The 138561-nt window shown below is 41.6% G+C and overlaps 23 protein-coding genes across 23 annotated transcripts; 12 read left to right on the top strand and 11 right to left on the bottom strand.

The window, feature by feature from the left end:
* Positions 1–2919: 2919 nt before the first annotated feature.
* Positions 2920–4668, top strand: LOC128723062 (opsin-3). The gene is made up of 3 exons (XM_053816769.1): positions 2920–3368; positions 3441–4121; positions 4192–4668. The coding sequence occupies exons 1-3, from the start codon at positions 3121–3123 to the stop codon at positions 4430–4432; spliced, it is 1170 nt and encodes a 389-aa protein (XP_053672744.1). The 5' UTR covers positions 2920–3120; the 3' UTR covers positions 4433–4668.
* An 18905-nt stretch (positions 4669–23573) lies between these two features.
* LOC128727086 (probable ubiquitin carboxyl-terminal hydrolase FAF) lies at positions 23574–34529 on the bottom strand. The gene is made up of 16 exons (XM_053820955.1): positions 34372–34529; positions 34114–34286; positions 28788–34027; positions 28138–28566; positions 27896–28029; positions 27500–27815; positions 27262–27415; positions 27014–27161; positions 26544–26918; positions 26335–26458; positions 26157–26263; positions 25712–26063; positions 25365–25627; positions 25055–25284; positions 24638–24987; positions 23574–24564 (listed from the first exon to the last, which is right to left on the bottom strand). The coding sequence occupies exons 1-16, from the start codon at positions 34527–34529 to the stop codon at positions 24022–24024; spliced, it is 9096 nt and encodes a 3031-aa protein (XP_053676930.1). The 3' UTR covers positions 23574–24021.
* Positions 34530–38468: 3939 nt separating this feature from the next.
* On the bottom strand, positions 38469–40214 carry LOC128724142 (uncharacterized). The gene is made up of 7 exons (XM_053817907.1): positions 40188–40214; positions 39892–40129; positions 39752–39831; positions 39393–39685; positions 39155–39317; positions 38994–39077; positions 38469–38875 (listed from the first exon to the last, which is right to left on the bottom strand). The coding sequence occupies exons 1-7, from the start codon at positions 40212–40214 to the stop codon at positions 38489–38491; spliced, it is 1272 nt and encodes a 423-aa protein (XP_053673882.1). The 3' UTR covers positions 38469–38488.
* Positions 40215–46450: 6236 nt separating this feature from the next.
* Positions 46451–52563, bottom strand: LOC128727382 (phosphatidylinositol-binding clathrin assembly protein LAP). Its single transcript, XM_053821293.1, has 14 exons — positions 52434–52563; positions 51327–51469; positions 51171–51246; positions 50927–50947; positions 50196–50420; positions 49872–50065; positions 49637–49773; positions 49396–49564; positions 49050–49326; positions 48822–48950; positions 48612–48729; positions 48417–48519; positions 47599–47688; positions 46451–46901 (listed from the first exon to the last, which is right to left on the bottom strand). The coding sequence occupies exons 1-14, from the start codon at positions 52561–52563 to the stop codon at positions 46674–46676; spliced, it is 2040 nt and encodes a 679-aa protein (XP_053677268.1). The 3' UTR covers positions 46451–46673.
* A 1084-nt stretch (positions 52564–53647) lies between these two features.
* On the top strand, positions 53648–55690 carry LOC128726412 (uncharacterized). The gene is made up of 3 exons (XM_053820220.1): positions 53648–53739; positions 53830–55355; positions 55421–55690. Exons 1-3 carry the CDS (start codon positions 53704–53706, stop codon positions 55572–55574), a joined length of 1716 nt encoding a protein of 571 aa, XP_053676195.1. The 5' UTR covers positions 53648–53703; the 3' UTR covers positions 55575–55690.
* Positions 55691–56038: 348 nt separating this feature from the next.
* On the top strand, positions 56039–56883 carry LOC128725975 (uncharacterized). The gene is made up of 3 exons (XM_053819749.1): positions 56039–56051; positions 56165–56209; positions 56270–56883. The coding sequence occupies exons 1-3, from the start codon at positions 56039–56041 to the stop codon at positions 56413–56415; spliced, it is 204 nt and encodes a 67-aa protein (XP_053675724.1). The 3' UTR covers positions 56416–56883.
* Positions 56884–57695: 812 nt separating this feature from the next.
* Positions 57696–65285, top strand: LOC128727771 (cytokine receptor). The gene is made up of 9 exons (XM_053821713.1): positions 57696–57862; positions 60080–60166; positions 60272–60414; positions 60552–61468; positions 61769–62517; positions 62646–63832; positions 63899–64153; positions 64227–64356; positions 64443–65285. The coding sequence occupies exons 2-9, from the start codon at positions 60094–60096 to the stop codon at positions 64490–64492; spliced, it is 3504 nt and encodes a 1167-aa protein (XP_053677688.1). The 5' UTR covers positions 57696–57862; positions 60080–60093; the 3' UTR covers positions 64493–65285.
* Positions 65286–66696: 1411 nt separating this feature from the next.
* Positions 66697–67261, bottom strand: LOC128726490 (uncharacterized). The gene is made up of 3 exons (XM_053820303.1): positions 67199–67261; positions 66965–67136; positions 66697–66845 (listed from the first exon to the last, which is right to left on the bottom strand). Exons 2-3 carry the CDS (start codon positions 67026–67028, stop codon positions 66697–66699), a joined length of 213 nt encoding a protein of 70 aa, XP_053676278.1. The 5' UTR covers positions 67029–67136; positions 67199–67261.
* Positions 67262–69647: 2386 nt separating this feature from the next.
* On the bottom strand, positions 69648–70821 carry LOC128726766 (scm-like with four MBT domains protein 1). The gene is made up of 3 exons (XM_053820592.1): positions 70741–70821; positions 69878–70621; positions 69648–69803 (listed from the first exon to the last, which is right to left on the bottom strand). The coding sequence occupies exons 1-3, from the start codon at positions 70819–70821 to the stop codon at positions 69648–69650; spliced, it is 981 nt and encodes a 326-aa protein (XP_053676567.1).
* A 959-nt stretch (positions 70822–71780) lies between these two features.
* Positions 71781–74181, bottom strand: LOC128725437 (ubiquitin carboxyl-terminal hydrolase 35). The gene is made up of 4 exons (XM_053819177.1): positions 73627–74181; positions 73413–73553; positions 73177–73337; positions 71781–73101 (listed from the first exon to the last, which is right to left on the bottom strand). Exons 1-4 carry the CDS (start codon positions 74179–74181, stop codon positions 71862–71864), a joined length of 2097 nt encoding a protein of 698 aa, XP_053675152.1. The 3' UTR covers positions 71781–71861.
* A 4927-nt stretch (positions 74182–79108) lies between these two features.
* Positions 79109–81418, top strand: LOC128723436 (polypeptide N-acetylgalactosaminyltransferase 2-like). The gene is made up of 2 exons (XM_053817178.1): positions 79109–79279; positions 79376–81418. Exons 1-2 carry the CDS (start codon positions 79109–79111, stop codon positions 80954–80956), a joined length of 1752 nt encoding a protein of 583 aa, XP_053673153.1. The 3' UTR covers positions 80957–81418.
* Positions 81419–82492: 1074 nt separating this feature from the next.
* Positions 82493–84140, bottom strand: LOC128727262 (probable cytochrome P450 303a1). The gene is made up of 3 exons (XM_053821156.1): positions 83077–84140; positions 82892–83009; positions 82493–82810 (listed from the first exon to the last, which is right to left on the bottom strand). Exons 1-3 carry the CDS (start codon positions 84138–84140, stop codon positions 82493–82495), a joined length of 1500 nt encoding a protein of 499 aa, XP_053677131.1.
* A 2423-nt stretch (positions 84141–86563) lies between these two features.
* LOC128722933 (uncharacterized) lies at positions 86564–90167 on the bottom strand. The gene is made up of 6 exons (XM_053816625.1): positions 90074–90167; positions 89239–89289; positions 88499–89168; positions 88131–88401; positions 87880–88041; positions 86564–87799 (listed from the first exon to the last, which is right to left on the bottom strand). Exons 1-6 carry the CDS (start codon positions 90165–90167, stop codon positions 87791–87793), a joined length of 1257 nt encoding a protein of 418 aa, XP_053672600.1. The 3' UTR covers positions 86564–87790.
* Positions 90168–93649: 3482 nt separating this feature from the next.
* Positions 93650–95486, top strand: LOC128724141 (homer protein homolog 2). Its single transcript, XM_053817906.1, has 8 exons — positions 93650–93654; positions 93849–94005; positions 94078–94209; positions 94309–94467; positions 94542–94720; positions 94809–94887; positions 94968–95264; positions 95376–95486. The coding sequence occupies exons 1-8, from the start codon at positions 93650–93652 to the stop codon at positions 95484–95486; spliced, it is 1119 nt and encodes a 372-aa protein (XP_053673881.1).
* Positions 95487–98569: 3083 nt separating this feature from the next.
* LOC128723375 (U4/U6.U5 small nuclear ribonucleoprotein 27 kDa protein) lies at positions 98570–101053 on the bottom strand. The gene is made up of 4 exons (XM_053817109.1): positions 100988–101053; positions 100782–100893; positions 100224–100313; positions 98570–100026 (listed from the first exon to the last, which is right to left on the bottom strand). The coding sequence occupies exons 2-4, from the start codon at positions 100874–100876 to the stop codon at positions 99747–99749; spliced, it is 465 nt and encodes a 154-aa protein (XP_053673084.1). The 5' UTR covers positions 100877–100893; positions 100988–101053; the 3' UTR covers positions 98570–99746.
* A 706-nt stretch (positions 101054–101759) lies between these two features.
* LOC128725395 (peroxisomal membrane protein PEX13) lies at positions 101760–103138 on the top strand. The gene is made up of 4 exons (XM_053819137.1): positions 101760–102076; positions 102141–102371; positions 102437–102645; positions 102727–103138. Exons 1-4 carry the CDS (start codon positions 101760–101762, stop codon positions 102972–102974), a joined length of 1005 nt encoding a protein of 334 aa, XP_053675112.1. The 3' UTR covers positions 102975–103138.
* Positions 103139–103611: 473 nt separating this feature from the next.
* LOC128724140 (4'-phosphopantetheine phosphatase) lies at positions 103612–105040 on the top strand. Its single transcript, XM_053817905.1, has 5 exons — positions 103612–103877; positions 103977–104182; positions 104264–104406; positions 104490–104784; positions 104850–105040. Exons 1-5 carry the CDS (start codon positions 103612–103614, stop codon positions 105038–105040), a joined length of 1101 nt encoding a protein of 366 aa, XP_053673880.1.
* Positions 105041–105165: 125 nt separating this feature from the next.
* Positions 105166–106054, bottom strand: LOC128723171 (iron-sulfur cluster assembly 2 homolog, mitochondrial). Its single transcript, XM_053816885.1, has 3 exons — positions 105992–106054; positions 105618–105764; positions 105166–105547 (listed from the first exon to the last, which is right to left on the bottom strand). The coding sequence occupies exons 2-3, from the start codon at positions 105632–105634 to the stop codon at positions 105166–105168; spliced, it is 399 nt and encodes a 132-aa protein (XP_053672860.1). The 5' UTR covers positions 105635–105764; positions 105992–106054.
* A 1150-nt stretch (positions 106055–107204) lies between these two features.
* Positions 107205–115715, top strand: LOC128724139 (uncharacterized). Its single transcript, XM_053817904.1, is given in 13 exon segments — positions 107205–107322; positions 107982–108053; positions 108261–108361; positions 108452–108844; positions 109552–109727; positions 113355–113425; positions 113643–113876; positions 113964–114060; positions 114155–114282; positions 114439–114518; positions 114615–114881; positions 114987–115172; positions 115438–115715. Coding segments are annotated over 13 exon segments (2025 nt in total). The 3' UTR covers positions 115540–115715.
* A 6750-nt stretch (positions 115716–122465) lies between these two features.
* On the top strand, positions 122466–123263 carry LOC128724138 (mpv17-like protein). The gene is made up of 4 exons (XM_053817903.1): positions 122466–122583; positions 122661–122794; positions 122864–122995; positions 123066–123263. Exons 1-4 carry the CDS (start codon positions 122466–122468, stop codon positions 123231–123233), a joined length of 552 nt encoding a protein of 183 aa, XP_053673878.1. The 3' UTR covers positions 123234–123263.
* Positions 123264–123791: 528 nt separating this feature from the next.
* Positions 123792–124876, top strand: LOC128726687 (60S ribosomal protein L12). The gene is made up of 4 exons (XM_053820508.1): positions 123792–123913; positions 124150–124223; positions 124306–124486; positions 124595–124876. The coding sequence occupies exons 1-4, from the start codon at positions 123877–123879 to the stop codon at positions 124798–124800; spliced, it is 498 nt and encodes a 165-aa protein (XP_053676483.1). The 5' UTR covers positions 123792–123876; the 3' UTR covers positions 124801–124876.
* A 52-nt stretch (positions 124877–124928) lies between these two features.
* On the bottom strand, positions 124929–125683 carry LOC128725951 (DNA-directed RNA polymerases I, II, and III subunit RPABC1). Its single transcript, XM_053819724.1, has 2 exons — positions 125524–125683; positions 124929–125441 (listed from the first exon to the last, which is right to left on the bottom strand). Exons 1-2 carry the CDS (start codon positions 125667–125669, stop codon positions 124955–124957), a joined length of 633 nt encoding a protein of 210 aa, XP_053675699.1. The 5' UTR covers positions 125670–125683; the 3' UTR covers positions 124929–124954.
* Positions 125684–126257: 574 nt separating this feature from the next.
* On the top strand, positions 126258–127649 carry LOC128724137 (protein abrupt-like). Its single transcript, XM_053817902.1, has one exon. It carries the CDS (start codon positions 126258–126260, stop codon positions 127647–127649), a length of 1392 nt encoding a protein of 463 aa, XP_053673877.1.
* Positions 127650–138561: the final 10912 nt, after the last annotated feature.

Raw genomic sequence — 138561 nt, 5'->3', positions numbered from 1 at the left:
GGAGCGAATTCCTTAATCAGCGCCTTTTCCAACTTCTCGAAACTGTTGAAACTACTCCGAAGGGAAAACATGAATCGTCTTGCCGTTCCGGTCAGTTTCTTACGGCACATAATTAGCTGCTGTTCTTTATCCCAACGTGCCGCTTTGCACACGCTTTTAAGTTGCATCAGCCACATTCGCACGTCTTCTCCTTCCTCGGCACCAAAGGATTCAATACTCTCTTCCATGTCTCTGAAGGAGTACACTTTTAGTCGTTTCGATGTATCTCGTGAAATTTTGGGAGTTGATGAAACTTTCATTGCTGTCCGATACATTACATCAGAATCTTCTTCATCCTCTTCATCGATATCGTCATCTTCGTCATCATCTTCGTCGTGATTGCTTGGGTTGCCATCGTCATCGTGTTCATCGATACCGGAGTGTTGCGAGCCGTCTTTCTCACAAACACCATCATCTTCCGGGCACCGATCATCGTCTTTTTCGCCTTCCAGAACATCACCGTCTTCACCATTGGAGCCCATCTTACTCCGCTGGTTGATGATCTTTTCCGCAATTTCCCACTTTCCACCGTTGGTTGGCAAACCCAGCTTCTCGCACTCGCGTATCAAACCGATTTTTGTAAAATTCTCGCACAGCTCCTCAACCGTCGTCATCTTAAGGTCTTTTTAGGTTTTTTCTTCTTTTTCCACACGATTTACTTTTACACGCATTTATTCTTTTCACATCACTCAGATCCCGGTTGAGCCCCCATGTAACGATGAATATTGAAGAGCTGACACAAAAACCCGATTTTTCTCTTAATGCTTTATTTCCATGTTCTTCTGTTCCGTGTTAGAATCCGACTCCCTCTTTTCGGAAGCGCGCGCCGCTTATATTTCTGACCGCTTCCCTCTCGCTCTCGCTCTCGATAGGCGTTCCCGCTTCCTCCCTCCGTATCCCAACCTCACATGCATTTTTCAAAATTATGGAGACGCATGGTGCCTTGTACATATGTGACTTAATGAAATATGAAAGCTTGAATAATAAATGATAACTTTTAATGCTTCAATTTAAAAAAAACTGTTTAACAATAAATCGGACATTTTTTCCCATGTTTGAGCTATAAAACCTAGCAGTTTGATTAAACAGCTCACGTGTAACAGTGAACAATTACAAGAAAATAACAATATTTTTTCCATGACTATGTGTCGTGTCGAGCTGTTCATTTGTGTGTTTAGGATTAATTTTAAATTTAAACTAAAAATGGTAGCATAAACAACTTTAAAAGAACGCATCCTGAAGAATGTCTTTAAACGAATTTGAATACATAATTTTGAAGCTTATTCTTTTGATAACAATCATAGTTGAGAAAGTGTATGTTATCCCTAGATTTTAGTGTTTTATCCACACTAATATTGTTTTATCACCATAAAAGGCAATGTTATTGAAGAAAAAGCTTCTGTGTCAACACAAATAGGTAATGTAATGTAGACACAGTGGCGTCCTCTCGCTGTCCAACGCCCAAAATCATATTAAACAAGTCAAAGACCAATATTCAATGCTATTTGCTACGAGTAAATAAATATTTCATCAACAAATTACTCACGACCGCGATTTGTACCTGACTTCCCCAACTGTGGGACAGGCTTTTGCACTTGTGCCGGAGAAGATGGCCGCGAAAATTGTTACACCCACCGCAATTCACCATCGTCCGGTTGGCATATTATCGCCCTCGGTGAGTTGCAGAAAATGGCGTAGGAGTCATGTATCAAACATCAATTAAGAGCGCCTTAGCGACATAATGGCCACGTTGTGCTTTGAAGCTCAAATACAGTGTTGCCGATTGGGACGCTGTGTGGGTTTGAGGAGAAACACGACGCCAGTTCCCATCCCCACGGCATGAATTTGGGTGTCGCTTTGGGCAGTATTACTGACACATTTTTAATTATTTATTTTTGCGCAAAACCGTTGATTCTCAGAATGGACAGGAGGTTTTTTGTACACCTAAACTGCGGTCTTTTTAAACAGCGTAGCCATTCTAGGAAATCTGAATAAAAATTAAAATAAGGGTTGCCATGGCAACTATCCACCGGTTGCTGGAACAGATAAAATGTCCGTATTAATGCAAACATAGCTGTCTTCAATTGTCTTCAATTACAATTCCAAATTGTAGGATAGATCCCAGAGATTGTCTTTAATTACAATCCCACCCATTCGACAATCAAAACTTGGCACAATCATGGTCGTGGTAGCCTGTTTGAATGGGTTTTTTGCCCCCAAACGGCTTTTATAGAAAAAAAAACCACACACACATTTTCCACACAAAATAGCATAGAAAGCAGAATCATATTTTCTGTTCCCACTGCACTCTGCCGCTGGGTCAGTGAGCCAATTAGGGCCAAAATCAATTGCTCTTGTCGAATCAAGGGCGAACAGTCGTTGCTTCGAGCACTTTAGGCACACAGAAACAGGGAAACGTGGAAAGTTTCATTACGAAGGTGGACTTTTTACTATCACGCCCGTGAACAGCAGCGTTAGCTCGCCTATTTTACTACTCTACTTGATGCATTTCGCACAACCATCTGACCTGATTCTTGAGCTTCACAAGAACGAATCAGCACCATGCCCGGTTTCGTCACAGCTTTCAAGTACCCATCGGTTGACCTTGTCGGGCTCAAAAGAAAAAAGCAAATAAAACCCACCTGAGTGCCCTTTTTTTACCCTAATCCAGCTCATCCACCGCGAGTGAACGGGTTGCATTTGCACAAATAATCACATTAAAGCCTACATCCAGCTGGCCATCGAGTTGATCCTCGCCCAAATCACGCAAGGCGCTGATTCAACACGGCTTGCGCTAATCCAATTGCAACCCGCACGGAGTTTCCACACTATAAAAGCGACCCATCCGCCATGGCTCTGGGTGAACATTTGCGAAGCGTTTCTACCAGAAACCGGTCCAAATCGTTCCCCTTTCTAAGCGGTGCAGTGTGAGTTTGTGTTGCCAGAGTGCATGCTACCGGGACATCATTCGGAACAGATACCATTCTTGAGGCTGCTACTGCTGCTCTGTGAGACCTGCTCTGTTTTAGTTCACCGACACCTAGGACCTCTCCGGTGTGATCTACGCGACGCCGTCTCGTCATGTCGCTATTGAACGGTACCAGCTTTGCAGAAGGCGCCATGTTGCAGCCGATGGCACGCATTGCCGCTGACATGCCAAAACTGCTCGGATGGAATCTACCGGCTGAGGAGCAACACCTGGTGCACGATCACTGGCGTGGGTTTCCGGCACCACCCTACTATATGCACCTGATGCTGGCCATGATCTACTTCGTGCTCATGAACACCTCCATCATCGGGAATGGGATCGTACTGTGGATCTTCGGCACGTAAGATCACTTTAGAGTTCACAAGTCATCATCTGTGTACCTTTCTCTATCGCTCTCTCTCTCTCGTTACAGCTCAAAGTCACTGCGGAATGGCTCGAACATGTTCATCATCAATCTGGCCGTGTTCGATCTGCTGATGATGTGCGAGATGCCAATGTTCTTGGTGAACTCGTTCTCGGAGCGTTTAGTTGGGTATGGTGCCGGATGCTCGGTTTATGCCGCTCTCGGCAGTTTGTCCGGTATTGGTGGTGCTGTTTCGAATGCGGTGATCGCGTTCGATCGCTATCGTACCATTTCGAACCCACTCGAGGGTCGGTTGAGTCGCGTACAGGCGGGTCTACTGATCGCACTCACATGGTTGTGGACGATGCCGTTTACATTGCTGCCGTTGTTCGAGATTTGGGGTCGGTACATTCCCGAGGGTTACCTGACGACGTGTTCATTCGATTATCTAACCGACGATCAGGATACGCGCGTCTTCGTTGGGTGTATCTTCGCTTGGGCGTACGTCATTCCGATGCTGTTCATTTGCTACTTCTATGGGCGGTTGTTCTCGCACGTGCGCCAGCATGAACGTATGTTGAAGCATCAGGCGCGTAAGATGAACGTCGAGTCGTTGACGGCGAATCGCAGTGAACGAGCTCAAGCAGTTGAGATGCGCATTGCAAAGGCCGCTTTTACGATCTTCTTCTTGTTCGTGTGTGCCTGGACACCGTACGCGATCGTCACCATGATCGGTGCCTTTGGTGATAGGTGCGTTGAAGCTTTCCTAGGAACCTAGTTTCCTCTTCCTAACTGATGTCGCTGTTCTGTTTATTCCCAGGACTATGCTGACTCCGCTCGTCACGATGATACCCGCCGTTTGCTGCAAGATCGTGTCCTGTCTAGACCCGTGGGTGTACGCCATCAGCCATCCAAAGTACCGCCAGGAGCTGGAACGTCGTTTGCCCTGGATGGGTATCAAAGAGCCAGAGGATGGCGTGAGCTTGGCTGAGAGTAAGCAAACCGCGATCGTCGAGCAGGTGCCAGCGACTGGTGGTGATGGTGGTGCCGTTGCCAGCTAAACAAACACTCACTCTGGACACGTCCCTGAAAAAGGACGACCTCTATGACCGACCGACTGCTGAAGTTTGAAGGATGACGCTTTCCGGTACAGTACACTCGCTAGTTTGTAAGTCTCCCGTTGCTCGTGGGCCTAACCCGTCCTTGGGCGCATGCAAATGAACGAAAAAAAAACGCCCTTTACGCCCGGCCGTTTCCGGACGGTGGTGGTGTTTTGGGCGCGAAAAAACAAATAAACTGCATTCAAACGAACCGCATGGGGTTGTTTTGCTTTGGAGGTTTTTTGGGGAAAAAAACCCGCCCCCAAAGCTCCGCAATGACACACGGGTATGCTTCCGGAAAGAACTCAACCTTGCAGTGTAAACGCACCCGAACGGATGAAATAGCGTGCGTACGCTTTGTACTTTCTGTACCGGTCGGTTTTTCGACGCACCTAAACATGTTACTCAACACCCCATTCACGAGTGCCTCGAGGTCCTTACCTGTCCAGTAGCACCATGAAATCGATCGATCTCAGGCAGAAGACAAAACCCCCATCGTACACGCCTACTCACACATACCACAGCAGCCTCCGCGGAACGGGCAATCGGAACGTTGAGTGCGTATTAATTAGTGTCGATTCAAAGCCACACCCGACACCTGCGCCTCGGGCAAATGAACAATCGCTAATGAAGGCACGGTAGGCGTCGTTTACTACCAGCAGCTCGGTTTCTTCTCGCCTGCCCACAGGAGTATCGCGAAAGAATCGGCTTAGGCTGCACACGGCTGGCGGCGAGATGAGATCTATTTATTTAGATTGATTAAAACTCATTATTTATTCATTCATTAGCTGTTTGCTGAACAAACGCGCAAGAATTCGCTCCGGGGTTCTTGTGTTTTTCCTCACCCTTTCTTTTTTTTTCTCTCTCTCTCTCTCTCTCACTCATCCCCGGGTTGGGGATTTTGCGGGACCCATTTTTAACTGTTTATGCTGCCCGCCGGTGTGCCTTGGGAGGGAAATCGCGCCCCCTTACTTACTTTCCGTCGCTGCTTTTTCGATTTAATGCGCACATTTTTCACCCCGCTTTCGTGCGCTAAAGGGTACTGGTGGAGTTGAACGAACCGGAGGGTAGCTTTTACAAAATGCATGCTTCGTGAGGCGACTCGAGCGAAGCTTTCGCGGGTCCATTTACAATCCCGCGGTACGAGAGCCACTCTAAATTAGTACGCACTCTGCTTGCCACAGCAATAGCTAGAAAGATGAAGGAAAAAAACTACAACTAGAGAGAGGGTCGATATTAAAACATAAACTTAGGTAAATGTCCATCTGAACTCCTTCCAATCTGCCACAACAATTACATTTAAGTTGAAGAAAGTCCCCTGTCTTTCGAAGTGTTTTAGGATTCACAGCAAGTTTCGGCCAAGAAAAGCTTGATATGTAATACACAAAGAGGCAAAAAATCGTTCGCTTGTATAAGTGTTTACGCATATGTATGCGAAAAGTACATTTTAAAAGGGGAATATTGTGCGATTTTTCTCCTTTAAAAATCGTTCAAAATTAATATCATCTGAAGAGAATAATTTGGATCTTCATTTGAATTGCTGGAATTTGGTGAATTTATATTATTGAACTCCCAGAAAAGTTCATCAAAAAGCGATTCTGCGGAGCAGGCAAACTGTACGTGAGATGAATATGAATAATTTCCCAGAGCCTCTCATAATGGCAGCAATGTTTACTAAACTAACAAACTAGCTAGAGGCGATTGACGCCATTGGTTTTGGTCACTGAAAGCGATCGTCCTATTTGCCCCCTGCCATGTGGGATCCGTTTAAAAAAACCAACATGACCAACTAAGCCGATCGAGCAATGCAACTTATATCATGCTATCTGACAAGTAGAATGATGCCATCTCTTTTTCAATTGCATTTACGGCGATTATCGACCAAACGGTTTTTTTACCATTATTAGTTGTATTGTTTTTATTTTATTTTATTCGAATCGGATGAAAACAAAATCAGACTATGCCCAATTAATGGTAATTGATTCTTTTCGTCGATTACCGCCAACGGTTCAGTGTGCAGCAATAATTGTGGTGTAGTAATGCGTTAAATGTAATGCAATGTAACGTTCGTTAGTACCCCTGCATGCCGAAAATCCAGTACTATTTCCAGGAAACTCATCCCACGAACAACTGAAATTACGCAAATGCATCGCATGAGAATGCAACAAATATCGCGGGACGTTTTATCACATTTCGCTGCCACAAACAGCTGAGTGCTACGAATGCAAAATCGATTAAAATGTCCTAAAATAGGAGCATCATTCGCAATCAGAGCCCGCAATTGGGGGAAAGTAATCCATCAAAGTGGGCCATTTTTTATCACTTGCCAACCCAAGTAGAGTGTTATTTGGGCTAGATGCGTGAGCAACTTTTGCATTGCATCAGAAGCTGCAGTGTGCCGTGTGCCATTTGCCATTCACCCACACTCCCCTTTCCTCCCTTCTGGAAAACCCCCCGCCCCCGGCAATGAAATTCGAGCGCATTGTTCAATCATCCTCCGTGATTAACTGTTATCGGATTGAAAAATCATAAATGTGTCACATCCCGACCGCACCGGAAGCGGTGAACGGATTGCAACCCCCTTCCTGTTCCACCTCCCCTCTACCCCTGAAACGCTTCCGATAGCTTGCCGACGGAGTGGAATTAATTTTCGGCATTTTTGCTCATTTTTTATTACTTTTGGGTTTCCGCCACTTGCACCTCCGAGTAGCTATTAGTGGATTTGCCGATGCCACTTTACGACACGGGGCATTGCTGCATTGCGACTTGCGTTACTCGACCAAAACCCCAACCTCACCAAATGGGTGAGGCACTCAACAGAAGCGAGGTGGCATTCATTTGTCAGGAATTACGGTCCACCTGGCGTACTTTAAATCAAGAAAAAAAGTGGCGTTGCGCAACAAAGCAAACGTGAATTCGGGCGCGAAAATGATCGGCTAATGGAAAAGGAAAAAAGCACACTTAATTTCACGTAATGGCTTGTCCCGGACACAACCCGGTCGGCTTAGCGGACTTAGCTCGGTGCCACGCAAAAGCCATCAAATAGACTCCTCCGAACGGGTGTGGCAAATTAACAAAACCGAATCGAACGCTCATTCCGAGACATGCCGGAGCAATGCGCCATTTGACTAGGTGTGTGTTTTTTGCTTTATTTTTACCTTTTTTTCGCCCTCTTCATCCGCAAAACCGCAACCACCACCGCTGCGCTGGTTGATGTGAATTTTTAATTAAATCCATTCAAAAGGCTGCACTGATTGCGCCTCCCGCCTTGGCCAGCCAGCCAGTCTTGTTGTTCAATCACGAATTTCATATTTCATCGTCTTCACCGGGCGGGATGCCAGGCTTTTTATGCTGGCTTTGTCTTTGCCCGAAGGATGGTGGCGCCAATTGGCGGCGGTTGTTTTGCAAATTAAATTTCCTACCTAATGAAATAAAACTTACCGCAGCGGGCGGAAATAGTGCGCCCAACCTAACCCAACCAGGGCCGACCGGCCAATTTCCGCCATCGGCCAACAAAACGGACGAATCCTTCCGTGGAAGCCTGACCACACCAGACCGGGGGGGGGGGAGGCGATTTTATAGACAAACTTCATTGATTTCAACGACATGATCGTAAAAGCAGGCGGATGGGGGAGGGTGGATCATCATTGCCGTCGTCCTCTCGCGAGATGGTGCCGCTAACGAACGGAACGGTGGCTTAGTTGGGGGTGATGAGGGCGACTGACAATCAATTCAGCCATTTTGAATGCTGAAGCCGCGCACAATTCCTTTCAGCAGCCGCCATTATGACGACTGAAGTGACCGATCCGTGGCAAGGATCTAGAGCTCCTTTTTTTCCCCTTCCCTTTCGGACACCAAAAACGCCACCACCACCAGCGAGGCAATTATCCGTTAAACATTCAATTTTGGATGGCCAGCGGGTGCCAGCTGGCGGCGGTGAAATTAGATTGTCCCTTTCAGGAGTCGCTTTATTTTCGGCTGCTGTTGTTGTTGTCTTTTATGGGGATTTTATTTGTCGTTTTTTTAGATGTATATTTTTGTTGCTCTCTCCAACCAATCGCCATTGCAGCCATTACATTGCGATCCGATTTGGCGCACGATCACCGTCGACCATTAAAGTTGCCAGGACACCATCTGCCGGAACGGAGCAAATGGCGTGGTTTCCGGGTAGCGTTGGACCTTCCAAAGGTCAAGCGCTATCGCTTATATTAGATCAATGCAAACGATGCGCCATTCAATTGCCGTTTTTTTATCGGCCACCAATCAAAGTCGGTTTGCGATAATGGCATCCTTCGGGGAGGATCCTTAATCCATTTATGAGTGTGCAGCCTGGAACATCTCCGCACCACGAATTACGTACAAACCGAGCCGAGCTGGTGAATTGTGGCACGACACTTTAAAGTTTACGTTTACGCCAACTCGAGATCGAGGAGGCTGGGAAAATCCTCCCGGTTGTGGGCACACACACACACACATAAAACCCCTCAACCGATATGTCGGTGTTTTTGAAACAATCAAACCATCAGTGCTTCGAAGCGATAACCTGCTGCCCACATCGTTCTACAGTGCGAGTCCGAAACGAACGAAATTAATCCCTTAATCCTTGACCCGGGGCATCCGAAAATTGCAATCTGCGCCATGGCGATTTCATGGCGATTTTCCAAGCACTCGCTGGCACAAATATCGCGAACGAGAGAGAGAGAGAGAGAGAGAAGGAGAGAGTAAGCGAGAAGAGTGCAAACAGATTCGATTACGTATCGCCGTTGAGGGTGGATGGAAATTTCACTCAATTGCATTTTTCGCTTCCAAACGCGCGGCTGATTTCGGCTGCACTTTGTACGAGCCACAGTACCACCAGGCCTGCAGTAATTAACACCGGAAATATTCGGCTACCGGAACCATGTCCGGCTCTAAGCCTCCCCCCAAACCCCGATGTTGTGCATATTTACAACGGATTGCTCCGCGTCCTTCCCGGTGCGATCGAAACAAGCATAATCGCATCAACGTGGCGGAACACCGATGGCGAACTGGCACGTAATTGCCGTCAACCGAATGAGCGATTGTTGGTGAATTTTGCATCCGATTCGCGCGATTCGACCACCCAACGGTAGGGTAATTAGTAGCCACTCGCGCGATTCTAAGAAACCCTTGGGCCGCGACTTGTTCCCCGAATTTCGCCTCCTTTCGCGGTTTGGTCATTGGCCACCGAGGCAAACAATCAAGTGCAATCAGTGATGTTTCGAACGCAAGCCACACAATGCCGATGTGGCCATTCGGGGAAGCCTTCCTTTGGGCTCTTACTAGTGGTTTGGGCCGATATTCCACGACCATTTTCCAAGTCCTTATTTTTTCCCACACCAACTGTCAACTAACTGTCAAAACCAAGCAACGGACACAGGTTGCTATGTTCTGCATCAACGGCTTCATCTCGTGCCAGGTGGAGCAAAATGTTCCTCCTCCACTTGAGAAAGCTAAAGCTGCAACCACAAAAAAGAAACCATCACTTGCTAGATCGCTTAAAATAATACTCTCCACACGACGGTACGACGTGCGTTTTGTATGCGAGCATGCTTCACCTTCGCCTCGATAAAACACTCTTTTTTCGCACACTTCTACGAACAGCTATCAGCACAGGTCAGGGGCGGTGAATAAATTTAATTTCCTGTCAGTAACAAGAATGCCTCCACTGTTCCAGCGATATTCGCATCGTAATGAAATATGCCGCAGCTGGGAGGCATCTTTGGGATGATTTTTTTTGTTGTTGCTGTTATTGCTGTGGGGTTATTTAAATGAGCGTTGTACAAAGTGGTGCATCTTATTATATTATTGGGCGATGTTATTGATTTGTGATCGATTTTGTTGAAAATTAAATGAAAATAAAGCATAGCAAACCTCTCTATAATAGCATCCTTTCAGTACGACAAGTAGCTCGGTGCGTTTGGCAAGAATGATATACGATTAGAGCTTGGTACGAATGTCTGTAGCTGCCGGTGCGCTGTTCATATCACGCCGTCGAGATTGCTGTAAGAGAACGACATCTATTAATCCCTTTTTCCGCCGATGAAAGATCAATGGCGCAGCAACAGGGTGTCGGTGTTATCCTTCAACGTCGCATCCGTGTTTCCAATTCATTAAACCAGGAAGGCTCACTATCGACCGTGCATTCATGTGACACATCTCAGCGGGGTGATTAGATCGCCCAGCAGCCGCTCAGGACCAGCGTCCGACGAGGATCGGGTTTTGAAACTTCCTTGGATGTCGGTCACTCGGTTGCCAATAGCAACTACTCCAGCGGGCACACATTATCGGTGCACTAAAGCGCCCGCCGAACGTGCTACGTGGGGAAATTCGAGCGATAGCATCGGATTTCCAGATTCCAGCTGTCACCACCGTGATGGAACTGAAAGCTCCGATAACCGCTGCATGCGAGCGAACGAACGAATGCGAACCAATAACCCTGTGCCCCGGGAATGTCAGCGGATTCCTTCTGGATGGATTAGCAAATGGACTTCTAGCTTCACGACAGAACTCGACAGGAGTTTCCCTTCGCGTGGAGAGTGGAACATTTTTTTGTTTTTCACCTTCAAACACAGCACCAACCGTTGCTGGTAAGCCTCGAATTTGCGCTCCATTGCTGATTAAAAAGCACCACAGGATACGCTCTCCGTTCGTGTTGTTTCTATATCAATTAATTTAATGGCGGAGTTTATCCACGCTCCAAAATTATCCTGCCCGGTGCAACGGTCATTAGTGAGCGATTGCAATTTGTTTTCCAGCAACCGTTTACAATTAGCTGCTCTCGGTGCACTTCCCAGGGCAGTTTCCCGGCTCGCTGTTTGGCTTCCGACAACGACAAGTTGCTCTCGAAACGTCTCGGGCCGCCTTCCAAAAACGTCTCGAGGGCTTCTCGCCCAGATGACTGGGCGGTATTTACATATCAACTCGCTCGTATTTACAGTGGCCCCGGAAACGGAACACCACTGGGAGGAGCCACTGGAAGGAGTGGTGCCCGATATGAGTCCAGGTAATAAGAACTCCATCCTGCCATCACGCCCACTGGGATCCGTGTGGCGCGTTCGAGTTCTGAAGGTACTCCCCGGACCAAGCGAGGCACACCGAAAACTTCCCTAATTGGAAAACTATTTGGCTTTAGGGGGAAGTCCCGGCGTTAAGTTAGTCGCAAGCGCACAGGCTGTTGCAGGATTCCCTGCCTAAGCGCGCAACATCTTGCAACATCTCCGCAAACCGTGGCGGTGATTTCGTGGTGGCATCGATCGGCCATCCAACCCACCCAGGGGATGCCAATCATTTGCCGGTAGAACTTTGCATCCCCGGGTTGATCCCCGGAATGCAAATTAACGTGCATCGTGAAGTTTTAGCTAAGCAAACGGTTCATCTTCTGCCCGGGTGATGTCAATCGTCTGACGTCTGAGAGTGCGTCCACCGCTTCCAAACGGCCATCACTGTCAAGGATCCGGTTCGTAAAGTGTGCCCAAAAAAAGGGTGCATATTTTCCTCTACCCGACGAGCTCTAGCGAGATGACACTCGAGGAACTGAACATCTGAAATTCGCGCAAGAATCTCCCGCTTGAAGGGATCACAATTTCCACCGAAATGGGTCATACACTCGCCGGACGCGGAAATGGACGCCATCGGCATCGGTTTATTGTGTGCACGTTAAAGCGCGAAGATGCGCTAACTAATTTAATTGGATAATTTTCCCTCGGCCCCGTTACGCATCGGCGTTGGAAATGGGGCCGATCCGCGACCCAAGCACGCCCGCTACGAAGCAGTACGATTTTTCCCTTCCCATCCGGTTTCCTGTTCCGGTTGGCTTAGGAACGTGGTTCCGTTCGTCGTTCCGCATGGCAAAAAGGGGCTGGTAAAGGGGTTGAGCGTGGCCCCACTGAATGCGCAATGGCCACGGGGAATTTATTCATTGTGCGCCTCTTTTTTCGAATTGATTAGATCTAATTACAAGATCATATCTTTCAGATGTCATAAACACTACTCAAATTAAACGTTTCATTCCGGCGTGCGGCATTGCGCAAATTAAACGTGTAATTTCCAGCGATTCCACTGGCGATGGCGAATGGTGCCATTAATCCCCGCAAACAACTTCTTGGGCGGAAGGAGTGGATAAAAAATCAATGCGCGTCTTGGGATGGCTTTGTTTTCAAATGATTGCGTGGTGGCTTGCCACGTAGGGGCAAGGGCGGTCATAATTCCCATTTTTTTTATTCGCTTGTGCTAAATCTTATATTGCCGATTGAAAGTCAGATAGTTAACTAAGAAAATTCCGAAATTGTAGACTTCTAGCATTTATATCTTCGAAGATACAAAGCTCCAAAGTCAAAATAGCTTGCCAAAAAGCTCAAATTTCAGCTAGTCAGTACATACAATTCAGCTGACTGTTTTAGTAGTATTTTGTGGCGTAAAATAGGTAAATTATATATCATTAGAAACATAAATTAGTCTTCTTTTGAATAAAAATAAAACAAAAATTTAAATTTTTAATTAACTACATGTTTTTGGGCTATAACCGCATAAAAAACTAAAAAAAAAACACATTTTTCAAATTTGGTAATAAAAAACAAAAATTTTTAAAATTTTTTATTTCCCATTTTTTTCCAAAAAAATACTTTAACATATGATAATAAAATTTTGAAACGCTCCGGACCCACTTTGAACCGCAAATATGTTAAAAATGGAAATGAACTGTTTTATAAGCATCAATGCCTGAAATGTAAATTATTTAATTCATAAAAAGTATTTTTCAACCTTTCTATTGAATCTTTTGCTATGTTTACATTTACATTAACACCATTGTTATGCATTGATTTTCAGAGTAAGATTCAGAAAATTCGGCTAAAAAAGAATATTAACTTGATGTTTAATCAACTACATAACTTTTTGCATAATCCATTGGTCATACCACTGTATAAATTCATATGACTGATACGATATCATTGCTGTTTAATACCCATCTGGGATGCTTTGGATATCTAATATACCACCTTCTTGTTGCAAATGAATATATTTACTCTGCTGTTACAGACACTAGATATCACTAAGCACAAGAAGGATAAATCGAACTACAAGAAATAGCACTACAGACTAGTAGTAATCCTATTTGCATAAGAAGCAATCAGATATATTGGCAAAGTGAACGCTTCAGAAAAGCAATGATTTCCCCTGTAGCAAACATAAAATGAAATTATGTTATTATATCATCAAAATTGGTTTAACGGAGTAGAACCATAATAATTTGCATTCTAGCTACTACGAGTGAAGCTTACAATATCTTTTAATTGATTATTTTTTCCTTTTAAACTAACATTTTAACACTTTGAGTGCCACATCACCCAAAAAGTGGGTGATGTAAATTTTTACAAAACGCCATGTTACCCATTTTTGGGTTACGGCAAAAACGCTTAATTTTAAAGTGCAATTTTTGAATATTTAGAACAGCTATTATTCCCACCTATTACATTTATGACCAAACAGAAATACGAATGAACACAAAGAAAACCAAAAATTCATCACAAACGTAGAACGTTAAGAATTAGAGCCAGTGCAACCGAGGCTCTGACGTATGAGCAAGAATCGCTTGAATCGTGGCATTTTGTGCACTTTCCTAAAAAAACGCTTGGCACGCAAGGGGTTAAACAATGTTGGTTTTATTTTTGCGTTCAACGATAATTGCGATTGTAAGATGAATGTGCATTTATGTATTACTTAAACTTGAGTTAGATAAAATGCAATGACAAAGTACATAATATAATTACCCATGCACACCTTTACTTTATTAAGAATTTGTATATTAAGTACAAAAATACAATTAAAATACCAAAAAACAGACAATATCACATGACATTTAAATGACATCATGCAAATATTTTTTTAGGGAATGTTTTTTTGTATTTTTGAGACGATTAAAGCGTGTTGAATGTTTAGAATTCAAATTCTAAGCAAAAATCGTTGTCAATAACACTATCACCTATAGGAATTGATCAAAAAGGCACCTGAAACAAGGAAAAACTGTGCACAGTGGCACCCGCTGGATGTCCAAAACATCGAAATATGTTCAGTTTTGTTATAAAAGCGCTTTAAAACCTATTTTGTTGTAGATTGTTGCTTAGTTATGGAAAAAAAATAATTATGACCGCGGTTTGTTCCGGGCTGCCCCTTAGTGGCTTGCAAATAGATCGAGTCGCAACAAATGCTGCTAATAAAAACACTATCACCTAAATATTATTTCGTTTTTACTTCTCAACTAACAAAGCACACTCGTATATAGCTGCTCTTCCCAAACAGCATTATGGGTGTTTTGGTAGTGAAATAAACAATAAAAATACACAATGAATGCATGGATGAATTTCTGTTTGGATTGGTTTTTACTAAGATTTGTGCAAGATTTTTGTTAAATGGCTAGCGACCGTAGGAAAAGAAAAAAAGGCACTGTAATCGTTTCTCATCTCGACGAACAGAAAACGTTCAAGTTGAATTCATTTGCGGTGGCTTCTGTGTCCAGTTCCAGAGAAAAGGTTGAGGATATTCGGACATATTTTACAATTTTATAATTTAGAACAATTAAACTATCAGTCTCATGTTCATGAAGATCTTGTATTTTGCAATCCCCAGTTCATTTTTGCAATCCCTTTTTTCCATCTTCTTATTTAAATTTCTTGTATGTCTTTAGCCAGTTCCGAACATCACAAGTAAAACAGAAGCAAAATGTACTTCCGACTGTATTGTTATGGAATATCAATAAAGTAACGATAAATACTGTTTAATAATAATAATATTATGAAGAAATAAAACCCAATGTGTCATAAGTCAATAGTGACCATCGTCATGTGTAATGCAGAGCATTTATTTGGTTTTCTTTATTGGCTTGAAGCCGGGAAAGTATTGCCTTTCTCTCAGTTTGAAGCCCTTTCACGCATACTGATGGCTGCTCTTGCGATACATCGCACTTATTATTTTTTTTCTCTCTCCATTAATCATTTCCCCATCTACAATGCTCCTATAGAAAGGAGCATAATTAAACCTGCCATTGACTAAAACACACTCTTTCGCTGAAGACAAGATGAGAAGAAGGACGAAGTGTGTTCTTCAAAGATGCACCAAAGCTGGACCCGTGTCGTGTTGTGTTCAATTCCTACCGGTTACACCACCGTCAAATGCTGCAATCGAATGCACCGGGAACTAACACACCCACACAATGCAGTGGGAGCAGTATTGATTATCTTGCTATGCATTCAATCAGATCGCATCAAAGTCGGTATCTTGTGGTGCTCGCGACGACTGACGACTGACGGTTTTCGCACTGCACTGCTGCAGCCGATACAAATTACAGCTTCCTGCTTGTCAAGTATACCGACATCTTGTGGAGGCTAATGCAATTTACCGATGCTTCCCACGCCACCATTCGATGCTTCCTCCCCATCCCCACTAACCGATGGTAATGCGCCAAATTGACACGCTACCGGAAGACGCCGAAGACGGCACCAAATCCGGCTCAAGTCGGCAGCAAATAAACCCGGCACCTAGGCACGGACAAAACAGCGCCTGGGTAGCGCCATTCTTTGCATTTTCCAGCCCGCTCACTGGCTGGGAAGCTCAGCTCGGAAGCTACTGCTGATTGGAATGTAATCGTAGAAGATGGAATTGGAATTGATTTACCAGCACCGCTGCACCACTGCACCGGACTGAATGCCAGGCTACATGACTTCGTTTCGTGAGCTGCTTTTCACCCACCGAAATCGGCCCTTTTTTTGCGGGGACGTTCGGTCATCTTGAGAGTTTATTTTTTGTCCCACTCGTCGTCCCACTTGGCTGGGTGGTGAGTAGATTTCTTTTTTTTTTTGCCACCCTCAAGGAAGGATTATTGAGATTGGCTAATGACATTCATTTCACATTCGGTTTGCTTCACGAGCTTCCATCAGTGGGGTAAATTGTGCGCATCCGCACGGTAATCGGTATCATGTTTTGGCCCAATTTTGCAACACGCACACGCAGGTTCGTAAGATTCATTTGCGGATCTAACGATTTCCTTCCCTTGGGATGATTGCTTCAGGAGACATGGCAAAAATGTGATTTACACGAGTGAGGGTGTTTTTTGTGTTTTTTTATAATCTACGTCTATTTTTAACCCACCCAAAATTCCTTAACCCTCTAAACGCAGAAGTAACTAAACGCTCGTTTACCTACGGCTACGGCTAACTTAGTTCCCGTGGAACTAAATTCCGCTCGAGAATCAGACTTTTGTTTTTATCCATTTTTGCTATCAGTCCGATCTCACCCGATGGATGGGAAAAGTGTGCTTTTGGGAAAAGGTATTGTGATGCCACTGGCAAAACTATGTACTCATTGTCCCCGACCAAAACCCGACCCGGAGCGTGATATCATGCCACATCGTTTTTCCATACGGCTCGGGAAGCTTTTCCGCCCTCCCCCTTTCAAATGAGACCACCCTTCCTGTAACTGCGCCCCGGCCATCCGTACGCCATCAATTGCAAATCAAAAATCCGCCCGAGGGAAGCAAATCGATAGCCCCACCGGGTCGGTCTCTTGGGAAAACGGGGCAATATCTTTCCACCCCCCCCCCCCCCTCCTTCTCAACGATTTGTGACCCGCGAAGGTCACACCCTACCCCCATCCGATCGACTGGGGGACGATGGGGCAATAATGAAAGAGATAACACAATTTGATTATTTATTCCGCTTCCGCTTCCATTTCGGTAGTGCGCCAAATTTTGTGATTCCCAACACCAATTAACACGGCACGATGGGGAGGTCTCGATGTCGTCCCTTGTTGGGATCACATACGCCCCCACACACACACACACACACACACACACACACACACACACACCCGCTAGTTGTCCTTTGGCCGACTGGGCCGGATCGGTCAGCGCGTCAGTCCACTGGGACGCTGGTGGCGCTGTCGAAACGAACCGAAACGGTGTTAATTGCACCGACCGGTTGCAGGTTGCAATTTTGCAAATGCGACCCGGGTGCAATTTTGATCAGATGAATTGTCCCCTTCACTGCTGGGAGAGCGCGCGTGTTTCGATCCCCAACAATCAACCACCCTGAATTCCCTGCACCGTCCCAATGGGTTGGAATGGCGTTTTTCCGCGAGGTGAAGGATTAGACCCAGATCAATTGGCGTTTTTGCGTTTTGCAGCTCCACCGTTATCTTATCGTGGGCTCCGTGTCCACTGGGAACCAGGGAGGGGGGCACACGTCAAGATTAATGTTTTCACAATTTAATGGACAACGGTGCAAAAAGGGTGCACACAAAATCTTGGTGCTTTTGGTGCGGGCATCATCACCGTCATGATGCGTTTTTCGCTCACAAACTTCACGGATATTGATATCGTTCGATGGCACGCGGTATTGCGGACGCTGATTTACACATTCACGGTTCGTCGGTTCGATTTACAACAAGGACCAGATGGTCGTCGTGGCATATATTTTGTGGAATATATTGTGAAAACTTTACCTTCTTAAAAGGCAGCAACAAGAATCGTTAAACGTTATTGGCAGCCAAATTGAAGGGACCAGGAAGCTCTTCTAGAAAAAGAAAAACAAAATAACAAAATTATTCATTTTATCAGGATGTGATTTTAAAGTTTACTTTTTCATTCCTTCAGTGGCCATTAATTTTGGGTAAAGCATAAAGGTTATTTACGTTCGTAATGACTTTTCTACATTTTGGCAAATATGTATTAAGTTACATGCTAATAACAAGTCATCTAGCTCGCAAAGTCTATGTGTAGTATAATAGACTTTTGAGTATAAGGTAAAGACATTTTACCACTACTCATCGATATGTTAAAGTCTCATTTCGCTAAAACCGTTTGCCATTTTTTCTATAAATGGGTCGAATGCACCGTACTCTTTTCCCATGAAGTCTTCCAAAGCAATTGTCTGCATTTCAGAATCCTGCATGGAATTGAATTATTTCTTCTGCTTCATCTGCCTTATCGGCTTAATCTGCGGCGTCGATGTGATAGTAAAATAATTTTAAGTCGAACAAACGTTTAACAATATTTCTACCGAGCTCTTGGGATGTTTTTTTTGGTTTTTGGTTATTTTTATAGAGATTTTGAGCCTGAGCTTCATTCGCCTACAGGCCTTCACTAGAAACCCGAAGAGTTATTATTTCATTTTGTAGTTGAAGCTCATCCTCGATTCAGTGTTAATCCCTTCACAGTCCTTCAATTTTGGAGAAAAAATGAGTTAAACAATTGACATCTGTTTTTATTTGTGTTTTGAGAAAAACATTCTCTTATACTTATAAAATGAGAAGTTTTTTTTTGCTTCTTTAAGATTTTATGCAAAAAAAACATGATTAATGGTTCAGTATTTCAGAAAAATAATTAAAAACTATTTGATTGTTTTTAATATTAATGAGTTTTTTTGTTTTCAACCCTAACATACCGTATTTTATCGAGTATAGCCTGCATTCGAGTATAGTGTGCACCTAAAAGCAATTTTTAGGAGAAAAAAAAACCTTTCGAAAAAAAATTATTTTATCTTTTAATATGCTATTTAACCCGGTAAATCTTTCTCTGCATACAATTATTCAGCTAATCTCACTTGCTTTGGTCACTTTCGAATATAGTGTGCAGTTACAATGTTATCACCAATTTTTTTTACGTGCGCACTATGCTCCATTAAACACGGTAGCTTAAATGTTTTAATAGTTTTCTTCTGCCTAGAGTAATGAATTCTACTCGGAGATCCATAATTTAGTATCTTCGCGAAGCTGCTTATCGCACGAACAAAACAGCTTGCCCTCCCGTCACTTGAGTCAAAAACATTGCTTTTATAGTTCTAGTGATGGCCTGAAAATTGTAACAATGATAAAACATAAGAATAGTGATAAAATTATTACGAATCAACCAAAAACTAGCAATTGCCAACATATCTATTCGCGGAGAATCTATAAATGCACCTTAAAAGTGAAGACACATCAGCACATAAAGCAAATGAGAAAGAACCATGAAGAGGTTAAATTTGTTCTACTTTGTCTATGGCTTTGTCTTGGCTGTTGTTGTGAAACAACGAGCTAAACATTCACTACTTTACTACAGCCTACACCTTGCCTAGACAATTCCATTCTCAGATCCTGTTTCAGCTCATTCATCACAATCCTGACTCCTGATGCCTTAACAACTACCTGATAACTATGGCACATCTTATCAGATCATTTGAATCCATTCCAAATCCCTCCACCATTTTCTGGGCATCGATTACGCCCACTAAAACGTATAGCTTGCTATCTCTTGCTTCGAGGAGTAGCTGAAACGTTGGCTTCCTTGCCCAACAAGAATAAGCGCCAAATTGCATTGCAAAATTGCAACGCCCTTTTACAGAGCTGTTTGGATGAAAAAGTGAATTCATGTGTTCCGCATCAACATCGTAGGCTTGCAAAGCAATTTTAACAATTCAAACAAGTCAAAACAATTCATCATGGAAATAAAACCAAACAACAATCCCTCCAATCGTGGTGATACACTGAACGTTAACCCGTCCCCACTGAACATCTTCGACTACGATCGATAGCAGCACATTATTTATAGCACCGTCTTAAGATGACGCTAAAAAAGTGGCTCCCAACACCAGAGTACTCTTTCGCGTGTGCGATACCTGTAATGCCATCGGCGAGTTAGCACCGTTTCGCAAAAGGATCTTCCTGCTCGGGGTGGAAATTGATTTCGCTCTGCCGCAAATCCGTCTCGAATTAATTTCAGTTTTTCAGTTCCCTGCTTTCGTCCTGACCCGCAGCATCATCCCCGCCCGTTTACTGGCCACCCCAAACGGTGTACCGCGAATTCTTCAACCAAATGGACCGATTCCGGATGTCGTGGTGAACGCAAACCGCGCACTCGGTCCCTCTCGAACGGCGTGTGTTGAAGCGGCGTGTGTTTCCGGGAATCAACCGCCGGAAGTGAATTCAATTCACAACCGGCACACGGAGCAATACCGCCGGGGAATTCGTTCCTCGTCTTGGCGAAGCAATTAATCTTCATTAAAGATGGAAAGTACGCGGAAACGCACGCACTATCCGGTGGTTTGTCTGCCCGGTTGCTCTTCCTGTAACCGGGAGGTTGTGTAATTATAGCGTCAATTTGAATTAAATCCACCAACGCGCCTAGGTGCCACTCGATGCCGGGAAACATTAGCATTTTTCGCCCTCCCAAAACCGTGGAAGCAACATTGCACAATGCTATCGATATTCATCCGTCGAACGATAATCATCCCAACAAGCCCGCGTGGGTTGGGCAAAGAATCAAGATCCCGTCTCCTGCACCAGCGAATTGTCTGCAAATCCTGCTGAAAGCACTCACCCAAAACTTTCCTGGTCGGCTTTGAGCCACTTTCCGAAAACGTGACCGTTAATAAATATATTTATATATCGGATGGAATCGATGGCACCAGTTCGGCCAGGATTAGGGTTCAATTAAACACTTGCGATTACTTTACCACTCCCCCCAGGCCCATGAAGCCCCAAAATCCCTCCCCCTCCCCGTCACATAATGCTCGAGTAAACAGCCACCCCGGTCACCGTCAGCACCCGGTGCACTTAATTTTGCCCCATTCCGCGGACCGTTTCCTTTTTGCAGGCGTTCCATCTCCTAATCTCGCACCCGGGCTAAGTGTCAAACAATCTATCAATTTCCGGCATTCTTATCCCCACCGACCGACCGAGAGTTTGGCCAAGACCGTGCTCGTGCTCGTTATGCAAAACAGCGATCATTTGTGGCGTCGTAGATCACGTTCTACGTCCTACCAAACACGCCCAGCTCAGCGTTCTCGAACGCAGCAACCCATGATCGATGACGTCAGCGGCCGGAAACGTCAGTTACATGGAATTCGTCCCATGAAGGCGGGAGAAATGCAAACGTTTGACCACAATCGGGATTGTCTCGTGGCAGTGGTAGACACGAGAAGACGAGGTTTGAATCGAAAAAGAGCAAAAAAATCCACATCTCCAACCCTCTCCGACACACAGTGAAACCTGATCCAAGGATCTAAGGAACGCGTGGCGTGTTTGTTTATCATCAGTGCGAGTGCATTGACCACCATTCGGTTGGAGCGCGCCTGTGCACGTTTGTGTGTCTGTATGTTGGAAACCCCAAAAAGCACGCCAACTCTCGCTGCAAATTAAGTGGTCAAAGGCGTCATGCGTCGATACTGGCCGCACCATTTTGCTAATGAAGCTTGAGGCTTTTGCCGTGCCAGAGCAGTGGATAGAGGATGGCTGTTTTTGCGAGGCGGCTAAATGCTCCTAACGAGCGCACGGTGGAACGATATCGATTCCCTTCCAATAATGCATTAATTTTGTTTGACCTTTTGGGCCGCCACGAGCCTGTGGGCGGTGCAATAACAGCATCTTGACCTGCTGTTCCGTTCGGTTCACGGATTACGCCGGTTGGAAACGGATGTGTAACATCATTATCTAAAATTGTTAATTAGTCGAATAAACCGGAAGCGCCGGACTCGTTTGAATACTTACCAGTAGCTTGCTGATAAATCATTACGAAGGTGTTTGAGCAATAAATCGTAGAAAAATTATAAAACGAACATGCTAAATCCGAATGGGAGAGATTTTATGAACAATTTGCATACATATCCGCCTGTATTTAACCTGCCACAGGTCGATCACGCTCATATCCCGGTTCTATTGAGGTTCTATGTATCATCAACGCCATCACTTCTTTGGTCGTTTGGTGATATTCTTAAGGCCTACGTAGCCACCGAAGCCTGGTGCGTCTAATTCACTGCACAATGGTAAAGATATCCAGATATAGGCAGTATCCTCGGGATATTAGTTGTGACATAACTGTTAAAAATACAGCTTTAATAATTTTCATTTCTACGATTCAGCAGCGTGAAAGGATCATTCCTGTCTGGAGGATATGGATGCAATCAGAGAGTTTCGTAAACTGGAACTGTTTATGCGAAGCCAACTTGTTCATCACATTTGAATCCCACAGTTCCTGGCAAAGGTCGATGATCTCCCATTTTCGATGGAGTAAAAAACCGGACAGCCCAAGGAATACGAAGGACAATCCAATCGCTCAACCAATGTTCAGCGAGCACGTCGAAAAGACACCACCTTGTACAGCAGAAGCTGCATCTTTCCAGGATGCTGGAAAGAAAGCGTATAACTATGAGCTAGACCTACACAGGAAAAAAAACAGTTTCATTAAATCCTTCACGTATAAAGTATGAGAAGGTACGCTGTAAGGGTATTTGGGTGATATAATACAGCTCCAACGACCTCTAGTAAATTCGTTCGTTATACTAAAAAAACTGCAAAATGTCAGAACACGTTTTATGTTTGTGAAAAAAACTTAAATTTTGATTTTAAAAGCCATGATTATGTTATAAACTTTAGCCATCAGATTTCAGAATCAGATCAGAAGCAACACACAGATTTAGGTCACTTGAACATTAGGCAAAACGCAAAAAACTAAACCACTTAGCTGCAAAATAAGAAAGATAACCAAAACAAAATCGAAGTACGTGTCGTTGGCAGTTTTTGAACTATTTACAATATATGAATTATCCTTGAGCATAACATACCCCAGGATTACTCTACTGCCCGGTTCACAGTTATCTGACAAGTTTAGACTAACGACCGAAAATCCGATATTGGAGGTATGGAGAGAAAAACTCTACGAGCGCACTATGCACGTGTAAGTAGTCCAATAATTTAAACATATTTATTTATTTATTTATAATTGTTCACAATTTATTGTAGCATGCGTTATGAATTTCCGTGTCGCGGCTTTTTTTTGTAGGGTATGTCAATTTATTTTTTCACAGATCGGTCAATAGTGTATCCTATAGTATAAGTGACGTTCATCAGCATTTCTGTTCCGTTCATGCTACGCTTTGCCATTTATTATGACTAGTAACGGCAGTAAGCAAACTTACTCTGAAAATTGCGATCCCCTCTTTTGTAACCTATCTTCCTAACCACTATGAATTTATCATGGTTTTTATTTGTCGCCTACTTTCGCGGCACAAGAGGAAAATGGATTTTCAATCAATTGTATAGGCTAATGTGTTCATCATTTGTATTTGTGTGTTGAGGCGTTGTTTGCATGTGTGTTCATCATATTTACTTCTGTTTGTTGGCTATATTTTTATGTTTTTTTTGTTTTACCTTTTCTCCTCCCGTTTATTTCTTTCCCTACTATTCCGCTGACGCCATCGCCATTAACAACAGATACAAATCGTTCCTTTGCGCCTTTTTCCCAACATTCGTTCTTCTAAACCCTCCTTTCCCATCCATTTCTAAATCAGTTCAAGCGCAATATGACAAGAACTACTAGCTACATAAGTCCATTTCCTTTAGCGTATTGGGTTCCGTTTCCATGATTCTTTCTCTGTTTTATCCCTCGCACGGCAACCATCGCGCGCCACGTACTTAGTGTTCTATCATTTCACAATGATGAATCGTTGCCGACTCCTAACCCAGCCCGGGGGTTATATACTTCAGATGTGTCATACCTCTTTCTGCTAACTGTTGCAAGACTGTCCGTCACCATGACGACCTGCGCGGTCCTTTTTGTTCACAGTGTTCGGCGAGGTTGTCTGTGGTTTGGTTGTTGGAGATGTTGATAGTGTAGACTGGCACACCGCTGGAGTTGGTGAAGACGATGGCTGCGAAGAGTTGTTGGTGGTGGCCACTACTGACGATCTGATAACTTTCGCATGCTGTTCCGAGGAGGAGTTATCGGAATTAATGTCGATGTTGGATATTACGCCCATCAGCTGCTTCACACTCGAAGAGACATTCCGGTCGGTATCGGTGCTCGGTCCGTTGTGACTTTCGCCGTACACCATCGTCTCCGAACCAGACGCAGACGGTGATGGATGCGTATATGCAGTCACAGTGCCGGTTCCTAGAGTGACAGGCAAAACAGGAGACACTTGCGGGGACTTTGCATTAGCAATTGCGTTACCGGACATGCTTCCAGTGGAGCCAGTTTCTTCACCGGGGTGAATCACCGCTGCCTCATGGCACACTATCTGCTGCTCCATTGTTTCCGAGTCTTGAATCTGGAAAGCACAGACAAAGTTTCACAAACGTATTCATCGTGCTCACGAGATGTGTTCCCACCAAAGCACTTACCTCATCCGGACAAAGATCGAACGCCATCTGAAGAATGTCCCTTACGGATTGCGATTTCTCCAGCAAAAACCCATTGGTATTATCGTTACTCTGCGCTGGTGGAGACCATGAATTGTAATTGTATTGACTGTTGCCCGTGGTGCGATGCTTCTCCAGCTCCTCCTGTAGCCACTCGATCGCTAGCGTCCACTGCTTAGCAAGCGAAACATCCGAATGTAGCTTATTCAGTGCTACCGGGCTTTTCGAAAACAAATGCACCATACATTTGATGCACTGATAGGCACGTTTCTGGTAGTTTAGTTTGCTGCGCCTGATAATCTCGCACAAACCGTCCCTATCGTGTCCAACACCTATCGAAAAAAGGGTTGTCGTTAAATTCAGCACCATCTTTCGATTCGAGTCGTGTTGATCACTTACCTAGCAGAGCGTTCATTATGCGATGTCCCTGCCACGAGTCTTCAATCAGCAGAATGTGCAGCAACAAGTCCGTGTAGTGTTTCATGTCGTGCCAGTAAACGTAATCACATTGGAATAGCAGCTCCATAAGTATGATACCGGAGAAGTGCGGATTCTCCCAGCAGCAATATTGCAACAGTTTAAATCCTTCCTCGCCAACATGCACATCTTCCAATAGTCGTTTTATGTAGCTGCAAAATAAAACGCAAACAAACAATTGTTTGATCAAATGCAACCCATCTTAGACACGGAAAAGTTGTATCAAACATACCCAGTTCGATTATACAAATAATCCACGCATTCTTCTGACATTGGAATCAACGCATTCTTCCTGGTAATATGGTCATTTATGTATTTGTTTGCCAGCACGACAGATCCATTGACAGCGCTGCGGCACCGTGAAGACACGTCCATCGACCGCACCAGATGAGACACGACGTGGTGCAATTTACTCAGGTCTGGATACTGATATTTGATTGCAGGTCCCGTGCCATCATCCATTGCCACTTTCATGAAGAGCACGGGCACGTTTAGCTAAAAGTAACCAGAATCAGAGGAGCGAACAGTGTATTAACACAGCGAGGGTACACTCCTAGCGGCAAACGCTTTATACCTTACCTTAATCAACTGGCATTCTTCCCGGTAGCCTAGGCCAGCGTACATGGAGAACAAGCTGAAATAATGCGGTAAATGTTTGCCGTGTTCTGGAACATCGGTTTTTAGCAAACTAAGTACCGCAATTAGCACTTGTTCGCATAGGTTACTGCCATCGAAACCTGCCACCGGTTCATCCTCGGCCGAATAGTGACAAAATGAAACGATCAACTTTGCAAAGCATGATCGGATCTCGGGCAACGGGGCTGCCAATAGATATTCGCATAAACGACCGGGAGACTCGAGCAATACGTTCGCGGCAAACCATTCCCTAACGAGGACCGAGCCTTCAAGCTGTACACGGAAGATTTCGTACCTTTATTAAAACGAAAAGATTTAGATATAAGTCAATGTGTACATGCGATACATAGTTGCTGGTACTAAATCTCCTTCATTTTCTTTTACTTACCAATCCATAACTTGTCCTCTAATAATTTTCTTCGTTTTAAAACCCGAGTGGAACAGAAACTTTGATGCTAGGCGAACTTTGAGCAGACAAACTTCCTCGAACCCTTTCTACGAGGTACCGAAAATACAAATGCATTAGTAATTCCACATCGTTCTCATTGGAGAACATATCTACTTACCACTAGCAACCAGATAGGTACTTTATTCTTTGGTTTAATCGGGAATTCCGTCAATTTCTTCATGAAGGTGAAAAACTCTGCCGAAAACAGCATTCTCGAATGTAAAAAACGAATATTTTGGATCCTACAACAAAGAAATATGAAATAACAACTTAGTGTATCATTTCGTAGCAGCGAATCAAGTAACACTGTATATTCGTCGTACGTACCGTATGCACCGTTCTACGTCGGATTGCATGGTGAAGTAATAGTGCTCACTTTGCGCCAACGACAAACTCTCGATGTTAGACTTGGCCTGAGCTTTGATATGTGATGATAACGGGCCTTGGTTTAGTTGCCACCAAAACGCATTTTTGGGTGGTTTTGCATAATACACGTCATTCCGTGTGTAGAACAACATGTATGCGTTCCACCAACGTTTCTGTCTTCGATACTGCATACGTTTCAGATTGTTATCATACACCTCGCCCATATAATCCCCGCCGAAACATTGCGCTTTCATTTCTTCGTCATCATCCATTTTGCACTCTGTTACTTCTCCGTCGTCAAACTTGTACCATTTCTTTTGCCCTGTGGCATAGTTCCTACAAAAGATGAACCAATTTATAATCGCACATTCCGTGGATGCAATCGTTAAAACGAACGAATTTGGAACGAAATTGAATCGATCGATACGCACTTGTGCAGAATGTAACTGTAATAATGACCACCAGATGCTTGCCCGCTGTGCACCACTATTCCAGTCAAATGGTAACGAGTAGACCCTTGATCCTCTTGTTTTGGCTCAACATTTATGACTTCCCCTTCCAGTTTTGCTAATCCAGAAACTAGACAAATGAACACGAACCGTAGGAACATTACATTAAACAAAAAACGTCAAATGAAAAAAATGGCATAACGAATTGAAATTAACGTAGGGTAGCTTACCAGTATACGGCTCCATATCCAGTACGCGTGGAAATTCGAAATAATCATTATATTTGATAGCACACACTCGCTCGTAATCATATTCGAACCGTTTCAACTGTATTGCTAGTACGGGCGGCAGTTTGCTAACGCACAGCCGTTTCACTGTAACGACCTGCGAATGAAAGGACATCGAGAAAAGATGTTACAACGATGTGCAATTTAGAGCTTAATGACTTTCTTTGCCTAACACGCATACCTTCTCATCACATTTATCACAGTGGTACGCATCGGCACCTTCTAGTATTTCACCACGAACATACTGTTCCAGAGAATCCGTTAGCGAGCTATGGTTTCTAATATCGACACTAAGTACACTAAATGGTTCGTCTTTGCTGTACCGGTGGGGACAGTCTTGGCATATCTTCTGATCACTAAAGCAACCGCCCAGCGTGGCGGACATCAACTGTTCGCAGTCTAAGGCTTTCATACCTTCGTCAATGCTTTCGAAAAGGGACATAAAAAATTCAACCGCATCTTGCTGTTCGCGTAGATTTACTGGTTCTCCTTGTAGTCTATAAGGAAGCGAAACGGGGAAAAAAACAAACATTTCATCAGCAACCAACAATAACAATTCATTCTAAATGGTACCTACTTGAAATGTCTCCACAATCCTCGAGGTACATAATACTGTAGAGCGCTATGACCAAGATAGCAAAAAATGACCATCACATATTTTAGAATTCCTATGTGATAATTCTTTCCATCATCTTCCTTGTGAACACCGAGCTAAAATTGAACAGCACCAAAAAAATACAAAACAATTAGCATGGATTCACGTGTCCGGTCTATGAGCAACTTCAAAAAAAGAATGCCTTCGTCCGTTGAATATCGTACCAAAGATTGACTATCTGGATCGTCATTGAAATCTTCCTCATGTTCGATGACGGCCTGATGTATTCGAACAATTCCATTCCTTAGGGCGGGAACCATATAGAGCTGTTGAAGAACTGAGTTCATGTAACATGTTGCACCTGCGTTCTTAAGACCACAAAATCCGTGCGGTGCGCGCGGTGCATCCGGAGGCAAATATTCCCATTCTCGGACAGGTTCGGTGTCGTTGAAAAACATATCGTTTAACATCATCGAAATAGTGGTGGTAAGCTCAACGGAATTGTGACTAAGCGCCACAACCAAATCAAGCGCAGCCGAAATGGTTCTTGATGTTCGACACACCGCAGGTGGTAGCTGAAAATGGATCTCCTTTCGTCGTCTATAATAAATGTACTGGAATGACGCGTTGAAGATAAACTCTTTCACTATATCCTGAAATAGAAAACACAGCAAACAAGATGTCATTGTCGGTCAATAAGAAGAAAGGAAATGTGTCCCATAAAAATTCTGTCGCAATCTTGTTTCACTTAGATAACCTTCCTGAACAACATCTAGAGACTTTAGAATATAAAGCGAAAATTGTCAGTAAGGTCATAACTGTCAATCTAGGACTGGACAGAACGATTATGTGTTTTTTTGCATCATGAACTTACCACCAGCAAAGCATTTAAACGACACTTTTCCACCGGCTTCATGTGATAGACGAGCGCCCTGGTCAGACAAAGGTGTCCTTCTAGGATTTCCTCATGGACAAGCGTTTTGCCGTGATCCGCCACATTGTCCTGCACCCAATAAAGCCATTTGATTTCCGTTTGCAACAGTTCGTCCATATCAATGGGCATTGTTTCAGAACGGCCCTTGTACTGAAACAGCTGTGCGAATAATTGCAAATAGTCCGCACACGTTTCGGTGCGATGATTCACCCGGCTCCAAATGTTGTGCAGCACGCATACGATGGACTGCAGTAGTTCATCCGACACATCGCCCGTGAGTATCGCTAGCAACTGTTCCCGTGCTAAGGTACGCATTTTAGCGGATGGGTTTACCAACAGCAACGCTCCAAGAAACGTGTCCCATAGGCTTTCTTCCTTGTGCAGATCTTTTACCGCGTCCGCATTGAGGGCCAGCGTGAGTCCCAGCACTTCCAATGCAACATGTAGCACTTCATAATCTACGCTACGATCCACTATGCCCACTAGAAGCAGATCTTGATCACGACGATGATGATGATGATGATGAGGGTGATTACTCGTATGTTGAGGATGCTGCTGCGGATGCTGTTGCTGATGTTGCTGTTGCTGCATAGATGTACCCGGTCCAGCCGAATTGCTACTGCTACTGTTACAGCAGCTGCTGGAGCTGCTATCGCTACTGCTGCTGCAGTTACTTCCAATACTGCTAGTGCTATATCGACGCTTACTTGCGTCACTAATCTCTTCCGCCGTGTTCTCACAAGAAGGATCCTTACTGTCGCCATCGCCGCTTTCGTTGGGTGCAGGATCGTTCGTCCCTCCATCGGTGGAGACATATCGTGAAACAAACGTGCGCTCCCTCAGAACTTCCCACGATATTGGTTCCCAATCCTTGCTGACCCGTAATGCCACTTCCATAATGGCTTTGATGGTACGGACAGCTGGGAAATTCCATTCGCCTCGATATAGCGCAACGACAAGCTCATTACTCTCAGTTGACAAGCCTGGTCGCATTTCGATTTCCAAAATGTACGAAGCCATTCGCTTAGCAAACGCATTTAACGTGTTTTCACAACGTAATCCTCCCCGTAGCATGTTGTGCAGTGGTGTGAAGCGCCGCAATTGCATCTGGAACTGCTCGTATTGCTGCATCTGATCGTAGAACGTTGGCGGTGGCACCAGGTAACCGACAACAAGGAAGTAAAATTTCGCCAAGCGCATTAGGCAACGATAAGTGGCCCGTTTCGAGTGCCTATCCGACCCGACTAGGAAGTTTTCCTCCGACAGCAAACCAACGATGAAATCAGCTACTCCACTGTTAAACCAAGCGTATTGAAACTCCAGCACGGCACTCAACGGTGTTGCGTTGTCTCCGATCGCAACGTCTTCCAGAATGCCGCCCATATCCTTCACGTTACTGTTATTCGCTGAGGAAGCGCAATTCTGATGAAGCGCCACTGGTAGAGGGTTAACACTGGCGGGCAGCAACATGGCTTCTAATACTTCTAGATTGTACAGAATCCGTACCGTCGGGGGAGTAAGAAACAATGACTTAAACGTTTCTTGTGATTCTCGCTCCGTTGCTTCCATCACAGCCTTAATTTCTGCTTCGTTCTCATGCGCTTCGCCCGCACTACTAGTACTTGTGTTGCCTGAAGGCTCCGTACCAGCTGCCCGGGTTACCACATACGCTTCCATTGCCGCCTTCCGAACATCCACTTTAGTGCTCTGCGACGAGGTAAACACTTCGTACAGGTTACTCACCGTTAGACGGTCAAGTGGCAGCAGATGAAGTAACGATCGCACTCCATCGCGCAATCGATCGTGCTCCAGCGTATTGGCCAGTTCGTATATCTGCAGGAAAAAATTGGTGTACTGTGGCTTTTGGGCAATCACCAAACCGGGCAGTGTGTCTTCAGATTCCGAGCCAGGTTGAAGAAAAAATCGAGCATTATGCTGTTGGTAAGCTTGCCCTGGTGTTGCACCTGGCTGTTGCTGTCCAAGCATGTAGTTCGGATGTTGATTAACCGCCGTTTGCTGCTGATGGGGGAAATGATGGCCGTGCTGTTGCTGTTGCTGGTGATGGTATGTTTGCTTGATTGGATCCACGTAATTTCGAGGAGGCGATCCGGAGCTGCTTTCACTCGAACTATCCGGTGACCCGGCTGCCAGTCCTAGCCCCGAGGAAACTGGCGTCAATTTGGCAATCAATGACATTTTGTCTCTAACGCCGTAGAACGCCAACGTTTGCTGCTCGTCGGGCACCATGACCAGCTCGTTCGTTCCATTGTCGTACAGATCTACACGGATTTCGTTGGCCTTCAACACTTTAATACGCCGAAGAAGGCTACGCTTGAATGAATGCATCGTTTCGTTACTATGGCTGATGAGCTCGATGTCGTCCAGCTGCCGACCGGGCGTCTGCAATTTGATAATCAACTCTATGTTCCGCCCTCGGACGGCGTGACACAGAGGCAGAGCCAACCTATCGCCAGGAAACTTCCGATCACACTCACGAATGTACTCTTGCAGCGTTCGGATAATGCGACACATTTGATCGACAATGAGGAGCTTCTTGCGCTCGATATCACTATTGAGTCCCGCACTATCATTGCCAGCATCCTCATCGTCTTCGCCTGTACGATCTCGGCGTGACAAATCCACGACATCTGACCGACGGACCTCTTTGGAAGCAGCGGTCGCCATCGGTGGAGCGGAGACAGGCTTTTCCTGGATCTTCTTTGGCACAGGCTTCGGAGAGGGAAACTCGCGCAATAACAACTCCACGTTCTGGTACATGGCACGCAGCTTTTCGCAACATTCCTCTATGAACGCCTCGTGGTAGGCCTTTACGTCAGCCACATGCCTTGGCCCGATCGTCATCATCTCGTTCAGTATGCTTATTGCTCGATTTGCAATCGGTTCCACTCCGGCAGTGATCACGCGCCACAGATAGTCCTTCCCAATCAGGTCCTCTCCGTTGTTGTAAAACACATACGCACTACGATGGTGATGCTTTGCGGATACGATGCGTTCGTCCTTCGTATTGACTGCTCGAAAAAATCGCTCGAAGCACCTAATTCCGTTCTCCGTGAGCAGAATGGGGTCCAGCTTGAGCAAGTTATTCGTGAAGAACTCACTGTTAATGCCGGGATCGAGGTCAGGATTTTCACCCATCAGCTTACTAAACCACCGAAAGCACTCTTCGCGATCACTATCGAAGGCGGCATTCACTGCCAGGGAGTTCCAGATTTGCTTCGCCTGATCCGCACACAGCCACAGATGGCCATCTTTGAGTAGAAACTTTAAAAAATCCAAACGCTCCTGTATCTGCTGCGGATGCGGATATCGATTGTCCAGGCGAAGCTTGGTCGGCTTTATTGTGGGATCCGCAGCAACCAGCGCCCGGACGCGGTTCATGTAGCACGTCAAACTGTTCGTCACTAGAATCACGAGCTTGTGCTCGTTCTGTAGTTGATCGATGATTTTCTGTCGATTCATGGTGTGCTGCATCCGGGGCGTATGGTTTGGCGTAGTGTCGTACAGCAAGCAAATGTCCCTTATCAACCGCAACGCTGGCAGCACCCATTCATCGCGCCCTTTTAACTCCTCCACGCACTTCACGAGCCAAATTCCTTTCTGTGCATCGCGCTCCTGCGAGCAGCTGTAGTCTAATATTTTCACGTGCGATTGCAGTGCCTGCTCCAGCACCTCCAGCGGAGTGTCGGTGCTGTGAGCCAAGTTCCAGAACATGTTCAACACCTTCTGTGCCATCATGCCGTTCTTGTCGTCTTCGGCCAACCGGCGGTTGAGCTCCAACAAACGTTCACGCTGTTTGCGGCTGCCCGATTTCTGCATGCTGGACTGAAAGCATCGGAACAAGTAATCCAGCTGATCGGCACTAAAATCCCATGCCAGCTTAGCCAGCAAGTCGTGCACGTTCTTGGCGATCGCCTCATGCTTGCCCTCCTGTGCGTTCCAAACCGCGTCCAAATCGTCGAATGTGAGTGATTTCTCCTTAATCAGGAACCGCAAAATTTTCTCCAGCTTCTCCACGTACTGCGACTGGTGCAACGAATCCCGCAACACTATTGCGAGCACACGGTTGCTGCGTATCCACATGGCCATCTTATTTGCGCTCAAAGTGTCGGTCTCTTCCTCGGCTATTAGTCCCCGGTGCGGGTATATGGAGACATAGCTCAGCACCCGATTGATCTCGTTCAATGCGTTCATTTTCCCATTAAAACTCGATATCTGTAACACACGCAAGATGATCTTGAGACGAGCCATTTCTAGCTCGTTCAGCAGGCTCTCCTGGCCGGGAACACGCGTCAACAAGGCACGAGCGAACTTCACAATACCGGTTATAAAATCATTCTTTCCCTCAAACACTACCTCCCGCTTTAGCTCCACGTCGGAGAGGCTTTCGAGCACAGTTAGCACAAACCGACACCCCGGAAGCAGGTATCGCTCGATCGTATTGACCGTCAGATATTCGGCGCACAAACCAAACGGTCGGAGCAGTGCGTACAACAGCTGCAGTGAAATCTTTCCCTTGCACTTTTCGCCCCGCCCGTCCGGCTTCTCTTCCTGTGTGCCCGCCGCACGCTGATGCTGCTCGATGGCCGCCGTCATACGTTTGAGGAAGTTGTCAAAGCCATTGTAAACACCGAACTGGTTGATAAAGTTCAGCAACCATCCGCGGGAGTTCTTCGACTCCGCCGGCAATTTCGCGAACAACGCTACGACCTCGTCCTGCGATTGCTTCGACGGGATGATGGGCGCATTGGTGCTGTTGGTGACGTTACTGCTATCGCTGCTGTCCGGCAATGAAGACGACGAGGACGAGGAGGACGACGAGGAGGACGATGAAGCGGCCGGATTCGCCAGCACCGGCACCGTTACCGGCGGAGGTGGCGGGGGCGGCGGTGTGTTCATATTTTCCGGCTGCCGGGCAATATTGTGCATGTGAAACTTGTTCTCTGGATCGAACACAATTGCCAGCAGCTCCAGCAGGGATTGATTATCTCGCTCCATGTGCAGGGACACTAGTCGTAGGAATTTGCAGCACGACTTAAAAATGCACACGTGAATATTGTTTTTCCACGACATGACGGCATCGTCGGTAAGGATGTTGATGAACGACGTAGCCAGCTCATTCTGGTAGAATCGCACGCACGGTTCGCAGTCACCGTCGATACCTTTGGAAGAAACACGCAAAAAAATCAACACCTCACTCAAATCAAAGCCAACGGCACGTTGCCTTCGTGCGATGCTGCAAACCTACCTAACTGTGAGAGCTGAATTGCGATATCCAGCAGGCAGTCTAACTCCTGCGACGGCAGCACTGGGACCACCCATCTTGAGTTGGAAATTTTTGCATTCAGTGATGCGAGCTTATCTACAGGGAAGCTGTTTAGCAACGTAGATGTTATGTTGTTGCCACCACTGGTACTATGTCTACGGACAGAAGAAATTGCCAGGACATGGTTAAATTAACATCGAACGGATGCAAGGCGCAACCGACGCCCTCCCCAGTACTTACACATTTTCCGCAGTGCTATGGTTGAACTGATGTTCATTCGTCGACGCCGTTGACGCCGTTGCCGCCGTTGTCGCCGTTGCTGATCCGTCGTCGCGTTGCTCCATCATTTTCCCATTGGTTGTTCGTTCCATGGACTGGCTGACGGTGTCGTATGTCATAGCAACAACGACAGTGGCGACTACGACACACGTCCCGGTCGCTCCTTCGCTGAATTATCTTTCCGAATGAAACGGTTCTGTGTGCAGTCGGGAGTTTCCTCAGGTTATATTCTAGGGTTCGAAAAACGGGGTGGAATTATGAATTTTACGAACGGAGCGCTAGCGTTAACGTCACATGGGAATGATTGAGATAGACGCAATAAGAAAACTTCCGACACCCACAGCTAGCTGGTGCGGGGAGATTCTGCTATTTACATCACTTTTGCACAGTGCAGCAATCTTTAACACCATGTATAACCAGTGGAGTTCCACACTGTTTGCTGTTTCAGTAACACGACGACAGAAAAGTGCAACAAACTAATCTTTGTGACGTCTGAACTGCTTGTTGGATTTGATATTAGTACCACCAGTCAGCACTCAAGAAGTCGCTATTATGCACATTTCAGGACCAGACACACCGGTTTTATTTTATTGCACACCCGTTGGAAAATGAATGCTCGCCGTGTGTGAGCGATTTTTTGTTCAATGCACGATACACTTCTCCAGAATGTGCTGTACGGCGGATAGATGGTAGGCAATAAGTAATACTCTATGAAAATCGATAGAACATCTAGGCTCCTTCAACAACAACAAAAATAGCATACCCTACCACGAACACTCGTTTCTCAGTCGTCGTCAGGCCAACATTACTCGTGACAGCCTGCAAGACCACTCAAATCACGGCTCGATTCGTTTCAACACTTCGAGCTCGTTTAAAGTTCCCTAATTCTTTTGATTTGCCTTTTTTTCCTGTTTCAGTGCACTATCAATTCCCGGCACGGTGGTTAAGGTCGTCGAATCGAATTTGCTAATGTTCTCTTGTAACTTTTCCTGCCACCAACACCGCCTTCTTTGTTGCAATCTACATTTGTCATACCCGTTTCACTTGTACACACAATTTCTCTCTTTCTGTCACTCTATTAGCAACATCACACCGAAAACCAATACCGGCCAAAATGGCCGACAGAAAATTAATATTTTCCTCGTATTTGCTGCCACTGGAACCAGATTCTATCATAACATCCCCGACGGTGATGCGACCGATGACGGCAGACTTTTCGGTTTATAAATACCAGAATTTATCAAGCAGCACACCAGTAAAACTCATCTGGAAAACACCTACTTACACTTCCACGGAACCTCCCAAAGTCAGCACCAAAGGTGACCAGGTCGATGCAAAACTGCTTTTGGAGCTGCCATATTGAGTTTTTAATTTGACATTTGGTTCAAACTTTGTTTACGTTTATTGAAGCGAAATGCTGAGTTAAATTTCACATATCAAAATTTAAAATGTTGTTATTTTTTTTTTACTATAACCATTTTACCACCAGAAAAAGGCACACCAAAGTTTCAGAAAAAATTATTTTCGCGTGGCTTATAGGTAGCAACATTTGGATTTTAGGGTTCGGCCAAGTAGAACTTACCTCTGAGAAAACCTGGCAGTACTCACTACACCCAACGGAATTGGTACTAAAACTAGATCTACTAGAACTGGGTGAGATTTTAATATCCGAAGGTATATATAATTTTGAGCTTCATTTACATATTTCAGGAGTCGATGAAAACATTGAAAAACTGGAAAGAATTTTCCAACATACCACCTCGTTATGTGAAACCCCAGAGTATTCATCCGAGAACATGCCTGGCAATTATAATTTGAAACAGCTAAAAAATATTTTTGACCACCTAAAAAAAAGACGAAAGTTTATCAAATCTTTTTTTGGAAAGGAAATTTCAAAACGCTCATGGAAATTTTGGAATGACATGGATGAAGACGATAGAATAATGATAGATTTAAATATGGAAAAAATCCGCCATAACGAGGAGGAAATTAGAAATACTATTCAGTTCCAGACATCGGCTCTAGAAAAAATATACTCTTTTGTAAATCAGACAAGCACTCAAGTTGACGAAACAGCTTCGTTACTGATAACCAAATTTAATTTATTACGAATAACAGTCGAGAACTATAGAAACCTCACAAATGGTTTGAAAACTCAACTCTGAAAAAACAAGCGCCCATTTTATTTAATTGCATCCGTTAACCAAATATTGGCTAAAATACAAAAAGATCAAAATATCTTTTTCGATGTATTAGGTATCGACTTTGAAGATAAATTGGTTAACAAGAGTTATGATATGATCCCTAATAATTAACCAATTCCCGAAGATCCTTTGCTCATTAAACTGGTTGATTTTAAAATAAAAAAATTATGACTTACAATTTTTATTTAAAATCTTATTAGTTTATCGCCATACACCATAAAAAATACAGTAGCATCGCACCTGAATGGATTAACTGCTACAATGATCGAAATTACCAAAAAAATAATATTTACAAAAAAAATCGTTTTGGGGCTATGTCGGTGATAGCTTGGATGAACAAAAATGTACCCAGTTGCAAAAGTTTAAAGTTTGTAGTTTAACAACACCTCGAGAAAATTTAAAAACCCTGGAACTTTGCGCTACAAACGTGTTGTTTCACAATATCTCGTCAAACTGCCAAATGACAAAAATATCAAAATCAGTCACAACATTTGGTTCGCAACAGGCGAACACAACACATGGAAATTTTTAACACCTATAAAGACAGCGCTAAATATCAAACGAGGACATAATTCATCGACACTATTTGTAATTGGTACAGGACAAATCCAAATTGACCCTAATATGACTGTGGAAACAGACAATGTAAAAATAACTTATAACGAAAACGTTACTAATTAGTTTAGGCATAATAGGAACGGTGGCGGATTGTCTAAGAGAAAAATGTCCGGCTGTTCTCGTCAATACACCGTCGTACAAACCAAAAAAGAAGTCAAAGGCATTCGCTAACACAAGAAATAGACATGATATAATTACCAGCCCAATGCACCGCCAACAGCAATATAGAAATTTAAAATCATTGTACAACTCAGTCAACAGAAATTTTGAAACCAGTAGTTCGCTCCTAAAAGGGTAGAAGAATAAGCAAATAGTAATTAAAAAAAGTAATAGGAGAATTTCGTGTAAACTAGTCGTTAAACGATAGAGGAAAATACTTTACACCATGGCTTGAAGGAATAACCATCCCAACCGACGACTTGACGTTATGGTGGTTATTAACGAAACAAGGATGGACTTACGCTACGTATATGATCGACGAAGTAGAGGATGAGCGGGCGCTACGGAATTGAAAGACGGCGTAAAGACGGGTCGACAACACAAGCATAAAAATTGAGGACATATGACAATTGGGAGACACAGAACAAAAGTGGAGAAGAAGGGAGTCCATATTTTCAGTAGACACGATGGATACGTCATCAGGACATCGGATGGTTTGACTGGCAAATAAAAGAAGTATCCACGAGTGATACAAGACCGACCAAAATTTATTCCCTGCCACCCATCGTCTAGCTGAGCTCAAAATCAAGGTCACAGAACTGAATGCGACATAGAGTCAACCACTCCTGATAAACGATCCACATCACATGTTCATATTTCTGTAAGCAATTATAGAAACTTCTCTTCCACCTCTGTTGTCCGAAATTTTACGTTTTAGTAAATATAACTTTACCGAAATCAGTTGTATTCATTTTCTTTGAACGGCTTTTTAAAGGAATCCCCCACCTTATTTGAATTTGCCGTATAGCCTTTTTGTTTCATGTACCAACTGTCAAACAATTCTACCTGTATATCAATCTTGGGCTGGATGATTTTTTTTTCATTCATCTAAGTCGGTTTCATTCCTCACTTGCTTCACCGTGCGCTTTAACGTTCTGCGTTCCATTTTTACAATGCGTATTCCATATTTTCCAAGAATACAAATAAGTATTCGATGTGGCTCATGTTCAATTGTTTATATTTTTTCTCCTAACCGTTGTTTATAAATACAATTATAAAAAATACGACATGGAAACAACTCATGTTATATTTTCAAATTAATGATTGCGATAGGCGGAAGATTCCCGCTGCAGCATCGATGTTATTTGATTTATCAATCGCATACTAGTAGCCGTATCGAGCTCGTTGAGTTCATCCACTATAAACTCACCGAAACTACTGTAACGACGATTTATTTTATTTGAAAAACCTTCAACTATACTTTGCAACCTATTCAAAGAATTGCCCACTTGAGGCTCTTGCTTTAAAGTTTTCGAGCGATGCAAACTGTTGCAGAGAGGGTCGTCATGCTGCTCAGCTGATACGTGTGTTGGTGATGGCTGTGGCGAGGAAGACGCAGCATCAGTCATGTTCCAATTTTCGTTTTCTTCCAACGCTCTAGATCCTTCTTTTAATTCAACTGATTCAAATCTCAACATATCATCCTATGTAAAGGATTGAAAAATTCAAAACAAAGTTATTTAGATTCAAATTTTAAACTGCTCAAAGTAAAAATAAAATTTTTCTCATATTCATGATTTGTTATATAATAAAACGTATTACCTGTGATAATTTAGAATATTTAACTAATTTCTGTTCAGATATTTGAAGCTTCTTTTTCAAGGCAGATATTTTTATATGTTGTTGCTGTAATAAATACACATTTTTATAGATTATGTTTACTTTGCTTCGTGCCAATCATTACTAATGTAGATTTGATTTACCTGCAATTGCATTTTATGTCGGTGTAGTTCGTGCTCGAGTTTTTCGTTCAAATCGTAGAGCAATGTAGATTTACGCTTTGCATTCCGATAACGTTTCTCTAGCATCTCACTGAAATCTTGTTGGTCTTCGTCTAAATCACTATCTAGAACTATTTGGGTTTTTCTGTGATGCACATCATTTAATTGTTTTTCATTTAGATCACAGGGAAAAGAAGTGTGGTGGTCATGCATATAATACTTCTCAGATGATATATCACAATCCGGATGTTCTTCCTCTATTTCCTCTTCTTCAATGTCCTCCTCTACCATGTTATCAACCTCATTCTTTTTGAGGTGCTCTACATGTTCGAGTTTTTCGTTTATGTTATAAGGCATCGTACTTTTACTTTGCACACTTAAATAATGTTTGTCCGAATTCTCATTAAATTCTTGATGCTCTTCTTCAGAGTCCTCTTCTGGATCAGTATTTTCATGCACATTATGCTCAAGTGTAGTTTGCTCCGTTCTCCCATCCAGTATTAAATATCTGGGCTATTTATACATAAACCGTTATTTACATATGCATCTCTATAAACGCGCAAATATATTATAACGTACCTTACCGCCTCTACGCTTTTTAACCGACTTGGACAAAAAATCCATCGCATAATATGCGAACCAAGTCGGTTGCAGTAAACCTAAAGAGGACATTACAGTGTTTCATTAAGGATAAGCTTTAGGCTACATGTCCGTCTTACCTGATTTTGGTGTTTGGCTCTTTTTTAAGTCCTCTTTGATTTTTTGGTAAGACGTGCATAAACTTCGCCATTTTCGCATTATGATAGGAACAGGCTCATCGATTAGTGTGGCGATCGACTGCCAAGCTTCCTTTCGAGCGGCAGTATTACGGTAATTTGCATCATCGGTTTTCCACAAACAAGAATGCTGTTTGATTTGTTTTATCAAAAATAACACTGTACGATGGTCTCTTATAGGCTAAAATCCAGAAATAATGTAAACAAGCCAAAAAGAAAAGCATGCAGATGGTACTAACATTTCTTGGTTTTCGTTGTGAATCCATTTTTTGTAGTAAACGGTTCAAGAATCATTCACGAGTCTTCAAACAATGAACAATTGATTTTGCTTCTATTAAAAACTGCTTTTCGTTTGAATGTGAGCACAAGGACCTATTCGTTCACAGTATCAAGCACGTTCTTGATGTATCACCTTCAAATGTTTATCTAACGTTCAATTCTAATCATATCTCTAATATATATCATATATCATATTCAATCATATCTCACATTGTTATCTTTATTACTAACTTGATGTCACACATATACACATAACACATATATTCTTGATGATACATATTTTATCAATTAGAAACACTTTCGCCTATTAATTTGTGTACATTTTGCTCTCGTTATTCCGTGTTGAATCTTTTACTGTCAAAATAACGGAGCTGACAGTTGTCAACTAAAGTGTTTAGATGGCCTAGTGCAAAGTTCATATCAAAATGTTTGAACTTCAGTTCGAATTTCAATGCTAAGTCGAAAATAAAGTCCTTGCATGTTTTTTAGCTCCTCACCCAAGGTTATTACAATATACAGGTAGCAGCATTTCGATAATAAGACATTTCAACAGAACCGTTGTCGGTTTTTAGTGACCATTTGTTAAAGAATTGGAAGTAAAGTATGCTTATGGCATTAAATTCGGTATGTGTCGAGCAACAGGGCCAAAAGGTTCTGAGAGTGAATATTTTATTATAGCCCACCAGTGTCGATAAAACCGTGTCGGTGTAACTACCGATTTTCGATTTTCGGTGTTCTCAATTGTATACATTTTTTCATAACAAAAAATATCTTTTTCAATAAGCATGGAGTCGCCCAGTCATTGACCCTAAGGCAATACATTACAATGCATTGGTTTCGGTTATCAGACGCTACAACTGCTTGGCGGTCTAGACCTGCTCCAGGAGTAACCGGAACCGCTCACGGTCGAGCTCCGTCATCTGCCAATCGTCAATCCGCGGGCCTTTTTGGCAGACGCATCCACGCCATCACTCCATCTCAGTTTGGGCCTACCACGCCTCCTTTGTCCATGTGGGCAGCCTAAAAGGACTTTACGGGCTGGGTCGTCCGGTGCCATTCTAATGACATGACCAGCCCACCGGAGCCTGGCGAGTCTAATTCGCTACACGACAGTCAGACTATCGTACAGTTCGTAGAGCTCGTCGTTGTATCGACTCGTCCATTGTCGTTCCACACATACGGGGCCAAAGATCCTTCTGAGCATCTTCCTCTCGAACGCGGCTAAGAGGGTTTCGTCAGCTTTGTACAAGGTCCATGTCTCAGAGGCGTATGTGAGTACTGGAACTATGAATGTTTTATATAGTTCCAGCTTCAGCCGTCGCGACAGGTATTTTGAGTGGAGAAGTTTCCTCAGGCTGTAGTATGACCGGTTGGCTGCCAGCACCCTTGCGAGTAATTCAACTTGTATGCTACTGTTGGTGCTGACTTTTGACCCAAGATAGGTGAAGTTTTGGACGACTTCAAAGGTTCGCTCACCTATCTGTACGTCACCGCTGCGTAGACTCGCTTTATTTTTTGTTAGCAGGGCCGCTGACGGTGCCACCATCATTTTGGTTTTTGCCTCGTTGATCTCCAAACCGAGGTTCTCAGCCACCTGCTCAATCCGTTTGTAAGCTTCTGCTACATAGGAGAGCCGCAAATCAATGATGTCTATGTCATCAGCGTATGCCAGAATCTGGATTGACTTGTAGAAGATGGTCCCCGAGATTTCCACTCCTGAGTCTCGGATGGCCCTCTCTAGCGCCAGGTTGAAAAGGAGACAATCAAGCCCATCGCCCTGGCGCTTCAAAGGGCCCTGAAAGGGCCTTGAGAGTTTTCGATCCACCATCACCTGGCATGTGACGTTGGTCATGGTCATTTTAACAAGCCTGGTAAGCTTGGCCGGGATTCCAAAAGAGCTCATTGCGTCGTAAAGTTTTACCCTGTCTATGCTGCTGTCGTAAGCGGTTTTGAAGCCTATGAAGAGATGGAAAGATTGGAGCTGTTGCTCCGCCATCTTCTCCAAGATCTGCTGCATGGTGAAGATCTGGTCAGCGGTTGATTTTCCTTTTCGGAATCCTCTCTGATATTTTCCAACTATTTCTTGTACGAATGGGATAAGTCTCTCTTGCAAGACTAAGGAGAAGATCTTATAGGCGGTATTCAACACCGTAATACCCCTGTAATTGCTGCACTGCAGCCTGTCTCCTTTCTTGTATATAGGTTAGATGACACCAAGATTCCAATCACAAGGCATCGATTCGCTATCCCACACCTCAGTAATGATTTGATTTTTCGTTTGCTGCACCTCCGTTTTTCGGGTTTCGTCCATGCTAGGTGGCAGTAGCATGATATCAGCCGCAAGTGGATCCTCTAGCTGTTCGTTAAACTGGTCATTTAGCAATTCATCAAAATACTGAGCCCATCGCGAGAGGACCACTGGCTGGTAGCTGACCAAATTTCCATCCTTATTTCGACAATAGGTCACCTTAGGTATAAAGGTTTTTCGGTTACCGGCTATCTCTTGGTAAAAATTTTTTCCAGGACCGTAGCGCACTCTGATTCCTTGGAGTTCCTGCATCCGTTGCGTTTTCTTCCCATTAGTGTTTCTTGGTGCTGTGTACTCTTTATTTTCTCTTGTCTGAGCCGTGTGTAATTCTCTGCGCATGTCCGCGTTCTATGCCGCTGATGCATTGCTCGGTATGCGCAGTTCTTACGTTCCGTCACAAGTCTACATTCGTCGTCGAACCAACCAGATTTGGTGTTGCCCCGACGTGGTGGTACTGTGGATTTTGCACATTTCACTATCTTGGGTTTTAGAGCGCTCCACCGTTCGCTCGTAGTGTCGTATGGAGTTGCTGGTAATAGAGACTAGCCTAAAGCGGGTTCGAATGCCTGTTGGACTTTAGCATCCTTTAGTGGGTCCGTGTTGCGCCGGACCTGCATTTTTCCCTAATCCCCCCTTTGGCACGGGGACGAGCGATTCTGCAACGTATCACTAAGCCAACCAGATAGTGATCGGAATCGATGTTGGTTCCTCTATATGTTCCGACGTTTAACAGGCTCGACTGTCTTCGGCGGCTTATCAACACGTGATCGATCTGGTTGGAGGTGGCTCCATCTGGGGACACCCAAGTAAATTTGCCAAGTACTTCCCACAACCAGATTATTTGCTGCTGCAAGTTGGACCAATCTATTACCAATGTCATTACTGTGCTCATGTAGACTGTGGTCACCAATGTGTTGGCGGTACATTGGCTCCCTACCGACTTTTGCATTGAAGTCCCCCAAGATGATTTTAAGGTCATGCTTAGGGCACTTATCAATGATTTTTGCGAGGCGGCCGTAGAATAGCTCCTTCTCCTCTTCATATTCTAATGTTGCAGAATTTGCCTCGCATGCGCAGAGTGCATAGCCTATCATTTATAGCCTTGAAGTCGATGACCGCGGATTTCAGCCGCGGACCTACGGCGAAACCCGTTCCGAGCATATGGTGGCGGTCGTGGCAGCTGTAGTACAAGTGGTACCGTTTTTCACCACGTCTGCTTAGCACACCGTTCCCTAGCCATCGTATTTATTGTAGTGCTACAAGGTCCATGTTCAGTGTGGCTAGGGCGTCATCTAGTTGTTTCAAGGCTTCGGCTCTGTGCAGAGTGCGTACGTTCCGTGAGCCCATTATTATTGTCCGGGGGCGGTGCAGGGGTCGGTTACCGTTGAGTCCAGTTCGCAGAATATCCTGTATGCTTTCCGTAGTCGTATTCTTACTCGAGGCAGGGTGACTGGCCCCGCGCTCGAGCCCCCAGTACCTCTGGAGGGCCTCGGATCAGTTTAGTTTAGCGTCTGACTGTCCCCCCGACGTTCAGACAGCCCGGTTACCCGCACTGCCCACCCCCCTCCTGTTTAGCCTTGCGCCACCATCCGCCCAAGGGGTTGGAACCAGCCCGTTTACCCAAGCTTAGATATACGATGATACATGTTACCGCTCTGCACGTCGAGGACGTGACGGAATAGGAGTTGGAAAGGAAAACCTGTGTAGCCTTCGAGAGGAGTAGGATCCTAACCCATTAACAGAGCCAAACACAACAAATTAACACAATCAACAATTATCACAATTAACACATACAACAAATTAACACAATCAAATTAATGGCTACTGTAGCATAGATTTTATCTGATTTATTTAATGGTTTGCTTTTGTATCTATACATATACAGGTGTACAGGAACGAACTGATTGGGAAAAACGCGTGTTTGCGCTCATTATACCTTTATCTCGCAAGTGCAAATCAAACCATTTCAACATAAAGGCCGCAAATTTTGTTATACCATTTTCGCTTAAACTGTTCTTGCAGTAACTCTTTGCTTCGTGCTATGGCACGCGAATTTATCATAAAAAAAAAAAAACAAATAGAAATAAATTGCACTTGCACTAAGCACGCAGCATTATATCTGCTCTGAACAGTATCGAAATACTTTCGCCATAATTCGCATCGTTATGTTATTGTTTTCCAGGGCATTGGATTTGATAGAATTCCGGTCCACAATAAGTACACGCAAACACTCTTTCTATTTTTATAATCTTTTTCATTACATTCCTCCGTTGAACAAATGCCCCTGAAAGTTTAAGGAGCATACAGGAAAACACAATTTATTACGTTGTAAATAGTGAAAGCTTTCCTTAGACAACAAATATATATATATATATATATATATATATATATATATATATATATATATATATATATATATATATGTATGTGTGTGTGTGTGTGTGTGTGTGTGTGTGTGTGTATGTATATGGCTAAGGTGTATTTACGTTATGTGTAGCATTTCTTGCAAATAGCAAGCGCCCAACGTGCCGCTGAAAATACAGTAATGTGTACAATAGTAGGGCAATATTACTACAGTTTTATATTTATAAATACATGCACACCGAGCTATTTCGCGTGATGATCAAGCTTTTCCGTTTCGGCGTTTCTACTAGATTTCAGCTTTTCCATATTATTATAATTATTTTTGTAGTATTTGCACTTCTTTGCAGGAACAGAGGAATCTCTCCATTCATTCTGGTGATTTTTTTTTCTTTATGGTTAGTACAGTTTGTTTTTAAGTTAAAGCAACTAGATTCTAGATAAACCTTGTTCATCTTCATCAAGTGCATGCGATATACAAATAACAACGTTTTTATGATCTGCTAGGAATATGGTGTATGTCGTAGCAGTGGTGTAATACTGCGACATAAGCAACAGCTAACAATATAGTGTCAATGAAGCTATTGTCCTAGAGAATACATGAGTAAAATGCTTTGCTTGTATTTTTACCATCAATTCTTTCTAACATCATTTACATTTCATTCATTATTATTACCGTTATTGATATTCGTTATTAATACATCGGTTTTCGAACGGAATTCATGGACCTTTAAACAAACAAATTCATACACCAATTTTAGCACCGGCCAACTAATCCAAGAAAATATGAGATACGAGTTCAACAAGCAGCATTGCATCACCATCTTTTGCAGGGGCCTGCCATCGTGCTCAAGAGAATTCGTGATTCGGAATGATTAGAAGCTATAGGCTCGACGATAACCACCATCACGAATTCGCATGTGTACGGAATTCTGTTCAAACGAAACAGGAAAAGGTAGTGATGGCTCTACCAGCAACATATGCTTTGATTTATATTTGGAATGGCTTCAATCATTTCATCCCACTTATATATTTGACAACATGAAATATCGTATTTTACCCCAGTGCCACCGAAAGACGTATGCGCATCGAAATGGGTATGGTTATCGTTTATCACATGTTGGAAAGGGATCCAATTTCTTTTAGAACAATGTTTAAAGTGCTGTTATTGAGTACTGTCTACGTAATGATGATTAGCCTTTCATGTATAATCTGTGATATTATACAGAAAAACCATCGATACCTATCGATAAGCGGCATTCGCTGTTTTCGATATGACGATATCGATTTAAACGTTTGCATAGCGATTACAATAGCTGTGAATATATGGTCATGTATTAGAACATGTTATGAGCCGACACGTTTGCCTAAAAACATTTTAATTAGTTTTCACAATGATACTGCTTGTGTCTGACTAAGCGAATTAGGAGAATTTTGCACTACAAACAAATTTCCGAACTGAATCTAATTTGGAAATTAACATTCAATCTGTCTTTATGATTGCTTTTACGTTAAATCTTCTTCTATTTACTATATATATAGAGAGTAGAGAAATCTGCATACTCTAATTCTCTTTTCTTATTTTCATTGTTTAGCGTCGTTTCACAATTCTTTGTATGTTGTTTTGCAACATGTCTTTCCAATATATATTCCTAATTGAATTCATAACCGTTACAATCAATCATTACTCTTGTTCTACAGTACGTAATAATAGTATATGTATATACGCGAGTACATCTACACCGTATGTTCGTCTTAACAACAACAACAAAATTGCTTAGAGCGCTCCGAATGGATCCAACTGAATATTTCCTGCCGTAGCAACGTTTGGTGCCATTGCAGGTGTAGCTTGTTGCATTGCTACTGGTTGCATATGCATCGACTGTTGACTAGTAAGAACCGGTTGTTGAGACGCCATACCAGGAGCAACCATTCCTGGGACCATCGCAGGATTTGCACCAGACATGGTAGCACCCATCATCGGCCTAATCTGAGTCATTCCTTGCTGTAAATAATAAAACAAATGAAGAAAAAAGATATGCAGCGAGTTACAAACATTCATTTAATTTCTACACTAGGTGTAAGGAGGATATGTAGCTATATCAAAATCTCACAAATTTGTATTGAATTCAACATTTAAAACTTGAATTATTGTACAATTGGTAGTTCAATAACAGATGTAATAAGATGATTTCATTATACGATAATTCCATTCCAAATGAATAATTTCATTCCAAAATGAAATGCATTTGTGCAAACTCAAACCCATCTTTATACAGATAATATATTAATTTGTGAATTGAAACATGTTAATAAAATATATAATATGCGGTCTGTAATAGTACGTAAAATCAATATCAATGCAATTATTGTTGGATTTACTTTTGATTTGTGAAAACTATGATAGCTTGAAACATTTTAAATCAACAATAAAAAATTATATAAAATTTACTTTGCTATCCATCTTTTTCGCTGTTTTTATCACACGTACTGATGTATCCTATTCTCTCTCTCTCTATTTGTTAATATGTATCTCTAACTCTCTGTTCATAAAATCTTGCGCAAATATTTTTAATGTACGTTTCTTCTGATAGTTTCAAACGCACTTTGTCAATCACAGATTAAGAATAAACCAAGAACGACAAAAACTTATTGCATTTACATAAGTTAACAAACGAAATAAAAGAACAAAAGGCGCTTACCTGTATGTAATATCCTGGCACTACGGGAAGGGAAGTGTGCGTGCTGGGATGTATTGTGCTAGGAACTGGAAAAACAGCCATACCTTGTGCCTTTTCACATCAAACCCCGTATTCACCCAAAAGGGTAAATTACACGCGTATAATAATGCACGCACACGTACACACACGTACGTAATCACAAGCATACATATGTAGGGATAATTTACAGTACCGCACATTCAATCAAACGTACAACAAAAAAAGGCAGAAGGAAGGTCACATTTCAGTCGTAAATTAAAAGAGAAAAATATGAAAAAGAAAGGAAGAATGTTTAAATCCACCAAAAAAGAGAAAATAAAAACTTAAAACAAATTTATGAATAACAACCATATAAATAAAGTGCAAAGGCGATTGAAATGTGCTCCAAGGTTGATAATAGCAATAATACTACATTCTACTACCATGCAAAACTGTATCGTTTTATCGAAAACATGAATAACTACATACTGTTATGAAACAAGTAAAAGCTTGCACACATTTTCATAAGGTTCGATTACTGTCACAATCATATGAAAAATTCTGTATAATGAAATGCCTTATGAGTATACTTCTAAGCTATTGTTAGTGTTAGCGCAAAAACAATATTACTTGAGACAAATCATTGTTCAATTTATGATATACAGGGTTTTAAATGTAATGGGTAATGGGGATATTATTAATGACTAGCAACATTACTAACCAACTTTCAGTTGTCAGTCTGAGTTAATGATGGTGGAAGATCGTATTACAAAAAGTTAGATTAGAACTATTTTCAATGATTTTTTTCAATGTGCTTTTACCATTGGTTTGTAGCCAGTCTGATTTGTGGCCGGTTGTGGTTGAGGCGACCATCCCGCAGAACCAGTCTTGGCGGATGTCTTCGGCGAGCTCCACTGAATATTTCTAAAAATAATATATTTAGAAACAAAACCATTACAATTTTGCTACGATAGATGATGAGTTATGCTGACGTATACAAATACAAAAAAACTCACTTTCCACAGTTTGACTTATTTATAGTCAGACTTTCAGCTAACGAAGCCAAAGAACTATCCAAATCTCCTGTCAACACTTTTCCTGGTTGAGCTGCGGCAACCGGAGCTGCACTAGATCCTGACAAAAAATCGAATCAAAAATTAAGTAGAAACGCTTTCATAAAAGTAAATTAAAACAGTAATCATTATAGAGATAAACAGAAAATTTACCATTTTGTTCTAGACCACCAAAAACTGACGTGAAATTGTTGTCCGAGACGAAGGTGTTGGAATCGCTTCCCGGCACTACTTGCCCTGCCATTCCGGGTACATTCGCCGAAGTCATACTTCCATTGAAGCCTACCGTATTTTTTGACAAATGTAATGGAATAAAATTATTTATAAATGAAAGTATGACGATTTGGTGGTGAAATGTAATATTCGATTAGAGCATCATACCTCCATTTCCCATCCAATTATTACCGGCTCCAAAGGCGTTCGTAGATGCTACTGGCACAGTGCTCGATGCTGCTGGCGCGGCAAAAACATCCGCAAATGGATTGCCAAGTTGAAGCAAATCATCGGAAGCCTTAGACGAACCGACTGCAGCTTGTTGATCTAGCGCTTGTTGTTTGGGTGCCTCGAACAGATCAACGATGTTGTTTTGACTAGCAGTTGGAGACGACAGGAACGGATTTGTTATTGCTGTTGCCGAAGTCGGGGAAGATACCTTCGACTGAAAGAGGAGAAGAGATGTAAAAAAAATTAACACGCATAGTCATATCCAATGTCCTTGCGACATTACCTTGTATTGATTCATTGCAGCCTCCTCTTCAGCAAGCACCTGGGCCTTCAGGCTTTCGTCGATCATACCATTTGTGGGACTATCGAATTTTGCCGATTCTGCCACTATTCCGAAGGAAGAGCTAGTTGACGTAAGAGCATTAACTCCACTTTTAACATTCTTTTGATTGCTAAAACATATATTTCAGTTAATTGTAGCTTGAACAAAGCTTTTGTCTTTTTATATCATTATCCATGTTTACCTTGCCGTTTGTGTAGGTGTGTTTGCGGCTGACCCCTTTTTGCCTTCCAGTGCCAGCAAATGTTGCTCAAGCGCATCTAGCAGAGAGCTAGGTGCTTTGGTTAGATCAGGAAGATCACCTTTATCAATGCCAACGTTCTGATGTGTCGATTAAATATGTAATAACAATATTTTAATTAACACTATGCAAACAAACATACTGAATACGAAGGCGAATCCGTTCGCCTCTAATTTACCTCGGCAACCTTGAGAAATTCTCCGACACGATCCATTCGTGTGAGAAACTTTTTGTACAGATCCAACGCATCACGGCACTGTTTCTTATTCATGTCGAAATACTTTTCGAGTAGATTAATGATGCCATCGTTATAACAAGCAAACAGTCGTATCAAATCACGGAATAACAGCATGAAGCACATATTGATAACTCCTATCATTCAGGTTGGGAGTGAAACAAGATGAAAATTTTCCAAAATACAACATGAACGAGTGATTAGTTTGTGGTGTACCTAGAAAATGCATCTAGCGCTGTTCAATTGATTATTATTGGTTGTGCTTACCATTCGTGAGATCATTGGCCGTGCAGTCGAACTCTAGTAGCGAGTCCAACTGAGCTTGTAAAATAGGCAATGTTTTGAGTAGCTTGTCGGCATACATCACTCGCAGAGAGCCTTCCTCCTTTCCACGTTTCATTTTGCAAAAATCAAATGCCACCGTGCGATACGATAGCGCCTTCTCATTCAGATATTTTGCGTAGCGTCGTATAAATGGTGACATATCATAGCCTAAAGAGCACGGGAAAAAACACAATGGGATGAATATTCAGATTCGTAAAATAACACACATAGCTTATTTCATTGAAAAAAATGTCCAGCTATACTATATGTCTAGAAAGAAGTTCAACCTTAAATGATGTTTCGATTGCAGTTTCCAAAAGCGTAGAGATGCAACATGCTAATTATGCTGCTGGTTTCAGGAACTAGTCCTCATTTATGATATTTTACAGGCAATCAGGCATATTAACCATTTATTATTTTTAAAGTTTCACATTACAAGCAAAAGCATGTTATCGCAGAATTGTGTGTGTTTAAAAAGAGCATCAAATTGGTTCGTACTGATTCATTTAGCTTAGATGAAATTTATGGTGCATTCCATTTCAGAAGAATATGCTCCATATCATTTATATTAGTATTGTTATATTTCTATCAGACATCTTTTGTTAACAGAAGTTGTTTCTTGTATCAAATGTAAAAAATATAGCAGATAGATAGAAACAGATACTACTACTTACCCATGCGAGCACCAACGGCACCTAAATATATTTTTTGTAACGAGGTTGTATACAATGAAGGGTAGAGACATGGTTAGTGTTAGGAGATAAAGAAATGTGTCATTACAGTAAATAAAGTGTTGTTGTATTCTATTTAATTTTCTTTTAACATTGCCAATTAGAACTGAATGTGTGGTGAGTAGTTTTAGTGTGAAACAATCAGTATTTTCGTTTCCATAACTTTTCCTTTCCAAATTATATCTACCTTGCACGCCGCCCTTGTCGAGGAAATTATTCAACTGGAAAGATGAATTGCTTGATGCCAAGTATTGAATAAATCGCTAAAACGTTTAGTAAAAAAAGACATAATTTAAAGAACAATGTTATTAAACAAAAACGCCAATCGTGGACAGTCATTTACCTCGTTACCATAAGCCAGCATATGATGGGTTGTGATAAGTGCTTTATATACCACGACCCAGTTGGCATTCTGAGACCGTTCGATAAGCAATGTGGCAAGATGAGGAATCGATACGTTCGGTTCGTTGGTGCAGTGTACCAAATCTTAAAACATAGATAAGTTCAAACATAAACAATTTATTAGTTTATCAAATCACAAAAGATACACATATTTTACATAGTAAAAAAACCAAAGGGTGGCAGGTTTTGGGGGCGAATATGGAGACACCTTAGGTTGCAGAACGCGTACGAATTACACGAACGCGTAATCCAGAGAAGAATAATGTTCTGAAATCCAACAGAATACAACAAAAATCCGTGCAACAACTGCAGAGTCATAACAATAGTAGCTCATACAGTGGGCCGTTTACTCGCAAGCGACAACGGTTATCGTTATCATGAGGGAGGATATGGTGGTCTTATTCATATATGGCATGCTTTCTTGTTCACAGTGGAAGGCAGAAACGTTGCTGATATCTGCTCGACTATTTTATGTTCTCTTCCTATCTGCGACCGCATTCATACCATGATGTAGTTGGTTTGCGCAAACATAGCCACAACGCTTGTTCGCCGAAATACTGTTGCCCAACAAATGCAAGATTCAAATGAAAAAAAAATACGATGGAATGTATAGAGGCGAAGCAAGATTATTCAACATTCTCATATTGTTGATAGTGCGCCCGCGTGTAAAGCGAATGCGCCTAATGCAAAGATGTAATATTCGGTGTGATGCAAAAGCATCGACATTTCGACAACGATAGTAAAGTTCGTCGTACGCGTCTTTAACGAAAACAAGTGCAAAAAACGAAACGATGCATGAGGCGCACGGGGGCACCAAATGTCAATAAGACGCAGCCGAAATCATCGGGGCCAAGGGTACGCCTCTTTCCCTTTCGTCTTTCCTTCGCACATTTCTTTGATCTCAACCAACGACTCCCTCCCTCTTCTTCACCGTCCCTCGGACCATGTTAGTTCAACCAGCTTTTTCTAGCTTCGAACTTACGTCGTTTGAAGGCTGCCTCCATTTCGCCATTTCCCCCCGATGACCATTGCGCCTTTTGATACTTACAATCGAGATGTTTTTTCTTCGGTCCAATCATTTCTTCTGTCGTGGCCTTGCACACAGATTTTGCCAGTCCTTGTCCAGCAAGGCTGTGCCGTGCAGCCAGCAACCTGTCATTGATCGTTTGGCCAGCCATATTCACGTTATCCTTTCAGATCCTGTCCGACGTCAACGTACAAGTGCTCACGATTCTCTACACAGGTGCGCTAGCGCGTATCCTTCCTTCGGTGTAGCGATGTTATCGATGCTTTCGGCTCTCTAATTTGTAAGACACGAATCACTTTTCACGGCCTCTTACTGCACCAGAGCATCGGGCAGATTGGAGAACTATGCTTTACGTATTGGGCCGAAAAAATGACACACGCGTCAATCGCACAGACACACACACTCAACAGAGCACAAGCGCACAATGGCAGTAGATATGCTTTTAGCCGAAATTTTGCCACTTTTCGGATGAGTCTTCCAAATACTGCCCGACACGAATAGTGGGCCAATTAGTCTTCGATGGGCGCAAATCAAGACGCCTTCTCGCATACGGTTCTTAACTTCGTTCTGTAAGTGGCGTAATGTCCACGGTTAAAACGGATCAACAACCTATGTTTGGGATTTCCGCTTCAGGGCGTCAGTCGAGCACAGGGTACTGATACTTTCTTCCCGAAACAAGTTTTCAAAATGCAAGAAACCATCCAAAATAATACTTGGTTTAGCCACCGAAATACTGTGGGTAGAGAATTTCAACACTTTAGCCACCCAGTTCAGCCACTTTTTTAACACATCAATCTAATTTGTTCTTACGAAAAAAAAGATAAAAAAATAAAGCATTACTTCGTTTATAATCCTAAATATACTACCTACAGTGTATTTTTAGCTAAATTTAAAATATAATTCAACGTATCAATACTACTCGTAATATGCAGCTTCTAAGAATGATTTAATATTACACTAGAAAAAAATAGAAATTATTGGAATTTTTTCTATTGCTTACAATTAGTTCTTGTAGTGGATGGATCTATGGATCGCCTAAATGCACTTGTCTCAGATGTAACAACCTTGTCCTCTCACAGGACTCTGTCAGCTGTTTTGTGTCAATAGCGTATTGATCGTAGAACAGTTTGCGCGCATTACAATGTTTACTACATTGCGATAGATTAACGAACAGTGTTTGTACCATCGTCAGTTTCTCTGTGCCTATGATCAGATATATTGATATTGATTGATCGAAATATTGATATATTTCGTCTGTTAAGCTTAAACATTGCCACATATCGCTCGAAAGATGGCACAATTATACAGACAGCTACTATCGGAAAAAGTACTTTGGTGCTGGACCAAGCTTTTTGGTTCACGTAACTGCCGGAGAATGATTTTGATCTTATGCCTTTCCTTCTACTTTTTTTTCTAGATTTCTCGCTTGAATGGAGTGAACGTACAAATACCTATGGCAGCGCTTAATTTTGCTTTTCAGAAAGCGAATCAAACTTCTGAGTTGTTTATACCAATTCACCATTTAGAACGCATGGAATGTCCATATAACAACGAAGTATATAACAGTCTTCGAGAGAGCACCGACCAATTGAGCAATGTATCGGTTGAATCGAAATCAGGAAAAAAGTGGGCAAAGCTAACATTGAACAAAATTAGCCTCATACAAACGGTTCTGGGTAACGTAGCGCAAAAAGAGCCCATCACTTGTAGCAATGCTGTAAAGATGGTTGTGGAATTTAGCTCTCCTAATATTGCAAAACCATTCCATGCTGGTCATTTACGTTCAACTATTATCGGTAACTTTTTATCCAATTTGAACGATTTTTTAGGCAATAAAGTACTGCGTCTCAATTATCTCGGTGACTGGGGCACGCAATTTGGTTACTTGGCTTTAGGAGTTCGTTTGAAAGGGTTATCACCGGAAGATATCAACAAAAATCCTATCAAATGTTTGTATGACGCGTATGTTCATGCATACCAAGCAGCACGTGACGACCCGAGCTTACACACCGTTGCTTTGGACATTTTTTCTCGCATGGAGCACGACACTCCCGATAACGATCTGCAACAGTGGCAAATCTATCGCGCGCACACTATTCAAGAACTTGAGGATCTTTACTGTAGACTGGGAGTACACTTCAGTAGTTACGAGTGGGAATCGCAGTACGGAGTCAATAAGATAGCACAGCTCATTGAAACATTGGAACGTCACGGTATTCTACATAATCAAACCGACGGTCGAAAAGTTGTGCAGCTTAAGGCACGAACTATTCCGATTGTGAAAAGTGATGGTACTGGAATGTATCTACTACGGGATATTGCTGCGTTGATGGATCGGCAAGAAAGGTATCACTTTGAAAAATGCTTTTATGTGGTGGAAAACGGTCAGACCGATCATTTTGCATCACTCAAAGAGATAGCACACATGCTTGGCCTACCATATGCCACTGGAATTGAGCATATTAAATTTGGACGCATCCATGGAATGAGCACAAGACGCGGTAAAGTGATATTTTTGAAAGACATTTTACACGAAGCACAACAACTGGTGCTAGAAAAACAACGTGAATCACCATACACTAAAACCAATACCATTGACAATCCCGAAGTTTGCGATATCCTTGGAACTAGTGCCGTTATAATTAATGATTTAAAACAACGACGCATGAAAGACTACAATTTCGATTGGTCAAAAGTTCTTCGAATGGAGGGAGACTCTGGTATTAAGCTGCAATACACCCACTGCCGGTTGGCTAGTCTGCTAGACAACGCACATACCACGGCAGATGAAATTCTGCAATCAGTCACGTGTGATGGTGCATCGTTATTGGAGCCGGAAGCTGTTGAATTGGTATGCATGCTGGCTAATTTCCAACCAGTTTGCCATCAAGCTCACGAAACAGCCGAAGCTTGTATATTGGTTGCCTATTTATTTCGTTTATGGTATGTGCATATACAAATCAATGTTCGATCGACTAATTTTTTTAATCACGTTTTGTTACTTCTAGTAAAGCGATCAATCTTGGGCTTAAAGCATTACCAGTAAAACATGAAACCGATAGGAAACGACGCTTGCAACGGTTACTTCTGTTCAGTAGAGCAAAATCTGTGCTACATAGTGGAATGAAGCTTCTAGGTTTGAGGCCGCTCGAAAAAATGTGATAAACTTGGCAATATTATAATTTAAATCCGTTTTGTTTGTTTTCATTAATTTATTGACGATTTATTATAAATAAAAAGCAAACGCAAAAGATTTGTTAACAGCAACAAAGTGTACGATAGGAATGTTATAAGTCATAACTAAAGTTTATAGTCTAAAAATACGTTTTAGCGAGTTTTTTTGTGGTTAACTACTGTAGCAAAACTACTGCGCAGACTCGTGTTTTCAATCCTGTTCCACGGAATAATGCGAGATGTGTCTTTTGAAGAGGCTGTGTGCATGGGCATCCTTTTCGGATAAGCATCGTGCAGCAGCTGTAGCAGGATTGGTTATGTGGTAAGATGTGTTAGTGTAATCGCATTTCTCGCAACCTCCACAAGTTCAACCTGCATTCCTTTGATATATTTGCAGTAAAAATTGTTTGGGTATTTCGTAGTCTATACAAAAATAATAAAACAAGGAAATAATGGCTGTCGGAGGTAAGTGTCGTCCTTGTGTTCTACGGAATAAATTGTTTTCCTCTCTTCGCCCCCCATGGTTGAGGTCGGCCTTCAAATCGAATCTCGTACTGATAAGTTTTCCTTCTATTCAGGGCGTGTTACGGGCCGTCTTGGTTACGGCAATGGATACTCTGACGGTATCTTTTTTTTACCGTTCACTATTTACAACGCATAATGAAATTTCATTATTGTTTCAGGGCGATCCTATGCAGGAATCAACGAAGAAATCATGTACGTTAGTATAGGAATGGGAATTATTATTGCCATCCTAATCTGCATTGCACTTTGTTACATTGCACGGGAGAACTGTAAAAACAAACGCGAATATTATATTACTGCCTAAGTATGTGAGCTCTACGGCACTCACTAGTGCCGAATTGATGTGTTGTTTAGAGTTAACTTGCTATTTTGTATACTTTGCTGTTGATACCTGAAGTAAGGTAATCCAAGGATTATTCGTTAGAGTGGTGCTCGATACAATATAAGTAAGAATGGTTCTTGGGCAAAGTAATAACAGTCCATGGGTCCTATCCGAAGTGTAAACGCGTGTTAACGAAAAAGTCTGTTTATTCCAAAACAATAAGAACATAATATGTATCAGTTCCTTTTATACATTATACATACTGTTCATGACAAATAATGGTCTATTTTGAATATTATAGTTATATTAATGTATACAACAGGGAACGAAAAATGATATATACATCCTAATGGGGTAGGCACTGGAAAGCAAGCAACGGTTCGCTTTTGGAGTTTTGAAGCAAATCACTCCGGTAATCGTCAAAAGCCATTAACAGCAAAATACATTAGTGTACCAATGTATTAATAAATAAAATTCGTTTAGTAAATATGCATTCATTCGATTCATTACATCGTCCAAATTGCACTCCCCAATCGATCAATTTTAACATTAGTGAATTGTTTTCTTAGTGTTTTCATACGCATCGGCATCTTACCACATCAACAACAGAAAGACGCCGTGTGTAAAGCGCTTACATTGTTTCATGCAATGAAGAAATACTAACACTTTACGTTCAAGCAAATAACGGTTATCCAAGCACATTTTTCCAATATCGTGTTATTTGAAGTTCAAATGATTGAACTGTCACAACTAATGACGCACACTAGCAAAAGAAAAGCAGAGAAGCATGACGTAAATTTGACAGTGCTCGCAAGAGCGATAGTGTGTTCGGGTCTTTGGCTCATTGGGTGGAGAAAGAAACAGAGCTGCACAGCATTTTCTGGGCACTTGACGACCTTCTGGGAACGGGCAAGGCAAAGGCGTTTCCAGAACGAAAATGACTGTTAGGCCCGATTGTCGGACAAGCCTTTCGCTAGTGGAATAATGCAGTAAGAACCAGCAAAAAAGTGTTGAATGCAGTGAGTTGCACGTCAAAAGTACGGCGGTAATTACTTTTTTCATACACTTGTTGCGTACTGAAATTGTGCGTGTCGTACGAAAGAATAAAAGCGTATATTATGTGCATGGTACCACCCATAAATTTTACTTCCCCGTGAAGTGCAGGAGTTGAAGTGTAGTTTTTATAAGAATCGAAGTGACCGAACAGAGAACTAATTTCCCGGAATTAGCTATCTTTTAAAATTTGAACCACTTTTCGTGGAAGCGACGTAAAACTGTTTCTTGGAAATTGACAGAAGCTCTACTGTGCCCACGCACACACATCTGATTCGGCGTCGAGTTGTTGGGTGTGTTGTGTTTGCTTTGCAGCATGAAAAGCTGTGAATCGTGGAACAAAACGGAATAGCGAACATAGGCTGCACAAACACAGGTGAGTAAACCGACACTGTGGGACAGAAACAAACAACGCCACACATGCAGTGGGGCTCGCATCTCAATACAAGTACGCGTGGCAACAAGAGGATTGGCTGAGAGGATTTTGTTTTGATTTCGAGGAAAACATTTCGAATGAATAAACATGCGTTGTCTCCTTTTCATATGTTCTAGCTCCATCTCGTTCTCCCTTGTATGCTGTTATCTACGCGTTGGGTTTCAATTCGTTGGTAGTTTTCGAAAATCTATTCATGTTTTTTTTGTGATATATATTTATATATGCCAGATGTTTTTTTATTGCGCGGTATTGTGGATAAATTTGAATTATTTGAAAATCACTCCCTGGTTTACAATTTAAGAGTAATAATTGTTTAGCAACAAACGTAAGTGCCGATTTGTTAGTTTTTTTTTACAGAAGACCTAAAAGTACATTTCAAATAATACTTTTTAAGCTTAAGTACAGCAGGATGGATTCGTAAATTTGATGTGTTTGGTCGCTTGAAATCAATCATTTTGAATGTGATAAACAATAAATTTAACTTATTCTTTGCTAATTTCTATTACAATTTCATTCGAATTCACTTCACTATTAAAATCAGACAGGCTTAAACTTAGAAAAGTGAAATCTAAAAATTCTTTTAAATTCTTCTTTTAAATATAAAATCGACAAAGCAAATTCAGCTGAACTAAGTATGATTTGAACTATGATACATGCTGATTAGTTAAATAAGATATGTTTGTAGCAGTTTATTTTAAAGGTAAGAGAAAGAATTAGGCTCTCTTCGAAAGGCTGATGCGGATTTGAATTTCGCTGGTCCGATCGAGATCAGGCATATTAGTTTGTTAGAAAAATCATGGTTCTAAGGAATGACATGTGTCTTAATAGATCAAATGCATCATTTTTCTCCAAAAGGAGTTCACATAATACACTCTCTATGGAAACCAGAATGACGCCTCCACTCGCCTTTAGGTCAATATACACTGTCCATTTGATCATGTTTTGCTCTCTCCTTTTCCGTACCCCATATTTCATCGTATCGTATTTCATTACCTATTCCTACATTTGTTCTTCTCATTTATTTTATCCATCCCAGCCGTCTTCTTCAATATTCTGAACCAAATCGCACATGATTAGCATTTTTGAAGGAATATATTAAATGTATGGAAAAATTGATGGATTTTTTTTAAATCTGAGTAAAAAACATAAAAATACTCTTGAGAATATAGAATGTAACACTCTTGACAATATAGAATATAATACTCTTGAGAATATAGAGTTACTCTCTCTTAAATACTTTGATACTCTTGAGAAGCTAAAACAAACACTTCTCTTATGAAAAACGTATAAGAATAAAAATGTATATCAATATAGCCAATGTGGTTGGTAAAATTTCTCTCTTTTGCCACCTACAGAAGCATTAGAAACTGTTTTATATTATGCAATAAAAAAAAACAAATCGTATGCATATACGACAAGTCTTATTTGTATTTTGGCGAGTGTTTGAGTATTCAAATAGAAGGGGCTTGTAAAAGATGCCTCTTGCACTATTTGGAATGGTTTAAACTGGATTTGAATGATAACGAAAAGCCCGGGCAATAAAATTTAGACATAGATATTACCTTATCTGATTCTTATATAGAACCCTAAAAATAATCGTGGATGTTGCCGATATATGATCGTTTGGCACTGCATTCCTAGTGATCGACGAAAACAAATTGGATCGATTGGTTTAACAAACCATATTTCTTGTGTAAATAAATTCAATATCTTTCACATTTCATTTCACGTTGTTAGTTTATTTCAAGTACAATAAAAATATTAAATTTTACTATGACTGTAACTTCAGGTAGATAGGTCGTTTTTATTTGTATTTATTCCCTGTGCGTTTTTTTTTCACATATAAACCAACATTTAACAGCTGGTGATTGTATCGGGGATCAATTGCATGTACTTATATGTACAGCTGTCGTTGATTAACGGCTTTTTCAGTTTATTCTAATTTGCCTATGCCGTATAGGTGATTTAAAAAATCGATATAAACTTTGCATGCAAAAACCGGGAGCATTATTGCACCTGCTCTTGATTTGCTATGTAAAAGATTATATGCTGGTTAATATTTATAATATATTACCATTAATTTTCACCGTTTTTAAATTTTTGTATATTACTTTCGATTCTATGTTACATTTATTTATCGATTTATGTTTCTTCCAGGAAATCCAATCATAATGATTCGAATAGTAATAGCGTTGACGTTAGTTTTACGGATGTGCTGTGTGGAAGCGTATTCAGATCTGGGATGTAAGTGTGTCTTTTATTTTGTTTTTCTTTCAACGGTTTTGAACCGATTTTCACAACCAGCAATAATGTATTGTATTTAACACAAATTTTCTTTGACTTATTCAGATATATATCCCGCTGGACCTGTTTACCGGGAGGTGAATGATTCATTTTCTTTACAATGCATTCTAAAACAGAATTCCGGATATAGCAGTAGCAACCTGATGTTTTACCATACTAACAAACCAGTTCCACAAGAACAAGTGAAGGTAGGCTAACGATTCAATTGTGTGATTAAATTATACACTTGCACGTGCACGTGTATTATATGCGTATGTTTCATTGTGTAGCGTACCTTTAAATTAAGTAACAATTTCCCATTGCTTGAATTTCTTTATTTTGTTAGATACTAAATGCTACTGCTATTGAGTTCACGGTAAAACGCGCGGAACCGCAAGAAAATTACGTATACGCTTGCTATGCGAACGGCACAAGTGGAATTGAGATGCGAAGTGTTTACATTGGGTACAAGCCACAGGAAGTAAAGGATTTCAAGTGTCGTGCGCCGTTCTGGGACAAGCAAATGATTTGCACATTCACTACCATTCCGAACCCGATACACACGACATACGAGCTGATGTTTCATTTTTCAAATCCAAAACAAAACTTCTCGTGTACGCTTGAAACAGATGAACGACTGAATCAAACTAAATGTATTATCGACGGAGATTCCGGATATCGGCACGTTGAAGAGTATTACTATTTTGTGCTCAAGGGCACCAATGATCTAGGCACGGTGATCCAAAGCTTTGTCGTTAACCACTTTGATGTGGTTGTGGCCCATGAACCGATTGGGTGCAATATTGCAAATATTTCGTCTGACAGCGCGCAACTTCAGTGGCAAAAATGGTACAAGTATGATGGTTTCAGCCGCAACTTTATTTGCGAGGTGAAATTACTCTCGATATTTGACAATGACGTGTGGCGCACTGTTAGCAATCACGAATTAAAGTTAAACCATCGAGAGTATACGCTCCCCTTGCGCGATCTACCATACGCAGCAACACGATACGATGTGCGTATAAGGATGCGTACAAATTCATCGGAAGAGGGTGAAGACATGTGGTCTAATCACTCCTCCTGCTTGTTCGACACACTGTCCCGTAAACCGGATATTCCACCGGAGGTAGCTATTGGTGGATTCGAGAACTCAAACGAACACCATCTGTTCGTGTACTGGCGGGAACTTGACAATTGGCAACATAATGCACGCAACGGATTCCACTACAATGTTACCATGAAAGGTCCGGATGGTAAAATTATGTAAGTATCTTAGTACTGTCTTAGCATAGGTAACATTCCCCGCCAACACCCTGATTAAAACCTTTTTATTAAATGCTTGATGGCATTAAAACTAATAAGTTGTTTTATCCATTCGTTAATTGATCAGTAAATGAAGATGCCTGTTTTACAAGAAAAGTTTCGAAAAAATGCATTTGAAATAGGTTTCTTTTGTGATTGATTGAAAAATTAATAACATAGTTGTCATAAGAAAAAATTCCCTGAACAAATAAATGATTTTCTAATTCATAGCTCGATTTCATATTCTTTTTTTTGACTTAGTGACCATCTAAATGTAACCGCAGGAATGATTGATCGGAATCGTATAGCGGACATGAATTACACCTTTATAATACGCAGTGCTAATATCGACGGTGTGTCGAATCTAAGCAGCGAAGTATTTGTTCCGAGTCGACGATACCGTATCGGTAAGCCAGTCATCGACAAATTGCTGTCGGATTCCGGAAAATTCACGCTTTCCTGGAAGCCACCATACCGCAGGGAGTCCGCGATCACTAGCTACACTGTGTTTTGGTGCAACACTACTAGTAACTCTCCGAATGATTGCAATGGTTCGATTAACTTTACAACCGTTGGGTCGGATCAGACTACGTTCGCGTTGAGTGATGCTGGGTCAACGCTTAATTTTGCTGTATCAGCTAATTCGGGGCGTCTATCATCTGGTATGGTTTGGGCCGCTTGCACAGCAACGCGCAAATCCGACATCGGCAAGCTGAAAACGATCTGGATAACTGAAATGCTTTCATCATATATTAATCTCAAGTGGAAAACTGAGTGCGGAGATGTGGCCCATACGGGCTACATTATATACTACTGTCCAATTACAACACCACGAACGTTAGGATGCAAGGAACCGGAGCTGGCCGTGAATGTAACGGATAAAAATCAACACCAGTGCCGCCTAGAAAACCTCAAGCCCTACGTCACGTACAAAATCGAAATCGCCATGTACTCCGAATCACATATTGGACCACGCAGCGATCCGTTGGTAAATACAACCAGAGAAGCAGGTAAGAAACTGTATGCATTTGATGTTTTGGTTTGCTGTGACGGCTAAGCGAGCAAATCAGCTGCTAAAAGGTGAAGTACAATTTGTTCATATGGCTCTTATGCTATTTTTCTTATTTTCTAAACGTAGCCCCTTCTCCGCCACGGAATATTATGGTTCGGAAAATTACCAATCATAGCGTATCTTTGCACTGGCAACCGCCAGAGCACATAAACGGTGGTAAAATGAGCTACGAAGTTCTGTACAACGGACTATCAAGGAAATACAATGTGGAGGAATTGAATACGGAAGTAGACCAAACTCTCGAAAATCTGGAGGCATTTACGGAGTATGATATAGCGGTACGCGCGCTAACGATTGGATTTTCAAATATTAGCGAACCGGTGCGAGTTCGCACGCTCGTGGGGTATCCGCATACGATTGGGCAACCAAGCACCAACAGTTCCAATGACTCGAAACTAACGATTAGCTGGAAGATCCCCTCGAAACCGGCGGGTTGTGTGGAGTTTTACGAGCTTAAGGTAAAAACTAGGCACACTGCTATTTACCATCAACGCAAAACCGAATGTCAATTAAGAGAAGCAATATGCCAAAATCGGGATACCTCCAAATATGATTTTCTAGTGCGCGCGGTGAATGTGGACATTGTTGGTGCCACCGAGACCGGTTTCGATAAGCTGTCCTGCGCAGAGCGTTGGGTAGAGCTAAACAAGCGCTGGCCTGCTTTGCGACGCTACATCGCTAACACGGAATGTGGAACAGACGAAGTGGTAGCATTGCGTCCAACCGAATTTTACGGTCTGAATGCTCCTCCCAATATTCGATTGTATTACGGTCCGTGGTCGGAACCGTTGTCACATTGGTGTTCGGTGGAGAATAAGGAATCAATATTGCCGTTCTTCTTAATATTCATTGTAATGGCGAGTTGCTGTTTGTTTGGTGTTACATACATCAAAGTGAAGCACGTACTGCAAGTGAAAGTCATCATTCCCGAAGGGCTGAACGATATAACAGGATCCGGCAAACCAACCTTCAACGCCGTGATTGGACCCGGTGGTGGTGGTATCTTTACCGAACACCATCGTCGAGTCGAGCACATTATCACTGGTGGCTCGGCAAAGGATGAAGTTTACAGTAAGGAACAGAATCAATGTTTACTACCGTCATCATCATCATCTTCGGGTGGTAGCATTGCAGACTTAAGTGGTCACGATCAACGCTCGACAGCCGAGTATTGCAGTAACAGTGGAGCATGTTGTGAAGATGATAGCACTAGTTTCTACGACCAGGAAGCAGAACGACAGGATCTACAAGGCGTAAGTAATTACAGGTTGGCTCGATGGATTCAAAAACTAATTATGTACGTAAAATGTCAATCTTAGTTCGGTGATGAAACAACGGACTCGATGAAAAACAATTTTACGGACGACGAAATCCTGAGGAGTAGTAGCAAAACCTTACCACATGGCTTCGAACCGTCGTTTGGGTCCACCCCGGCTGGCGACCAAAACCGTAGTGGTGGATACCTTTTAAAGACATGCTCACCAGCTCAGTCTCCAACCATGGTCAAACAACACCGACCGTCCGCTATGCCTATCACGTCTGGCTACGTCCCGGCACCACCTGCATTGGTCAATGTTCGTATCATTGTCCTAATGTATTGTTGTAGAGTGCTTGCTTTTGATTGTATTTTGATCATTATATTTGTAGACCGTAAAGCAGCCGATCAGCTCAAATGGGTATTTACAAATAGGAGCACTTAATAATAGGAGCATAATCTCACCTTTGGATACGGCGCAGAAAGGTTTTAATGCAAAAATGGCTTCAGCACCAATATCAGGTAAGTGTTATGAAATGTTTCGTGTCTGTAAACAATGGCGGTGGCTATTTGTAGCTAACTAAATTTTTGTTTTTTTTGCGCTATAGGATACGTAACACATAAGCAGCTATCAGACTATGGACAAAACTTAAAATAAGCAACTCTAAGACGTTCGCGAATTTAACATGTCTTTAGTCTGAACTAGACTAATCAGTTCGCTGCCCCCGCATCTGTAACTGTCGATTAGCTAGTAGAGCGCAGTAATGGAAAGTGCTATTTTAACTGTGCGAAGGAGATATAGAGTTAATCAGGCGAACAGGATCTTGAGAACACACAAACACATACAAACAAACAACCACAAATTTCATATCACATCTGTTACTATTGATACAACGTCCTGGAATGAATACTACCGATCAAGCAGCTACAATATCTAAAAAGAATTATCCTTCAAGTACTGAGCTGAAGAATTCCGGTTTCATCTTTCTCGAATGTGTGGCAAATTGATTCCACAATAGCTCCTTAATTTGGCTCTTTGGTGGTTGTCGCGTTTGTTGTGACTTACGGAGAAAATACTATTCGTACCTGTGTGTGTTCGACGAATGGAAACACAGATTGCCGCCGAGCTTAGTTTAGAACCACGCGAGTCAACAACAAGCAGCACACAAATGGTGATGGTCGCCAACGTGCAAATGTAGTCGGATATTATATGTGTGTTTATGTGCATGTTAAATGGGATATGGTGTTACCCTGCGCAACATTCACAATTCGCAATTTTTCCCCATATATGCCTTCTGCCACATCTATCCAGTAATCTTTGCTGTTCCGACCACAACAAGTCTGTTAGGTTTATTAAACTCTTATTGTAAACGGAAACGATGACATCAGAAATAAATAATTACCTTTGCAGGACGAATGTTATGCCCGTGCAGAAGCAACGATATTGGATATTGATTTGCTGTGATGCATGGTAGTCGAAGCGTGTGAATGAAGTCGTTTTTTGTTTTTCAATTGGAAAGTATAGTTGAGAAAAGAACGCGCCATTGCTGTAGAAACGGCGTATCCATACAGCAAATGGGGATATCCCCTATCCGCACTGAGCACCTACGCTTTGAAGAACGAGAAGCGTTTCATACGCCTCCTAAGGACATAAATTCTAGATTGTTTCAGGATCGTGAATGCCATGTTGATTAAGGCAGTTCAAAATCGTTACTAATTGTCCTTCGAATCAGTACCATAATTTGCTTACCGTGGTCTTTACCGGCTGAACGAGATGCAAAACGAAATTTTCTTGAAATTCGACAATTATAGTCGTAATTAAATTTGAATATTATTAATTAAAGGAATATATTTCATATTTACGTTCTTTTTTATTCATCTTTTACCTGTATTTGAAAAATTGTTTGCTTGCTTAGGATGTACATTGGTAAAAAATCAAATTTGTAACTCGGCTAAAACTGTTGCACATGTTGGATGCAAGGATAATGATGAGATTCTATGCCTGTGAATGTTGAACAATTCGGTGAGGTGCCTATGGTGTGTTATTAATAAATTCTTTTGCTGGAGTTTTTTTATAGTGCCTAGTTGAAAGTACAGTGGAACATGATGCTTGAGTGAGCAGTAGTGAGTCTAGAGGACGAGATAGACAGTTTTTTTTCTTTAAAGGGTAATAACAGAGAATTACGTGTTGCAAATTGGTATATTAGCACATTGCATTTTTGCTCAAAATTTCAATGCTAATGTAACTGAACGTTTGAGCTTATCTTGCTAGATTTTAGCATCAGTAGTAAACTTTTTTGATTTTTTCTACCAGCCACAGTACTTTGTCGAATATTTCTTGTATTTCAGTTACTCGTCACATTCCCTTGCAGTCAATTAGGCTCAGCGTTGCGTTAAAACGTGTATAAATGTTCGCTTGTAACAATAATATTAGAGTTCCGATGATCGGATGATGCTATATAACATCCTGTGTTATGCAGTCATTCAGCTACAACGAAGGCTTTTGGTACACCGTGGGTTTGAACTCACCGAATAAATCTTTTGAATCAACGGGTATATAAATGTATACGACGGTACTGTTAAAAAGTGTTTGTTCTTAGACTTTGTTTGACTTTATCATTTTCATTTTACTCCATCTCCTGCAGCTTTTATATAATCTAATATTTTATTTAAGTGCTTCCCTAAAGAGGCATTCTTTTAATTACTTTGGTCCTTTAGTGGTGGTAGAGAATTGCTATGTATTTTGGTTTGGCATGTTCGTTATACTTTCTAATTGGTGGTCTTCATGTGGCTTTGCGTGTGATCAGATCATCATCCTGTTGTCTTCGGTGCCTTGGGTTTCTACTAGTGATTTTCTATTTTTCACGCTTGAATGTAACGTTGGCGGCGTTTTTGGCATTTTTCATAAGCAAGATAAATCAATGCTAAGGTGATTAGTATTGCGATGGTAACAGCCATCCCAATACTAATCCATATAATTTCTTCGTTTATTCCACCATGGTAGGACCGTCCTGCAACGAATGTAAGTTGGTAAGGAAATTACAGCGGTGGTGAACAGACGGAACAAATTTTTGTTTCCGTTTTGCTTTGCAACCCTACATCGATGGCTTCAACCGTGGTTCCAACTCACCTCCGGTGCGATAGTTCGAAGAATACCCAATATTTCCCGTACCAGCCACTCTGCCGACAGCCATTTTGATTGTTTACTTTTTGTGTCCAACTGGTTACTTTGATGGCCTTCCGAGTTGACCTTCGCTTCCGGCGACCAAAGCCAGCGCTTTTACTCCTGTTTTATCGGATAGCTATGATAATAAAGACAGCTATTGTCATTCAAATAAATGCAAAAAGGCACCGAATCACTCACTGCACCGGTGTTGTGGATGAAACAGTTAATGGATCATGACGATTTTTTGGCTATTAAAAAAACCCCCAACAGATTTGAAGATTCACGATGTTACTGTTCCAGAGTAGATTTATAGCTTCAATAATCATCGACATTTTTTGGCAACAAATTAATTCAACCAATATGAGTACTTAAGCAGTTACTTATGAAGCAAGCTGGAATTAATGACAACGATTGTACAACTTAGCGATTGTAAGAATCAGGAATTATCGAAATGCTTCTCACACTACTGCCTACGCACGCGACTTGAGCATGGATTTTTATCAAACCAATTTATTTACGATAGAAAACACAGAGAGAACCTGCGCAGAACTCCACCGGAGTCTGGAGAAGAAAGAGGCGAAGATGACGTTCGCAATGATGCTTCAGAGAGCATGAAAATACGTAAAGAGAACTGAAACCCGACAACGTATGACGAATGGCGCCGAGAGCCTTATTTTACGCCTGTTATTTCTGTTTCCTGTCACTGCTGATAAGAACGATCGGAGCACTTGGCTACTAAAAGCGACGATGCGTTCTAATAGTGGAAGTATGAGAAGGAAATGAATTTGCAAAAAGATACTAACAAGATTGAAGTGTCAATACCAGGTCTCAAGGTTCACCGGATACAGCTTCTTACTTATCCAGTTTTGCAACCGCTCAGCAGTCTTGGCCCGTTGCTGGTCGAGATGCATCGTCTGCCAAATTCTGTTTCAATTTTTTTCGGCGGTTGCATCAACGTCATCACTTCATCTCAGTGTGGAGCATATTGCAAAATTAGCAGTTTACCAGATATCAAATGATTGCGGGTACAGAGAGCAAAAGCTAGAATGACGTCACGCCGATATTACGGTGTGGGGCGGTTGAACACGTGCCCAGTTTGTTTAAATCCCGCGCGTAGTACAAACCAGTGAGCACTTTGCATACAGCTCAGCCGATCACACACACCGTGAATTGTAGAAAGTGGATTAGGCAGGAGATAAGTACATTGCGTAGTAAGTGATCGTAAAAAGAGCACACATGTAAGTGCGTCATGAATGAATAGGCCTTACTACGTGAGATTACTAGGGAAGTGATAGGATGAATTGAGAATTGAGTGAGAGAATTGAAGGATTACTAAATGAGTAACGGTTATATACGGCCCTATTTTTGCAATCCATTTGTTTAATTCCTATTGTGGAAAAACTTTCAATTCCTTTTGGTTTGGACTTCCATTGAATTTGTACTTGTTTCTGCAAGTCAAAGCAATCAAAATCTGCACTAATTTTTGGTGAACGGAAAAAATGTATAGCATGAGGAAGATGAGAGTTTACACATCATGCGTGAGGCCAAAAGCATATCCAGATCTTTTTACTATGAATTCGAGAATATGTACAGAGCGTGGGAAGAGGAGTACCAGTTCATAAGAAAGGACGAGGAAAATTGCCTTACAAATTTGGTTTCAAAATCGAAGCAACGATGTGCTTAAACGATGGATATATTTACATCTATAAAGTAGATTCAACATTCAGGAACTCTTTACTGACGAACTTGGACAAAATTGAAGTTCTTTGCCGTGCAGCATAGTATTGAAGTTATATGTTTGTCACCACGATGTTTATAAACATGCGCGCGAGGTTTGATACTCACTGGGCGTCATTTGCAAGTGTTCGTAAAGGAGGGAAATTGAGAAAATTTCGACGGCAAATGAAAGGCCAATCTCTTCGATCCAAACCAATTAAATGCTAGTATTGTGAACGTTTATTGCACTAAGTCATTCATTTCCAGGCTCTGTAGGCTAAATGCCGCAATGCGTTCATTATTAGTTCATCACATTTGTTCATCCTTCTCCGCTATCCTTTTTTTTGTTCTCATCATTCATTTCACTCTCTCTCTCTCTCTCTTTTCTCTTACTATATGCACTCAATAGAGTCAATTTCCTTGCTCGCGATGAGCGCGCCGCAAACACATAATACCGCACGGCACTGTTACGGCCTGCGCTAAAATGTAAACAAATCGGACACATCCTAGGATAAGTGTGCTCGAGCACGCACGCCTGTACCCATAGTGATAGAAGCCAAGATGATACATATGTTGTCGCTCTGCACTCTGTCTAGCTGACTCGCAGAGAGACTTCGGATCCTTACGCATAAACAGAGCAGTTGAAAACGGGTATACATGGAACGAAATATAATAAATGATTGCCAACACAAGGCCTTACTGAATATCTTATCTTTATTTTTCACTATTGGAGGAGCACATCTTACATACCGTGCGCTCAGATGTATGCTAATTAAGATAATTATCATTAAATCGAAAATTATGTTCCTGAACTATTACAGCAATATCAATGTTTGATAAGTAAGAAATGGCGCCAACATGTTGGCAAATTTCAGTGATAAGATGGTGGTCTTAGAATTAAAATTCTACACTTCTTGCTGCGCTTTTCGCACTATATCCAAGTCAATCGAACGTCTACTATATCTCTATCGCCGTTTTGAAGAGCCACTATTCGCTGATATAACTCCATTGCTGGGCCTAGTTTGAGACCAAATCTTGATAGTACATCAACCTTTCGCATCAAAAGTAATGATGGACCGTCGATTTCCTAAAAAGAATATTGATAGATATGTACACGTAAGGTGAGTCCGGAAGTTAAGATGAATGAAGCCGTGGCATTACCTGCTCGTGGAATAGATCACCCCAAGCCTTACAATGTCGTCCAAAGTATCGACACACATCGTCGCAGGACCAGTAACGTATTTCTTTCGATTCGTCGTCTTTGTCGACCTGCTCAACTGATTCCCGTTTGTAAGAGGCGCGTGTACGGGAACTGGAGAGGTCGTCATCATTTTCACTCTCGGCATCATTTTCTTCTTTAAACTGAGACAATCGGTCTTCTGTCGATCCATCATTGGCATTCCCGTGACCACTGAGTTCGGTTTCGCTGAAACCGGCGAAATCCTGTTGCTGTTTAGTGTCTTCTTCCTCATCATCGTTTTCCTCGTCGTCATCTTCCTCGTCTTCTTCTTCGGCGGCTCGATCGCTACCGCCAGATTGAGGCAGTTGGTTTTGAGAATGCCGTTGTTTGCTACTAACAGTTTTTTCGGTCTTATATGCCACCAAGCAACCAGGACATGTCCAAGGTGCTACGGTAGTTTTCCGTGGCATTCGTCCCGGACCATTTTTCCCACACTTCTGACAAAAACGAAACGATGATGTAGTTGCTCGCTGAACAACGGGTGGCGGTGGCGTTGATGGCATGTGAATGTTGTTTGATCCATCGGTGGACGAGGGTGATGATGGTGTTGCAGTTCGATTTGATTCCAATTTCGGTGATGGTGTGGCTACGAAATCAGTTTCACCTCGACGGTTTCGTTTTCGCGGCACATGATGATCGGAAGGATCAAACACAACTTTGGCTTTCTGTGTAGAAAAATGCAAAATAAAGCTTACAGTATTCATTCAATTTTTTTAACATATATTAAGGTAATGCAAATACACAATCAAGTAACATGCCCAATGTGTAGTGTTTATATTATTACCTTGGTGCGGGATCCGACGCGAGCTGTTATGCGATCACTACTGCTATCGTGATCCACGGGTACTTGAGAAGATTTTCCCATCGTAAAGACTTGATGATATGTTTGTAATGATACGACCCACTTCGCGCATGCAGTAATGCACCGAAAGCGTATGCTTAGAAAATGCGCTCAACGTGCACCCACGTCACGTTTACCAATGTACTGCAATTCGAGAGTTTTAGCAGATGGAAAGGAGCACAACTTCTAATATTAATTTGAAGGACAACATAAACTAAGGTTTAACCAGAAATAACCAACTTCAATGCTACGCGAGAATGTGTTTCACTTTGTACGCTTATTACAAATTAGGTATAACTTTGTGCCCGATAGATGCATCTTTAGAATATTCCAATTTCAAAATGAGTAATTTGACAGCTACGAGCAGAATTCTGTTGTTGTTTCAGTGTTTATCAGGAACAGCGAGCCAAACTGACAGACAGATTCAAGCAAAGAAGCAGAACGATTTTTTTCTTTTGAAATGAGATTACAACTAACTTTGAACATTGATTTAAATAATTACGGCATGTTAAATGTCCTGCTAGAGATTTTAATATTTTACCATAATGATTACGCGCACACGTTAGCTCAATATACACAATTAAAATACATCACAGCTCGCCATTTAAGAAAACTCTAAATGATTGATTTGGAATCATTTAGGTATCTTCTTGTAGAAACGAAATTAATGACCAATTGTATTCCTTTGCTAAATTCTCACATATATTCCCTAATGAAACCAACCAGACTATGAACTTGAATTCCGGTACTGTCATTGACGTTTGGCAGCGCTGAAACCTCCTTGAAATAGCGAATACGATGGAGGATAAATCCGTTATTGGACTTCCGCAGTTTTTTATTATCTTTTGAACGGTGTGCAAACAATTGTGGATTAATGGTTGTGTTAGAAATTTATGTATAAATGTGGAATAAAAACACCTCAGAAATAGCATTTCATATCAACCCTTTAATCGTATTAACAACTAATAATGCGTCATTGTTGTTTCTGCCGTAGGAAGTTATGAAGAGTGTGTATCGGAAATGCCGGACATCGAAAACTACATCGTGAAGAAAAACGATGTGCTTTAGAAGATGAATTTGTTTGAAGGTGATAGCCAGTTACTTCCACACGAACTCGGAGGAGGATCATCATAGTCATCCGATTGACGCCGATTGCCACCGGAACCACCGATTGATGTAACAAGCGGTACTTTGGCGGCCTTTTTTTCGCGCTGCTCCTGTACTTCCCTGTTGTACTTCATGTTATCGCCGCGCACAAACTCCTGCAGACGGGTGGGTAGTTCATTCAAGGCTGGAAAATTGGCGGGCATAGTTGAGCACATTTCCCCATAAGCTGACCCAATCGTTGTTTGAGCCGCATTAGTAACAGATGATTCCATTGCCACAGCCATGGCGCTGTCCATTACCAACTGATAAAACAAAATATACGGCGTGTTGGGGCTTGGTATGTTCTGCAGTTCACTTGTGGTGCATTGTGTGACGTAATTATCATTAAACTTGAACCACGTTCCCGTTCCATCCTGGGCGTAGGTGTAATAATGTCCCGAGTCCATACTTGTTCCGTAATGTACCACAACTGCATAGTTTCGGTAGTGCAGCTGGTGGCAATGACCCGAAGCATCTGTTATGGTTAGTGAAATATCTTCATTGTGTAGTATTTTGTTCATCAGCTTTGCCCGCAAATTGCGGCTCTGGTCGTAGCGAAAATGCTTGATCGTAAGAATCAGATTCTGCGGTGGATCCGTAACTGTTACGGAACGTTCACAGTCACGTAATTGCTGACAACGATCACAAAAGTACTGGTTTTCTCCAACTAGCTTCTCGGAAGAACAGAAATAATCGAGAAGCTTCTGCACGGAATGCGTCCCATCTTCTGCTGCAGCGAGATCGTTGTCCTCGGGAAACGAAAGATCTAACGAACGGAACGTTTCCATAGTGTGACTCGACCCATCACACACGGTACACAAACATCCCACAGAAAGCTTTCCTTCGAAGGTTTTTTGCACCAGCGTTTTACCCTCCAACGATGCCCCGGATAAGGATAAACCTCCCGAATGTTGAAGCTGATGACTGCCTCCATGAAGAAGTTTTTTCTCTTGTTCATGCAAACGGTCGAGTAGATAGCTAAGAAATTCAGATGAATCCTGCTGGTAACCAGGAGCGAATCCGGGCGGTCTGGTAGTTGCGAGTACAGCTCGAGGAGTCAGTTCGGGTCGCCGGGAATGGATCAGCAACGCAAGCAATTGTTGAAACTCAGAGAATGGAGGCGCATCGATTTGTTTAAGCAAAACTTCCGTACAAAACCTTTATGCATAGGAATACAACAAAAGACAATCATCTTGCCGATTAGCTTATGAAAATATTACACTTGATACTTACTGTTTGGTCATCGCCAATGCCTGCACCACGCTATTCATGTAGCACGTGTTCCCCAAGTTTACAAGTCCAACACGCGCATTTGGTCGCATCAAACTATCACCAACATCGTCTAAAGCATTTTCAAATCGCTCTGGGCAGTCATAACTCAACCTATCATTATTCTGTAAAGAATAAAAAGTACCTCAAACCAGTTTGTATCGCTCTGTTCATCGTATATGAAAACAATATTTGATTACCGATTGTATATCGTCATACGATTCCAAGCAACTTATCACGGGTTCCACATGCTGCTTAAAGTACGGAAGTTGTTTAAGATTTTTGCATTGTTTCAGCTTCTCCTTTCGTACGCCCAGAATACAATTGATTTTTCCTTCAGCCTGAAATATTTTTATTAACATTAGCAGCGTGCATAACATTTAGAAGGAAGAGTGTTGTGTTGAGTCAGCCTACCACCAATCCTTTGATCATTTGTTCAATCCAAACGTTCAAATTTGGTGCAAAATTTATCGTACACAGCCAATCAATGAAAACGATCAGAATTTGGTGAAGTCGTTCGTCGATCATTTTCTTCGACAGAATCCACGCAACGCCCTGCTTTGGATCTATCAGCGCCAGCATGATCGTAGCAAATGGTGACAGATGGGTTTTTAACGAAAGTGCATCGGAAGTGTACAGTTTTTCAAGGCAATCTTTCGCTAGCTCGCGAAATGCCTCAAACTGGATCAGTTTCTGAAGCTGCTCCGTGATTCTTTCCGCAAGTTTGCGAGCTTCCCGTATGTCCTGTTGTGTAGTTCGATCGAATTGATTCGTCAGCAGGACTTGCACGATGTATTCACATAGTTGCTGGTAATCCGTTTCGGTCAGCCGTTTCCCATCGACGGTGTTGACGCTTTGCACCACTAGAGTCTCAAGCAACTTCCGCAGTTCAGACGGTGAATATTTTGCTCCACCATTTCCACCAGAGCCTTGGAACGACGTCTCGGTAGTGTTTTGATTGATAGCCATCCGAACACCCTTTGCTTTTCTGGAGCGTAAGGATTACGGAACTTGGGACGGTACGGAGTTACGGAACTATCCGCAAACACAAGATGTTCGCCAAAGAGCCACCAAAATAACGATACAATTTGTTAAAATCACTTCGACTTTGTATGCCTACACTATTCCACTGTTGTGCATTCTGTACAAGAGTGATATTTTTGATATTTTTTGCTCCCACTTTGTCATGCGAAAAGAGTATTAAACGTCAATGGCTCCTATAGTAGCGATCCATCAATGTGCTCTAGATCAGCGATGCGTCTTTTTTGTGTGATCTCAAATATTAAGAAAAAAATATAAATAAATACAGAATGTAATCATCAAAACAGGAAGTACAAGTAGCTATAACCTATAAATAAGTACATTCTCTTTGTTGGTAGTATTTTTCTATTTATATTAAATTATTTAAAAATTTCCATTCAATTCACAGTGTGCTCTGCGTCGGCCACAAACATTTCAAATAAACTACTAGTTATGTTTTTTGAATGGAATAACATCGTAAATTATTACTGAAAGTTTGATATGGGTATTTTAACTTTGTCAGAATGCAAATGTAAGCTTCTAGCACAAAATGGCGTGAATAAACGTCGTAATAGCCTTTCTTCTTTGGTGAATACTCTTATGAAAAGGGGTGACGAAAAATATATGCTTTTTAGCCGCCGTGTATGAAACCATGCACAACGTTCAACTCAAGCTTATAAACCAAACGAAAATGCACTTTGAACATTGCAGTCAACTTCGGTTTGTATACAATGCACTTTAAAAAATCTTGCACAGCCGAGATAAAAGTGAAAGTAAATTTTGGAGCAAAACAAAGAGCACAAAAAAGAGCAAATTCATTACCATGCCGTCGAAATGGCACCATGCCGGATGTTGGGTGTCCGGCGATATAACAATGAACGCGGAAAAATAAGCAGATATTATCGTGGTTGCTGCATTCAAAGCAACAGTTGTTGTGGCGAGCAGTGGTAGGTGGAGTTCGACTAAAAAGACTGATTTAAATATACGCATAGAGAGTGATTGTAGCACAGCTGAATTCTAATTGTGCTTTATTATAAGCACAAAACAAACCCGTTACTTGCGACAATGTAGAATGCGCGCGCGAGAATGAGGGAGAGAGAAAGAGAGAGAGAGAGAGAATGAACGGTGCAGGAAACGGGCAGTGTATCCGTGATATTGATTCTTTTGAACGCAAGCGTAGTAGGACGAAAATTCGTTCGACCGGGACATCGACTGGGCAGTATTTAGGTACGATTTGCAAGACAAACCCATACGTATCCTTTCCTTTGACTCGGGCAAACATCATCAATTTCCGCCGAATGATTCTAACCTCTTCTGGTGCAATAAAAGGTAGTAGTTCTCTTCTGGCGATGCTAGTCACCCGGTTATTCTCGATTGGCTAAAAGCGAGGTGGTTTCTGGAGTGGAAAACGTGCGTGTTACGAAAAGTGGAATCTCAACCGCATTCGGGCTGCTGTTTTCCACAAGCTTGATAGCTGGGTTTTCCACCTTTGTCCCGTTTGGTTGCGTTCGAAACACGGAATTTGCTTACCGAGCGATTGAGCATCAGTGCCGCGGTGCCAGCAAAGGCACATCTGGGAGACCTACTTATTATTTTACCCTTCGTGATTCTTCATTTACGCGAGATGCCCGTTCGTAACCAAACCGCGAACGGTAACAACGGGGGCTGTGGAGTGGGAGGCGTTTTTTTGCTATACTTTTTTTTAATTGATCATCTAAAATGTCTTCTCTCGCTCTGTGCGCTTACTCCGCCACGCTTCGCTTTAGTACGAAGTGCGCGCGCTGTAGTGCATCCATTCCGCCTCCGTGCACAAAACGAACGTGCCAAGAGATGCGAATCGTCGTGCACAGATTTGCACGCTGGGTTGCCTCGTTGTAACGACCGCGTAGTCCGCGAAGAAACAGGTATAGAGACCAGCCACTGCAGTGCTGCTCACGGGAGCGGAAGATGGTTCCGCTAATGGTGAAGCGCGCCAGCAGTGGTTTGCGTGTTGATCCTGCTCGGTGGAGGGTGGTCTCGATAAACGACCGCTGCATCTTGAAAGGAACGAGTCGGCAACGTGTCTGAACGGATATTTATTTATTTTGTTTTTCTCTGTCTGACGCTGTGAGCGAGAAAAAAAAAGCGAACCTCACTTTGGTTTCATTTTCCCTCCATTATATTTTGCAAGTCTGTCCGCTTCCTTCTTCCAGCATGCTGTGAGTTGTGGATACCTAGTGGAACGTGAAACAATGGGCATTGATGATGATGGTAGCCCAATGCAATAGATATTTACCGCACAGCACAAGCCACGAACCAGTGATTGTGACCATTAACGGCCAGGGAGCGGGGTTGGTGTTGTGCGCGCCCGTGTGGGAATGAGACGGCGAAAGTGAGAAATGCAAGAAACGCAGGAAGCTGGGGGGCTCGAGCGAAAAGAGAAATATAGAGCGCAAGAGCAAGAGAGCGAGTGGCGCGTTACGCGAATGTTGAGATTCAATTCCACATCCAGAAGATACCACCGTTGCAGTTATTGGAAACAGTACACAACAGTGCCGCCGTTGAGATACAACATCGTAACTGGTGCAGGGCATTTGATAGTGTGGTGTCGGTAGATCAGTCCTCGTTCGGTTAAAAATTGCGATTGCATTTTGTGTTTGTCGTCCGTGCAGTGACCAGTACGAACTAGTAAACTAATTTTTAATGTTTACACGTTCAAACAGCTGATCCGCGTTGACACAATGTCGCGTCAAGTCTCGGCATGAGCAAGTCGTTAGCGTGAGTAAGTGTGTGTATGTGCAAATATAGTGTGACTCGCAACACTAAACGGATTACAACAAAAACACTTCAATAGGTGTCCTGCTTATTTGGCACAAGATAAAACATATTTCACTTACAAATCTTTGAACTAAACTATCGGGCGAAACGAAACTTATTCAGAAACAATAAAAAAACCGTTGGTACAATTTACTTGAGACATTCTTTAACTGTACATTCGATCGTGCTGATCGTCGCATGTTAGAATTTTGAAATACCTGATGGGTAAATATTGCAGAATTGTATCAATATTTTACGATCGTGATGACGACTTCAAAAGTCGCTTGTTAGATATTGAATTGAATTGAATTCAATTTTGAAACACATGGTTTTGAAATAATGCAGGTGTGATTGTATATTTTACTTGAAACATTCCTCAGCTGTACAATAAATTACGCTGAATCGTTTGCAGAACTTACAAAAAGTCGTTTGTTGTTTGAGTATTAATTACAAAACGGTTAAATATTGCAGATTCGAAAGTATGATTTTCTAGAAAAAAAAATTCTCTACTGCTATGATGGCGCTTGGTCATCTATAGAAGTTCGAAAAAGTAGCGTTAGGTATCAATAAATGACTGCTGAATGTTCAGGATTTGAACGTTTAAGCTCAACAAAAAAACTATCCGATGCTGAAAAAGGGAAAATCAACTTAACCAATGTATCTCGCCTGGGTATCCGGATTCTCACGATTATCCAACGATCTTCACTCCAGCGTTGGGTAACAACGGCTGACGCGTTTCGGCAACGTACTAAGACGTTCAAAACGCCAAGTGAAAGGTTGTGGCACGGCTGCTTATAACCGAAGCATTAGTGGTTTGCTTGGAATTCAGTTGTGCTAAGGAGATGGGTTTCTGCATCTTTTAATGAGTACCGTCGTGCGAACATGGAAATGAAAGGGCAGCAATACTAGCTCTACAAGCGCAAGTAGAAAACTCTGCTGCATGTTATTACACAAGCAATCAAAGTATTATTTGGTAAGATATTTTAAAATTTGTGTGTGCTTGATACACATTTAGAGATGAAATAATGCCCTATAGTCTATTGCCGATATGTATGTATGTATCATTATTATGGTAAATTTCATCTTAGCATGGTTTTAACTGAGTTTATGAAATAAAACCTTTTATATATACTTTTGGAAATGATGGACCTCAGGTCACCGGATCGAAAATTTGAACTTAAGAGACTGTTAAACACTTCCGGATAATGATGTAAAAACAAATTTCCATTCCATTTATTCACCTTGAGCCTAGCGAATGCATTTGGCACACATAATTAGAAAGTACGTACAAAATAAAGCAGCTACAAGCGCACCGATCGGACTGATTGATTTCCAAGGGCAAGCAGATTCCATCAGCCTCGTGGTGTTCACTTGCGGGGGCTTGAGAAGTGATCACTTTAATCTTGAATCTAATTTTATAAGATTTATTGTATTGTTGTAAAACAGCTTGTTTCAATATATTTAAGAATTACATTGAGAAAGTGAAGATGATCATACATTAATCTAACGATTTTAAAAACATAAAACAGTGATTTTGTTGTAGATTAAAAAAGAATGTTGATAAAAGTGAAAAAGTAATGAAATTTTATGGCAAAAAATTCTTGGAAACACAGAATCTCCCCAATAAAACACAAGATAATAAATAATTGCTTTCAATAAAACCATCTGTAGGCTAATTTTTATTTTTTTGAACTTGTGTCATCGATAACACGCTACTTGAATTGTTATAAAATATTTATGTGCAATGTGCCTATGTTTGATACGCTAACGTTTTGTTTTTTGCTTTCTGTTTTGCAGTGATCTGAACAACATTCACGTGTTGAATAAGAATCATCAAATGCCCTCAAGTCTGTTCCCGCAACACTGGCTAAGCCAATGAAACTGTGGGAAGAATGGAACAGAAAAGTATTACCATCCTCGAAACGCCTTACTGAGAGTATGCACTTATGTTACGGCAGCTACATTCGACCATACTGGCACTACTAGGATACACCTACCAGATTTGTATGACATGCTGGTGTGAGTCGATGAATTGGATGATTCTGCGTTCGAAGCAGCTGAACCGCAACACTTGAACGCTATGAGACGCAATGTGAAAGTGTTTGGCATAATTTCCATCACCTGGATCGTGGTGGTCATCTACTACTTCCAGGGTGACTACTATCACAACGATGGAAATCGTGCGTTGCGCTTACGCAGCACTAAAACGAAACAACTTACTTCCGACAACTACAATGCAGGAGGAGCTCAAGAAGCACTTATCCATCGCGATAGTGAACACCCGAGTCTTGCGAGGAATGCAGGAAGCAGCAACCTTCTGCTCATCAGCAGCAGCACTAGCAGCACTCATAGTCTCCAGAGCAGCAATGGCAACAGCAATAGCAATAGCAATAGTATTTTTAGCTACAACTCACCGCCAATGACCTGGGACTATTTCGACGAGGCCAGCTATATCCAGAAAGGTGGTCTACAGAGAGGAGAGGATCCATATTTGAGGAATCGCTTCAACCAGCAGGCAAGCGATGGGCTGAAGAGTAACAGGGAGCTGCCGGACACCCGGAATGCGATGTGTCGTCGTACGGGGTGGGACGATAGCAGCAGCAGCATCGCCCATTTGCCAGCGACCAGCGTGATTATCACGTTCCACAACGAGGCTCGTAGCACGCTTCTCCGCACGGTGGTGAGCGTCCTTAATCGCTCCCCAGAACGATTAATTCACGAAATTATTCTCGTGGATGATTATTCTGACTTCCCCGAGGATGGGCAAGAATTGGCGAAAATCCAAAAGGTGCGCCTCATTCGCAACAGCAAGCGTGAGGGTTTGGTTCGATCTCGAGTAACTGGTGCTGCCGCCGCCTCGGCCAAAGTGCTCACGTTCCTCGACAGTCACTGTGAGTGCAATGTAAACTGGCTTGAACCTCTGCTTGCTCGGGTGGCAGAAGATCCTACGCGTGTCGTGTGTCCTGTGATTGACGTAATCAGCATGGACACGTTCCAGTACATCGGAGCGTCTGCCGATTTACGTGGTGGGTTCGATTGGAATCTCGTGTTTAAATGGGAGTACCTGAGCAACGCCGAACGGAAGTTGAGACAGCGCGATCCTACGGCCCCCATTCGAACGCCCATGATTGCCGGTGGACTGTTTGTCATCGATAAGGCGTACTTCGAGCGACTCGGCACGTATGACACACAGATGGACATCTGGGGAGGTGAGAATTTAGAAATCAGCTTTCGAGTGTGGCAGTGCGGTGGCTCCCTGGAGATCATCCCCTGCAGTCGAGTGGGACATGTATTCCGGAAGCGGCATCCATACACGTTCCCTGGTGGAGGAAGCGGGAATATATTCGCTAAAAACACCCGCCGTGCTGCAGAGGTTTGGATGGATGAGTACAAGAAGTACTACTATGCTGCCGTTCCGTTGGCTACTAACATTCCTTTTGGTGACATCGACGATCGGTTGCAGCTGCGCAAGGATCTACAATGCAAACCATTCCGATGGTATCTGGAGCATGTCTATCCGCAGCTGAGCATACCGGATAAGCGAATCAATGGCAGCGTAAGGCAGGGCGTCCACTGTCTGGATAGTCTGGGAAATATGATCGGTGCAGTGGTCGGGCTGTACACCTGCCACGGAAACGGTGGCAATCAGAACTGGATACTTAACAAAAAGGGCGAAATGAAGCATCATGATCTCTGCCTGACATTGGTTAAATTCACAGTCAACGCGCGTTACAACAGTGTGCTGATGAAGTATTGTGACGATTCGGAGAATCAACAGTGGCATCTTAAGGATGGTGGATTGATACAGCACCGAAAGATAAACGTTTGTCTCGATGCGCGGCACGTTAAAGAACGAGGCATCACAGCCGAACGATGCAATTCTGCACTAGAATCACAGCACTGGAAGGTCGTAATGGATGTGCAATAAAGTACGATAAATAGATAAAGAGAGATAGAGAGAGAGAGAGAGAGAGACAAAATTCGAAAGATTTGTCTTGCATTACCGACTGTTTTGCATACAGTCAGTGAGGTGTGTTCCGTGTTCTTTGTTGTTATATACATACATTCTATTCAAACCCAATTCAAACTCCTGATATAAAGATATTAGATAGTACGGAACCTTAGCACTGCAACGCGTTAGATCTGGAACAGTATGATGAGGCGTGAATCGATTCATATTTTGCATCTACGTAGAACCATGCAACTGTATACACATACCCTCCCGTAAACTCACACATACACCAATGCAAACTAGTTTAAAAACGAACGAATAGGATTCTCGCTGTAATGACGCAAATACAACATTTTTATTATAAATCATTTTTGTTAAAAAAAAAACAAAGCTAAAATCTATGAAGCGATCAGTAAACAATTCAGGAATAGTTTTGTCCTGCATAAAACATAAAAAAATGTCTATTAATTCATGCTGTCTTGATTGCAAGGCACAATACGGATGAGAGTCGAAAGAAATGGGAAATGAATTTGGAATGCGTATAGAAGATCGCCTTGTTTTCAAACATACATATTTACAAGTCGCAATACTCATATTTTACGGAATACTTAAAAGTATTTTTCATAATATCTTCGAGAGGAACATGCCCTCCTACAAAGTAAAAAGCGGTACTTAAATCGACGCGGTGTAATGTTAAATACGGTTAGCATCGAATATTTGATCAGTCAAACATATTTTCGTTGTTGTTCATGCAGTGCTTCAAAAATCATATCGCTAGACTGTATTATACCTTCAAAATTGTGCCCTATCACTTATGTGCTCTGGCCAATGAAAACGATCGACTAAGAATGAATGCAATGTTTTAAACAAATTTTTACTTTTACTGATAAAGACAATGTTGAAGATATATTGAATATCATTCACGCTTGAAGCTTGAAGTTGCGCTCGCTTCCAAGACATTACGCGCACAGACGCGTTTGATATCCTTAACGGAATGCAAAGGGAACATAGGCAACAATTGCCAGCTTTTTTGACATCTTTGCGGTGAATAAGTGTCATTGAATTTTTTCCTCGAGAAACAGTTAATATGGAAGTAAAGCTTGACCAGAGCACAACATTTTTTCGCTGATGTGCTTCCACGTGCACGTGGTCTCCCGCTCAGACTCGAACCAAAAAACTTCCAAAAAAAGTGCATGGGTAGCTTGCTGATAACACCCCGCTGAAAATCTCTTCATTTGAAATGGGATTTCTTTTAAACTTTGAACCAAAAACACGTCAGAGCCATGAAAGCACAAAACTCATCTGCTTAGGGCACCACGTGGTCATGGTCTCGACTACACAACTAAAAGTCTATAAATCCCTTAAACATTCTCAACTTCGAGCCCAACGAAACAATAAATAATACGGAAAATTTAAATATATCTTTCTCTTTCAGTGCAGTTTATAGTAAAACGCTTTGATTGGCTAGTAAAAATATCGACACGATATTGTGGAATGCATGTGCCGGGAGCACTAACGCGGAGAGACAGTGACGTGATATTTGCGGACGCTGGGAGTCGCTCCGTCGACCGGGATGTCCGATGGAATGGAAGCTCCCTCCGGTAACTGAAGGTTGAACGACTGCAGCGTGGTTGTGAGAAACAGGAAGAGATTGCTTTTGGCCATCAGTTCCCCCATGCATCGGTGCTTTCCTACACCAAACGGGTGGTATTGCACGGGAATGTGTATTTTGCCGTCTTTCAGGAATCGTTCCGGATCGAAATGAGTCGGATTTTCCCACAGGTTCTCGTCCAGCATCATACCGCGGAACATGCCAACGAGCATAGTGTCCTGTAAATGGGGGTTTTGAGGTTAAAATTCACACACGCAAAAAAAAACACCTTACAACTAACTTTGGTCCATGAAGCTCACCTTGGGGATATCGTATCCGCATAGTTTAGTATCCTTGAGTGCTCGATGTGGAATACCAAAAGTATTCGACATGAACAATCTTAGCCCTTCTAGAGTCGTTGCTTCAGAGTACGGCATGCTGATGAGGCGAAAAACATGATAACATTGAAGCATATATTTATTACACAAACTACACAACTGCTTACTTTGCACGATCCTCCAATGCCGGCAGACGATTGTGGCCAACGACTTCATCGATTTCTTCCTGAATGCGACGCATCACATGCGGGTTACGCACAATGTACAGAAAGGAGAAATCGAGCGTCTTCGTCGTCGTTTCAGAGCCAGCAATGAACATGTCCAGACAAACAGCCAGCAGCTGCTCGCGGGAAAAGCTGTCCGAAGGTGCGTTGTTGTTGTGAAGCGTCCGCAGATACACGTCCATTAAATCGCGCGGTTCATCGTTGGGATCGAAATTCTGCTGATGGCGCTCCACTTCGGCGCCAATAAACTTGTGCATGCACTCGTGAATCTCCACAAACTGCTGGTAGCCCGAGATTCTGGGTGCGACGAATCTGAGGTACGGAAAATGGCTGAACAGAGCGCCCATCATGTCGATGTTGGTGAACAGCTCGTGCAGCAGCGATTGCAGATACTTCAGGTCACTGTTATCCTTGCTGTACCGTATCCCGGCCATCATCAGCCAGAGCGTGTTCAGAACGTACACGGAGAAGGCGCCCTGCATCTGTACGATCGCTGTTCCGTTTCCTTGCCCAATCAGCTCCTCGAAGTCCTTCCGTATCTGGGCCGCTTCGTTCTGGATGATTTCCGTCATGCCCTTGCGCGCGAATCCAAACTCCTTCAGATGGCGCACGATGAAACGCCGCTGTTCCTGCCAGAACTGCTCGTCTGTGAGCAGAACGCCACGCCGAAGTCCCCACGTGCGCGTTTCGTAGAACAAACCCGTCGGCCGACCGTCAAAGTCCTCGTTGTTCATCATTTCCTTCAGCGATTCGGCGGTGACCGCCATCACGGCTTTATCTTTGCCTATTTTAAAGCCAATCACACCACGATGGTCCGGATAGTCACCCGCAATGTGCTCCACAGCCTTACAGAGCATGCCGGTTTTGTTGCGCGCTTTCATGATGGCAAATGCGCTCCCCACGATGGGGTACCATTTTGGACCGGGCGGGAAATTTATTGGTTTCAAATTGTCCAAATGTAGCCATAGCAACAGTAGCACTATACAGCATGCCACGAAATACCACATTACTGCAGCAATTGATGAGTGTTTTTTCTGTCTTCAATGGGAGCTGCAATGAATTCGAGATGTGTTAGGTTGGAATTTCTTCATTACATAGGTTAAACAAATCCTTCTTTTCAATCCATCTTACATCTGCACACTTTTTTTTTCATTCACACCAAACAACTTGTCTTGAACGCAATGCATGCGGCAGTATTTGATCGTTTCAGTTTTCTGTTTCCGAGCTTATCGGCTCACGATCAATGCGATCAATTTTAACATTCTATTTACATTCAAATAATACATTCTGTTGACAAAAATAAATTTCAATTTATTTTTAATAGATTTGGAAAGCAAACAATTTTACACACATCCTCATAGTGCAGTTGGCTTCGGCAATCATGCAGCAAAAAAAACGCCCCCCCATGCAAAACCGTTGTAATGCAACCGATGTGGAAAATCATCGTTCTGTATTGCAAAAACAAAAAACAAAAACAAAGACGAGGCAATCGATCACCGATTTGCTCGACCCAAATAACCACCAAACAATAACGCGCATAGTTCGCGGTGCTAGAGCAACTGGACGCACAAAAGAGTAGCGGCAAAGCAGTTCGGTCGGTTTGAAAGAATCGCAAAATTGGCCCTCTAAGCCTGCAAACTGCTGCATGCAGACTGCACCACGCATAGCAGGAGAAGGATAGGATCGGTAACCTAATGCAGCATTACATAATGCCATGCGCATGCACATTTAGCTGCATATCACTTTTACCCATACCTTAAGCCAGACGCGTGTTACGTAAAATGATACGGCTTTGCTTAGAAGCATGTTAACCCCACGGCTGGAGGTCTATCGAATGGTTTGGTAAAATAAATATAAAAATATGAAAATATAATATCCGAAAGCTGTTCCGTATAGTACGATGAGCCGCTGGGAATAAAGCGCCGGTCAACACATCGGTGCATCATCCCTACACACTCGGCTAATAGCGGCTAACTCCGATCTTAACAAGAAACATCAAGCCAGCAGGAAAAAACAGTAGATCAGTACCCGTTGCTACAATGACACTCAATACGGGAATAAGTAAGTCTCTTGTTGCGTCATTTTTGCCAACTATTTATGTAATGCTGAGATGCTGCAGAAACGGGTTTTCGGAAGCAGCTCCCTTGGCTGAGTACAGCGTTTCTCTATCATCTACGAGCATCCAGGGTGTGTGGAACAGGACAGAAATTTAATGACGAACATTAAACGATCGACGGCGTCTCATCAAACCGTTTTCCACAGTGTGCTGATGTCGTGCTCCTGATCTAGCTCCAGCTAGTTTGTGTAATGATTCTTTACAAGATTTTAATTATCATCAAGTAATCGAACACGAAAATACTCACTAACACCGTTTGCCATTTGACCATTTACAGTAAATGATTTTTATCGACTTTGTCAAAGAGCAATTATGAATTGTTAACACACCGTTGGTTTGAAACGATCCCTACGTAAGCTAGTGTCTCAAATTTTAATTTTAAGTTGCGTTATACGCTTGCCACACAAATCGAAAATTACAGTATACATCGTATCCTTTTGATCAGATCGGTACAGAAGCCGTAAACTTACCTTTACAGCAAAACGTTTGCACTGAACACCTTTACGATACACTAGTAATTAGTACATCGGCCTTGCTCGTTTTTAGATACAATTTATAATGCTAATTCTATCGAGAACAAAATATTAAAAAAAAAACAATATAGATTTGATTTGATGACGATTTGTATCCTGCGGTTCACATGTGGTCAATTGTTCTCTGCATTTGATCCCTCCGTACCAATACACATCACTCGTCCAAACTATCCTGCACGTGGAGCAGGATAAAACGCTAACGGAACGGGAAAACTAAATCTTTCAAATCCTACGTGCGACGATGCTTCTGTGCAAAAAATGTGTTGGGGAGTAAGCTTTTGCCTCTGGCGAACAAAATTGAACTAATTCTGTGGTGCAGTGCGGCGGCCAATAATATAGCATTTTCCCCACTTTCCAAGCACTCGGCAGCGGCTCGCTAACGTACCGTCCACTAACGCTCGACCACCGCACCGTGGCCTATCGCTAAACCCGATATGTTTCAACATGTTTTATTTGAGGCTGATCGCGGTGGCTGGCCGACCAAGGTGCATTTGATGTAATTTCTTCTGCACGATGTACTTCACACGTTTGGCAGTGCGATCCCTCGATCTTCTAGTGCTAGACGTGAACTTGTGAGTCCGTCCAGGTGTCGACTCTTCGTGCAGGATATGCAGACAAGAAATCTATGTTTATTTTGAATTAATAAAATCTAGATGAATGTTGTTTTAAACCAATCATTGCAAACAATGAAAGTAATGCGAATTTACTACTAAAAAGAAGGTTATAAAAAGAAAAATCTGTAAGTCATTTGCATGCATGCCAGAATCGATAAGTGGTCTTTATTTAAAGCATAAAAAAGTTGTACCGCTAGCAAATGTATGCACATTGGATGTTATTTATTGATCGTTCACACATTGTTCGGAAAATACACAGGATTATCAACTACGGTTGCGTCGGTATATGCTGATCGATGTGCTACACAAATCAACACTACGGAAGTCTGTTGATTGTTTCTTCGTTTGCGGCTGATAGGTGCACAATTACTCGATAAGTTGTGACAATGTTGTTCACAATTTGCTTTTTTTTTACCGGCAGCATGTATTACACCAATCAGCTGTTCCGCTCCGGGTGAGATTGATTATTAGACGGTCACTAGAAATGCATCTCAATTAGGCTCTTTCGTGTTCCGCTCACATGTTCGTATGCACAAGTGGACATTATGCCCTGCCCAGCAACGCGTTTCATGTAGTAAAGCAAACGCAGTGTATTCTATCATACAATTGCCAAAATCCTACTCCGATTTTGCTGTTTCCATTTTTTTTAATCACTAGCACATGTCTTTACATTTAATACGACTCTTGATTTGACTATATCCTCTTCGACAGTATACCCTGGGATGTCCTCGATCCTGCTCTAGGATCTCCCGTATCTAGTTTGCATGAGCTTCACCTTCGTTAGCAAGAATAAAATCTCTGATTCGATACAATTTATTAACATTGATATATATACTCGTATGTGTGTGTGTGTATAAATATAGAAGTTTATTTAAATATTACATGTATATATTAATCTGCTTTTGTTCTTTCATTATCATTCTGCTGCTTCTTGCTTTCATTTTGTTTGTTCGGAAAACGTTACTATCCACGGAATCTCAATCACAAGACGATCAAACGTCATGCTCAAGCTAAATATTAAAAAAAAATATATGTATAAGAATACTACTGTGTGTTTACGGAAATTGAGTTCTACTAGAAAGTCATGTGCAAATAGAAGGGTTGTTAACTGGATGGAATAGAATATGGCATCTCAATTGGAGCTGAGTTAGGTGAGTGTACGAGTCAAACCTCTGCTACGATTTAACGCTACGCTTCGATCAAGAATCGAGGAAAGATAGAGCAGCAATAGATATTCTAAGCTTAGGCCTTACAAGATTGGAGGCTTGTGATAAAACTATAAATGCTCAGACTCCCTGGAATTATTTGTAAAACATCGATCGAAAAGTTAGGTACCGGATATAGCAAGGAGCGGGGTTTTAAAAGTTGCGTTTCCATATTTGACCAAATAATGCTTATTCTCCCTGAAAGACACGCAAGCGAAGGGAAAGAAAATGAATTGGTTTATATTTCAAACAGTAACAACGAGCCGATGAGTTCATACCGATTTCTTATTATTATTGTTATGAGCCAGTGGTTGTACAGCCTTTTCCACGTAAATCAATCCAACCGCAGGACCTTCGCCACTGATCGAAGGCTGCAGGGAAGCGCCAGTAATCGGACCATCCTCTAGGAAAAGCGGGTTCTTTACTTCCATTTCGCCGGTCTGCAATAGGATTGAAAAATTGTGCACATTCAATTACAGTAACAGTACAGCTGCTATGTTTGCTTTGCATAAATCCATGTGCGGCTTACCGGTGCAAGTCCAGGACATTCGTAAACAGTATAGTCGCCTTCTTCATTTTCATCTTCACTAGGTTGTTCCGAATGAGCAGCACTGCGCGTAGTGTTCTCCATCGCTATGATCTGCTGTTTTTGGTGCTGATAGTGGTACATTTGTGCATTTTGCGCCAGTTTTCGATCTCCCGCCACAGCAGTAATGCCTACGGTCGAGTCTCGGTTGGGTCCTGTGACGCCATACGCCGGATACTCCACATCGGCAGCCGCTTTGGTCCTTTTGTGGAGCCTGTCATTTGCATGATTGAAATGATAAAACATGAATGCCGTTCCGTTTCCGCGCGTTCCGGCAGCAAAAGAGGATCTTCCACGAGAATAATACTCACGTGTACCAACCGAAGCCGATCGAAATCAGTGCAACCGTGATGGCCGCACTGACACCTGCTATCAGCGCGATCAGGTACATGCCAAGACCGGTACCGATCTCGATCGGTTGCTGGACAACCCCGTTCGAGTTACTCTGATCCGCTGTGGTAGTAGCTACGCTAGAAACTGCTCTGTTTTTGGACTGATTCCGGGAGAGGGTTCCTTTGCCGGCTTTGGGGCGTATCGGCGGTGGTGGAGGCGGATGGCGATAGTCCTCGGGGGGTTGCTGTTCGGTTCGATCTCCTCTTATGTTGGACGCTGAAGCTGCCCGGTTGTCGTTTGAATTCGCAACGAGCGGTTCCGAGCTGTCGTACAAAAATGAGCCATCGGTGTCACCAACGCCATCGAGGTCGGAATCGCGTCCTTGATCGGTGGTTTGATCATAGAATCGAGGATCACTTGGACCCACGGCAAAGACGATCTCGCTCGAATCGATCTGATTATTCAGCGGCAGCTGGTACGTGTACGTCGGGCGGTATTCATCCAATATTTCCCCTGTGCCGAAGTATGCAGGCGCCGAAATGCTCTTGCTTCCTGCGGCCTGCAGCCGTTGCAGGTGTTCCGAGATGCGACGCCTCGCCTGTTCCTCGATGAAATCGTTTAGCTTTTTCATCAGTTTATCGCTGGTGTCTGCGTGGAGAGGTAGCAGGTTTCATTAGTGTTTACTGGGGAAACATGGGAGTCAAATGTACCGCATTACCTTTCGACATCCAAGATCCTGAGTTGACCGGATGCAATCGACGATGGTAGCCTGTGGATTGAAGGACAACGCCATAATATTACTAACGTAGATACAAACGTACTTCAAGTTATAATTTTGCCTGAGCTCAGGTTGACATCAAAACTAGCGAAAACCCTTACGCGTAAAAGCATTCTTTTCTTTATACCTCTAATCTCCAACTATTTCACATTCCATAAAAGTGTAAACATACGGTTTAAATGTGTACTTCTTTATGTTGGACTTCCACACCTGACCCAGCAAATAGGTGCAAAACTTCAAGTTCTCGTTGTTTTTTTTCTTCTAATGCCTGATGCCACGACAATAAATTACAAGAACTATACGATGAGGTGTCAATTTTAACACCAAGAATGCCTTATATTAGGAGATTAAAATGCACATATGGTTTATGGTGAGCAACTTCGATTTCCAATCATTGACGATGATCGGTTTATGAACAAAAATTTAAGTATGGTACAAGGCAAATCGAAACGAAGGAATATTTGCAAAGAGCGATTTCAAACACGCGTATTGCAAATTTTAAAGGATTAAAAAAAGCAATATATTTAAAACAGCTGCGCCATTCGTGTGAGAGAGCTATATCAACCGTTTAAAACCATTTGCAAGCATGTTACTATTCCTGACAAAGAAGCAACAAGTTCCACTGTTATAATTACTTAGTTACAGACCATCATGCTCTTGCACAATTTACTATCCCTCGCGCATTTGTTTAAAATTATGGCTTCTACATAAAATCGATCACCATGAAAAATAGAGCACGCACGATGGGAAACTGCTGACGCGTTGTCCTGCTCACCTGAAATGTAGTCGTTGTCGGATGTGGCAATAGGTAGCACCAAGAAGATATTCCATATTGTGATGTAGGACAAACGAATACTACGGAAGGTCATTTTCACTCGAATCTGCTGCTTCCGGGGCGCGCGATTGACGATGGCTTTGGTAGCTGTGAAAACTGTTAGATCGCGTCAACATAAACCGTTTCGCGACTTATGTTTTTTGCTCGATGATAAAAAAACACGTTCATACCGTAGGCTTACCTTTATTGGGGACTGCTGTTACTGGTACTGTTTGTTATCAGTGGCTTGCTTCAATCCGGAACACTACAGTGCATGAACGGCATTATTTCACAAAACCTAACTTTTTACTAACACATTAGCGCGGCGACAACTTCAAAGCTTCCGACGGGTCTACATACGGTACACCTTGCGCTGCACCGTATGTTGCAGGTTGCAAAGGTACAGCAGGAGCGCAAATTTTCTTTCTGGTCCGTATGCTTTTTGCTTTGGATATATTCTATTGATAGATAGCTTGCAGCAGGCTGCCCGTCCACGGTGACATATCTGCCGGGCGCAAGCGCAGCTTTCTACAGACGACGTCAAATACGATGCATTAATTTCATTCATACCCTGCAGTGGTTTCGTATTTGTGTATGTATGCTTTGTTTAATTCATACCAAATGCTAGTAGGCGTATCATGGCGCTAGCAAACTTACACGTCTCTCCATAAAGCTACACTTACGCCGGGAAACCAAACCATTAGTTTTCCGAAGCAAACCTAAAAAGCTTATTTTACTGATCGAAAAAGGTCTACCGGTGGCAACAGAAGTGTAAGTTTAGTAGAAATTAGCAGTTGATAGTTCCCCAAACTTTGGCATGCATTTTAGAAAGAAAAAAGACGATAATCTCGATGATAAGACTGGCGCGTGAGCTGTGCACAAAATGTACAATCGTTGAAAAAAAATGAGGAGCAAGTTTTCATCTTTGAGACACCTTTGGCAGCAGATGCTTTTGGCAAGCAAAACAAAGCCATTCTACGTAATTTAGATTATTTGACTACATGTTTTTCTTCTAACGGTATGCATGGTATTTTTTGCACTCAACATGCTCGTAAACATTACAAGAACAGCAATTGCTTCATTCCGTATGTATCCAACAAATATTAAGAGCCATTTTGTAAGGAACAGCCAAAAAGATCAATAGATGCAAGGAATGTAAAAATGAATATCACGAATTCCTGTTAGAATCTACTTATAAATGCCACAAAATATGGGATCCCTTCGCATTTCAACGAAAATAGCGCCATTCTTTACCCAAAAAATTAAACCCAGTTATCATGTCGAACTGACGTGGTTTTGAACTTTGCTGTTATGGTTTTTGAAATGACGATTAGGCTGCGTACTGAACTTTCTTGGAAAGCACATTTCAAACCAGCTCTTGATGTTTACGTGATAGCCAAAGGATCCTCGTGTGATCACAGTAGTCACTTTAGGCTTTTCATCCGCTGTAAAATGATCCGTGACTGGTTTCGTACGGATCCCAACTGCAATCAAAGAAAAATATTACGTTACAAAAATGAACAAATTGTTGACGTGTAGTTTCCCTCAACTATCGTGGTGCACATTATTCCTGGTGTACTCCGATGACTGTTATTAAAGGTTTGCTTCTACTATCTTCGATGTATCTCCTCTCGCAAAACTTTGTAGAATATTTTTTAATTCTGGAACACCGAATTCTTTCGTGAAAAGTTTATTACCATTGCCAAGTATACTGCCAATTCTTCAATTTTAAACATAAGCAGTTATGGTCCTTTGCTAACGCTACCAGATGTCCTTTCGTGTTTAAATTTATAATAATTGGAAGTTCAGTGATAAGGTGGTAGCATCACCGTCCAAAAAATGCATTTGTGACAAGGAACCAGTACAGAACCATGTATATGTAGAAGTACTCTAATATCTAGCCACATACTTTTACACTATATGAAGACTATAAAGACGTATCTTACTTACTTTCTTACCAGGTACTACAATCGCTTAGTGGTCTTGGCTTGCTCTTTGAAAAACCGTAACTGCTCGCGGTCGAGCGACGTCGTCTACTAATCGTTAATCCCGGCTTTTTGGTGGACGCATCTATGCCATCACTCGATCGCAGTTTAGGCCTACCGCGCCTCCTCTGCGCTCACCTACTATGCACGCCAGTTTCTACCGTCGGTTCCTGGTTTGGGTGCCCAGAACAAAGGGAACAAAACATTACCCAAAAAGTTTGTATGCCAATTCGTTATTTCATACCGAGTGTCACTCGATTCACGTTTATCTCGATATCGTTATACTCGATATCGTGTTAAATACATCCCATTTAGAAAATAGTACAACGTTGTATTTCATACTGATAAGGCTGTATTTCGTACATTCTACCCTTGTTCATTTTAATGTATCCTCTCTTATATACCAATATCCGTGTCTCATCCAGGATTTCACACACTTAACCATTTTCTTTGGTCCCTGGTTTTCTTCCTATACTCATCCATTTTCATCTTTTCTTAACTCTTTGCGAATCCCTACTCCAAATCGCCATGTTATCTCATTAACAATCTTACATTCCTACTTCTGTCTTATCACTATTTTATACACGATACAGTTTTTTTAATTCTCTTTTAGTACTATAATTCATTATAAAGTAAAAATAGTACTTTATAATGAATTATAGTACTAAAAGAGAAATAAAAAAACTGTATCGTGTATAAAATGGTGATAAGACAGAAGTAGGAATGTAAGATTGTTCTGTTCTTACCATATTTGTTTATTATCTATTGTTCTTCTTGCTCTACAATATTTTAAGTATATTTCGACACTTTTGCACTCTTTTCTATTTCCTTATTGAAAATTTGTATTTCTACTTTACTGTATTCACCCGTGTTCCTAGTCATCACATTATTCCACCATTTTCCATATCGGATTTTCACTATCCAACTAACTTTTCTTCTCTTTCTATTCTTTGCCTTATCTTCATACATTCATCATTGTTTAAACAAAACGATCGCCTTCTCCTTTGCCGAGAAACTCACTTTTGTTACGTTACTGAACTATTGGGATAAGAATTAAATAATTGGATTTTCTTGAAATTATAAAGTAGAGAAAGCCTAGCTTTCTATCTTTGAGGAATACTTGCCTTAATATGCATTATTGAAGATCATTTCTTTTCTATTTTTTGCAGCGAATGAAGGTTGATGTGGAACCTATCTTCATTCACTGCAAAAAAGGGTCTGTTCATTAATACTCTATAAGGGGTAAAAATATATGAGTGAGTCTGTTGTATACTTTACATAGATTTTTGAAAGATGAAAAATTACAAATAACTGTTTTTTTTTCCAATTCAAAGTGGAGCAGGGAATGTAAACATTGTCCTATGTTTATAACCCTAGCTGATGTCAATAATAATTGATACGAACCAACCTGGTTTGTTTAGAATCTCAAATTTGTGGATGAAAAAATTGCTGAAGGCTCCGCGCTGCAATCCGATATCGATAAATTGACCCTCGGGGCGTACAACATTAAATCCCTTAATGTTTAAATTGCTATAGATAGTTGCTGCGCACAATGGGGTAAGTTTGGTGATGATTTTCATTCATGAAATGCCTTATATCCTTGCACGAACGCGTGTGTACGGCTGGACAGGCACATATTCTGTACACCACCCACAAATATGGGGCGAACGGTGCTGGAAAACGCAGGAGGGAGGAGTGGTGCATACTTGATACATAAGTTTACATTGTTTACTTTTCTGGCGATTTTTCAGGGAGCAACCAATTTTCACTTGCAACGCTCATGTGTTCCACATAGATCCCAAAACCAAACGCACCTGGATTACCGCTAGTTCGAAGGCCATTGCCGTTAGTTTCTTCTATGACTCTTCCCGCAATCTTTATCGCATTATCAGCGTTGAAGGGAGCAAGGTAAGGCAAATCAGCGGCAAAAAACGTGCGCGATGCTTAAACTTTACGTGTTTGGTTCTTTTCGACAAATAGGCCGTTATCAATTCTACTATAACACCGAATATGACATTTACTCAAACATCACAAAAGTTTGGCCAATGGAGTGATGTACGTGCCAATACAGTTTACGGATTAGGTTTCGCGTCAGAGGCAGAACTTGGTAAGGTAAGTAAGCATATTCATACAGTCACGGAAATGAACTAGACAATTTTGTACCTATTTTTAAATTAAAAAAATGTAATTATGATCAAACTTCTGTCGTAGTTTATAGTAAAATTTCAAGAAGTAAAGGAAGCTACCAAAGATGCTCTGAATAAGGCAACCGCAAACGGTAACATGGCTGCTACCAATAGCGGTGATATTTTTGAATCCGCAAACTTGGAACCACCCTTAGCACCGGCAAGCAACATTTCTGCGGTATGTGTTGTGGGATGCTGTGGCAAGCATTGTTGTGTGTTTAGTGAATACTAGAAAGTGTTTTCTCTCATGATTCACAGATTAAAACGGACAGTCCTTCGCACAATAATGTAACTGAGACTAATGCCAACAATCTAAATAGTGAGCTGAAGCAATTGTCAATTAACAACTCATCGTCGAACGAAGGTACGATAACTTCGACATCGGAGCAACAGCTAAAATACGAAAACGAAAGATTGAAACTTGCACTAGCGCAGAGGTATGCAAAGGCCCTGAAAAGGACGAGTTACATAAATATTTTTTTATTTTACTATATCATATATTATGTTTCTTCGTTACTGTTGTAGCTCTGCTAACGCCAAGAAGTGGGAGATTGAATTGGCCACTTTAAAGAGTAACAATCTACGACTTACCAGTGCTCTGCAGGTCTGTGGCTTATTCTATAGTTTAACGGCAAGCTTGTACCGTATATACTCTTTGATACTACGTTTGGTGTGTGCTTTCAGGAATCAACGGCGAACGTGGACGAATGGAAGCGACAATTGCATTCATATAAGGAGGAAAATCAAAGATTAAAATTGCGCTACCAGGATCTGGAAGCTAGCAAGGATGGTGCCACTGCCGCAGGCGGTGGTGCCAACGCCGCGGGGGTTTTAGCTTCTAGTGAGCTAACAGAAGAATTACGGCGCGAAATCGTATCTCTAAAATCCCGCATTGAGGGACTAGAAACGGAACTCATGAACCAGGAAGTGGAGCTAAAAGCAGCTAATAAAACACTCAAGGATAAGCAGAACGATCCAATGGTGAGTGTAATATTGCGAATTGTGTAATGCGTAATGAAGCGAATTCTAGTGATCATTTCAATGGTTGTTTTGCGAATGAAATTTTATGATAACATGAACGATTTTTTTCAGTTAAAACAAATGGCAAACTTGTGCAACCAGTTCAGTTCGCAAGTTACCGAGCTGAACGGTGTTCATAAGGAGATGGAAAAACTGATCCAGGCGCAGCACAAATCTACTTGAGATATGAACGTGCCAAAAACAACAACTACGGACAACGAGAGATCGACCGTAGATTGTCTAACCTCAACGTTGCTCGATGGTTGTAATTCTAATATGAAGCATGCACAACTTTCAAGCAAAAGTGTTGCCACATCTAGCAGTATTTTGAACTACCGTACCAATAATAAGATACCACCAATAGGAAAGATAGAACACGAAGAATCCATCACCTTCCTCGGTTCAAATGCAACACCGGTAGGCCCTGTGTCACCGGACAAGCAAACCCAAATGGGTGCGATGTTAACCGGCGGAACTCGGGGTGGTTCCACGATTGTTTTAATCAGCACTAAAATAAGTAATTCTTCCACTGCGAAACTGGGATCTGCAACACAAGGTGCAATGATAAACACGACAGGAACGTTATATAACATTCCATCCCCTGTATGTACTGATAATATCGATAATCGCAAGTTGGCGACTGTTTGTCAAGAGAGCACCGCCATGAACGATGACGAGAACGATGGTCATTCAGAGTCACAAAACACTAGCAAAACTGCAACCATATTAGTTTCAAAGCACAAGACCAAGACCGGATTACCTTTGCTACTGAAGAAATCAAAAAAATAATCTTGTTACTTGAACATTCTAACGTACAGTTATGAACAAACTTCAAGAAGGGAGCTAGTTGCTTTTTTTACAATTAGTATTCATTTACAATTTTATATAGTATTCTTATAGTATTCATTATGTTTTGGAGAATTACAAACACGTTTTTGATGATTCATGAAACCATTCGCTTGCGAGTAATTTTAAACCTTGACAAACATGCATCTCAGTATTGTTTTTGTATACAACCGGAGGATCTAATATGAACAAGTCTTATTGATACTTGACCTAATTTTCTCGCAAAAATGTTCGGTGAATGTATAGATCTGTGCAGTAAACCATTTCAAATCTCCATTCTCGAAACAAGCGAGCACTATAGTTTTATAGGATAGTTGAGTAACTATTTTTGAAACCTGATTTAGATGTAGTTTCGTTGATAAGACCTTTTACTTGACTATTTTATTTTACACTATTTTATCCCGCACACCTAATGTTAATATTTTATTTAACATTCCATAAATGCCATTTTGATTGCCAGTCTTTATTTATGTGCTCCATCGAGCATTCTAAACACAAAAAACTTGTCGAGCGCGATGAACATTAAGATCATTGACAATTAACCTTGCGTTCGGATCTAGCTGTACTGGTAGGATAATACTCTGTTACTCCGAATTTCATTTTAATTATTGTAAAAGGCGTCATTTTACTCCAGACTCAATTGCTAAGGTTTACCAAAGATTTAATTTTATAGCTTGTATGCCTCTTTTCACAACGCACAACCGATGGCCGAACGGCCACCACAGCAGATGCTGAAACAAGGTTTAGATTATCTTTAGCTGATAGTTAATTGTGCTTCATCCGATCGTGCAAGGTAAGGGAATCGTGCAAGGTAAGCATCAAACAGAAATCAATAAGTCTCAAATACGTTTTAAACCCCAAAACAACAAAAGTATTATAGCGAAATGATGATCAAAATCTAGCGGATAGATGAACTAAAAATGAATAGACAAGAGTTGGGTAGAGAGAGAGAGAGAGCAAAAGAGAGAACGAAAGGCAGCATAGGGGAGAAAATCGTTGTGCAAGATGTAGCATTTCAATAAAGTATATAATAGTTACGACGACTGGTTGGGTGGGTGCAAAGAAGTACATGATGATTAAGAAGCATGCTATAGCAGTTGTTAAAATGAAACACTTCACTTTTGCGTACGGCAAACCTAATAGATTTTCCGCCTATTATCGTGGTACAATTTATCCATTTAAAATTAACCAATCTTATGATATGCAGACGCGAAAAACCGATGCTCGCCTACAAGCTTGTCTGCTGTCGCTCACGTCAGGAGCGTAAGTTAAATGTTTGCGAATCTGAGTACGCCATCCTACAAGCATATAAATGGCAATTTGTAATGGACGAAACACGGCACCATAAAAGCGGGTTGGTGAGTATAGAAACAGTCCACACACCACACCCCTCTACGTATCCGGTTTTGTTTTCATTTTCGTGGCAATTTCGCTCCTGAAATTCTGAACTGTTCTAAATATTCAACAACAAATGTACTGAGCGTAAACCTCTCGACCACGGTAATTCTCGAGACAAGCTAGTAATGTTGGGCAGAACAAAAGCATATGCTTCAATTAGATATTTCCGGTGTCTAGATCATCCCTAAAACCTACTAATAGACGCGGACTGTCGAAGAAAAGTTCCAATCCTCTGTCCTAGTCGAACAAAACGGTACTAGTAGTTTGGTCGAAAACTGAAGGGTTTGGATATCTGATTATATTAGGGAAGTAAAGTGCACAATACAAAATGTTGGTCTCAACTCTTGCCTCAACAATGCGATACGTTATCGGTATCCCATGCGGCCCCTACCATTTAGCACCTTTATCATACGATCGGATGCAGAGCGACGTTTGTGTCGAAGTTGGAAATGGAAGTTGCGTGTTCATGGAGATTGAGCAATGAATCGAATAAAAACATGTTACAGCCAAGAAAGTATTTAAATACATAAAACCATATATATATACAATCTATTTCCTTGGGACACACAGAACCTAACAGAACTGGAGGAGGAAAACCAATATTTAACTACACTAGGGAACTCTGATATAAGCATAAAAATGGAAAGCAAATATGTTATTGACAATGCGCAAATACTCCTTTTTACAATAAATCGAAAACCTGTTTGTCTACAGTATGTGAAGCAAGCGCAATAGAGAGATGTTTCATTCTGTTTCCGATTAGGCCCCACAATTTGCAACGATTTTTTTTTTTACATCGATCAATGCTCAAAATTCGTCGCCGAAGGATTTTACTTGCGATGGCAAATTACATATGACGATATCAGATTTTTTTTATCGTTTAACTATTTTGTTCTTAATTTTCAAATCTCGGTTTTATAGATAATTATGCATCATGTCTTTTTTTTAATAAAACATGGAGACTAGTACGTATAAAACAAAAAAATCTTTATTTCAGTTGTTTGTATTTGAACTTGTTACAATATAGTTCTTAAATGACATTACAGAGGTGAAAAAACAAAAAAAACGAGAACAAACTCGTTCAAGAGTTGATGGAGCACAGTATATCTGTGTAATGCTTATATGCTATAATTATGAGGTATATTTAAATTTGCTGGCATTTGTAGCTATTGTTTTGTATGAATTCATGGTAGTGTGAGTGTTTTGTTTATTTGTGAGGTATATTAAGGACGCTACATCGTGATCACATACGGGGAGAGTAATTGCACGGCTCCTTCGAGACCGGTAAAGCGTCATTCGCTGGAGGTTTACAGTGTGGCCTTTGATGTGCTACAGAAACTTGGTGTCGTGAAGAAATATCCATAGAATCAATAGAAATACTATCGATAGAAACAAATTCAAATAACGATTCTTTCGAATCCATCACGACACTCTTTGAACACGGACAGTTGGCTTCGTTACATCCCATAGAAACCCTTAAAACTCTAAACCGTCTTTCCGAAAGGGGAAAAGGCACGATGATAAAGTCAATATCAACAGCATACAGGAAGGATCGTAACCTGCAAAGAGTGCAAGCCTCAAGTTACCGTAGCGCATCTCCACCATCGATCGTCTGCAACCGGCTGGAGACGAGCTCACACTTTCTCTCCCCACGATGATATGATGTAGCGTTTTGGCTATTGCATTGTATGGTAATTTTTGTATATGGTGTATATGAAAATTAACTATTGTTGTAATATGGAACCCGTTACAGTTGTTTGTGTGTATGTGTTTGGTGAGGTGATTAGTTGTTTGACTATTGTTCGGTTATGGAGGTGTGCACGTACCCAAAAACCGTTGCGATCGGTCGCAGGCACGCAAGGCTGTTGTAGGTGAGAGGGAAAACATTTAAATATACCAACATGGTCTTTAAACATAAGATATAAGAAATGATGCAAGAATGTTAACTATAGTGTGAAATGAAGTTAGTTCGACCTGTACGATGGAGGTATTCCATGTGTGGATTTTGCCGTGAACTAGATGGCAAGTTAAAAATAATGTGTTGCAAGAAACGGAATCGTCCCGAAATCGTTCACCTGAGAACGATGGCTGCAAAATACCAACAAATGGTACACCATCGGAGTTGGTGTATATATCGGTGATTATGCACGCAGTTGAAACTGAAACTGTTGTCTCGCACATTCTCTCCATGTGGAGCCGTTATGCAACAAAATCTAGCGGCCGATTGAAGCCTCCCTTGCGGTTCATGTACTGGCGGTACTTGCGCTTTAGTATGACATGAACCTCGCCGACATCGTTACCTTCCACCTTTTTGCCTTTGGTCGTATCGAACCCGCAGAAGCCCATGGTCTTGAGCATTTCCTGCTCTTCGGGAGTTTTGCCTTCCAGTTCAGATTCCGATACCATGGGCTTCATCTGAGCGGCTTGCCGCGACGACGATGGCATCTGCTTGTCTAGATTGCGTTCTCGATCGAAAGATCTAAGCAAAAAATTCATAATCGTTCATTAGTTTGCTGACATACTGAAACACTTTTTATGAGCGAGAAAGCGATGCAAAGTTCTGAAAATTTCAAAAAGCACAAATGTTTGATTTTATGCCTGATATTTTCCGAAACATAATGCACCATCGTTCGCTCTTTAAAGATAACTCATACACTACACTTCAACAATTTTCACCTCGATCTCGAACGCGATCTTGATCTGGATCTTGACTTCCGCCTCCCTCGATCTCGGTCTCTTTCCCGCTCGGATGAACGTTTCCGGTCACTAAAGTACAAAAGAAATGCGTAAAGTAAGCAACTTGCAGTTTAGCATAATCCCCAATATGTGGATATTTTACACTTTCAATTATTAGCACGTGGCTTATAGACGGTTAACTCGGAGAAGAATCCTAGCAGTGTAACAAACGCAAGGATGGCATGCTCTGTGCGCTTCACTGGAATGCGATAGAAATAGGTCGATCGAAGAAGGGATGGCACATTTGCGCTCCCCATAAACCATTCATTATCGGTAATTGCAACAACAAAAATTAGCGCAAGATGAAAGGAATCCCCTTCCGGACATCAAAGATAGGTCTAGGGGGTAAATTAACATAAGGGGTTCTACTTGTCGGAAGGGGACAACTTTTATCCGCCCTTTTAGAAGCGCCTTTGGAAGCGCGGCTGCTGAACGATGAATATAGCAACACGCAAGCGTAATAGTTGAGGGTATTTTAGCAAACAGTCGTGTACTTACCGTCCCACGGATCGATCTCTTTCACTGCGGTCCCTTGAACGCTTACGGCGTCTCGGCCGCTCGCGTTCCTTCCTGCGCTTGGGCGACGAAGGCATCCTTGCGGGAACGAGAACTTGAACGCGATTGTAAGAAATTATTAGGCGACCTGCTTCCTGTACACGTTTCTACACTTCCTGAGCCATTTTAGTCCATTTTAAAATACATACCGTGCTAAAGCATCGAGAAAGGCATAACCTAACAGCAGCAGCGGCAGCGGCACACCGGCGGGCAACAACAACAGCAGCGACAGCGGCAGAACGACAGAAGCACTTCGACAATATTGCCTTTTCACTTCCTCGCGAACTTCAAAGGTGTCAAAACTACTCCGTTCTGAAGTACATCTTTGACAGATCATTCTCATACTCTACTCAGCACTTTCGACTGTAGTACATATGCCCACCATACAGAGTAGCTATTGAAGGTTTTTGAACCTGCTGCCACGTTCGAAAAAAATTCGAAATATTACTTTTTTTTCTTTATTATCCACTGTGTCAGACAATGGAGGAGGAAGCAGTTAAAAATCAGATGAAAATGATGCAACATCGAGCATATGAAATTCTTATACTGTTAAAAACATCAAACTTGACAAGAGTTTTGAGAAAGGTTCTGATTTATTATTAGGATTCGAATAGGGATTAAAAAACACTAAAATTTGAATTCTGAATATTAAACTGAAATACAGTACAAAATTCGGAGCGAGACATAATCGGCACACCCGGAATATCCATTACCACCAGTGGTGTACGTGTAGCATTGCTGTAGCACCATCGATGGAATACGCAAGTAATGTCATGCGAGTGTCAAAAAATGAAAGTGAGCAAAGTTCAGTCGTAAAAAAACAATAATAACTAAATCAAAGGTACATCAAACAGATAACAGTTCAGCTGCTCGTAAAATAAGGGAATACGTAATTCTATAGTAATTCACGTTGCAACAGACATGGCGACTAACTTCCGGAATACCACGTTCAACGAAGAGAGGATTTTTAGCAACACGAATATACTGAACACACCAACAGTGATCCCTACGAACCAACCACCGCCCTTACCACCAAGACCTCACTTCTCAGGTGGCGGGGGTGACATGATGTATGGCAATCGATACGGATTTCCTGGACAGTCTGGTTATGGTTATAGCCCCTATGGAGGATATTCGTCAATGGACTATTACGGACATAGGAACTACGGAGGTTACATGGGCCAAGGATTTGGTGGAGGTTATGGTAATATGGGAGGGTTCAACTATCCTGAGCAGAGGTTTGTATTGGTCGTATGAAAATCAAAATGAGTACAGTAAACACTACTTTGATTTTATCTGCAGATTCATTCAGCTAGCAGAAGAAAGCTCTCGTCCAGCTTTTCAAATCCTGGAGTCACTTGTCGGCGCGGTGGGCAATGTAGCAACAATGTTGGACTCCACATTTTTTGCTGTCACAAGCTCATTCCGCGCTATATTAAGCGTGGCCGCCAACCTGGCTCACTTGAAAGGAACTTTTGCTCATGTTTGGTCCTCTTTGACCATCGTACGCACCGCCGTGTGGCTGTATAAAAAGTATGCATTTGAATCAAGACAATGACAAGATTTCAGATATGCTACATAATCATCGTTTCTTGCAGATTGTTATACAAACTACGAATAACTAAGACAGATCCGACAATGGAGGCATTCAAAGAAGCTTTTAACATTTCGTCTAGTAATGAAAACGCGCCAAACGGTTCAAAAACGCGTTCATCGTCACTACTAGCTGCACTTTTTATGGCTTTTATGTTATCCGTACCTTACATGTTAATTAAATTGTTCACCCCAAAGGCTTCCGAGGACAACGGTACGCGACATCATTAATGATTTATACCTTCTCATAGAACCTAGAGAATTGAAAATCAATATGTTTTTTTGATTTACACAGCACTCACAGATCCTGCTGTTTGGACCAACCCAATTGAGGTCCAGGCGCTGCATAATTTTGATGCATCTAACGCACATGAGATGTCGGTTCGCGCAGGACAAAACGTTTTAGTGGCTCCGAAGCAAATTCAAATCAACCGGCAATTGTTAAACACTGGCTGGGTACTAGCTTCTAGTACTGATAGGAAAACAACGGGAATCATTCCATTAAACTACCTACAAGCTCAAAAGCAACCAATAGACGGTTAAACATATTTACCAGTGGGTCATGGATAGGTTTAATAAAGTGGGTTATAACAACAACACAAAACATAGGCATATGTACGGCAACTTCTACATACAATTGCGAACACGTTTGTCGGTTCTATTCGAGTGATAAATCACCGTAGTTAACATAGCAGAAGTGATATCAGATGGCTATAACAAACAAACGTTTCAACAAGGTTAGTTCTTTTACGGTTTGCCTTTTTATCTCATCGTTTGTTATCTTGAAAAAACAACACAACTTAATGCATGTACTGGATTAACCAACTCAAATAATCGTCTAGGAGGAGTGGCTTTGCTCACGTATTCAATAGAGTTGCCTCATCGCGTGCAGCGCGCGCTGTGTACTCCTATGTTCTAACATAAAATATATTCCCGTATAAACCGTATTCGTCGATGTAACTCAGGCTGGCAACACTTCTGTCGGAACTGGTTGCTTTGACGTAAGTGTGTGAAAGAGAAAGCGCGAAAGCAGTTCACAGCTTATATATAATGTTGCGAAAAAGAGTCTAAATTAATTGTTTAAATGAATATTGCTAGTATTATTTCTATAATAAACAGTGAGTAGTTTGGACGAAGACTTGAAGCAATCTAAGGGGTAGTAGTACGAGGAAGAAAGAACATGACCAAGCGAAATGAATCCGCGACCGGAGGCTTCTCGCATTGTTCTCTGCTGGCAAACGTAGATGGGTACAATCCAGACACGCTGGATCTTTATCAGGATCCAGAAGCAAACCAATATTGGTTCGCTTGCTTCACGGAAATGGTAATCAAATTCGAACGCCAAGCATACCTAAGTCAGCCAGAAGATGCCAGCGCGAAAGCTCGCGCACAGTCTTTCCGCGAATTTTGTGTGAAGACGTTCAGCGAACTCCAGGATGGAAAACGGTAATCATGAGTCGAAAAGCGTTCGATGTAAAAATGCGTAATAGCTGGAGTGCACGGTGATTACACAGCTCTTCTCTAACATACCATACATCTTTCCAGAGAATCCACAACGCTAGGAATAAGAAATCTTCTGGAGGTGATTGAAAGTGCCCTAAAAAAGTACGGGTTTGATGATCCATGGAAAGAACAGAAGACCATCGAAAACAAAGCATCACTGGGGTTACTAAAGCATCGGCTTGATCAACTAGACAATATAGTTTGTGAGCGAGAAAAGTGGATGGAAATCGTGCGCGGAGTATTAGCAGGTACAGAATGTCTCATATATGATGCAATATTGCCCTTTAAACCGTTTATTTTATAGTTTCGATTCGTAACACTTATCGTAGGTAATATGTTCGATTGGGGTGCGCAGGCTGTGACAAAAATTCTAGAAGCAAATAATGGTTTTGGGCTTCAGCAGGCGCTTGACCGAATACAAAAAAGACCATGGCTTATCGATGATCTGGATGCATGGCTGGCAAGGGTAGAGGTAATCAAACGATGTTGCACTTAGAATTAGAACGTGAGTTTGCAGTTTTTACAATGAAGGATATCATTTAAAATTACTTTTAGCATGAGTCCTCTCACAGATGTGCTATGATATTTACCGATAATGCCGGCATAGATTTCGTATTGGGTATTGTACCGTTAGCCCGCGAACTTTTGAAGCGGAAAACAAAAGTTCTTTTGTGTGCAACGATCAACCCAGCAATAAACGATATTACTTTTTCTGAGTTAAGTTCGACCATCGCTGCATGCTGCGAAGAGTGTGAAATCCTGCGAAACGCCTTTCGTGAAGAACGTCAGCTGTTGCTGTTTGGAAACGATCAAATTGGACCTTGCCTCGACTTTCGGATGCTTTCCAGCGGTATAAAATGGCGTGTGTTATAGCGTTAATACATTGTTATTAATCAATTTTCTTTTTACTTTCAGACATCTGTATAGCTATCGAGCAACATAACGTTGACCTATTAATAATCGTTGGAATGGCCCGTGCGTTGCATACTAATCTGTACGCCAAATTTGAATGCGAAACGTTTAAGCTGGCTGTAGTGAAAAACGAATGGTTAGCGAAACGGTTAGGCGGAGATACGTTTTCTGTAGTATGTAAATATGAAAGGTAATACAACGTGAAATTTTGTAAACCCCCACGAGAACACGTTAAACAAATTGAAATAAATATTAAAACTGTCGTTTATATTTTACATTTCCATAACACAGAGTAGTTAAATAATTCATGCACTTCGGCTCAATCTAGCTTTACCGTAAAGGAGGCACCACAAGAGCAACCTTGATCTGCCTTGGGATTATTGATCACACGAAACCCGGAGCGTATCAATTCTGTGTGGTAATCTATAGTGGCACCGCTGAGATACTCGATCGAAGCGCTATCGATTGCCACTTTTACACCATCATGACCTACGATAATATCGTCCTCGCTTTGCTGTTGCTCTACGGAAAATTTGTATTGAAATCCGGAACATCCGCCGCCTTCCACAGAAATCCTGAGGAAGGAATTATTTTTACAGACTTCCTTCAAACGTGTGATGCAATTATCACTCAATTGTACTGAAGTAACATTGCTAGATGACATACGGCGATATAGTCTCGCTGGGATGGATAACCCTAAGCTAATATAAATAATAAATATTAAAAACGTAATAAATTTTATTGATTATATACTAAACATTTTTTACATACCGCATGATTGCACTCATTTTGAATGATATTCAATTGGTGTATTCTTGCAAATATTTGCTTAATTGGCGATCAACTTCAATATTATTCTTTCTGCAACATTGCATAATGGCACAATCAATTACGCCGCTATTTTTCCTGTACAATCACCTCACAAATAACAAAAAACGAAAAATTTCAGAGTTGATACTATTGGAACTATCTTTAATGTTGTTTTTTTTTCAACATTGAAAATATATTTTAATTTCAAAAACATTCATCACCACTAATTTCGAACTGATATGTGCATATCGAGCGGGCCTTGTTCAGCATGTTGGGAACATAAGTATACAAAAATTCTACGACACTTGTGTAATGATAAATATGAAAATACTTACTAAATGAAAACTATATCTGAAACATTTGAAATGATCACAGTTTTAATAATTATTCAATGTGATGTAAACATTTCTATGTTTTGTTATTGAGTACCGGTTTGATTATTTTCAATGACGTTTGTTTTTAGCGAAACTACTAAACATGAGTTTATATTATAAGCCCGAAGTGCTTAACTTTGAATAAGCTCTGGTTAGTTGAATTGATAAAATTAAGAGTCAGTTGAAATATGAAAGCATTTTTAGATACTGGCGACATATACCAGGTATAGAACCATCAACAGAAAAAACTATCTTCTCATTGAACGTAAACGATATCATGAGATTGTGTTGTAGAAAATTTTGTTTGCTTAAACTTATTACGTTATGCTTTTGAGGGGTTTGAAATACTGAGCATCTTTCAAATTTATAAGGATCTCATAAATAAACTCCTGTTTCGTCATGTCACCACCATGCAGAGCGATTACATATAAAATCGTAAATGTAAACTAGAGTGCACGGCCAAGTAACAACTCCTTTAGCCGATGGAGGCGCATGGTTAATATGAGGGAAATAGAGATTCAAACAGTATTCTTTGATCTGCTAAAGAATAAAAGAAGAAGGGAAGGGAAGAAAGGAACATAACGGTTTCAGACCTCGTAACGCCCCCGTGCAGTAAATTAAAGTCACTAGGACCCGATGGATTTTGTCATTAAATGACTAACTAGAGTCATATGTTTTACAGTGAAATACACTGGATACAACCGTCATCTTTGAACAGCAAACGATTGTATGTATGCTCAACTTGACGTTGTAATGCTGTTTTATAATTCATATGGAATCTTCCATATGGATTAGCGACTATAAACGATTAGCAATATACCCATACAATGTTCCCTTCAGAACTATGCTAATTTTATGTTAACTGTATTTATAGTTGACAAATTTATTAGCTAGCACCACACAGAAGTAATTGGGACATGATAATACATCGACTGATGGATTTCAAACTGATCGCAAGGACATCTCCTCCCTAATTCTCTTCGTACTATGCTACATGAGGGTTTGCCGTATTTTTTCTGCAACGGTTATTTAAGCGCAACCGTTACTAGCCGCTTTTCAGAGTCTTGGTCGAGTGCAAACTAACCGCCACAAGTGTCGCAGAAATCCTCACAATCGGGCCGCCATCACGCGTACGTATGATAGTTATATTTATAAAGTAACGGTTTTGTGACGCATGCGTACGGGGGGCCACCACCGTAAACTTAGGTCACAGGAGACATTCCGGTGGTCGGTCGGTGGTTCGGGTTTGTTAGAAAAATTCATTCGTTTATTTTGACCTGAAACAAAGTTATGTAAGTTAAAAAAAGAGAGTAAACTGTTGCTTTGCCGAAGCAAATTGCTTGACACCAAGTGGGACGTTTGCTGTAGGGTTTTTGTGTAGCTTTTCACGGCTGGGGCGACTTCCAGATTGATCCGTTTTTCGCCGTACGCCTTAGTTTAGTGTCTTAAAGACTCCTCGCTGATCTTTTGCTCGCGAGTCACGAGATAGGTGGTTCTTTGTTTTTTTTTTGCTTCTTTTTTCTTCGTCTTTGTTATCATACATTTATCGCGATTTTTCAATGCAACCTTTAAAGAAGCCATAGCTAAACGAGAGTGTATCGGGCGAACCGAAAACAGCTTGTTGAACGTGTCCACCAGTCGATTGTGAGTGAAAGATGAAGAAAACTATTTAACAACAGGTCCACCTGCAGGCAGCTCGCGGGTGTACTGTGTCGTGATGTGCGTAGAGCAGCTACACCCTTCGTGATTTTTTTTTGCAAGCTTTTTTTTTATTGCTGTGGGTGAAACACGCAAGATCGTCTGTATCCGTGCCGTATCGAGCTGACACCTAGAACGAGCGCAGTTTCTTTAGTGATAGAGATAATTTTCACCAGACTTTTGATGGATCGCAGTGCTGTAATTTGGTGAACGAAAACCGAATAAATAACCATAGTACACTCTCTCATTGTAGTGAATATCAAACTGGCTCATCAGTTTTGGTTCTCCTTTCCGCCACCAGGGGCGTCTGGTGGAAGTTCTTCAAGTAAGTTAAATCTAATGAATGCTACTAAATATAAACAAAATTGCATATATGCTGGTAGTTATGAGCCCATTGAGAGTCTTTAGTGCCTACGTTTATTTCGGCACGAGATAATTATGCAGGGGGTGTGGATATAACCAGCATCAGATGATTCGTGTATCGTCCTTTTTTCACTGTGTTTTATTTTTATCAATTCCCCACTGCAAACAGGGCAAGCAGACGAAGAGAAGCAAAAAGAACGACAGAAAAATGAATCTTCGGACCGAGAGCAACACCACAAGCAACAGAAGCTTGATGCCGCTAATTGCAAGGTACCATTCTACGGCTTCTAACGCCCGTTCAGTGAAGAACAAAAAGCAAAAAAATACTACCAAACTGCATCCTGTATTTTCAATTCGTAGCGTGAGGCCCGAGAAATACGTCAACTGGACAATGAGCTGTTGAATCAGCGCAGGGCCCAGGAGAGGGAACGCCAGGCACAGCTAGGATCGGAAAGGCAAGCCGCAGCCTTGGCGGCTGCAACAACGGGCGGAACTGTCGGTGCCACGTCTCCTCCGCCATCGAACAGTTCCGGTGGTGACAGACTGTACCGGCAGACGGAGACCTCGTGCGTAGAGGGAAACACGGCGACAACGCCCGGAAGGACACCACCGACCGCCGTAGGAGAAGAAAAGTCACCCGGTGTCACCGGTGTCAAATCACCGCTTCTCGAGGACACGCCATTCGGGGCTGTGACCTTAACTCTTATGGACAATTTGCCTAGCAGCACGCCAGCACCAGTTACACCTAAAGAGGTAAATTCCAATTCCCCATGCTACGGTTCCGGGGCCAATCGTACAGGTGCCAGAACAGGTGCACACACCTGTTGGCAAACTGCCACGAACATTTCAGTGCCATTTAGCTGACACACACACATACACACACGCACACACAAAGCTTGCACATTTCTAGATATTTATTATGCAGTCGGTACTAACAGATTCAACGTGAAGAAATTTGTTTAGACCATTTGAAATGTTGTTTAGTTCATTTAGCTTAGTCCAATGTTTTCCTATGCTGTCCACAATGTTGAATGTCATTTGTGCATAGTGACGGCCATGCTTTTGCAAAATATGGGCAATGGGCCAACTCGTTCAATAATGCATATGGCCCGCACGCGCCTACTTGTTTTCCCGTACGAGAGCGCTCGCTCCTCTTCCCGACCAGTTCGAAAGCGAATGCACATGTCAGGGTGGGCATGGTAATCGATATAAATTTTACGGTCAAGTGAAAAGACTTCGGCTGGAACAGATTGAAGCCGCAAGAGTCATCAGCAAACAAGCTTTTACGCTAAAAATCGTAAAAAAGTTTGCAAACAAACCCGGTAAAACTCTGTTAGTACTCGTATTATCCACTCGCTAGTGTACAAGAACGTGACGTTTTGTTTATTAAGCAAAACTCAAGAACGCGGATTAAACACATGTGTTTTAATGCGACAATTTCTCGTCCAAACCAATTGCAGGATGAACAACGCGGTTCCGGCTTTGTGGTAGCTTCGTCACACAAAACACCGCCGGAAAAAGGATTCCCGGAGGCAACACACCTGCAAGACTTTCCCAAAGGTCGCCAGGATTCCACTGAAAGCGAAATCTCGACAATATACTCTCAGTCGCAGTCGGACGCCTGCCACAAGATGATGTACGTTCTGCATATTTATATACACTTATATTTACAACTTTAATTTTATCGTAAGCATTGCTATGTGAAATTGCTAAACAAAAAACCGAGGATATAGTTTTGGAGAGCGATGGATTCTTTTGGTGAGACAGCCGCAAATTCTATTCAATGGTTGCCGTTCTGCTTGATATTGGAAAAATGTGCTGTAAATTTTTACGATAAAACTCGATAGTGTTCCTAGTGCCGGTGGATTTCTCTTTCTTCTTAAAAGACCACTCTCCACCATGCCCAGGATATCGCTTATCGATGTCTAATGCAGATTGATCCAAACCAGCGGTCTTTTTTAATCAACAAAAGAACTTACTAAGTAGACAGGGTTACCCAGGTTTACGAAGCATAAATTCGTGAAGCAACGTCCAGCTGCATTTCCGTCCCGAGTTTTGGTGCAATATGTTGTTTTGTAAAATTGTCTCTCGTGAGCAAACACGAATCCAGCTAGATACCATGTTCTCAGGAGACAAGCGACAAATTTTCGCTGCTCTCTCACTCTCACTTGCTTTCTGTCTCTCTCCGGTTGGTCTCTCCTTATCTCGGTGCTGGTTGACGGTGTTCTCAGTCTCGCGCAGTGTTTTCCAGCTCGGTACAGATTATGCTAGTGCGCGGCTCGCACAGTGAGCACGATATGAAATAAACATCATGGAGCAGAAAATTCAATGCGTTCGCAACCGTCGTATTGCCGCAACGTCGTGTTTTGCTTCCGTCTTGTTACGAAGTGTTATGTAAAAGTTTGATTTATTATTTGTTTCGTTCCGGTTTGGTGTCTAGTGATCAACTATTCGAACGTGTTTGTGAATTGTGTATCCGTGTAATTGTGCGTATGAGTTCGATTTTTTTGATACAGTAAGAATCCGCCGCCGTTCTGTCGCATAACGAAGAATACGAAGAATCATCAAGTACAAAACGTTCGTGCGAAGGATGCCGTTGTCTGTACGTTGGATTAGGTGGTGCTGATTAAAAGAAAAAAGAAAAACGACAACATCGACGAGCGCAAAACGGTGACGACGACGGCGACCGCAAGGATGAGACACAAAATGTTGTTTGCTCGATGAATGCGGAGTGGAGTTCGTTGTTACATAAGCATAATTATCCTTAAGTTATTCATAGTCGCCCCAGAACCTGCAGCGGAAATCGATGCGGTGCTGGCGAGCGTCATGCGGTGCGTTTCTTTGTGAATAAGGACTTCTATGGCAAAAGCATTTCCGTTACCGTTGGCATGGTGAGAAAAATCAATTTCAAATTCAGAATGTCCTTCAAAACGCATGGTGATTGTGCGGTTTTCTGACGTTATGGAAGCAAAAGAAAAGTAACAATAATGCTTGGAACGTGTGCGAACGTGCGCTGGGAGTGAACAAAAATGGTGAACCCTCTGCCGTAGCGGTGAAACGAGCAAGCTATAGTAGCTAACGGACCAAAATACTTGTCAGGATACTCGTTTAGTTTTGTATCCGTTTCCATTCAAGCGGTTTAACGGCACAGTGAAAATGGTGTACTGTTGGTTTAACCAACCATTAACCATTCGTAGCACTAGCCATAGCAGCATAACCGGATTAATTATGAAATCTGTACATGTTTTTAGTGGACTCCCTTTTTATGATCCATTATTTCCCCCCCCCCTCCCATTTGCTTTGTTGCTGCATCTCGCTTACGCATTATTATTTTCCGATTGCTGTAGCATACTTTATAATGGAGCATAAATGTGCTCTCTTTCTTTCGTTTCTACTGTCCCTGTCACACTTGAAACGCCATCTCTGTTTTTCACTTTTATTGTATGCACAGTTCTTCTCTACCTCTCTCTCTACCGGTGCTCTCTAAATCTCTCATTCGCTCTTCTTTTTACTATCCCTCTCTCTCTCTCTTTCTCTTTCTCTCTCTCTATCGCTGGGATTTTTTAGTATTATTCACGCATTTATAATCTCTCATAGATTTACTTATATCTCTTTCATCTTATGCTCTGTCTGTCCCCACAGTAGCTTCATCTCATCTCATGGTTTGCTTTAGTGAATGCAGAGCATACTAAGTTTGTCACTCTTGCCCCAAAGCCACCAGTTGGTAAGCATGCGATCTGGGAGTTTTCTCGGGCGAGAAGGTTCTTCCGTCGCGTTCGGAAAAGTAGTGCAGTTTTACTCGTATGCGACATTTCTAACTCCTTGCGTCCTGCAGTGGTGGGATTTTGAAACGGGCACATCTCGCACACGAGACAGATCTGCTAGCGCTCACCACCGGTTCGTGCGCTCAACCCTCCCCCCTTTTCTACCCACACTCGAGTGTAGGCGTTTGTGCGTGAATATGTGAATGGTTGTGTTAATTTTGTGCACTCTGAGCCCTGACGTGTGAGCAGATTCGATACGAACGGCTAAACTGTCGTCACTGCTGGCTCGAGCCACTAATCATCTCGTCCGTTCGCCGTTTTCCTCGTCTTTGCCGTCGTCGTGGTCATCGCCGCCGTAGTCGCCGTCGTTGTCGTCACCACCAACCAAAGTCACAGTCATCAACATCAGTGGCAGTTCAAAAGAGAGAAAAAAAATCTTCTCCTTGATACCTTGATGATCTAGAATCGGCGAAAAGTGAAATTTGGTGGATAAGCAATTTTGTAGGAAAAGGACATTTCCGGTATGTCGATCGTGTTATGTAATGTTGCTTCAAAAACTAATAACGACAATAACGTTAACAATGACAATATTAGTGAGGATTCAAATCCGGTTACAATCTACAGGTACAAATTCCTACAACTGAGTTTTTGAGGACAGTGAGAAAATGAGACGATTGTTGAGTACTCCGTGCACCGCTTTTTTCTTTCCTTCCTATGGCTCACAGTGGGTCGATTTTGAAATGTGTTCTAAGGGCTGCTGGGCATCCATGCACACAAGATATTTGTCGAATATCGTTACGGAATGTAGAGATAGTGCTTCACCATAGCTTATACACCGGCCAAACATAAAACACATCCTAGCGGCATGTATCAAAGTTAGCCGAGCTATAGAACCGCGCGCTGCTGATCTTCGTTCTCGGCAGAAGCCAAAGTTGACAAAAATGTTGAACCATGAGGGTGAATTCTCATCATTTTCGTTACCTTCCGTTTATAATTAGATACCGCGAACCGTAGAGTACAGTAGAGCAGCGCCATGGTTAATATTAGCAGTCGCCTTACGGGTGGATTTTCCTTTTGCCCAACATTGCGGCGAAATAACCATATTATCCACCGGGATCAGGATTTTTTTTTCCGATAATTCAATCACTACGGCCAGCGCAAGCAACATTCGAATGGCACACGTTCAAATTTTCAGCATTCATAATCGTTAGAATACGCAATGGATGGTATATTTTTGAATCAGTACACTCCGTACCGTTGTCGGTTACGATACACTTTTCCTGCATTTGTAAGACATGAATGCAAAACTCGAAAGCATTAATAATGTACTTCGTACTATATTCATTTCGTCGCGCTTTTAGAAATGATTTTAGCCGCGCTCCATATTGTACCTAGTTATTATTGCTGCAGCAATTAATGGTCCTTTTTTTCTTTCTTCACCAAATCCAACCCAACACTCCTGTGGCCCCTTTTCCCTACGTTTGATTGATTTATTCCAGGTGCCGTGCTCCTATAGCTTCACTTGATTGTATGGAGGAGTTTAGTGGCACGACAGCTCAACTTGATTTCGGTGAGTGTTACTAGTTTTGGTAGAAAAAATCATTTTTATTATTTTACTAAAAGAATATATGTTTAAAAACGAGCGTTCGTTGGTAAATTTACCGATGTAAAATAGTAAATTTAAACACTTAGCGAATCAGCCAGCACCAGCACAGAGTGCGTGAAACGAAAGAGAGTTTAATAAATGTTTTGTCCTAATATTTTTTCGCAACCCCAACACATTCAAGGTCGTTCTACAAGCTTGGGGTCCAATCCGGCCATACAAATACGCAGCAATGCGACCACCACGCCTGGTTTGCGTTACAAAAATCTTGGCAAAAGTGGACTGCGCGTTTCGAACGTCGGCCTCGGCACATGGCCCATATTCTCACCGGGTGTATCGGAGGAGCAAGCCGAGGCTATCCTTCGGCTGGCCGTGGATAGCGGAATCAATTTATTCGATCTATCCGAAGCGCATTCAGGTAGGTGCATGGATAATGTACTGAACCATAAATAAATGAGAAGCATATACATATCGTATTACTCCTTACGCCACCCCCTTGGTACAGGTACACGCGCTGAAATCGAGCTTGGAAAGATCGTTCAAAAGGCAGGATGGAAACGTACCAGCTTCGTTATAATAACAAAAATTTATTGGAGCACAAAGTAAGAGCCGCCAATAGGTGGCAACATTTTGCAGATGAGTGCGTGCATGGAGTTCTATTTTTAATATGTTAACCATGCTTTTAATCTTTGCCAGATCCGAGGAGCGAGGATTATCTAGAAAACACATCATTGAAAGTGTCCAAGCGAGTCTGCAAAGGTTGCAGCTGCCGTACATCGACGTCATACTGGTGCACAAGGCAGATTCGATGTGTCCAATGGAAGGTACGATTGAGAGAGGTTCCGGCAGCAGGCATATTTTTACTTACTTGCGTATACCGTGTAAATGAATAAAAATATGTTCGTTGTTAATTTTACCATTTTCAAATGCTGTGCCAAATTTTGTACTAAACTTAAACCGATTATTTCATTTATCCACAGAAATCGTCCGTGCAATGAATTACGTTATTTCTCAAGGATGGTCCATGTATTGGGGAACCGCTCGCTGGTCTCCGGTAGAGGTAGTTTTCTGTCCTTTTTTTTTCTTCTCCGCTTTCAACACACCTCATAATTGACTTAGCACATCTAATCCACTTGTTTTGTCCTCATTTAACTAGATAATGGAGGCTTACACCAACTGCCGGCAGTTCAATTGCGTAACGCCCATCGTGGAGCAATCAGAATATCACATGTTTTGTCGAGAAAAGGCCGAACTCTACCTGCCAGAAATGTACAACAAAATAGGTGTGGGATTTATGGCCTGGGGTCCATTGTCGATGTGCTTGGGAGACGCCCAAAGCGGGGAAAAGCTCTGGATCCCGAAAGGCTCGCTGAAGAGCAAAAGCCAAAGCTACTCCTGGATAGAGGACGAAGTAAACAAAGAAGTAAGAGCACGATCTTCGACCAGACCGCACTGTAGCGTACATATTTGTTTCTTTTCTCTCTTTCCACCATTCGTCCATCTGGCCGCTATGTCACAATTGCGTAAGGATTTGCAGGACGAAGCGCGGCGATTATACGACAAAGCGAGGGACATTAGCAACTTAGCGGAAAAGCTGGGCTGCAATGCCGTGCAGCTATCCATAGCGTGGTCCTTGAAGCATGAACCAGTACAATGTTTGCTGCTCGGTGCAACCTCACCGGAACAACTGCATCAAAGCTTGCAAGCGCTACAGGTAATAGATGGTTGAAAATGTCGTTTATCGCATCGTGATTTGCATTATGTTGAGCATCAAAGCGTATCAAAGCGATGAGTGGGTAGAAGCTTTTTCAAATTTTCTCGCAAATTATGATAGCATCTTGTTGTTTTGCTTTATCAGCAGCCTCTCGTTTCAAAGCAAATTGTAGAAAATTTTGTGATTAAAATCACTACTTATGAAGGTAGAAGTTTCTAACAAAATGATATATATGTTTTTTGTTGACTCTTTTCCGGGCTTGCAGTTACTGCCACGGCTATCGACCGGTGTGATGCTGGAAATAGAGCGCATCCTCGAAAACAAACCAGTACGTCCACCGCCGATATCCACGCTTGCGCTTCGGTGACAATCAGCCTGCCCCCCGGGGCCTCCTAGCGAAAGCGGAGTACCTTGCGGGGCAGAATCACCAAAAGAGGAAGACATCAGCATGGGTGAGGAGCAGAAAGAATCGCAAAAGATTAGCTTCTGCGAAATTCAGTGACAAAACGAGAATTTAGTAACCAGTAACCAATTTGTAAACGTCGCCACTAGTGTTACGGAACGTAGCTCAACACTAACGCTTCAAGACCGCTGCACTACTCCATCACAGCAGCAGTACCGTCAGCCACACTTGCAGCAGCATCAACAGAAGCAGCAACATCAACAGAAGCAGCAGCAGCAACAGCATCACCTACAGCAAAACCAGCATCAGCAGCATCAGCAGCATCAGCAGTATCAACAGTATCAGCAGCATCAGCAGCTCAATAGTCAACAGCAGCAAATGCAAAAGCAGCTTGTAAGGTACCCTAAGCTTTGGAAGCAACGACACGAACGAAACCTAATGAAATCAAGCCTGTTGCGCCTCGAGTCACTAAGCGCCAGCTTGGAGAGTCTTTTCTACGAGACCGGTCTAGATAGCAAATTTAATAATTCCTCCCCAGCGACCGGTACGATGCAGTCGACTAGCAGTAGTACTATCAGCACCGATGTTTGTGAGGAGAAGCAGCAGGCACACCAATTAGCAGATTGCCTGAAGTCAATTGACAACACGTTGTTGGGTGAGAAAAACATTAGATATAAGATTTCGTGCTCCTTCAAGACCCTCGACAACAACTGCAAATCGTTGTTTAACTATCTGCGGGGCAAGGGTGCCTCGAACGGAGTAGCACCATGTAAAACGACACCGGCTTTGGGTGATCCCAAGGAAGAGCCACCCTCCTCTAAAGCAGTTGTGGTGGCTCATCAACATCCCCAGCAGCATGGATTCCGTTTGCTGATGAACCGCAAACTGCTCCGAGATCACGATGACAATGTGTTACTCGCACCCTGCATTAACGTCACGGAGAGTTAAACATAATGCATATAATATTCGTCATACGAGCATTACTACGGTTGCGTATGACCAGCTCAATTCTCAAAGCAATCGCACCGCACCGGTCAACCGGGAAGCAGCGTAATTACGAAAAGAAAAATGCTCTAGCGTATCGTACACAGCCTGATTTTCAGTAAAGCTTCGTGCTCATGCCAAGTAACATGCACGGTCGGATTTAGTTGCAAACTCGGCAAACAATTTTGCGCTAATCAAAACACTAAACTAATCAAACAACAAATAGCGAATAGCAATTGTGGTGGTGACTCCACAATGTGCTCGAAGGCGCTTTGTTTATTTCTAAAATAAACAATGATCGTTTAATGGGAACAAGGTGAAAAGGCATCTGAAAAGTGTGAAACAGTTTTCATCGTGTATGCTTATGATTTTTACATTGTTACAACACCAAATTCTTATTTGTTTTGAAAATACTCTCCTCCGACAGAAGCTCGCTGCTGGAAGCTTATGATCATTTGGGAGAGCGTGAGGAGAGTGCGTTTTTTGTTTCTTCCAATATTTCGAAGAAAACGAAACGTATTCGTACCATTCTGTAGCATAACAAAGTGGCGAAGCTTTCCGTAAGAAATAACGGGTGGAAAACCGTGTAGCAAATATCAACGGAATCAAGCGGCGTTTATTCGTTACAAAAAAAAACAAATCTGAGCGAGACCATTGCGTATAACAAGATGATTCTATTTCTAAGTAACTTTAAACCAATGAAATGATTAGAACAGAAAAATGTTTCAAGATCTCCCTCACTGGCTCACCAGATTACTCGTATCGCTATTACTATTTCGCTTCTGAATCTACTACGAAAGGCTCGTGATTGATACAACAAATAAGCGAAAAAAAAACAAACAAAGGCAACCAAAAAACGGAGAACAAAATGATAAATGTAACGGAATGCTAACCTTACACAAACTCGTAGTAGCCGCGACGCTCTACTATTTGACAGAAATATGAATCCTTAGTATGATGAACTAATCATTAGTTCGCAGTCGAGATGTATGATATATATATACACACACCCAGATAGATGCAAAATCCACATCGTCCACTGATCGTGAAACGAGGTAGAATGCTAATGTAATATCTCTACTTGCCGACTAGCGTATGATTGAAAGCAATTTGAAAGGCGCTGCATATCATCCATAGTTAGGTTAGGGGAAATCGTCAATGCAAATGTTATAGATAATTCTGCATTTCACATATCTTCTTGGGTTTCGATTTCCACGTTCATCATGTTGCGACTTTCAATTAATCAAAGCAGCACTTCAACAAAACAACAACTCTACGGCCACCAGTCGGGATAAGAACATATAAATTATTACAGAACAGAACATACGTTGCAACATCTTTTTTACCTAGGTTTTCCACCCATTATTCGTAATACAATAAATTGCTCCATGTGAGTGAACCAGGATGGCGGCAACGATGAAATTCATCAGTGCTAAAAGTGTGTTGCGTGGTATGCGCCCTAGTTACGGAAATTTGATGGTTAACTTCCTATCTATGTTAAGGGAGCGCGATTTCCAACATAAAGCGGTTGGAGAGGGTTAAACGACCACATACCTACCACAGCGGCAAAGGACGGTGATAATAGCTGCCGGAAACGTAAAATCAAACAAGGACGAAACCGAAACCATTTTGCCAATCAGTCTAGCCGAGCAGCCTAAAGTGATTTTTACAAGCATCAAGCTGAACAGCCATTTTATCGATTAGTTAGATAGATTCGAATAATTAGGTTAAGGGTTGAGAGAAGGTAACACGATAGTGATAGGTTATATACTCCGCACGTTTGTTTCCATTTTTTCCGAGGCTGCAACGTTCCAACGATTGTCATTACTTTGCAATTTGAAAGTACACGAATCGCACACGCGTGAGGGATTGAGTAGTACGTCGTTCGTTTGTATCCCAATTCCTCTGGACAGTATATGTGTGAAGAGAAAATTTGCTTCCGGCAAAATTTCGGAGAGTCAAATCCGTCAGGACAACGTGAATCAGTTTGAAGGTAGTGAAACTTAAACAAATATAAAATTGAAATGATCAAGCTCTACTCGCACGACATGCACATTGCAACACGCCTAGAAGTTGCAAAATAAATCACATAAAGGAGGCACTTAGATTGAATGGAAATTAAAAGAAAAACAATGGAAAACATCCGTCACGATTGCAGCTGAACAAAGTTTAATCATAAATTCCATCCTGATAAAACTAAAATCGATCGATTTTAGCTCTTCGATCAACGGGATCAGAGGTGTTCGTCACTGTTTATAGAATATGCACCAACAATTGAATTGTACTTATAACGTTTGGAAACTAATAGAAAGTTCCCGTTACTCTTTTTTCAAGCGAGAAGAAGCAACAAGGACGCGTTTCAGTACATTAGTAACAAGGCCAGTAACTACAGCAAACAGGCAAATGAAGAAAGCTAGCAAGTTGATGAGAATGTAAAAGCTGCAACAATGTTTAGCTACCACTAATTGCTGCCTCTAAAGCGATACCACTAGAAATGCTCGGAAAGCCCACAGTCAGCTTATACTATCTCATGAATAGATAATCGCATCGAGGGAATTGAACGGAGCAACATTAAGGCGGAAGGGTAATTTTTTGCAATATCATTCATAATAGCAATGTAGCTCAGCTAAGTTCGTATGGAATCCTCTCGTCGTCACATCTAGACGGAGCAATAAAACCGTTGCAACGAATTTTGCAACATGAACAAACAACACGAGATTAATATATTTAACGGATAGTATATACAACCTATAAACAAAACATTTAAAGCAAACAAACAATAATTTTACTATCTTCAGCTCTGCCAAAAGTGCATCTTTTAGAATAATTATAAATCAAAACAACCAAAGGAACACGAAGAATTGTGCGAGCGCGAGCGCGCGCGCTTGAAGGGATGGGGGACGTAACAACGCTCTTGATTAAAATTCTACAAAGCCGAAAGAATATAAGAGTTCACCGCTGAATGGATGGTCAATGACAAAGCATATAGAAGAAAAAAAAAGATTTGCCCTGGCACACAACTTCTTTCACAGAAACACGATTATCGAAAAGTAAATGGCAAACAATAAATGATGAAAGATCATCTCTCTTATGAATGATTCTACTACTTTTGGTAAATTCATTATGGAAAAGCATAGCGGAATGAAAGCAACAGACAAAAAATACAAAAGAAAATGAAAAAAAAACATCACATTTATTCAACAATCATTGTAGTCCGTTTTCGATTTGATGCAAAATCGAGTGATAAACTCAACTAAGTATAAAGCATGGCTCTCGCTGTATGGCTAAGCAAAAAAACGCAAAGGCGCAGTTTGTAGTGTAGTGCAAAAGCAGAGCTGGTATTGTGAGAATTTCTGAATCCTCCGTCGAGGTATGGCACGTGATCAAGAAGAGCAACGCAAAAGCAAACAAAAAAAAACAAAAACACATTAGTTGTAGTAGCAAAATTAAGCAAAAACAAAACTAACGACACCAATGGTAGCAATTCAAAGTGTTCGAACACGTTGAAGATGAAAAACGGTAGTCAAACGAAACAAATGGAGATAAAAACAAAACATTATATACTAATCTTGAGAAAAGCTTATAGCCGAGGAAATATAAATATATATTTTCTAGTTTGCATGCCTTCTGACATCTCGTATGTTCTAATGCCGCTGAGAAGAAGCTATTACTAACAATATACTAATATTTAGTTTCGACTTGTTACGACGACGAGGTCACTAAATAGCTAGCTTTCTCTAGATAGCATAATTTTATCTCTTTTGCTTTAAGCACTCTACGACTCGTCAGGCACGTACCTGCCGATATCAGTGATTTTTTGTCGACGCTTCGAAGCAACTGATATTTTCTTCGCAGTCCTCGACTGCAGTTTTAGAAGGAGGTAACGATACTAGTGTGAGGCTAGATAATTCACTCGCCTGTGGAATAGTGGTCACAGTGCAGTGAAAATATGCAACACATGTTCAAGATTGATCGAATGCTGTGCAGCCAAGCGAAGCAACTCGTTACTAGCAAACATAGTCACATAGATACTATTGAAAAGAAATTGCTGAAAAAGAAACTACACTAAATGAGCAGATAGTTACATACCATTTACATTTTTTCTTCTGGAGTAAGAAGGTTCAAATCTATGCAAACGCGTAATAATAAAAATTTAACAATTGTGATAAAGAAACAAAAAGAACACTACAAACTTGCTTGTACATCGTAATATACTGTTTGCTAATTATGCACACCATAATAAAACAAAAGCAAAGAAAAACCCTTAACGTTGGTAAAATGGATGGAACAAATTTAAACGAACACATCAAAGTGCTGCGAAAATCTCTAGCAAAGACTTTATTCGCAGTGCAATTTGATAAATCTATTTTTTTTTTGAAAATAATTTTATAGTGCAATGACTTTAACGTTTCGAAACAACAAGGTGACACTGTGTTTTTTCGCAATAACAAAAAAAAACTAACAAAATTACTTGTTGAGCAAAACCAAAAACTACTGAACGATATTCTAATGTGTATATATACAGCTATTGATTTGCGAATTATGTTCCAGTTGACTATTATAAAGCATTATCGAGCTATAAGTTAAGGTTATTTTTATTCCACCTACATAGTACAGTTTGTTTTTGCAATTTTCCCCATACAGTATATTTTTGCAAATGGAATCGGCCAAGCTGAATGATACCGCCATATTAATATTCCTGCTTGAGCATCAAGAATACTTACGGGAAGGAAAACGAAACCTTGCTACAATTGGTTCAATACTGTAATAATGAGCAAAAATCCTGTTGATTGTAAGAAAACTCATCCATAGGGTATTTATCAAACAGCGTGTGTATGTATACAATAACATATATACACATACATACACATACATTTCAAATATAGGAAATTTCTTCTTGAATCCGAGTTTTCTAAGTTGAACGATAAATTTTGGAATAACAATTATGACATCCTATTATCGCTTTAAACTTGTTGAAGATAATAATAAAAACCCACTTGAAGAAAGTGTTGTCTACGTCTCATGATTTTGTACTATTTAAGTTTATCGATTTTAACTATCAATGAAACTTACAATAATAGCTAATACATTCTCTTGGGTTAATTTTGTTTCCTTATTTATGAGAAAAAAATGGAAAAAGAAACATTTGTGCATCTTACTCCCCTTGCACGTGGAATCCTGCAACAAGAGAAGCTGATAGGATTACTTACTTACTTACTTACTGCTGAAAGGATTACATTTGCAATTATGTTTTTAATTTAGCGCATTGGTGTGGGCACCCTGGGGCAAATTGAAGTATTACGAATACCGCCCCGATTCAAAAATATAGTAAACGTGCCTTGTTGGATACTACAGAAAAAAGAGCGTGAGAAAGTATTTCGTTCACACGAGCTGCTGTCTCTCGTATCACGTTTATTTATATCTTACATCAGTATCCATCTGCATCTACGTCACCAGCAGCATCCAAAACTCAAAACAAAGCACTACGACATTAACACCATCCGATCATAGTAGGCACAGAGACGAGTAGTTATCCTTCAAATTTGCACAGCAATGGCAACGGCGCGAACTGATTGATTCACTCATGTATGAGAGGATTAGTGTATGTCGTCAAAAGTTTAAGCTCGCATGAGCGGTACGATGCCAAAATCGCTTTTCAATGTCTAGGTCCATGGACGCGTGGACAGTTGTCGCGCGGTGGAACGTCTCACAAGTGCTCGAGTAACTTTTTAGAGTGATCGCAGGCAGTAAAAGCAGTTCGTGCGCCGATGTTAATTTCACACCATCGCAGTATCGGTACATTTCATAAACATTTGTTTAGTTGTATAGTATTGTGATATTTTTGTTATAAAATAATTCTCGTATCATCACACGATTTTAGAGTTCCATCTGTAAACAATTATCCAATGGTGAGAATTTTGCAATGGGTGAAACAGTATCCTGTGGTTCGAGGCATGATTACGTATAGCTTACTCTGGCCAACGGGATGTTTCATTCAGCAAAAGCTGGCCGGCAAAAAAATGAGTAAGTTAAAACGGATTTGCGTACATCTCCCGTTGAGTGATAATTACTGCTTTAACATTTCAACATGCCTTTTGCAGATGAAATTGATTGGAAAAAGTGTTTGAGATTTTTCTGTTACGGAGGATTCATCGTCGCTCCTTCGTTGTACTGTTGGATACGAGTAGCTTCAATTATGTGGCCCAGACAGGACCTTAAATCAGCTATAGCCAAGGTTGGAACCTTCTTTGAATTCGCAAACAGCAAACTTGCGTAATCAGAAATGTGTATGTTCCATTTTCAGGCTTTAACTGAGCAAATTAGCTACACCCCGATGGCAATGACTGCGTTTTATTTCAGCATGAGTCTGCTGGAAGCCAAAACCGTCGAAGAGTCCTGGAACGAAGTCAAAGTAAAACTGTTGCCAACGTACAAGGTAGATCCTTGCATCCACGATGAATTAATTGATATGAGGATTGTTTCAAATTCTTTATATTTTCTTATAGGTAGCAATATGTATTTGGCCCTTTATTCAAACGTTCAATTTTACCGTAGTACCTGAAAAAAATCGTGTTCCTTTCGTGAGTATGTGCAGCCTTTTATGGACCATATTTTTGGCTTACATGAAGCAGAAAGAACAGAAAGAGTTGGAAGCAGGAATTTTTACAAAATGATCAACGAATGTACATTTATACGATAGATTAAATAGCAATAATTTCGAAGTCACTTATTAGCATCGTATACACATATCTGCTACTTGGACAATGTTTATTAGATTTGTAGTAAATTGTGCGTTTGATAGTTTGTAATTTGCCATGTTTCAACAACGATAAAGCGATTGAAAAAAGACATTTAATTTGTAATTTTCTGACAATACTTCGAACCATTCATGATCTTATAAGAATAAATACTATACTTTAAGGGTTAAAATAGTTTCAAACCGAAGCAAGTTAGGCTTCGCTCATATTATATATTAATCATGACAACGAATGCTCACCATAGGATGTGCTACCCATCAGGTTATTATCGATTATACGCCAGGCAGGTTATTATCGATGATCCTCAGAATAGTTTACAATAGAATGAAGATTTCAATTTTGTTTACCCTTTTATTCGGGCTATCGTGCCATAGCTAAGAACCTTGGCATGAAATTTCTGCCGGAAGTTGAAGTATGGCTGTCAAATTGATTTTTGACACTCTGGTCGCTGTCAAATAGCTGTCCCTCTCTCTTTCCGGCATCTTTACGATCCGTGCGTGAACACACTTTTTAGAGTGTTCAATAATTTTGATTCTGCCGTATTTAAAAACCTTCCAACATGCCGCCAAAATTCGATCCTAACGAGGTTAAGCATGGTACGTTTCGTGAAACTTGGTGCGCTACGTTATACCATCCAGATGAACGTTCACGGGGCTTGGAAATTGCATGTGTACCACCGTGTTGTGTACCACGTATCAGACAGCAACTTAACCCTGTAGCCTGTGGCTCTGTGTGATATTGACCGTTGCTTATGTGCTGTGCGAATCGAACAATACGAGCTACTCGTTGCTAAATTAACCCGAGTCGTGTTTTTGTCTATTTCTATTTGCAGTGTACCTCCGATGCGTCGGTGGTGAAGTCGGTGCTACTTCTTCCCTTGCCCCCAAGATTGGTCCGCTAGGTCTGGTAAGTGAATCGAGTGGCTTGCTTTCATACAATTAGTTCAGTCGAATTAAACTGATAATATTTCGTACTTCCATTTTTGCAGTCTCCGAAGAAAATTGGTGACGATATCGCCAAGGCGACCGGCGATTGGAAGGGTTTGAAGATTACCGTGTGCCTGACGATCCAAAACCGACAGGCTGCCATTTCGGTTGTTCCTTCGGCCGCTTCGTTGATTGTGAAAGCACTCAAGGAACCGCCACGAGATCGCAAGAAGGTGAAAAACAGTAAGTATAGTGTTTTCTAGTAGGACATTACGATGTTTTACCGACCGTCGGTACTAATGATCGTCAACTAATGCCATATTTCGTGTTTGTTTATGACCTGTGCAATAGTTAAACACAATGGTAACATCACCTTTGATGAAGTGATCAGTATCGCCCGTGTTATGCGACCCCGATCAATGGCCCGTGAGCTGGCTGGAACCTGCAAGGAAGTGCTGGGAACGGCGCAAAGCGTGGGCTGTACTATTGATGGACGTGCCCCTCACGATGTTATCGAAGATATTTCGAGCGGAGCCCTGGAAGTTCCCTCTGAGTAAAGGCTTTTCCGGCATTGCAAGGAGAGATGCGTTGGCACCAACAATTCAGTCAACGTGTTAAATAAACAAAAGTAAAACAAACAAACGGCGCATGTGGTGCAATATTATTCAATTTCCTTCTAGGGAAATTTATCTCGTTTTATTTAATCTTACTCTAACACACTAAGCGGTACGAAATGTAGCGCCCGGCCGTTTCCGAGGGACGAATGATTTTTACTACTTGACCGCGCTTTAGTCCGAAATAGCGCGCCACCGGGTCACCGGCCTGTATCCGCATCAGCATATTTTCTTTTAGCTTATATCGCGCGAGCAGTTCCTGTTTTTCTTCCGGTGTCATTACAACATGCTCCGGCACAAGCTCATGCTCGGTGATGTTGATGAGCAACTCGGACTCTAGAAACTGTTCCAAAATATACTTGGGAGCCATATCGACGAGTGACTGTTTGGCTGACGGGGTCATGCCGGCTTGCACGACCACGATCGCTCGGTGGATATTCTCCTCTTGCATTCGAGTACAGTAGGTTTTGATTGTTTTAATACCAATCTTGGGCTCATCAGGAAAGAAAACGAACATCTGGTCTGTGGGATCATCGTTATGTGCCACTAGTACGATGAGATCCGATCGTGCTGGTCGTTTTTCACTGCAAACAAACAAGGGTTTTTTTTATTAGCGTTTGACAAATCTCGTGAGAAACGGGATCATCAACAGGCATCGTGGTTTACCTAGGTTTGTCGCCGAACTGCTCCTTAAACTGCTCCAACGTTTGATCCAATTCATCCTGTGTTACCAAGTAGCCACGGTCATGGCTTAATTGCATCACTGTCTTGCGAATACGCCACAGTTTATAGGTTTCGGCGTCGTCATCCATATTTTCGTTTCAAACCCGTTCTACACTACGCACCGATGCACGCTTGCTCCAAACAAAATATCTGACGCTGCATGTTGCCGCAGGTTTTTGACGTTTACAGATACACATTAGGCCACGGCTACACAAAAATAAAACCGCTGCCACCGAAATAGTGCATAGTATTCACTTTCAAGAAGAAAAACAGAATAAACGTTCTATCTCGCATCGTATAAATATTGAAATAATGTCCATATGCCGCCTATTTATAATTTTCTTTCCCAATGCTCGTGAAGAATTCTAATTATAATGGAACGGTTGTAACAACCACCCTGTAAAAATTTGTAATTAATTTGACTTTTGTCGATAGACATATATGTACCAGTGAACAATTGCAGTTTTTAGAAGCGCTGCGAACTTCCGATACCTGGAAAACATTATTAACTGCATTAGTTTTACACCACCACGCTAAATCAGTCAAAATTCATTTTCAACCGGTTTGCCGAGTGTTCTTCCCAAAAGAAGAAAATAACCTTTAATTCGCTGTGTACGCGAAGTGCAGTGTAGTCTTTGTGAAACGTTGCTTTTTGAAACGGGAATTGAGAATAAACGATGGCAAACCAACAATACTCGCTTAAATGGAACGACTATACAACATACATTTCTGCCACATTAGATGCGTTCCGACACGAGGAGGATTTGGTTGATGTGACGCTTGTTTGCGAAGGGCGCAAAATTCGCGCGCACAAGCTGCTACTATCGGCGTGCAGTATCTACTTCAAAGATATTTTTAAGGAGAATTCCTGTCAGCATCCAACCATCGTCTTCAAGAATGTCAAGTACATCGATCTCCTATCCGTAGTCGAGTTTATGTATCGAGGAGAAGTAAGTGTTTCCGAAGACTCGCTACCTTCCTTCATCCAAACGGTCGAAATGTTATCCGTTCGGGGTCTATCTGATATAAATACGCCCAGTTCACCAATGGCCCCAATTAACGGTCAACCAACGTCCACACCGGCACAGCATATACTGCCTTCGCAAAATGCAACTAGCGCTGCAATGGCTACAATCGACGGGCTTTCGAATTCTACAGTCACGCCACAAGTTGACATGAAATCGCATTCTGCTACCAACCACCAGTTGGTCTCTAAAGCAAATTTTAAATTAAACGACGATCCTGGTACAGTTGGCAGTGCCATAGTTACACAAATACAATCGCTACAAAGGCAACATCAATCGGAACGTTCTATTGCGGTAACAATGGCACAAACTCCAATCGCCTGCCAGGACACACGAGGTCAAGCTAACCAATCGCCATGTGATCTCCAAGAACTCGTTAAAAACGCAGTATCAACGGATCAATCGAACAAGACGAATCACAGCGTGATGGAAAACCAATTGCCTGGCCCAGCTGAACAGCTGGCAACTCCGGATGCCATTCAGGCAATGACACTTCACACACTAGACATAGACACGTCATGCCCACCTCACGACCAAGGTGATGAAGTGCAAATGTACCAGCCCACTTCAAAGGAACAGGAACAAACTCTGTCCTTTGCAGAATCCGTACCACCGGACAATACAGCAGTTAAGGGTAAAATAACGAATTTTTTTGACGTTGGCAAGGGCATGAAGCAGTCGAACGACGATGGTGACCCATTGCCTCAACAGGAAGACTTTGAAATGGTGGAGGAATCTATTGGTGAACAGCACAAACAAGATGATGGGACAGAACAAAATAGTTATGAAATGGATGCTGTGGACATAGACGGGATATCGGAAATCAAAACAATATCTAAGGAGCGCACAATAGAGTTGGTCGAAAAAGTCAAGGTAGACAAGAAATTCAAATGCAAGGAATGTGACAAGAGTTATGTCAATGGGAAATCCCTCTCAATGCATCGCCAAATTCACAGTGGTCACACCAAGTGCATAATTTGCGGCACGGTGCTGTCGCGTAGGGCTAACCTGAAGCGCCACATGAAGCTAAAACACGAGCCTTGATGAACATCCGTTAAGACGAGCACACGGGCATTACACGATAGAAAATCGCGTACAGGTAGCGAATTTATTAAGTTTTTTTTTCTTTTCCTCATCTACAGTCGCAATGAATTTGGCTCGAATGGTAGTCAGCGACCAGGGAAGTATAGAGTTTCTACAAAAAATGTGAATAAACAATGTAAATGATCGATGTATGTTATGTTTAAAAAATGAGAAAAAGTTTTCGTTTATACAACGAAACACGTTGCTCTCGACGAAACTATAGAAGGGCTTTAGAATAATTTGTTACATCTGATTTAATTTGACACGTGTTCAACAAAATTATGGATATTAAATTATCCTTTTGTTAGCGTTAGAAGATCTTTCAAATGTATCAGGATGAAATAAACATCAAAATATACAATGAACAAAGTACATACAAAATTGGGAATAACAGATCAAATATCACATGTTGTTGTTTTAGGAGAATAATTTTTCGTTTCAAATCTTGGCTGATTCTGCGTCGTCCGTCGTTTTGCTGATCAGCATTCTGGCAAACACTTGTTTGATATGTTGAACACATTCTGCTTATAATCAACCACGTAACTATGTGCTCGATAACCGAGCATTATACAACAAATATCAATAAATTCTTTCTCTTTTATATTTGGTTTTAGTATTCCATTTCTCTCTGAGCCACTTACGCTACATCTGAACAATTTTCCTTTCTTATATATTTTATATCTGTAAATCTCCAACGTGCCTCTAATTTCCTAATCACCATGCATGGTTTACTAAAATCTTTTTCGATACTTTATACTGTATAGTATTGTAGCATGCCTGCTAAACACCCTACTTTAATGAAGACTGTTACACTACTGAAGCACATTAAGCTTGAACCACTTTGCGAACACACCGGGTCCCACATTCAAGCAAAGAATGCAAAAATAGATGATCAATGCACAAATGTAAAGCGACACCATGTATCCGCAAAATCCAAAGTAGCCACCCAAACCAGACAGCCAAATAAGCATTTATTTACTAAAGTAGCCACCCAAACCAAACAGCCAAATAAGCATTTATTTGCGCAAAAAGCAAAGGTAGGTCACTGCACCCGTCACGGAACCATCGAACCAAAACTTTTATATTATTTTTGATACAGAGTTGACTAAGCAAAAATATAAGCTGGATATATCAAAACATCTAACCAACAACACAAAACATTTGTATTGAACAAATCGGATATAGCAAACTGTAATTGAGTATAAATAAAGAGAAATCTAAAGAGTGGGGAGAGACACAGTCCGACAAGCAAACCAAACGCTTCGTGTTTCTATTCAAGATCTTTGAGTGTCCCCCTACCCAAGGTAAGGCCTCAAAGTCTCCAACATTCCAGTATGGGAAAACTCTTCTAGATTTCCAACGATCGCCTGGACGATCATATCCGTGAAAGCTCCACCGATTTTTAATATTACATGGCGACCGATTTTTAATATTACAAGGCGACCGATTTTTAATATTACAGTATCTTACCATTTATTTTCCATATCTTCCATTTGTGTACAAATTCTTTTGTAGCCGTGATGAAGAGCTTGTTAATAGTGAAATGTGCTAGGATTCAGAAAGATAGGCTAAAGTGTAGCAATTACAGCGGTACTACAGTATTCTATAAAGTCTATGAGATTTTTTTGAGTCTGGTTCATCAGGAAAACCCCGTCCCATTCGTAGAGTAGATAACTGAAAACTATCCGATACATAGGAACCGTCGATGATCAGTTATGCACCATGCGGCAAGTCTTGATAGAAAGATTCTTAGAGGAATGCTTGGTATGTGTTCTGGAATGGCAGTATTAATTTGAGATGAAGTACAAGCCCGCTTCGTATCCAAGGAAGAGAGTTGGTTTAGTGACTTGTTTCATAGTCGTTCTCCCTCGAACGGATAAAATCTGGTTTTATTTGATGTGAACAACCTTATTGTTGCTGAGCGGACTCTCGAACAGGCCCCGCGAAGGAAGGGCATCCTAGCAAGAGAGTATCGCTGGCAACAGCAAAATGAATTGTACAGGAATCTGCCCGAGCAAGGTCTAGCACCGTTGATCTCCGAGGAGTTTCCAACCTTCCCGCTAGTTGTTGCAACTACCGAATAATTCGGGGAACCTATGCCGCAGAAGTGGGAGATCTGGTGTTAGACAGTTCCGATATGGCCAGAAACCCGGCGTGAGAAACAACCGCGTGCTGTAAGTGGGGAAGGCGTTTCAACAAATGAAGAGTACCTCCTCGTATGAGCTCTTGATTGAATGGTTTATTATTTACAGTTTTTTCTTATATAGTAAAATTTTGGGATCCTAGCTCACGGTTTCTGTTCTTTTTCGTTACCTCTTTCCCAAATGCGCATATATTATACAGTTGTCATTTTAGGCTGCGTCTAGCTACGTTTGAGGATGTAAATGGTAGAGGCGTCCTGAATGTTTTATGATTCATCCGATCATTTTTAACTTTTTCTTATTTATGAAAACTAATTATATCTGTAATATTTAGAGAAATTGTTTGTGGAACGATATTGAACCTATTTTCTTGATGAACCAACAAAGAAAAAAAAAGCATTTGTTTCAAAACAGTACGTATAATCAATTACGAAACAGTAATACACAAACCTTGATGCATAATTGCACAACTACATTGCTGGGCAATGTAAACTTTTTATTTTGGCTATATTGCGTGTTGAAAATTAAAACCATGTTGTAAATTAAAGTCAATTGTTGATCCGCTTTAACATATTCAAACTTAATACAGCAACTCCACTCGTATTTTTACATCCTAAACTAAGTAAAAGTTTCACATATAAGAACGAAACGTTTGACTTTAAAAATGAAACTTTGCAAGAGCTTAACTAAAGAAACCCAATGCCGACGTTTCTTTATTGAGCTCATTTTCTTTGATATCGTACATACCGGACAGGAGAGCGCCATGCATGGTCGCACTGGCAGGATTAACATCCGCCGGTGCCAGTATCGGTCCGCTATCCCCTTCATACACGAAAGGTAGACATGTTATTTTGACAAATTTTCACCTTTAGATCGATAATTTCATTCACTGGTGCCTTTGGAGTGATAATATGAACGCGCATCAATTGCGCTGTACTGTTCATCGCGTTTCGACACGGACATGGGAAATAGATGGGCATATCGTTCGTTACCACTTTGTTTCCACTATCGCGCTTAATTTCAGAAGAAATGTTCGTCGATGTCGACAATATCGTGGAAATTCTGCATATAAGCGGCCTGAACCAAAACGTGCAAGTGTGTTTGAGTTAGCATATTTGACGCAGTGTCATTTTTAGAACATACTTACATAATCTGTGTCGTAGGCATCGTAGTACGGATCGTTTGGGTGTTCGATAAATAGTTCATGCATAAATTTAAACATCTTAAACCAAGCGCCTGTGGTAGGGAGCTGTTAAATGTTACAAAAGTTATGTCGGTAAGACGGATATGAATATAATGCGCAGAAATGTTACTTACAGCAAAATGTGTCCCGATTCTTTGTCTTGATTGGTTATCGCTTTCGTCAATCCCAAAATGCTTCTTGCGTTGGGTCCTTCAAAGGAAATTTGTATTTCAAGGAGAAACCAAACAATCATACTGTTTCGACTGCTCCAGGATGACCTGTTCATCTTTTTCAGGTAACATATTCCCATGTTGTTCCGCTGTTGTTTGGATTCGTTGTAGAAAACAAACTGCCTGCTTTTTGGTACCGAAAACAGGGACATTGCATTATTGTTCGCAATGATAAATTCAGTTCGTAGTGTTTTGTTGATAAAATCTTCCACTTTCGTTTCAAGTTCTTCAATATCTTGCTCGGAATGCAGCTTGCTGTCACTGTTGAGAAGATTGAACATGAAGAGCAACCCTGGGCTGCAAAGAAGACACCCTTTACCCATGAATGAACCAACATTTGCTGCTTTCAGCATTCTGGAAAGAACCTTCAGGACATATTTTTCACGAATAATTTTCAACGATTTGAATATGGAAAGATATGACATGCCGAACGACATTGAAGATTCTACGAGATGGAACACTTGCAGGGCAAACAAAAGCACCCTAGCAAAAAGGGTGCGGATCGCACTATTGAATTCTATGAAGTTCAACGGAGATTCAACGGTTTTTTCCACTATGATCCGTTCGGTGAGCTCTAACAAAACAAAGCTATCAAATGTGGCATAGAAATAAAGAAACACCGGGTTTCCTTCTGTACAAAAGTAAAATTTCACTTTTCCATAGAAAAAAAAAACAAACAAACATTAGCAAAAATATTGCTTTCCCGAGTTGTGGTGCCATACGACAGAACATCAATTCCAGATTCTTCTGCGAGCGTTGGATGAACGTTTAACAGATCAAGATCCACCAATTTATTACAATGAGCCTCCGCAGATTTTAATTTTCTAAAATAATCTTAATATACTTCTTTGTTGTTGAAGTGTTATCACACTTCACTAGAGTAGGCACCATTCATTTTGTGTATCTTGCCAAAAATATACGTTGCGATAATTCAAAATGTATTCAGATATGCGCAGAATTTCCTGGCTCCAAGAGCTCCTCGGGTATGGTGAAGTTGACAAAGACTCAGTGGAAATTATCCCACCAATGGATAGATTTTCACAAATCGTTAGATAGCGTGTATACTTCGCAGTGAGTTGGGTGTCGTCCAACTCGGACTTGGTGGTTACATTGATAATCAATGTTACCACCGAGTCTGAGTTGGACGACACAAAACTCCCTGCGAAGAACACACGCTATCTAACGATTTGTGAAAATCTATCCATCGCACGTAGGGGCAAGGGCGGTCATAAGTCCCATTTTTTTTTTATTCGCTTATGCTAAATTTGATATTGCCGATTGAAAGTCAGATAGTTAACTAAGAAAATTCCGAAATTGTAGACTTCTAGCATTTATATCTTCGAAGATACAAAGCTCCGAAGTCAAAATAGCTTGCCAAAAAGCTCAAATTTCAGCTAGTCAGTACCCACAATTCAACTTACTATTTTAATAGTACATTGAGGTGTAAAATAAGTAAATTATACATCATTGGAAACATAAATTAGTCTTCTTTTGAATAAAAATAAAACAAAAATTATAACTTTTATATAAATACATGTTTTTGGGCTATAACCAAATAAAAAACTAAAAAAAATTATGTTTTCAACTTTGGTAATGAATTACAAAAATGTTTAAAATTGTTTATTTTCAATTTTTTCCTAAAACATACTTTAACATATGATAATGTAATGGTTAAACGCTCTGGACCCACTTCGAACAGCAAATATGTTAAAAATGGATTTGATTTTTTTTTGGTATACGCGCTGTAGTACCAAACATAGCGAACATGACTGTACAATATTGAATAGAAAGAGCCGTATCAACGAAGCACTGAACTGTTTTAAAAGAATCAATGCCTGAAATGTAAATTATTTAATTCATAAAAAGTATTTTTTAATCTTTCTATTGAATATTTTGCAATATTGACATTTACATTTATGCCACGGTTATGCAATGATCTTTAGAGTAGGGTGCAAAAAAATTCAACTTAAAGAGAATATTAACTTGATCGAAAAGTATGATTTTCCTTTGCTTTTTTTAAAATAACATTTCCTTTAATGTTTAACGAAATGTAAATGTACAATGTCATGTTTAATCAGCAACATAACTATTTGCATATTCCATTGCTGACACCACTTTATAAATTCATATGATTGATATGATATCCTTGCTGTTTTGTAACCCATCTGGGATGGTTTCAGATCTAATATACTTCCCTTTTGTTGCAAATGATGATATATTTACCCTGCTATTTTAGACACTAGATATCATTAAGCACAAGAAAAATAAATCAAACTACAAGAAATAGGACTACAGACTAGTAGTAATCAAATTTGCATAAGAAGGAAGCAAATATATTGGCAAGGTGAACGTTTCAAGAAAGCAATGATTTTTCCTCTAGCAAACATAAAATGAGATTATGTTGTTGTACTATCAAAATTGTTTTTACGGAGTAGAAACATAATAATTTGCAATGTAGCTACTAAGAGTTAAGCTTTCAATATCTTATAATTGATTATTTTTTCCTTATAAATTAACATTTTAATCAATGTTGGTTTTATATTTGCGTTCAACGTCAATTGCAATTTTAAGGTGAATGTGCATTTATTTAATACTTAAACTTGAGTTAGATACAATACATTCATAAAGTACATAATATAATAACCTATGCACACCTTTACTTTTAAGAATTTGTATATTAAGTACAAAAAATACAATTTAAATACCAAAAAAAGAGAGATATATAGAGATCATGTGATATGACATATATATGAACTCATGCAATTTTTTTTTTTAGAAACTGTTTTAGTTTTTTTTTTTATTTTTGACACGATTAAAGCATTCAACATGTTTAGGATTCAAATTCAAATCAAAAATCGTTATCAACAACACTATCACCTATAGGGATTGATACAAAATGCACCTGAAACAAGGAAAAACTGTGAACAGTGGCGCCCTCTGTATGTCCAAAACATCAAAAAATGCTTAGTTTTGTTATGAAAGCACTTTTGAATCTATTGTGTTGCAAATTGTAGCTTAGTTATGAAAAAAAATAATAATGACCGCGGTTTTGTTCCGGGCTGCCCCTTAGTGGGCTGGTACCAGGAGCAACAAGCCCGGCTGGTACCAGGAGCAACAAGCTCAGCTGGTACCAGGAGCCAGACGCTGATCACCACGTGCGTTCTTCTGTTTGTAAACAGGATAACGGGATGATCGACGCCATAGGAGACAGGAGACGCATAATCATGCGCCGAAACGAGCGACGATATGGATTGAAAACGCTGGAGAAAGAGAGCGATAGTTTTGCAAATGCGTGGGAGCGAGATCACCAATTACGTAATATTTGCGACTGGTAGTCCGAGTGCGTGCAACTTCTTTGTCGCATGATCTTCACTTACTAACTCTTTGTGGTGCGGTATAAAATTGCCCCTTTTTCGGCCGCATTCCAGAAGGAATTTTGCAAAATCAATATGATCACGTGCGTCGACCATTCTCGGTGCAGATGCGCTGTGCACTAGTGCTAATATTTATTTCGGGTGTTGCCTAGACATGATCCTGCTCGATAGCCCAACTGATACTAGGAGCAACAAGCTCAGCTGGTACCAGGAGTAAGAAGCTCAGCTGGTACCAGGAATCCATAACGGGATGATCGATGCCACAGGAGACAGGAGACGCTTAATCATGCGCCGAAACGAGCGACGATATGGATTGAAAACGCTGGAGAAAGAGAGCGATAGTTTTGCAAATGCGTGGGAGCGAGATCACCAATTGCGTAATATTTGCGACTGGTAGTCCGAGTGCGTGCCTCTACCTCTCGGTCGCATGATATTTACTTATTAACTCTTTGTGGTGCGGTATAAAATTGCCCCTTTTTCGGCCGCTTTCCAGAAGGAATTTTGCAAAATCAATATGATCACGTGCGTCGACCATTCTCGCTGCAGATGCACTGAGCACTAGTGCTAATTTTTATTTCGGGTGTGCCGAAATATGATCCTGTTCGATAGCCCAACTGATACTAGGAGCAAGAAGCTCAGCTGGTACCAGGAGCAACAAGCTCAGCTGGTACCAGGAGCAACAAACTCAGCTGGTACCAGGAGCAAGAAGCTCAGCTGGTACCAGGAGCAACAAACTCAGCTGGTACCAGGAGCAAGAAGCTCAGCTGGTACCAGGAGCAAGAAGCTCAGCTGGTACCAGGAGCAAGAAGCTCAGCTGGTACCAGGAATCCATAACGGGATGATCGATGCCACAGGAGACAGGAGACGCATAATCATGCGCCGAAACGAGCGACGATATGGATTGAAAACGCTGGAGAAAGAGAGTGATAGTTTTGCAAATGCGTGGGAGCGAGATCACCAATTACGTAATATTTGCGACTGGTAGTCCGAGTGCGTGCAACTTCTTTGTCGCATGATCTTCACTTACTAACTATTTGTGGTGCAGTATAAAATTGCCCCTTTTTCGGCCGCTTTCCAGAAGGAATTTTGCAAAATCAATATGATCACGTGCGTCGACCATTCTCGGTGCAGATGCGCTGTGCACTAGTGCTAATATTTATTTCGGGTGTTGCCTAGACATGATCCTGTGCGATAGCCCAACTGATACTAGGAGCAACAAGCTCAGCTGGTACCAGGAGCAAGAAGCTCAGCTGGTACCAGGAATCCATAACGGGATGATCGATGCCACAGGAGACAGGAGACGCTTAATCATGCGCCGAAACGAGCGACGATATGGATTGAAAACGCTGGAGAAAGAGAGCGATAGTTTTGCAAATGCGTGGGAGCGAGATCACCTATTGCGTAATATCTGCGACTGGTAGTCCGAGTGCGTGCCTCTACCTCTCGGTCGCATGATATTTACTTATTAACTCTTTGTGGTGCGGTATAAAATTGCCCCTTTTTCGGCCGCTTTCCAGAAGGAATTTTGCAAAATCAATATGATCACGTGCGTCGACCATTCTCGGTGCAGATGCGCTGTGCACTAGTGCTAATATTTATTTCGGGTGTTGCCTAAACTTGATCCTGTTCGATATTTCAACTGATACTAGGAGCAACAAGCCCAGCTGGTACCAGGAGTAAGAAGCCCAGCTGGTACCAGGAGCAACTAGCCCAGCTGGTACCAAGAGCAACAAGCTCAGCTGGTACCAGGAGCAACAAGCCCAGCTGGTACCAGGAGCAACAAGCTCATGTAGAAGATTTTGAAGATAAATTGATTAACAAGAGTTATGATATGATCCCTAGTTATTTATCAATTCCCGAAGATCCTTTGCTCATTAAATTGATTGATTTTGAAATAACGCTTAAACAAAATTATGACTTACAATTTTTATTTAAAATCCCATTAGTTTTTCGCCAAACATACACCATGAAAAAAATTACAGTAGCACCACACCTGAATGGGTCAACAGTTACAATGATTGAAATGATCAAAAATATAATATTTATAGAAAAAAACTCGTTTTGGGGCTATGTCAGTGATAGCTTGGTTATACAAAAATGTACCCAATTGCAAAAGTTTAAAGTTTGTAGTTTATCAACTCCTCGAGAAAATTTAAAAACCCTGCAACTTTGCGCTACAAACGTGTTGTTTCACAATAACTCGTTAAACTGCCAAATGAGATATATCAAAATCAGTCACGACATTTGGTTCGCAACAGGCGAACATAACACATGGAAATTTTTAACGCCTATAAATACAGCGCTAAATATCACACGAGGACATAATTCATCGACACTTTTTGTAATTGGTACAGGACAAATAAAAATTGAACCTAATATGACTGTGGAGACAGACAATGTTAAAATAACGTATAACGAAAACGTCACGGAAAACAAAATATATTCAAAACATGTTACGAAAATATCTTTACCAGTTATGAAAGGAACTTTAGATTCAATACAACAAATACCTTTACTAGAAAATTCATTTCCTATTTATTCCATGCAAGATAAAGAAAAACTTTTTTACTTAGGTGTCGAAATAAACGCCCTAAATCACCATCCAACAGTATTAGAAAATCTGGCATATATACCTTACAAATACCCATGGTGGTTTTCCACAACGACGGTACTAATTAGTTTGGGCATAATAGGAACGGTAGCGGGCTGTCTAAGAGGAAAAATGTCCTGCTGTTCTCGTCAATACACCGTCGCACAAAACGAAAAAGGAGTCAAAAGGCATTCGCTAACTCAAGAAATAAACATGATAGAACTACCAGCACAATGCACCGCCAACAGCAATATAGAAATTGAAAATCAATTAACAGAAGCTTTGAAACCAATAGTTCGCTCCTATAAGGGTAGAAGAATAAGACAAATAGTAATTTAAAAAAAAAAATAAGTGTAAGGGGGTGAAGCGGTCACATCACATCGTAGTCATAATCTGAGTCGTAAGCATAAGCAGAAGTGTCGTCTATCGATCGCGCGGTCATCGTCGCCTCGTAGTCACAATCTGAGTCGTAAGCATAAGCAGAAGTGTCGTCTATCGATCGTGCGATCACACTGCACCGTAGGTTAAAATTATTATACCTTTGTAAGCAAGATCGTTAGCAAGTGTCTCGGGCCAAGTAGGTATCGAGGGATCCCGAACACATGTCTACGATCAGTTAGTATCGGGAAGCGTACGAATAAACGTCACAAGTGAAGTGAACAAGTGGTTTTATATTGTCACCGCACTCGACAACTTCTCGACGACTTCTCGGACAACTCCCTCTTCTCCACCAGGCCTGACGACGCTCCTGGCCAGACGCTGCTTCTACACTCAGCTGGTACCAGGAGCAACAAGCTCAGCTGGTACCAGGAGCCAGACGCTGATCACCATGTGCGTTCTACTGTTGGTAAACAGGATAACGGGATGATCGATGCCATACGAGACAGGAGACGGATAATCATGCGCCGAAACGAGCATGTATTTGTATATGTATTGCAAACGCTGGAGAAAGAAAGCGATAGTTTTGCAAATGCGTGGGAGCGAGATCACCAATTACGTAATATTTGCGACTGGTAGTCCGAGTGCGTCTATCTTCTTTGTCGCATGATCTTCACTTACTAACTATTTGTGGTGCAGTATAAAATTGCCCCTTTTTCGGCCGCTTTCCAGAAGGAATTTTGCAAAATCAATATGATCACGTGCGTCGACCATTCTCGGTGCAGATGCGCTGTGCACTAGTGCTAATATTTATTTCGGGTGTTGCCTAGACATGATCCTGCTCGATAGCCCAACTGATACTAGGAGCAACAAGCTCAGCTGGTACCAGGAGTAAGAAGCTCAGCTGGTACCAGGAATCCATAACGGGATGATCGATGCCACAGGAGACAGGAGACGCTTAATCATGCGCCGAAACG

This window comes from Anopheles nili, chromosome 3, assembly GCF_943737925.1.
Source record: "Anopheles nili chromosome 3, idAnoNiliSN_F5_01, whole genome shotgun sequence".
Lineage (NCBI taxonomy): Eukaryota > Metazoa > Arthropoda > Insecta > Diptera > Culicidae > Anopheles > Anopheles nili.
This window is presented reverse-complemented; position numbering and strand designations above follow the sequence as displayed.

Coding starts and splice junctions, on each gene's coding strand:
- LOC128723062 (XM_053816769.1), top strand. CDS start 3,121: ATGTCGCTATTGAACGGTACCAGCTTTGCAGAAGGCGCCATGTTGCAG. Junction 3,369..3,440: donor GTACTGTGGATCTTCGGCAC/GTAAGATCACTT, acceptor CTCTCGTTACAG/CTCAAAGTCACTGCGGAATG. Junction 4,122..4,191: donor ATCGGTGCCTTTGGTGATAG/GTGCGTTGAAGC, acceptor GTTTATTCCCAG/GACTATGCTGACTCCGCTCG.
- LOC128727086 (XM_053820955.1), bottom strand. CDS start 34,529: ATGACATACGACACCGTCAGCCAGTCCATGGAACGAACAACCAATGGG. Junction 26,264..26,334: donor TACCTATCTGGTTGCTAGTG/GTAAGTAGATAT, acceptor GGTACCTCGTAG/AAAGGGTTCGAGGAAGTTTG. Junction 26,064..26,156: donor AGAGGACAAGTTATGGATTG/GTAAGTAAAAGA, acceptor GTTTTAATAAAG/GTACGAAATCTTCCGTGTAC.
- LOC128724142 (XM_053817907.1), bottom strand. CDS start 40,214: ATGGATTCACAACGAAAACCAAGAAAT. Junction 40,130..40,187: donor CACAACGAAAACCAAGAAAT/GTTAGTACCATC, acceptor TCTGGATTTTAG/CCTATAAGAGACCATCGTAC. Junction 39,318..39,392: donor TGTGATATATCATCTGAGAA/GTATTATATGCA, acceptor TGTGCATCACAG/AAAAACCCAAATAGTTCTAG.
- LOC128727382 (XM_053821293.1), bottom strand. CDS start 52,563: ATGGCTGGCCAAACGATCAATGACAGGTTGCTGGCTGCACGGCACAGC. Junction 50,948..51,170: donor CGACAAGGGCGGCGTGCAAG/GTAGATATAATT, acceptor AAATATATTTAG/GTGCCGTTGGTGCTCGCATG. Junction 46,902..47,598: donor TGCCAGGATATTACATACAG/GTAAGCGCCTTT, acceptor TATTATTTACAG/CAAGGAATGACTCAGATTAG.
- LOC128726412 (XM_053820220.1), top strand. CDS start 53,704: ATGGCACAATTATACAGACAGCTACTATCGGAAAAA. Junction 53,740..53,829: donor GACAGCTACTATCGGAAAAA/GTACTTTGGTGC, acceptor TTTTTTTTCTAG/ATTTCTCGCTTGAATGGAGT. Junction 55,356..55,420: donor GCCTATTTATTTCGTTTATG/GTATGTGCATAT, acceptor TGTTACTTCTAG/TAAAGCGATCAATCTTGGGC.
- LOC128725975 (XM_053819749.1), top strand. Junction 56,210..56,269: donor CGGCAATGGATACTCTGACG/GTATCTTTTTTT, acceptor TTATTGTTTCAG/GGCGATCCTATGCAGGAATC.
- LOC128727771 (XM_053821713.1), top strand. CDS start 60,094: ATGATTCGAATAGTAATAGCGTTGACGTTAGTTTTACGGATGTGCTGT. Junction 64,154..64,226: donor CACCACCTGCATTGGTCAAT/GTTCGTATCATT, acceptor TTATATTTGTAG/ACCGTAAAGCAGCCGATCAG. Junction 64,357..64,442: donor GGCTTCAGCACCAATATCAG/GTAAGTGTTATG, acceptor TTTGCGCTATAG/GATACGTAACACATAAGCAG.
- LOC128726490 (XM_053820303.1), bottom strand. CDS start 67,028: ATGGCTGTCGGCAGAGTGGCTGGTACGGGAAATATTGGGTATTCTTCG. Junction 66,846..66,964: donor TTCGAACTATCGCACCGGAG/GTGAGTTGGAAC, acceptor CATTCGTTGCAG/GACGGTCCTACCATGGTGGA.
- LOC128726766 (XM_053820592.1), bottom strand. CDS start 70,821: ATGGGAAAATCTTCTCAAGTACCCGTGGATCACGATAGCAGTAGTGAT. Junction 70,622..70,740: donor GCGTCGGATCCCGCACCAAG/GTAATAATATAA, acceptor TTTTCTACACAG/AAAGCCAAAGTTGTGTTTGA. Junction 69,804..69,877: donor GTGATCTATTCCACGAGCAG/GTAATGCCACGG, acceptor TATTCTTTTTAG/GAAATCGACGGTCCATCATT.
- LOC128725437 (XM_053819177.1), bottom strand. CDS start 74,181: ATGGCTATCAATCAAAACACTACCGAGACGTCGTTCCAAGGCTCTGGT. Junction 73,338..73,412: donor CGTATGACGATATACAATCG/GTAATCAAATAT, acceptor TATTCTTTACAG/AATAATGATAGGTTGAGTTA. Junction 73,102..73,176: donor GCATTGGCGATGACCAAACA/GTAAGTATCAAG, acceptor CTATGCATAAAG/GTTTTGTACGGAAGTTTTGC.
- LOC128723436 (XM_053817178.1), top strand. CDS start 79,109: ATGAGACGCAATGTGAAAGTGTTTGGCATAATTTCCATCACCTGGATC. Junction 79,280..79,375: donor ACAATGCAGGAGGAGCTCAA/GAAGCACTTATC, acceptor ACTAGCAGCACT/CATAGTCTCCAGAGCAGCAA.
- LOC128727262 (XM_053821156.1), bottom strand. CDS start 84,140: ATGTGGTATTTCGTGGCATGCTGTATAGTGCTACTGTTGCTATGGCTA. Junction 83,010..83,076: donor GCATTGGAGGATCGTGCAAA/GTAAGCAGTTGT, acceptor TCGCCTCATCAG/CATGCCGTACTCTGAAGCAA. Junction 82,811..82,891: donor GCGGATACGATATCCCCAAG/GTGAGCTTCATG, acceptor CCCCATTTACAG/GACACTATGCTCGTTGGCAT.
- LOC128722933 (XM_053816625.1), bottom strand. CDS start 90,167: ATGACCTTCCGTAGTATTCGTTTGTCCTACATCACAATATGGAATATC. Junction 89,290..90,073: donor CGACAACGACTACATTTCAG/GTGAGCAGGACA, acceptor TTCAATCCACAG/GCTACCATCGTCGATTGCAT. Junction 88,402..88,498: donor ATCGGCTTCGGTTGGTACAC/GTGAGTATTATT, acceptor TGCAAATGACAG/GCTCCACAAAAGGACCAAAG.
- LOC128724141 (XM_053817906.1), top strand. Junction 94,006..94,077: donor TCAGCGTTGAAGGGAGCAAG/GTAAGGCAAATC, acceptor TTCGACAAATAG/GCCGTTATCAATTCTACTAT. Junction 94,888..94,967: donor GACTTACCAGTGCTCTGCAG/GTCTGTGGCTTA, acceptor GTGTGCTTTCAG/GAATCAACGGCGAACGTGGA.
- LOC128723375 (XM_053817109.1), bottom strand. CDS start 100,876: ATGCCTTCGTCGCCCAAGCGCAGGAAGGAACGCGAGCGGCCGAGACGC. Junction 100,314..100,781: donor AGAGATCGATCCGTGGGACG/GTAAGTACACGA, acceptor TTTGTACTTTAG/TGACCGGAAACGTTCATCCG. Junction 100,027..100,223: donor AGATCGCGTTCGAGATCGAG/GTGAAAATTGTT, acceptor TTTTTTGCTTAG/ATCTTTCGATCGAGAACGCA.
- LOC128725395 (XM_053819137.1), top strand. CDS start 101,760: ATGGCGACTAACTTCCGGAATACCACGTTCAACGAAGAGAGGATTTTT. Junction 102,372..102,436: donor GCCGTGTGGCTGTATAAAAA/GTATGCATTTGA, acceptor CGTTTCTTGCAG/ATTGTTATACAAACTACGAA. Junction 102,646..102,726: donor AAAGGCTTCCGAGGACAACG/GTACGCGACATC, acceptor TGATTTACACAG/CACTCACAGATCCTGCTGTT.
- LOC128724140 (XM_053817905.1), top strand. CDS start 103,612: ATGACCAAGCGAAATGAATCCGCGACCGGAGGCTTCTCGCATTGTTCT. Junction 103,878..103,976: donor GAACTCCAGGATGGAAAACG/GTAATCATGAGT, acceptor ACATCTTTCCAG/AGAATCCACAACGCTAGGAA. Junction 104,407..104,489: donor CATGGCTGGCAAGGGTAGAG/GTAATCAAACGA, acceptor AATTACTTTTAG/CATGAGTCCTCTCACAGATG.
- LOC128724138 (XM_053817903.1), top strand. CDS start 122,466: ATGGTGAGAATTTTGCAATGGGTGAAACAGTATCCTGTGGTTCGAGGC. Junction 122,584..122,660: donor GCTGGCCGGCAAAAAAATGA/GTAAGTTAAAAC, acceptor TGCCTTTTGCAG/ATGAAATTGATTGGAAAAAG. Junction 122,795..122,863: donor TTAAATCAGCTATAGCCAAG/GTTGGAACCTTC, acceptor TTCCATTTTCAG/GCTTTAACTGAGCAAATTAG.
- LOC128726687 (XM_053820508.1), top strand. CDS start 123,877: ATGCCGCCAAAATTCGATCCTAACGAGGTTAAGCATG. Junction 123,914..124,149: donor TCCTAACGAGGTTAAGCATG/GTACGTTTCGTG, acceptor TTCTATTTGCAG/TGTACCTCCGATGCGTCGGT. Junction 124,224..124,305: donor AGATTGGTCCGCTAGGTCTG/GTAAGTGAATCG, acceptor CCATTTTTGCAG/TCTCCGAAGAAAATTGGTGA.
- LOC128725951 (XM_053819724.1), bottom strand. CDS start 125,669: ATGGATGACGACGCCGAAACCTATAAACTGTGGCGTATTCGCAAGACA. Junction 125,442..125,523: donor CAGTTCGGCGACAAACCTAG/GTAAACCACGAT, acceptor GTTTGTTTGCAG/TGAAAAACGACCAGCACGAT.
- LOC128724137 (XM_053817902.1), top strand. CDS start 126,258: ATGGCAAACCAACAATACTCGCTTAAATGGAACGACTATACAACATAC.